Source organism: Ursus maritimus, unplaced genomic scaffold, assembly GCF_017311325.1.
Source record: "Ursus maritimus isolate PB19 unplaced genomic scaffold, ASM1731132v1 scaffold_20, whole genome shotgun sequence".
In the NCBI taxonomy this organism is placed as follows: domain Eukaryota; kingdom Metazoa; phylum Chordata; class Mammalia; order Carnivora; family Ursidae; genus Ursus; species Ursus maritimus.
In genome coordinates, this window is record NW_024424453.1 from 28,432,532 (window position 1) to 28,562,914 (window position 130,383).

The following is a 130,383-nucleotide window of genomic DNA, read 5'->3' on the forward strand; positions in this document are numbered from 1 at the left end:
CCCCCCCCCCCCCCCCCCCCCGTCTCGCCCGCGTCCAAAAGACACGGTTCCCTCAACCCTTTGCAGAAGACTAAGGTCAGGTGAAACGCTGAATCCCAGAGGGCTGCTTCTGCTTGGTCCTGCAGCTTGCAGCCCAGTCCTCCCGAAGTCTGTGAGCTCCACATGGGGAAAAATTAGGTGAAGTTTTAATGACTTTTGTTGAAGTGTATTAAATATACCTAAAACTTCACACATGTACACTTAGGTGTACAGCTTGATGAATTATCACCAGGTGAACACAGCCGTATAACCAGCACCCACATCACGGAACAGAACATTAACAGAGCCGGAATGGCCCCCTGGTGCCTTCTTCCAGTTGCTCCCATCTCCCCCACAAAGATACCTATTATCTTGACTCCTAACAACATAGACAAATTCTGATTTTTTAACATTATAGAGATGGAATCATACAATATATACAATTTTGTGTGTCTCTTTTTTCACTCAAGGTTGTATTTGTAAGATTCCTCTATGTTGTTGTGTATCCCTGTCCTTCATGTGTTCTCAGTGTTGCATATCATTCCATACTTTATTTATCTTTCCTGTTGGTGACAGTTTCTACTTTGGGCTCTTATAAAGAGCCAATGAGTGCTGCTATGAACATTCTAGCACATGCACTTAGTACATGTAGGTATGCATTTCGGCAGGGTATTTCCTGGGAAGAGTAATCGGTTGGTCATAAAGTAGAAGTATGTCTAATGCGTACTACCAAACGGTTTTCCAAAGTGGTTGACCCAGTTTATACACCCAACTTAAGAGTGTGAGAGTTTGGTTGCTCCATATTTTGACTGTTTTGGTGGGAGTGTTACTGGTTTTGCACCGTAATTTTGAGTTTCTTTGATGACTAATGAGGTTGAGCGTCATTTTATATGCATATTGGCTATTTGGGCGCCCTCTTGTATAAAGTATTGGCTCAAGTCTCTTGCACTAAATACATTTTAAGTACACTTTCGTTGACTTAAGTTTGGGGACTGGCAATACGATTATTCAAACTATACACCAAGGCTCGTCTAATAAAGCATCCACGTAATTGGGGCTTAAGAACGTAAGACTGTGCTATATTATTTTAACCCATCATAACTCTTTATTCTGCATCCTCTGCTTGTGTGCAAAGGATGAATCTTTGCTAAGTAAATATTGTTGTTTGTTTCAGCCCCAATGAAGATTGTGACAAATTCTTCCCTCTGGCAGAGACTAACCCTGCCTTCCACTGAGGCCAGAGACAGTCCTGAAGGAGTTAGAAGAGATTGTAAATCACAGAATTCACAAGGTCAAGGGCATGAGACCATGATATACAAACCCGGGCTCTTGTCTTTCTGTAGAACACATGCACATGGGTGCACGTGCACACACACACACACACCTCAAACAGCTTATCCTCTTCCTTCTGTACCTTACAGACATCACCATCCTTTGACAACCTGATGGGAGATTGTCCTCATTCCTCTCCCCTTCACACTGCCTCTAGCCAACTGAGTTTTCAATTTAAGGCACGTACACTGTCCCTCTCTATGTGCTGGATGACTAGGGACAGGGTGGAGTGGGGAGAGGACCTCTCACATCTGGTGACCCTCTGGGCTTCGGAGCAAAGACCAGCTGGAGCCCACTGAGAAAAGCATATGAGCCTCAGTTACACAGGGTCTGCGCTTTGCAGAGAGGCAGTCAGTGTCCCTGCTGACCACAGCCCATCTGCTCTTGAGCTGGAAATAGCTACATTTTTCTGGTCAGAGATTAAAGCAATCTCTAGACCAGTGATCCCAGCTGAAGAGCATCCCAAAGAAAACAATGAACAAGTTCTCACTTCGGTGAGACGCTCATCAGGATGTCCCTGGCATGGGATTTGTCCCAGAGATAAGAGGGAAACCCTTACTCTGGACCTGCTGTGATGACGACATACAAAACCTGAAAGCTCCCTGCTTCATCCACCCCATGCTGAAGACACTAGAGGGCAGAGATTCCAAGACAGGTTCCAGCTACTTCTACTTGGAGCCAAGGAGTCCTTGGAGCTTCAGAATTTCTGAAAATGAGAATAGGAGTCCCTTCTTTTGTCTAAGCTAGAGGAAAAGGAATTTAAATAGTTTTAATGAAAACCTTTTATTGAGATTAAACCTACACTTTTATTGAGATTAAACCTCACTTATGATTTGTACACTTATGATTTGATTAAACCTACACTTTTATTGAGATTAAACCTACACATAGATAGTGTACAAATCATAAGTGAGCAGCCTATTGATTGGCACAACATGAGTACAGCCCATGTGGGCAGGATTCAGATGGAGAGCGAGTGTATTACCAGTACCCTACAAACCTTTCCCTCCTCTGCCTTATAGTCACCAATGACCAAAGGTAATTGTTATTCTGACTTTGAACACCATTGATGAGCTGCACCTGCTTTGGTGTTTTATAGAAATGGAATCATACAGTAAGCACTGTTTACTGTCTAGCTTCTCTGAACATAAGAGTTGTGAGCATCGACTCTGCTGTTTCACATACATTCTGAGGCAGACATATTGCAGGTTTGGCTCCATACCACTGCAATAAGCATCACGGTGAAGAGATTCAAGTGAATTTTTGGTTTCCCAGAGCATATAAAAGTTATGTTCACAGTATTCTGTAGTCTATGAAGCATGCAATGGCACCATGTCTATCAAAATGTACATACTTTAATTAAAAATACTTAATTGCTAAAAAAATGCTCTCTGTCATCTGCGCTTCAGTGAGTCATAATCGCTGATCCCAGACGACTTTCATAAATATGATAATAATGAACAAGTTTGAAATATTGTGGGAATTACCAAACGAGATACAGAGACACATTGCAAGCAAATGTTGTTGGAAAAAAAATGGCATCTGCTGACTTGTTTGACGTGAGGTTACCACAAACCTTCCGTTTGCAAAATATGACACAAAGTCTCTGTGAAACACTATAAAGCAAAGTGCAATAAAATGAGGCATGGCTTTATTATAATTCTCATTGCTCTGTGGTATTCCAATGGTGAACATATCATTGAGTATTGATGGAAATTTTTTTTTCAATTTAAGGCTATTATGAAGTAATACTGCTGTAAAAAATCTTGTATATGTCTGTTGGTGAACATGTGTATGCATTTCTGTTGATATAAAAGCAGGGTGCAATTGCTGGATTACAGGGTACACCTGTATTCTGCTTTAATAACTGCCAGTTTTTTAACGTGGTTGTACAATTTCCACTCTCTTTCTACGTCCAACAGTGTATGAAAATTCCAGTTGCCCTGTATCCTTGTTAATACTCAGTTTGGGATGAAGTGTAAATTTATAAATTTAAATCTTATTTAAATGTTAGCTATTCTGGAGTCATTATAGTTTTACTATTGATCAAGTTCATTATAGTTTTAATATTAATTGCCCTGAAATAATAAAGCTGAATACTGTTTCATGTTTATTGGCAAATTAGGTAACCTTTTCTGTGATGTGCCCATTTTTCTATTGGATTGTTTGCTTACATTTTTATTGAGTTGTAGGAGTTTTTTAAATATATTATAGCTATGAGAACTTTGTTGGATGTATTTCAAATACTTTCTCCCATTTTGTGGCTTACCTATCATTGTTTTAATGGTGTCTTTTGGTAAACAGAAATTTTAAATATTGCCTGTACCAAGTTCAAGAAAACGTTGTTTCCTTCTGAAAGCTTCATAGATTTTACCCTCACATTTAGATCTAGAATCCACCTGGAAATGATTTTTTAAAAATAAATAGACATTTATTTTCCAGTCAGGTTAAAGAGAAATTAGGTTAAAAGAAGCAGACTACTTCTCTTAGTGTGACTTTTTCCTCCCAAAATATTCACTCATTAGGTCTCCTCAAATTTTGTTTATTTTTTTAAAAGATTTTATTTATTTGTAGGGGAGAGAGAACACAAGCAGAGGGAGCTGCAGGCAAAGGGAGAAGGAGGCTCCCCAATGAGCAAGGCACTGGATGCAGGACTTGATCCCAGGGCCCTGGGATCATGACCTGAGCCAAAGGCAGATGCTTAACCAACTGAGCCACCCAGGCACTGAGGTCTCCTTGAATTTAACAAATGATTTATAAGCCCTTTAATTTGTGCTGTATAACTATAGTTATAAACTGAATAACTTGGTGAGCTAGCATAATGTCATAGAAGACAAAGCTAAGCCACGTGGCCTAGATTTTTTTGGAATTGATGTTTCTGAATGGTGTGAGATAGGAGCCCATATTCATTTTTTCTCCCATGCATATGTCCAATGGACCCAGCACCATTACTGGAAAGATGATTCTTTCTTCACTGTACTTTAGTATAAACTTTGTTAAAAATCAGGCAATTGTATATGTGTTTCAGGACTCTCCATTCTGTTCTGTTCCGTATAGCAATCCTTCCATTTATACCTCACTGTCTCAATTTCTACAGCTTTATTGTAAGTCTCGATATCTCATAACGTAAGTCCTTGGTTTTTTTCTTCTTCAAGATGGACTTGGATTTGTTTGTTGTTACTGTTTTGGCTTTTGCAGTCCCATGTAAATTTTAGAATTGACATGTCGATTTCCAGAAAAAAAATACCTGCAGATACTTGATTGGAACTATACAAAAATATAGATTTTGGAGGGATTTGATAGCTCCACAATATTAACCCTTGGAATTCATGAATATGGCATATCCCTGCAATTATTTAAGCCTTCTTTACTAGCTCTTCTCTTGATAATATTTTGTAGTGTTCAGTTTAGAGTCCTTGAACATCCTGACTAGATTTGTTCCTAGAAAGCAACTGGGTTTTGGTGCTATTAAAAATAGGGTCATGATTTTAGTTCATTTCCCATTTGCTTGTTGCTGGTATACGAAAAAACAATTGGTTTTTGTATATCGACCTTGAATCCAATGACCTTAATAAATTATGTTGTTAACGATAAGTTCTTTTGGATTTTCTGTGTAAATCCTTGTGCCTTTGTAAATAATGTTTTTGTTTCTTCTTTTTCAATTCTTATAATTTTATTTCTTTTTCTTGATTTACTGCACTGACTAGAACTTCCAGTACATCACTACAGAGAAGTAGTGATAGAGGAGGAAAGTTTTCAATAATTCACCATTGGGTAAAATGTTTGCTGGTGCTTTGTTTCATTTTAAATACTATTTATCTGATTAAGGAAGCTTCCTTCCTTCCCGGTTTGCCTATTTTTTTTTCTTTAAATCATGAATGAATGCTGAATTTTTATCAACTTTTTTTTTGTACCTATGGAGTTAATCATATGATTTCTCCTTTTTGTGTTGATGTGGTGAACTACTCTAACTGACTTTTAAATGTTAATCCGTTATTACATTCCCGGAATAATGCCCACTTGGTTGTTATGTATAATGCTTTTCATATACAGCTGTACTTGACTTTCCAACATTTTCTTCAGGATATTTTGCATCTATCTCATCTTTTTTCATGAGAGAAACTATTCTTCAATTTTACCCTTATTTTAATATCCCCATGTGTTTGGTTTTAAGGTTATGTTAGCTTATAAAATATATTGGGAAATGTCACTTTTATTATTCTTTGGAATATGTTATGTAAGAGTATGTTATATTCTTCTTAAATCTTTGGAACAGTCCACCAGTGAAGCCACTCATGTCTAGAGTTTTATTAGTGGAAAGATTCTCAATTCCAGATTAAATGTCTTTAATGGCTAGAAAAATGTTCAGATTTTCTGGTTCTTCAAGTTTTTTCAAGTACTGGTAATTTTGTTTTTCAAAAAATGTGTCCATTTCATCTAAATTTCAAACTTACTGATGTAAAGTTTTTCTCAGTATTATCTTATTATGTTTACCAGTTTATTACAAAAAAATATTATAAAGGGTACAGATAAACAGCCAGATGAAGAGCTCATAGGTGAGGTCTGGAAGGGTTTCAAGCACAGGAACTTCTCTCCTTGAGGAACTGGAGTGCAACACCTTCCCAATACATGGATGCATTCACCAACCTGAAAGCTCTTACACATTTTTAATGTGGGGGGATTTTTACTACAATCCTCTTTTTCATTGCTGGTATTGGTAATACATGTTTTCTCCTTTTGCTTGATTCTTACTGCCAGGGTTTTATCTATTTTATTAATCTTCATAAAGAGCCAACTTTTGGCTATATTGATTTTCTCCATTGTAAATTCATTTATTATTTCATTAACTTCCATTCTTTTGACTTTCTTTTGGTTTTGTTCTTTTTCTAGTTTTTATAAAAGGAAGTTAAAATCATTGATTTTCAGGCTCTATTCCACTCTAATACATGCACTGAAGGCTATAAATTTCCCTATAAGCAGTTTTTTTCTTGATATATCTTTATGATTATCCAAAATATTTTTAAATATATATTCTAATTCAATATATATTCTAATTTTCATTGTGGTTTCTTACTTGACTTATAATTTATTTAGACGTGTATTGCTCGATTTCCAGTGTTTGTCATTTCCAAGCTATCTTTTGCTGTTTATGTCTAGTGTAGTTCCATTATGGTAAGATAACATGCTCTGAATGAGTTGTCTTTTTCCAAAGTGTTGAAGATTGTTTGGTGGCCCAGCATACAGTTACTTTTTGCTGTCTAGTGTGCATTTTAAAATAATGAGTATTCTGGGGCGCCTGGGTGGCTCAGTCGTTAAGCGTCTGCCTTCGGCTCAGGGCGTGATCCCAGCGTTCTGGGATCGAGCCCCGCATCAGGCTCCTCCGCTGGGAGCCTGCTTCTTCCTCTCCCACTCCCCCTGCTTGTGTTCCCTCTCTCACTGGCTGTCTCTCTCTGTCAAATAAATAAATAAAATCTTTGAAAAAAAAATAATGAGTATTCTATAGTTGTTGGGTAAAGTATTTTATTTATAAATATATTTATAATTTATTTATAAATTATAAATTTATATAAAATGATATATATGAAATATATATAAATATTATATATAAATATAAATAATATACATGTATATTTCTATACATATATAAATTATATTATATACATATATAAATATATTATATACATATATAAATATACAAATATATATATAATTTATATAAAATATAAACTTTATTTATGAATATAAATATATTATAAATATATAAATACAAATTTAAAAATTTATTATAAATATAAAAATAAAAATATATTTATTATATATAACATATAAACATTAATTTACATATAATGTATATTACATATAAATAAAATACATACATATGTGTATGTATCTATATATATGAATATTGTGTTGCTGTTTCCTCTTTGATTTTTTTACCTGATTTTTCTATGAGCACCAGAGAAAGGTGTGTTAAAGTTCCCTAATATGATTATGGATTTGTCAACTGGTTCTTTTAATTCTCTTAACTTTTGCTTTATATATTTTAAAAAACTATATATTTGAGTGCATACCTATTTGGGATTATGATATCTTCCTGGTGGGTAAGTCCCTCTATAACTATGATCCTTATGAAAAGCCTCTTTTTTTATAGCTAGTAATGTTTCTGCCTAAAAGTCTTGTCTAATATTGGTATAGTTACACTAGCTTTCTTTGGGCTATTGTATGCATGGTATATATTTTAATCCTTTTGTGTTCAGTGCTGTGTCCTTATATTTAAAGTGTGTCTTCTATAAACAGCAAATATTTTTTAAAATTCCGTCTGACAATCTTAGTAATTGGCATATATGATTTGTTGGCATTTAATGTAATTACTAATATATTTGGGTGTTATCTACCACCTTACTATTTGTTTTCTATTTGGCTAACCTGCTTTATGTTCCCTTTTCTCTCCTTTCTCTTCTTTTTTTAATCAATTTTTTTAAAGATCTTATTTATTTGAGAGAGACAGAGCAGGAGCTGGAGTGGGGGTGGGGATCTCTGGGGCAGGGGAGAAGGAGAAGCAGACTCCCCACTGAGCAGGGAGCCTGACTTGGGGCTAGATTCCAGGACTCTGAGATCATGACCTGAGCCGAAAGCAGACGCTTAACCTACTGAGCCACCCAGGTGCCCCTAGAATAGTCAATTTTTTAAATTACTCCATCATTTCCTCTCTATTCACTTGTTAGTTACATATTCTTTTCCTATTCTTTTGTGAGTACCCAATATTTTACAACACTTATTATAGTGTAAAGGAACATTATCACTTCCATAACTTCCTTGCTAATGGTAAGAACTTTATAACATTTAAGTTCATTCACTCCCTTTGTCTATTGTATTATTGTTACATACTTTTTAATTACATTTATCATTTCAAATGTCATAAAATCAATGTCAATATTTATAAATATTAAGTCAATATTTATTTATATTTAACCACATATTTACTCTCTTCATTGCTCTTTACTCCATCCTCAATTTTTATCTTTCCATTTGGGATCATTTTTATTGTCTAAATAGTTTCTTTCCCTTAGTACAAATCTTCTGGCAAAGAATTTTCTCAGAGTTTTAAATGTTTTTAACTAACAGTTTTGTAGGACTATTTTTCCCACTGAGTATGTTTCACTCTGTTGTTTTCTTCCACATATTTAATAATGTCACTTTACTGTTTTCTTTTACCCATAATTTCTGTTGAGAAGTCAACTGAAGTCAACTGTTGTTCCTTTGAAGGTAACATGTCTTTCTTCTCTGGCTGCTTTTAAAATAGACTCCTTATCTTCTTTATGCTCTTTGGTTTGACTATGGTATGCCTAATTATGATTTTACCCTAGCTGTGGGCTATTTTTCATCATTTTTGGAAAATTCTCATTGTTTGTTTAAATATTCCTCCCGTCTGTTCTCTGTTGATTCTACTTTTATACTTCTATAATTGTATATGTAGTAATGTCTTAAAACTGTGCACATGTATCATGCTTTTTCTCTGTATTTCCAATCTTTTTTCTCACTGCGCTTTGGTTGGGTATTTTATACTGACCTGCCTTCCAGTTTACTGATCCTCTCTTCTTGTGCATCTATTGTACTGTTAGAACAATTTATTGAGAAATTGCCATCAATTATTGCCTTTTCATGTAAAATCACATAGATTGTTTTTTGGAGTAAAAGAGTCTTTTTGCCATTTACAAGGCTGTTTCCAAGTTGTAAAAATTTTCTTTCTGTATTTTGTGATTTCTGTGTTCTGCCATGCAATCTTGGCTGCTCCAATTAGACAGAAAGCACGAGGACATCTTTTCTTGCATCTATAGTGGATAACTGCCTGCCTCTTTCACTTCTAGAATTTCCACTTGATTTCTTCTTCATAGATTCCAGTTCTCCAATGAAATTCTCAATCTTTTCCAATATTTTCACCATCTTTTCCTCTGTTGTCATCACATTTTTCTCTATTATCTTGGCTTTTTTGATCATAGTTTTTAAAGGTCTGTGTCTGTCTGCTAACTACAATATCTGGGTTATTTGTAGATGTATTTATATGGTTGGTTGCTTTTCTGTTAGTTTCTGGACATCTAGTTCTCTTGGCATGCCATTTAATATTTGTTGGAAGAACTGGACATGTTTATAAGTTTTTTTAGAGGCTCCAGATGATATACCATCATTTCCAAAGCGTGTTCACTCCTTTATACTGCTAAGAAGACAGAATGGGGACTGATGACTTTCAACCAATCGCAGTTGGGCTGAATCAAGACAAGATTGTAGTTTTGGTAGGTTTCCACGCCTTCCACTTGAAAACCTGGTACAGTAGGCATAAAAATGCCCCCACAAAGATATTCATGTACTAACCCCATAAACTGTGAATATGTTATGTTACATGGCAAGGGAAGATTAAATTGTAGATAGAATTAAAATTGCTAATCAGGCAACTTCAGGAGAAAGTGATTATCCTTGATTATCTAGCTGGGTGAGACAAAGTAATCACAGGGTCCTTTAAATGTGGAAGAGGGAAGGGAAGAGTTAGTGTCTGAGTGATGTGATGTAAAAGAGTCTCTACTATCACTGGCTTTGAAGATGGAAGGGGATGGAGCCATGAGCCAAGAAATGTAAGCAGCTTTGCTACTGGAAAAAGCAAGAAAATTGATTCTTCTGTCAAGCCTTCAGAAAGAAGCACAGCCCTGTTGATGCCTTGGGTTTAGTCCAGCAAGACTCACTTTAGACTTCTGACCTACAGAACTGTAAGATAATAAACATATGTTGTTTAAAGCCATTAAATTTGTGGCAATGGGGAACAATCAGCAATAGGAAACAAGCAACCTAGTGTATTCTTTGGGCCCACTCTAAGGTGTGGGATTGTCTTCTTTGCCTCCCATTCCATGGAGCTTCAACTTGTGCCAAATATCTTAAGGGGAAAACTGGTCATTTGTCAGACTTAGCTTTCTGCACCAACCTTCTCATTGGGAGCTTGCCTCTATTTCTGTTTCTTCAGCCCCGAGACTGCCATAAATTCTGCCAGCAGTGGCCCTCTGCTCAGGCAAATCCAGAAACCTCTTGCTTTGTGCTAGAAGTGGCAAACTCCCCTGAGGAAATGTGTTTGTAAATGTCATCTCATCTCTCTGTTATCCCCTCCCTTTTCTAGAAATTTGGCACCTCTAAGTCTCTAATGCTCTTAAATATATGTTTTATGGTGCTTTATGCACATCTTCTGATGTACTCAACAAGAGCACAATTCCTGCATTAGCTACTTCTTCATGAAAGCAGTACAAGAGAGGACTATGTTAGCTACTAATTTTTAATATTTGTTTTAAGATTCTAGTACATTACTACTAGATTTTAATGTGTTTTATGGGTTATTATGCTCATTTATAACTGCTCCAGCTCTTCATTTATTCATAACTTTGAAAGGAAATAGGGTCTATAAGAGCAGATGTCACATTTTTGTCATTCAACATACTAATCCTAAGGTTGGAAAACAGTGCCTGGTGGGGCACCTGTGTGGCTCAGTCAGTTCAGTGTCTGACTTCGGCTCAGATCATGATCTCAGGGTCCTGGGATGGAGCCCCATTTCAGGCTCCTTGTTCAGTGGGGAGTGTGCTTGTCCCTTTGCCCCTCCCCCTGCTCGTATTCTCTCTCTCTCTAATAAAATCTTTAAAAAAAGAAAAGAAAAAAATAGAGCCTGGTATTTTATAGGGCTCAAAACAATTATCAAATAGATGAATAAATGCACATAAATGGTTGTCTCAAGTGGTGGGTTAAGCAATCTTCCCTGCAGGCCTGTGGACAAAAACCAAATAGGGTCAAGAGATGAACATTTCTCCTAAGGTTAATGATCTACCTAAAGCTAACACAGCCTGAATCCAATCGGGCAGAAGCGCCCTCTGACCTCTGAGTGGAGCAAACTCTGAAAATGTCCTGTGTACAGGAAAAAAGTCATATTGCAAAGGAAGAATATCCGAAGTGCTAAAGCCATCTCTACTCCTTTGGCACAATCTCTTACAATAGCAGAGCAGAAAGTTAGGAAATTATATTGTGGGAAACAATTTAAAAACTTCATGATGACCTCTGGAAAATCAGAAATTTGTAAATTTATCATCAACTGTGTACCAGGCACTGAGATAAGTGCTTTTTGAATATTAATTTATAGTAACCCTATGAGTAGATGCTATTATTATCCCTATTTCATAGATGAAGAAAGTGAAGCACAGAGAGATTAAGTAACCTGCCCAAGGTCAGGCAATAGTACCTGTCAGAGCCAGCATTCAACCCAGGCAGCCCACTTCCGTAGTCTATGCTCTTCCCCATGTGGCCTCTGGCATTTGTCTCTGGAGCAATTTTACTCTTTCCTCTTTCCAAGGGCCTTTGTGGTAATAAAGACAATTTTTGAAGCGGACACACATTTGTTTAAACCTTGCCAAGTTTAGATTGATTAGGTTGGTACCAGTTGCCATAAAAGATGAAGCTCCAAATCTCAGTGACTTGCCATAATAGAATAAAGCCCAGTTGGCAGCAGTGGTGGTGATTTGTTAGAGAGGCAGGGGTGGAGAGCTCACCTGCACAGCTCTGGTCAGTCATTCAGAGATCAAGACCAAGGGAGGCTTTGCCATTTTCAGCACGTGGCTTCCAAGATTACCCTGTGTGTTGACATCCAGAGTCAGGAAGTGTGGAAGATAGCACAAGAGGTTTTCTTGGACCACTTCTACCTATATTCTGTTGGCCATAACTCAGTCACATGACTTCGCCTAGATGCAAAGAGGATGGGAACTGCAATCCCTCGCTGGACAACTTCCCAGCAACAACACACACTATGAAAGGGAAACGCGTCTTGCGTCTTTTGTGTCAGTTTGAGTTCCCCTAGAAAACAGACTCTTCAATAAGACTTTTCAAGTGTCTTATTTGATAAGTAAAGAAACACAGGTAAGAGGATGAGAAAGTGGAACAGGGAAAAGAAAGCATCCAAAGCACCTACTAACAAGTGAGTTACCCTTGGGAAGCAGGGTAGGGTATCCTAATCAAGAAGCTTGCAAACAAGAGTCTGTACAACTGTCAGTCATGGGTCATAATCTCACCCTCTAGCCTACTGTGTAGGTGGTAAAGCAGACTCCTGGCATCAGAGAATGCCTTTATGCAAAGAAACAGATGCTGGCAGTTGCAAGTTTTCCAGTGTGCTTTATCATGGAAGGGATATGTCCGGAACACTAAAGGTCTGCTACAGTCTCTGTCGGAATCTACTTTATGGTCCAGTGACATATGGACTAAAAAGACAAGTTGCTTCCCCCTCTGCCCCCTGCCCAATCACATACTTGATATACAGCGGTGGAGCAGGAACAGAATAACTATAATAAAACTCTCAGAAAGGGGAGGAGTAGAGACCCATAGCTGTTGCTAGTCAGTATCAACTTTGAAGTCCTACTAGGCAGGTATTAGGTGGTTCCTCTGCCTGATTAGATTCAGATTCTGCTCTCTGACAGATTTTTTGTTCATTGTCCTCCAAGGTCTTTGGCCTCTCCCTCCGGGAGGGTCTTCCTTCTCCAATATCCTCTCTAGCCACATCTGAATTGGGTATTGAGGAGTTTGTGCTCCTTGGGGGCTGTATGACTTTTCGCCCATTTCCTATTGTGTAAGCTTGAAGACTGTGTCAAAGTTTGATTACTCCAGATTTCTGGCTGCCTTCACAAACAATTATCTCAAAACCTTAGCATCCTTCCTATCTATTTGCTTCCAATCAGTTTCATGTGTTAGTCATCAACCTCATGCATACAGGGCAAGAGGAAGGCTTGACTGATTAGCCTGGTGAGGATACACGAGACACTTTGAGATCATTTATTACTTCCACAGATAGTAAAAAAGAATAAGCCAAAGGTGCTAGCTCCTCATGTCCTTGTCCCACACACCAAAAGAGATGACACTGAAATAAAAGGGCTGAGGACCGCAACCTGAGTTGTGGGGAACCCCATCCACAAGCAGCCAAATCTAGACAGCAGCCAAGTGGTTCTGTTCTGAGGGGGTGGTGCAGAAAGCCCCATACATCATTGGAATCTGGGAGGCCGTGAGAAACTCTCTGATCACAGCCTGCTAAGGGAGGCAGGAAGACAAGTGGGAGGTGGCCTCTGAGCTAGCAGCTCCTTAGAGGCCTCCCATTCTCTCATGTTCTAGCAGGATCACAAGGTGTTTGGATGAGGCACCACCACATATGTTGCAATTCCAAACCCTTCCCTATATGCATACGTGCAACTTGCCAGGAAGTCATGGCAGAACTGTCCCCCCACAGTAGTAGCCACACACACAGTTCTCCCCTAGACTAACTTTCAAGACTGATTGCTATCTTGGCCACATCTCTCTCCCTCTCTCTCTCTCTCTCTCTCTCTCTCTCTCGGTTGATGGTGCCTATCCAGCTTGGGTGGGACAACCATACTCTCAACTAGATCTTTCCCACATGGATAAGTTGTAATGGACATTTGTGGTGCAAAACTTCTCTCAGGTTTATCTCTTGTTTTTAAGGCCTGCATGTAGGCAGCTTTTCCAAACTTGCAAAACCCTACATTTTTGGATTTTTTAAATTCCCTTTTATTTTTTGCATACAAACAAGCCAATTCTTCTGAGTTTATCTCTTTCTTATACCTAATTAAATGCAGCCAGTTGCAATACATGCCACTAACATTCCATTTTATGTCCTTTTCCCTGCACCTCAGTAGACTCAATATGCTTATGCTTTACTTTCTAGGTTACCGAATACAACTTAAACAAATGTTTTGCCACTGCAAAGATGATTTCTGCAGCAATAAAGATCATTCTCTAATCTCATTTTAAAGTTATAATCCCTACATTTATCCATTTACGGCACTAGAAACTTGAATATAAACCCCTATCACTCAAAAAATACAAACTTCTAGTTTATTTTTTAATTTTCAGAAATCTTATCTATGTAGCAAAATATAACAAGAAATACTCATATTCCCTCCATCCATATTTTACAAGTAACTTAACTATTCTGTCATATTTGTTTCTTGTGTTTTTTCATTCTACAGTTAAATACCAAGTTCCCTTTAATCCTACTCCAAGTAGAGTTTGGAGTGTCTGGCTGTAGATGACAGAAGTGCCGAAGAACAGCTCGGGCGTGATCCCAGCGTTATGGGATCGAGCCCCACATCAGGCTCCTCCACTATAAGCCCGCTTCTTCCTCTCCCACTACCCCTGCTTGTGTTCCCTCTCTCGCTGGCTGTCTCTATCTCTGTCAAATAAATAAATAAAATCTTTAAAAAAAAAAAGTGCCGAAGAAACCTGAAGGTGACCCTGAATGCCAGAAAAGTGAAGGGAAAGTTAATTCTGAACCCCATCTTCTGAGGGAGCTGCCTGTGGGGAAATCACAGCTATTCCCCATTTTCACCAAAACCTTTATGGACCACAACCCATATCACCACTTTCATCCTTTCCTCAGAGATGCTGTTCAGCCAAACTTTTATGTGCGGGAGAATCAGCTAGAGGGCTTATTAAAATAGAACGCCAGGACCCAACGCAGAGTTCCTGACTCAGCGGGTCTGAGATTAGGCCCAGGAATTTTCATTTCCAGCAAATTCCTAGTTGATCCTTATGCAGCCAGTCCAGGCACTACACTAGATTGAGAAACACTGCCTTGTGTTCCAAGATTAGGTACTTCAGGAACAGATATAGACCCGCCCTGCCTAAGTGGAGACACAGATGGGAGAACTTGTCAGCTGGTCTATTCTAAAGACAAGATCGACTCCCCTGTTATTAAAATCAGCTGGCCAAAAGCTAAAAGGTTGAGTTCATTCCCCCCTTCCTCTTCGTCAGAGCATCTGTGATTCTCCTTCTCTCGTGAGGCCTCCACTCGGCCCAGAAGCGCCAGGAATGGGCTCCTGCCTCCTGGGGCAGAGAAGGGCAGGCAAGGAGTAGGGTGGTATGTCAGGAAGGGCAAGGGGTTTCCAGTCACACCGCCTCTTCTCAAGCCCAGGTGCAGCTACTCCCTGGCTGTGTGGCCCTGGGCCTCACTTTCCCCATCTATACAACAGGGGATAATGATGCCCACATCCCAGAGGATTGCTGAGGAGAGTGAACAGGAATCGCGCAAGCAGGAGTCCTTTGTGGCCTGGAAAGAAGCCCACAGACAGTAATTATCGCCACAGCTTCAGGACGGATTGGCTCCCTCACAATAACCTGTAGTGGTGATAGCTCATCCTTCTTCTTGGTTTTGTTTTGTTTTGTTTTTTTTTTTATAACTCTAGTAACTTTGCTTCATTTTTAAGGCTTTCCTCACCCTCTCCCCAACGATGGCCTTCACCTTTGAGCCCCAGTGTTACTGATTCTGACTCACCTACCGCGGGTGTATTTACACACGTAGACCCATCCTTAGGCACTAAAAAGAAAAACAATCGGGATACACGGCATTAAACTCTCCTATTACTCAATCCAAAGTCATGAGCTTCTCAGTCTCAAGAGTGAGGAATAAAGTAAGAAGCACCAGCTAAGCCGCTTGTCACTGGTTATCAACAAGCCAAGATTCTGCAGCCCCATTTAACCTCTCTCCCCCCGACCTTTGCCACTTGAGTATGAGGTTCCACTCCAGAATCTCCCCAACACTCAGGGAGTTACAGAGAAAGAAAATGAGATGCCCTTTGAAGAGGGGCAGAGACTGCTGAAGATCTTGACAAAGATCCTTTTGCATTGGCTATGTGATTCAAATCATCCTGATCTCTTTCTTCCCTTCAGACTATTTGACTATGGTAGGTGCTCACATTCCTGCCACATAGGAGGGGAAAGGACCCTAACTGTGGAGTCTGAAAGACTTGGATGCAGTTCTAATTCTACCACTCACCGTGTGACATCTCATCATTTAACTTATCGAAGCCTCCGTTTTCACATCTGTAAAACGGAGATACTACTATTTGCCTCATAGAGTTGTTTGGGCGATAATATATGGTTTCCCATAGACTGCCTGCCATATGGCAAGTATAAAATACTGATCGCGAAAACCTAATTTTCCCCGGGGCTTATTTTTCGATGTGTTGGGCCTCCTCTAAGGTACCCCTGGCCTGCTGCCCCATCCGCTGAGCCGTGAGCACTTGGCCAACTCCCAGCGCTCAGGCACCCCCTTCAAAGCCCTAAACCCGGCAACCCCTAGCCCGCCTGGGAACAACGCCACTCCCACCGCCACCACCACCACCTTTGACATCTGCGCCCTCCTCCCGCAGCTGCGAATGGCTTCACTTCCGCAGGAAGAGGCGGGCGCGTCCGCGCGCTTGGCGCGAAAGTCGGTTCGCCGCCTCGGCAATTTCCGGGTTCGGCGTTTGCTTCGGGTCGGGGGCGCCGCCGGCTGCGGCGGGTGTGCGCCGGGGTGGCGCCCGACCCCAGCCACGGTCCTGCAGGCCGCGCGCCCCTCCACTCGCCTCCGGAAGATCCCCAGGCTCCACCGAGGTGAGTGAGGCACGGAGAGAGGACCCGGCTCCCTCCCCAACCCACTTGGGGGGTCGCGACACCTCCCCTGGCCTTCGGGGCCCGTGTAACCGGCCCTCGGACCGGCGGGTGAGGCTTTGACGCCGGAGAGGACGTGGCTGCGGTTGGACCGAGAGCCGGGCCTTTCTGTGGCAGCTGACAAGCAAGAGCATTCGGCCTTCTGGGGGCATGACCTTGCTTACCGGCTTCCATTTTTATATTAAAGTCCGTTTACTGAGGGGTGGACAAACGTCAAGGGCCGTGGACAGTTTCGTTCTGTGTATCATTAAGCTAAGTGCAGTTGAGTGCCCCTTGGCTTAGGGCTCTTAGACCCCGTAACAAAGGCCCTGAATGTATTCAGTTTAGGGACATTAAACTCGTTCTCTGATTTGCGAGGATTGGTGTTGTCATCTTTTTCCTTGACTTTGCCCACATTCCAGCGTTTCTTAGGAACTAACGAACGAATTCGTGGGCAAGGCCAGAATGTCTGTCTTTGGGCATTGTCGTCTGCACAGAAAAATAGCTGCTTTTAACATTTAACTTCATACATGATGTGTTTTTGTCCTTGTTAATGGTTCCTTTATTTTGACAGTTCAAAAATGTCCAGAAATGACAAAGAGCCGTTTCTTGTGAAGTTTTTAAAGTCTTCAGAGAATTCCGAATGTTTTTTTAAAGCTCTTGAGGTAAGAATAGTTGAAAATGCCTTGTTTGATGCTGTGAATTCATGTTCTCGTTTTTAGTATTTTTGATTTGTTGGACTTTTTATGTCTTAATTTATTTTTGTACTAGTTTTATTGTAACGTACATTAATATAGATGTGTTGTTACATATTTTTGGATTGATGTAAATATATCATTATGTATTTTGGGGAGCATGAAATATATTACATTTTTTTAAAAAGATTTTATTTATTTGACAGAGTGAGAGAGAGAGGGAAGAGAGAGCACAGGCAGGGAGAGTGGCACAGAGAGCCTGACATTGGGCTCTATCCCAGGACCCTGAGATCATGACCTGAGCCAAAGGCAGATGCTTAACTGACTGAGCCACCCAGTTGCCCTATTATGACATTTATATTGAAAGTAGCAGACTTGCTATTCTTGGAAATTACATTGCTTTCTAGGTCTTCTAACCAGAGTAGACCTTTGTATGTTGAAGAAATCTGAGTCTGTTGTGTATTGTTTACACTTCAATTTTTGGTAATTAAAAGTATGTTTCACTGTGTACAGTGTAATATGGGAAGATGTGGGGTTGTAGAGCCTTTCAGCAACATCAGTAGAGTTGAAAATGCAGAACCGTGGGCCCAACTCAGGCCGACCAATTAGAATCTACATTTTAACAAGATCATTAGTGTAATTCCTGTGTATATTAAAGTTTAAGAAACACTGTTGTAGCAGGTTTTTCTTTAAAGTTCATTCAGCAAATAATTATTGAGTGTCATGACCTGTTAAGCACTGTTGTAGTACTTGGGATATATCAGTGATCACAGCAGGCAAAGATCCATACTTTCTCAGAGCTTACATTCTATTTTAGTAGGAAGACCTAGACATAAATTAGGATAAATGAGTAAACTGTATATGTTACAGGGTGCTATGGGAAGAGAAAAGAGCAAAATAGGTTAAGGAGTTCTAGAGGATGTTTGTTGGGAGAGAAGGAAAGGTTACAATCTTAAGTAGAGTGTACTTGGTGAAGGCTTTATGGAGAAGATAATTAAGTACATTTGAAGGAGGTGAGATGGTTAGAGGTGGATGTCTGGGAAGAAGCTTTTAGGCAGAGAGAACAGCCATACACAGGCCCCTGAGAAAGTACTTAAAGTGTCTCTCCAACTTTAGTGTGTCTATAGTATAGTGAGCAAGGGTTGGGGGAAGAACATTAACAGGTGCTCTAGAGCGTAAGAGTAAAGAGGTCATGTAAAGGGCCTTAAGGGCCATTGTAAGGACTTTGACTTTTTCTTTTTCATTTGAGCAAATCTGATTGAAGTGAGGGATCAAGTCAGGTGAAGACTGGGAAAATATTTCAGGTAGTGGGAACAAGAGCAGGGCCTCTAATGAGAATTAGTTCAGAGAACTAATGAGTTCATGATTGGCTTGTTCCTGGCCTAGCAAGAAAGTGGGAGTGGCTAGAGAATAGTAAGGAGAGATGAGACGTGAAAGGCTGGGGGGAGATAGTCAGGGGTCAGACTCATGACCTGATTTGTATCATTAAAGGGATTATTAGTTGCAGTACGGAGAACATTTAGGGCAAGGAAAGGAAGAGGAACCACTTTGTAGACTTCTACAGAGGTCTAGGTGAGAGATGATGGTAGCTTTCAATGGGGAAAAAAGATTGGATTGGAGGTAGATTTTTGAAGATAGAGTTCATAGGACTTAAATACAGGTGAAAAATTTCAGGTGCATTCTTTAATTTTTTTCTTTCAGTCAATAAAAGAGTTCCAATCAGAAGAATATCTTCAGATTATTACAGAAGAAGAGGCATTGAAGATAAAGGAAAATGATAAGTCACTTTACATCTGTGACCCTTTTAGTGGCATTGTCTTTGATCACCTCAAAAAGGTTTGCTAACTTTTCATGTGTTCCTTCTGTAGTCTGATTTTTGTTTTGTTTTTGTTTCACTGGACATAAGTTCTTTACTGACCATGAAGTATTATACAGACTATGAATATAGAGGAATCTTCTGGTTTTAGGAGACCAGCATTATATTTTTAAAGGCTAATCGTGATACGATAATCTTTTGTTATATGTAATTTTTATATTTCAGGAGATTTAACTTCACTTAGCTTAAGTGAATGATATAGTAATGAAACATTTTAGTGACAGAATTCTACCGTACTTAAACTCAGTTTGATTGCAAGATTTTCAATAAAGAGTCAGAAAAGATCTCAACATAATGCTTGGTTATTTACTGTCTTTCCTATGTGCTCTTGCACGCAGAATTTTTGTACCTGTACCTTGTAAAGACGGTCTGAAACATTATATGCCTAAAGGAAGCATTTTGGGAATGAATGTTGCTAATATACCAATGAGCCATCTTATTTTTTTTTTGTTGATTCCAGAGTCTACTGACTCATTACTTTTTTGGTGTCTGGACAAGAGAGAAGCATTGAAATAAAAGTAAACTGGCTGTAATTCCATCCAGGTTACAAAGAAGTGATTCTTGTTTGAAGGAGAAGAAAACATAGAAGAGTAGATAGATGCAGTATCTGCACAATTTCTGGAAGGTCTGTGCCCACCTTTGCCAAAAGCATTGTTGGTCTTAGCCTCCTTTTGGAAATAACACTCCTTGTCAGAAAGAATCAGTAACATTAAAAACTCAAATTTCCCTATGACTGGACAAAAAGATAGCAATGATTATTTACCGTGTAGATCTTTAAATCAGTCATGCCTTAGTGACTTTGGCAACCACATGCTTTTTGGATGTGGCTTGAATGTACTGATGTTGAACAAGACTGTCAGCTTTTCTTAACTCAGTTATCAATGAAAATAAAAGGTCATATTTTGAATAACCTGTAATATCTTTGAGAAATACTTACGTAGAAAGACACCGAGTTGAAGACAAAGTATTTAAACCACAAATGTAGAAACTGCCTAGGATTTGTGTGTGTGTGTGTGTGTGTGTGTGTGTGTGTGTGTGTGTGACAGAATAGGTATTTTAGAAGGGGTTAATTAGGCTCTTAACTTTTAAACTGCTTGGTTGGCTGGATACTTCAATTAAAAGTATGTATGGGTGTTTCCTAATTATTATAGCATAAGACTGTTATTCCTGTAGCCTAGCATTAAGACTGTGTTTGTTTCAGATATTAAAATTTGGGGGTGCCTGGGTGGCGCAGTCGTTAAGCGTCTGCCTTCGGCTCAGGGCGTGATCCCGGCGTTGTGGGATTGAGCCCCACGTCAGGCTCCTCCGCTGGGAGCCTGCTTCTTCCTCTCCCACTCCCCCTGCTTGTGTTCCCTCTCTCACTGGCTGTCTCTCTCTCTGTCAAATAAATAAATAAAATCTTAAAAAAAAAAAGATTAAAATTTGGTGGCAGATTTGACTGAACGTGGCTCTTAAAGCTTGTTTCTTTGATAGACTGCATTGTTTGATTTGCATGTGTGTTTAATGTGTAGTGTCTCTGAAAAATTATATAATGTTCCTTATTTTTTTCTTATAACAATTTAGTGATTTTTCTGCAGTGGCCATCAACTTCTGTAAAGAATTGCTAAATATTGAGGCGCCTGACTGGCTCAGTCGGTTAAGCGTCTGGCTTTGGCTCAGGTCATGATCCCAGGGTCCTGGGACTGAGCCCTACATCGAGGTCTCTACTTGGTGGGGAGCTTGTTTCTACCTCCCTCTTTACCTGCTGCTCCCCCTGCTTGTGCTCTCTCTCTCTCCCTTTCTTTCTCTGTCAAATAAATAAAATCTTTAAAAAAAAAAAAAAGATTGCTAAATATTACAAAATGTAATTTTATAAGTGGGAGGTCTTTTCCTACATACTAAACTTTCTCCCCTTTTTTTGTAGCTTGGCTGCAGAATTGTTGGACCTCAAGTAGTCATATTTTGTATGCACCACCAGCAGTGCGTCCCAAGAGCTGAACATCCAGTTTATAATATGGTTATGTCTGATGTAACTGTATCTTGTACAAGCCTGGAAAAAGACAAAAGGGTAGGTGCTAAGAGGAATGTCATGATCAATATATTTATCTCCACACTTAATCTTTTTTTTATTATGTTCAATTAGCCAGCATGTAGTACATCATTAGTTTTTGATGTAGTGTTCAGCGATTCATTAGTTGCATATAATACCCAGTGCTCATCACCACACGTGCCCTCCTTAATACCCATCACCCAGTTATCCCATTCCCCCACCCCCTCCCTTCTGTAACCCTCAGTTTGGTTCCTGGAGTCCAGAGTCTCTGGTGTTTTGTCTCCCTGTCTGATTTCTTCCCATTCAGTTTTCCCTCCCTTTCCTTGTGGTCCTCTGTGCTATTCCTTATGTTCCACATATGAGTGAAACCATATGATAATTGTCTTTCTCTGCTTGACTTATTTCACTTAGCATGATCCCCTCCAGTTCCATCCATGTCGATGCAAATGGTGGGTATTCATCCTTTCTGATGGCTGAGTAATGTTCCATTGTATATATGAACTACATCTTCTTTATCCAGTCATCTGTTGAAGGGTATCTCAGCTCCTTCCACAGTTTGGCTATCGTAGACATTGCTGCTATGAACATTAGGGTGCATGTGCCTCTTTTTTCACTACATCTGTATCTTTGGGGTAAATACTTAGTAGTGCAATTGCTGGGTCGTAGGGTAGCTCTATTTTCAACTTTTTGAGGAACCTCCATACTGTTTCCCAGAGCAGCTGCATCAGCTTGCATTCCCACCAACAGTGTAGGAGGGTTCCCCTTTCTCTGCACCCTCGCCAACATCTGTTCCTGACTTGTTAATTTTAGCCATTCTGACTGGTGTGAGGTGGTGTCTCGTTGTGATTTTGATTTGTGTTTCCCTGATGCTGAGAGATGTTGAGCACTTTTTCATGTGTCTGTTGGCCATTTGGATGTAGTCTTTGCAGAAATGTCTGTTCATGTCTTTTGTCCATTTTTGACTGGATTATTTGTTTTTTTGGGTCTTAAGTTTGAGAAGTTCTTTACAGATCTTGGATACCAGCCCTTTATCCATTATGTCATTTGCAAATATCTTCTCCCATTCCTTGGGTTGCCTTTTAGTTTTGTTGTCTGTCTCCTTTGCTGTGCAAAAGCTTTTTATCTGATAAAGTCCCAGAAGTTCATTTTTGCTTTTGTTTCCCTTGCCTTTAGAGACGTGTCTTGAAAGAGATCACTGTGGCCAGTGTCGAAGAGGTTACTGCTTATGTTCTCCTCTAGGATTTTGATGGATTCCTGTCTCACATTTAGGTCTTTCATCCATTTTGAATTTGTGTATGGTGTAAGAGAGTGGTCCAGTTTCATTCTTCTGCATTTGGCTGTCCAGTTTTCCCAGGACCGTTTATTGAAGAGACTGTCTTTACCGTTGGTTATTCTTTCCTGATTTGTCAAATATTAGTTGACCGTAGAGTTCAGGGTCCATTTCTGAGGTCTCTGTTCTGTTCCATTGATCTGTGTATCTGTTTTTGTACCAATACCATGCTGTCTTGATGATCACAGCTTTGTAATATAGCTTGAAGTCAGGCATTTTAATGCCCCCAGCTTTGGTTTTCTTTTTCAGCAGTCCCTTGGTGATTTGCGGTCTTCTGGTTCCATACAAATTTTAGAATTGTTTGTTTCAGCTCTGTGAAAAATGTCGATGGTATTTTGATAGGGATTAAGTTGAAAATGTAGATTGCCCTGGGCAGCATAGACATTTTCTTTTTTATATATATAATAATTTTTTATTATGTTATGTTAGTCACCATACAGTACATCCTAACTTTTTGATGTAAAGTTCCATGACTCATTACTTGCGTGTAACACCCAGTGCACCATGCAATACATGCCCTCCTTAATACCCATCACCGGCCTATCCCAGTCCCTCACCCCCCTCCCCTCTAAAGCCTTCAGTTAGCATAGACATTTTCACAATGTTTATTCTTCCAGTCCATGAGCATGGAATGTTTTTCCATCTCATTGTATCTTCCTCAATTTCTTTCATAAGTGTTCTGTAGTTTCTAGAGTATAGATCCTTTACCTCTTTGGTTAGGTTTATTCCTAGGTATCTTATGGTTTTTTGGTGCTACTGTAAATGGAAATGATTCCTTAATTTCTCTTTCTTCAGTCACATTGTTAGTACATAGAAATGCAACTGATTTCTGTGCATTGATTTTGTATCCTGCCATGCTGCTTAATTGCTGTATGAGTTCTAATAATTTGGGGGTGGAGTCTTTTGGGTTTTCCACATAGAATATCGTGTCATCTGCGAAGAGAGTTTGACTTCTTCTTTGCCAGTTTGAATGCCTTTTATTCCTTTTGTTGTCTGTGCTGAGGCTAGGATATCTAGTACTATGTTGAACAAAAGTGGTGAGCGTGGGCATTCCTGTCGTGTTCCTGACCTTAAAGATAAAGCTTTCAGGTTTTCCCCATTGAGAATGATATTCGCCATGGGCTTTTTATAGATGGCTTTTATGATACCTCGATATCATATATTTTGATACCTCTATACCTATATTTTGAAGCGTTTTAATCAGGAAAGGATGCCGTATTTTGTCAAATGCTTTTTCTGCATCAACTGAGAGGATCATATGGTTCTTGTCTCTTCTTTTATTAATGTGATCCATCACTGTTGATTGATTTGTGAATGTTGAACCACCGTTCCATCCTAGGAATAAACCCCACTTGGTCGTGGTGAATAATCCTTTTAATCCACACTTAATCTTTCACTGCATAGGAGACACTTTGAAAGACCTTGTACTTGGTGTTCATGACTTAAAGTCATTGTATACACCAATGTATGTCTTTTCTATTTTAACGAATATAGTGGAATCTGTTTTATTGAGAACTGACTACTTGAAAGAAAACTCCCTTTTTCCCCTCTGCAGTTGATGAGTTAGAGTTTGAGTCACACTTTTCCACTACAGATGGTTAATCTTTTTTAAAAAAATGTCGATGGGGTGCTTGCATGGCTCAGTTGGTTAAGCCTCTGACTTTGGCTCAGGTCATGATCTCAGTGTCCTTGGGTTGTCAGCCTCTGAGCTAAGCAGGGAGTTTTCTTCTCCCTCTCCTCCCACTTGTGCTCACACTCCTTCTCTTTCTCTCTCTAATAAATAAAATCTTCAAAAATTATTTTAAAAAAATGTTGATAGGTAGAATGGCTGTGGATATAGCATTTGCTTCAAGGCAAGAAATGCTTTAATAATGCTATCTAAGAAAGATAAAACACATATTTTGTATATAATGTATACAATTTATACTTTTATATATGCACAGTATATTATAGAAGCAACATATGTTAAACTCATGGAGTTGAAAGAAACAACTATAGGAAATAATATATAAAGGTAATTATATTTAAATTTGTTTATAATTCATATTTATCTTTACCCAAAAAGTAAATTGATCATTTAACTTTATAGTTGTGAGAAATATTTGTGCCTTCAATCTAACAACAACAAAAGATATTTGAGTTTTTGTATAAAAAAATGGAGGAGATATTATTTGCTTTTGTATTAATGTATTTTCTTTTGTGTTTACAGGAAGAAGTTCATAAATATGTACAAATGATGGGTGGTCGTGTATATAGAGATCTTAATGTATCAGTAACTCACCTTATTGCAGGAGAAGTTGGCAGCAAAAAATATTTAGTTGCTGCAAACCTAAAGAAACCTATTTTGCTTCCTTCTTGGATTAAAACACTTTGGGAAAAGTCACAAGAGAAGTAAGAAAGACATTTACGTATTTTCTAGATTTGAAAAAATGATACGTCAATCATTTTGGCATATTGTGGGTTATTACAGGGGAGGTTTTATGTTGCCCTCTTGGGATTTGTTATTCAGGAACAAAAAATGGGGTTTTTACTCTTCACTGAAAATAAGCACAATCTGCAAGCTCTTATCAAAGTATACGTTGATAGATAGAATAGGCTAGTGATTTAATATTAGCTACAAGGTAGAAAATGCTTTGACAATAAAAATTGTTTGCAGCAGTAAATGCTTGTAAAATACTTGAGAAGATCACTTGTGAGTTGCATTATCCTCCCACTACTGTGCTAAGATAGAGAGTAAATTAGCCGTTTTGACAGTAGTATTCCCTCTCAAAGGTGTCTATGTAAAGTTGAATGTAAATGTACGTAAGCCATTAACTAAGATGTGGTCATTCAGTAAATGTTAATCAAGTTCATTTTATGTACCTGGCCAGAGCTAGGCATTAGACATGCATACTAAGCAAAGCGGAATAGCATCCCTGCCCTTGCGGACCTTAGAAATGGGCGTTTTTCCAGTCTTCCTTTCAACACCATCCAGCACATTCTGAACCTGTCTCCATATTGGTACCTTCATTCCTAGCACATCTGTCTTACGTGGAAAAAGAATGATGATATTTTTGTTAGTATTCTGCCAAAAATCATTGCTTATTATTTATATAGTATAATGGAAGGATACGAAGTCCATTTTTCTAATAAGCAACCTAGATCCTTTGAGTTTTTAAGTAAATTCACACTTAAAATTTTGGAAAATACACCATTTTGACCAGCATGAACTCAGAGAGCTAATGACATAACATTTTCCCTTAAAACAGTTTTATTTAAGAAACTCTATCTGAAATACTACTTTTTAGTAGTGACATTGTTGAACTAGATGAGCAGTTAGTGCAATTTTGAGCGTCAGTGCCCCTTTTCTAAAAAATGAGGAAAGCATTAGTGATTTCTTTTGTTCGTCATTATTCTTCTGGTAAATTTTAAACCATCTGGTATGTTAATGTGTTAATTTTTTCCTTGTTACTTATTTTCCCCAGAAAAATAGCTAGGTATACTGATGTAAACATGGAAGACTTCAAGTGTCCTATTTTTCTTGGTTGCATAATCTGTGTGACTGGCTTGTGTAGCTTAGACAGGAAGGCAGTTCAGCGACTCACAATTAAGCATGGAGGTCAATACATGGGACAACTGAAAATGAATGAATGTACACATCTCATTGTGCAAGAACCAAAAGGTAAAACTACGTTTCCCAAGTGGAAAAATGCAAAATTTTCTCTAGTATTTAACATTTTAAGATCTTTACAAAATAGCTTTTGCTTCTGATGTGTTATAAATCTGGTATTTTTTCCCCCCTAAAACCTTACAAAGATAGTTCTGTTCACAGTCTGTAGAAAAATTACATCCAGGTTTATCCAGATCGTTGAAAAAATATTTTTTCAATTTGCAGTGGTTTTTATTGTTTGATTTTTTTTTTTTTTGAAAAAAAGTTTCCTGCATAGTTACCAAATACTTAGGAAGCAAGAAATTTGGATGAATAACAAAAAAGCTAATCGATGTAGCTAAATTACATTTCTTTCTAATGATAAACTTGAAAGGCATGGCTTAGTTTTTAATTGAATGAATCAGCTTTATTGGATGAACTACAAGTTGTAACTTGAAGATACACCTTGCAAAACATGAGGCAGTTAAAAGAAGAAAAATACATAACCAATAAGAATTCCTTAAAATTGTGTTTAATTTTGGTGTCCTGTAACCTTTGTATCTATTTTGAAAGATTTTTTTTTCTTTACAAATACCCTTAAAATACATACAAATTGATGAGAGAAGAATTTTGTTAATGTTTTTGTTATTTCTTTATACTATGTTTTATTAAGCTACCTAGATAACAAGATTAGGGGAAAAAAACTGTTAAAATTAATTAGTAATTGTCCTTAAATCAGAACTTTGCGTATGGCCAATTATGATACTATAATTGTGAGTAGTGTTGGTAACTGCTATTGAATTTCTGAATCTGAAGACAGTTCATCTCTTAGCTCTTAAGAATGTCCAAAAAAATCCTTTTCATGTTATTGTTTACTACATGTTGACCTCAGTTTCTCTATGACACGGTTTCAAAATACATTGTGTTAAAAGTTGTTTTTTAAGGCAATAAAAAGATATATTTCTTATAATATGCCTGTCTATTTGGACTTCAAGTCAAATCCTATTGACATTAAAGTAGTCTATTCAAAGTTGGTATTTTTTATATTACAGACATTTATAATCTTCACAGTTGTTTTATGCAGTCTTACTAAAGCCACATAATTCTGTGAGTTATTCCCGTGTTACAGATTAAGAAACTGGTTTAAAGAAATTAAGCAGTGGAGGCTGTACTCAAACCAAGTCTAATGTTCAGTTACCCCACATAAATTTTGCAATTTTAAGAGATAAACCCTCTTGCATACACTATATAGCTTACTGTTTGTATAAGAATAATTACTGGTAACTTGGGATTTTGTTTAGGTGAGTTTTTTCCCATAACCTATCGTACTTTAAATATTTCTACAGAGATAGCTTTTAATGATTTACATTTCTCTCTCTTTCTTAACGAATATGATAGGTCAAAAATACGAATGTGCCAAGAGATGGAATGTACACTGTGTGACCACACAGTGGTTTTTTGACAGTGTTGACAAAGGTTTTTGTCAGGATGAATCCATCTACAAGACAGAGCCTAGACCAGAAACAAAGACTGTGCCTGATACTTCAACTCCTACTGGCCAGATCAACACAGTTGATAGTAAGTTTCAGTGGGATTAAAGTAAACAGTTGTTTTTAACACTGTTTTCCATGTGAGAATTGATTTGTAAGTAGTATCAGTGAGCTATAGTAGGGAATTCCATCCTTTCTTGCTATCCTTCCAGGCATAATTGTGTAATAACTAAATTGTATGAAAATTAGTACAGAACTCTAGATATTTCTTTTTATAATGGATGTATATTTTCTTTCATACCTTGATTTAATGCAAAAGATGATTAAGGAAATCAAGAGTACTTATAGTAAGAGTAAATAAAAGAGTTTTTCCAAACTTGACTGGTGGGCAAATGTAATACATTTTTATTAGTTTGCTACAATTATAGACCATCTGTATTCATATAAAATTGAAAACCATTTCTATTTCGTAGGTGCCATGTTGGCACTTTAGCAGATGTTACACTTTTTTCTTTCCTGGACCCTACAGCCAGCAACTTCAGATTCTTAATGGAAGCAAGCCACTATTAAAATGTATTAAGTATGTTTTATTTGAATAAGATATGAACCTTAGTTTCATTTTCCCTTCTCATACTTGGCCACCAAGATTTCAATAAAAACATTTGAAGCTTACTTTGGAAATTATTCACAGTCCTTTGTGTGTAAGAAAAATTAATCTGTAGGAAAATAGGTAATCACAATTTTATCTCCATAAATTTCTACATCTTTATTTGATATGTAGGTCGTACTCTTTCAGATGTCAGCCATATTTCCAACATCAATGCAAGTTGCATAAATGAATCAATGTGTAATTCGGTTCTTAATAGCAAAGTGGAGCCTACACTTGAAAATCTAGAAAATCTGGATGTCAGTGCATTTCAAGCACCTGAAGATTTATTGGATGGTTGTCGGGTATGTCTTTATTATGTAATTATGCAGTGATAATGTATATCAATACTTCCTACCCTGACTTTGAAGACCCCTCAGAGTTGGGCTTGTTTCTTATCCATATAAACCCTTCACTTTAGCTAAGCAGATGCAAACATCAGGCCACATCTGTCTACAACTGTCATTTATTAAGTATTTCTAATATCCTAGACTGTGCTAATCAGTTCATATATACTGTTAATATGTTGTATATAATCTCATTTAATTCCCACAAATAACTCTGAAATGGAATTACCCTGAGGCTGAGGCTTAGCAGATTAAAATTCTTGTTCAGGTTCACACAGACATTAAGTAGACAGCTATCTACTCCAAATCCCATGTTCCTAACCATTAGCCCCACCACTTTGTTTAATGTCTCTTGGGCTACTCAATTTTTTAGTGTATGAATAAACTATTTTATAAAGTGTCTTGAGAGAAACATCATATGCTACCGATCTCCTAGAGCTGAATACTTACTATATTTCTACTTGAGCGTGAATAGGCTATACATTAGTTGATAAAACATCAGTTTATCGGCAGAACAGAAAGTCTTATATAATCTTTTATCCTAGACTCTACTAATTATGGATATGATTTTTAGTTGTTTTTTTTTTAAGGTTTATTTACTTTAGAGAGAGAGACAGCACAAGAGGGAGGGGCAGGGGGAAAGGAGAAAGCGTCTCAAGCAGACTTTGCGCTTAACATGGAGCTTGACCTCAGTACCCTCATGACCTGAGCCAAAACCAAGAAGGAGTTGGTACTCCCAACCAACAGTGCTACCTAGATGCCCGTGACTTTTAGTTATTCTTATAGGAAGTTTATGATCCTGATTTTTGTTACAATATCTTCTAATAATAGAGGTTATTTAGTTTGGGAATAAATGCATTTAGGAATAGATTTGCCATTCTTAAATTTTTTTAAAGTCATGTAAAATACAGATGAAGAATCATTTTATATTTATTAAATTGGTTTAAATACATGCATATGATTGTTAAAAATAAATTACTGCATACATATGATCCTCAAAGCACTGTCCTCAGCTCAACTTAAATTTTCTTGTGTAATCAACTGTGTGAAAGTATCTCAATTTATAAGTAAGAAAATTGGTTTGAAGAGCCTAAGTAACTTATCATAGTCATATAATTAATTATTGGCCTCTGAACCAAAATTTAAACCCAAGTTTTCTGAATTCAGATATATAAACTCCAGTTTATTTCTATAATTTAAATTTACAAGTAGCTAAGATCTTTAGAATTTAAGAAGCTACCTGCATTTCAGACATTGCTATACACTAGTATCCAAAAGAGAACTGAATTCTAGCTTCTATTTTATTTAAAGTCTCAAAGTACTTACCCACAGTCTACTGTGATTAATAATTCTATGGGATTGTGAAGAAGTACTTTAGAAATAAAAATTTCAGAATTGTTGGGGCACCTGGGTGGGTCAGTTGGTTAAGCGTCTGCCTTCGGCTCAGGTCATGATCTCGGGGTCCTGGGATTGAGCCCTGTGTCGGGCTCCCTGCTCAGTATCTGCTTCTCCCTTCCCTCTGACCCTCTCCCCAGCTCATGCTCTCACTTGGTCCCACTCTCTCTCTCTCAAATGAATTTAAAAAATCTTTTTTAAAAAAACTCAATTGTTAAAAAAAAAAATCAAAGTTTCAGAATATACTCCATTCTTAATGTATTTTAAATATACACAGAGGTGTCTTATTTACACTCAGTGCATTTAGATATATATTTTTAATGTGTTTCTGTTGAGAGAAACCATCTTAACTGCATTAATCTAAAATATTCTTTTTCTTTGCAGATCTATCTTTGCGGTTTTAGTGGCAGAAAGCTAGATAAACTGAGAAGGCTTATTAACAGTGGAGGTGGAGTTCGTTTTAATCAGCTCAATGAAGATGTAACTCATGTTATTGTGGGAGATTATGATGATGAATTGAAGCAGTTTTGGGATAAATCGGCCCACAGGTTTTGTCGGTTTTTAATTCAAAGCAATTTCTACTCTGTAATGATTTTTCTTAAAATCGCATGTCCATGCAGTTATGGAATTTGCATGGCAAGTGGGATGATGGTCTTTATAGTTTAAACTAATATATAATTATGTGCTATTTTTGTAGGCCTCATGTAGTGGGAGCAAAATGGTTGCTAGAGTGTTTTAGTAAAGGTTATATGCTTCCTGAAGAGCCATATATTCATGCTAACTACCAGCCAGTGGAAATTCCAGTTTCAGATCAACCTGAGAGTAAAACAGCCCTTTTAAAAAAGAACACCAGCATCTCTAAGAAAGACTTGGCTCCTGATGAAAAGCATGAACAAGCTGATGAAGATCTGCTCTCTCAGTATGTAAATAATAACCCAACAGTAGGTAAGAAATAGTTGATTAGTATTTATAGTCATTAAGAAATGTTTTAGTAGCAGAATACATACGCATGTGATTTCTGCCAGTTTTTCTAGATTTTAAGTTAAACTTTTTTCTTCCCTTAATGTTTTATGTTTGTTAAACTTTTTCTGAATAGGCAAGGCCAGGGGCTGCTGAACCCTCTGAGCCCCTTGTCTCTCTTCAACTCACTGGCTGCTCTTTGATCTGTTTATATGCCAGCATCAGTTTGTTAGTGTGAATTCGTAACAGCATGAACTTTTTTTTTAGGTTTTTTTTTTTAAAGATTTTATTTATTCATTAGAGTAAGCACACGAGGGTGGGGTGGGGGGCAAAGGGAGAAGGAAAAGCAAACTCCCTGCTGAGCATGGAACCCAACATGGGACTCAATCCCAGGACCCTGAGATCATGACCTAAGCTGAAGGCAGATGCTTAATTGACTGAGCCAGGCACCCCATGTAACAGCATGAACTTTTATTTTAACCTTGTAATTACCTCTTACTTGGTTATTGTGATCTTTAATGCATACAGTGCTGCACTGTGTACCACAACCTCTGTATTTAGGCTTCTCAATGTGGGAAGGAAAATTGCCAGTGAAGGAAGAGTTGTGAGCAGAATTTCTTCTTATTTAAGAAAAAGTTTTTGTGAAATATTTAATACATTGAAAAAGATGTCGAGAATAATGTGATGAGTAACCGTATACCACTACATAGGTATAAAATAGAATATTCCACGGTACCAAAAGCCTCCTGTGAGTCTCCATTTTCCTTATAGTTTACATGTATATATATCTATATGCAATATAGATACTCTCATTTTGTGTGTATTTTAGCTTATGTAGATGACATACGGTATGTACTCTTCTGCTGTTCTCCTCCAACCATGAGAGATATTTATTAATCCAAGTAACTGGTTCATTATACCACAGTTTATCTGTTTTCCCACCTATAGACATTTTTATTATGTCCTTTTTTTTGCCAGTGCAAACTGTACTGCGGAGATTATTCTTTTCCATGTCTCTGTGATTGCTTGGAGGTTTCTTTACACGTGCATGATACCAAGTTTGGTCTGCTCTGTGTGAATTAATGAACAGGTGTGTTAAACTCCTCCGTTGTAATGGTGGCTTTGACAGTTTCTCCATGTAGCTCTATCAGATTTAGTTTTTTAATATAGTTTGATGTTTTATTACATGATGATCTTCATTTTCCTAATTTTTTTCCTTAAAATCTGTTTTGTCTGATATTAATAGAACTGTCCCTGCCTCATGTGATATGGTATTTATCTGCTATGACTGACTTTTTCTTTAAAACCGCAAATTTGGTCGATTTACATTTGTTACTTGTGATACATTGTTATTATTTTATACCATCTTGTTTTGTGCTGTTTGTCCCAGTTTTCTGTGCTTCCTTGTTTAACATTTTTGCTTCCTTTTGGATAGCTTGGGCTTGCCCCCTCTCACCCCAATCTCCCATCTTCCTATCTTCCCTCTACTGATGTAGAAGTTACATCTATTTATATTTTCAGTGATTACTTAGAACTTGAATGTGCATCATAACTTGAAATTTAAAGTTAATCAGAACTTTTATCTTCATCTTCAATATAATACTATCTTCAACAGCACTGCTGATCATCCCCCCCTGCATATACTAATACACTCAATTTATGTGATTTGGGCTAGTATTTTCATTATCTTTTTTAATCTGACAATTAGACACTTATTGTTTTATATGGTCCATACTTGTTTTGATTTACCAACATGTTTAGAGATTTCTTTGCTTCCCATTCCTTGTTGTATCTGAGAACTCTCTTCTGGAATAAGTTTCTTTCCTCCTGTAAAATATATCCTGTAGAAATTCCTTCAGTTTCTGTTTATCTCTTTATTTTTGCCCTTGTTCTTAAAAAATAGTTATGCTAGGAATACAGTCCTAGACAGTAACTTTGAGGTCCCTGAGATGTTATTTCATTGTCCATCACTGCTGGGTAAGAAGTCATTCAGTCTAATTGTTATTCTTTTGTAGGAAATCTTTTTTTTTCTTGGTTTTTTTTTTTTTTTAAGATTTTATTTATTTATTTGACAGAGATAGAGACAGCCAGCGAGAGAGGGAACACAAGCAGGGGGAGTGGGAGAGGAAGAAGCAGGCTCCTAGCGGAGAAGCCTGATGTGGGGCTCGATCCCAGAACGCCGGGATCACGCCCTGAGCTGAAGGCAGATGCTTAACCGCTGTGCCACCCAGGCGCCCCTTTTTCTTGGTGTTTTTAATATCTCCTTTTTATTGCTGATGTCCTAAAGTATTACCATGTGCTTGTCCTACTTGGAATTCATTGTGCTTTCTGAATCTATGGGCTAGTGAGGTGTTTTGTTTTTTGTTTTTCATTCTAAAAAATTTTCATCTAATATCTCTGAATATTGCTTCTTCCCCACTCTCTATGTTCTCTAACTCCCATTAGCTCTGTGTGTGGATCACTTAACCCACCCTTCTAATTTCATCTTTTTGTGTTTTTGTGATTTATTATGTGTAATTTCTTCAGGATTTCCTTCCATATTACTGTTTCTCTGTTCAGCTGTTGCCTACTGTGGTTACCCTAGCCATTAAATTTTTATTTCAATAATTATTTTTTCAATTCCTAGAAGTTCTAGTTCACTTAATAATCTGTTATTCTGTATTTTGTATTATTTCTTGAAACACATTAAACATACTGTAACATCTGAATGGAAGGGAGGGGTAATTCTCTTTATTGTTCATGGTGCCTAGAGTCTTGTTTTTGTGATATTGTAAACTCATTCCTATTAGGACTGTGGGAAGTCTCTAAGTCTATAAGAAGCTTGAGGTGAAGCTTGAGGGTTTGTTTCTTTAGAAACGGTTCATGTTTAAATCTGCCAGAAGCCTAGTTTGAGTTTTCCAACTCCAGACACTTTTCGGTTTGTTGGCTGGATTGTTTTTGGACCATCAGGTTAGTGTAAATTTGTACCCTAACATACTTTCAGGACCAGCCTATGAGGACAAATTCTCAGGAGAGATGTTTTTCCCCCTTGACCCAAAGCCAAAGTCAGATGTACTTGTTATTCCTTTATAGGGTAGATTTTTGTTGTTGTTTGGTTGATTTGGGACTATATTGTAACTAAAGGCATTTATTTCCCTTTAGGATTTCTGGGTTTGTTTCCTCAGCATATACTCTGCCCCACGTCTGATTTGTGTGAGACCAAAGACTTGACTCTGTTTCCCTCCATGTGATGTCCTTAAATTCTGAGGGTCTAAGTTTCTGCCGAAATAGTTTCAGATTCGGGGTAACCATTAGTTTTAGTGACCACCTAATGCTCTGCATTCATTACTACTACTTCATTTTCAGTCCTTGAGGATCTCCCTTGCTTTCCTGCAACTTCAGCTATGCATTTGTACTGATGCCTTTAGTATGTTACCCTATCAAGTACGTGATAGTGAGAGGGTTTCAAATGTCTAGCAACCATATTTCTAGAAGGGAATTTCCAGTATTTCTTTTTTATGTTTCTACTTTAATTCCAGTTAGTTAACATTCAGTGCTATATTAGTTTCAGGCGTACAATACAATGAACAGTTCCATACATCACTTGGTGCTTATCATGGCAAGTGCGCTCCTTAATCCATATCACCTATTGAACCCATCCCCTCACCCTTGTGCATTAGGTTGTTCTCTATAATTAAGAGTCTGTTTCTTGCTTTGTCTCTCCCTTTTTTCCCCTTTGCCTATTTGTTTTCTTTCCTAAATTCCACATATGAGTGAAATCATTTGGTATTTGTCTCTCTCTGACTGACTTATTTTGCTTAGCATTATGCTCTCTACCTCCATCCATGTCATCGCAGATGGCAAGGTCTCATTCTTTCTTATGGCTGAATAATATTCCTCTGTGTGTGTGTGTGTGTGTGTGTGTGTGTGTGTGTGTGTGTCTACACATACACTACATCTTCTTTATCCATTCATCAGTCATTAAATACTTGGGCTGCTTCCATAACTTAGCTATTGTAAATAATGCTGCTATAAACATAGGGGTGAATGTATCCCTTTAAATTAGTGTTCTTCTGTTCTTTGGGTAAATACCTAGTAGTGCGATTGCTGAACCACAGGGTAGTTCCATTTTTAACTTTTTGAGGAACCTCCATGCTGTTTTCTACAGTGGCTCCACCAGTTTGTATTCCTGCCAACATGCATAAAGGTTCCTTTTTCTCCACATCCTTGCCAACACCTGTTGTTTCTAGTGTTTTTTATTTTAGTCATTATGACATGTGTGAGGTGATACCACATTGCAATTTTGATCTGCATTTTCCTGAGAATGAGTGATGTTGAGCATCTTTTCATGTGTCTGTTAGCAATCCGTGTCCTCTTTGGAGAAATGACTGTTCCTGTCTTCTGCCCATATTTTAACTGGATATTTGGTTTTTGGATGTTGAATTGTATAAGTTCTTTATATATTTTGGATACTAACCCTTTATCAGATATGTCATTTGGAAATATCTCCTCCCATTCCATAGGTTGCCTTTTATTTTTGTTGATTGTTTCCTTCACTGTGCAGAAGCTTTTAATTTTGAAGTCCCAGTAGTTTATTTTTGCTTTTGTTTCCCTTGCCTCCAAAGACCAATCTAGAAAAAAGTTGCTATGGCCTGTGTTAAAGAGGTTACTGCCTGTGTTCTCTTCTAGAATTTTTATGGTTTCAGGTCTGAAATTTGGGTCTTTTATCCTTTTTGTGTATGGCGTAAGGAAGTGGTCCAGTTTCATCCTTTTGCATGTTGCTGTCCAGCTTTCCCAACACCATTTGTTAAAGAGACTGTCCTTTTCCCATTGCATATTTTTTCCTGCTTTGTGGAAGATTGACTGTATAGTTAATGGTTTATTTCTGGGTTCTCTGTTCTGTTGCATTGATCTGTGTGTCTGTTTTTGTAACAGTACCATACTGTTTTGATTACTACAACTTTGTAAAATAACTTGAAGTCTGGAATTGTGATGCCTTCAGCTCTGCTTTTCTTTCTCAAGATGTTTTGGCTATGGGGGGTCTTTTGTGGTTCCATACAAATTTTAGGATTGTTTGTTCTAGTTCTGTGAAAAATGCTGTTGATATTTTGATAGGGATTGCATTAAATGTATAGATTACTTTGGGCAGTGCAGACATTTTAACAGCATTTGCTCTTCCAGTCCGTGAGCATGGTATGTCTTTCCATTTGTTTGTGTCCTCTTCAGTTTTTCTCATCAGTGTTTTATAGTTTTCAGAGTACAGGTCTTTCATCTCTTTGGTTAGGTTTATTCCTAGGTATCTTATTTTGGGTGCAATTGTAAATGGAATTGTCTTTTAATTTCTCTTTCTGCTTCATTATTGGTGTATAGAAATGGAACAGATTTCTTTACATTGATTTTGCTTTTGTTGTTGGTTTTTGTTTTGTTCTGTACATTGATTTTTGTTTTGTTGTTGTTTTGGGGTTTTTTAATATTTTGTTTTCCTTTTATGTAGGCTCTACACCCAACGTTGGGCTTGAACTCATGACCTTGAGCTTAAGAGTCGTATACTCTACTGACTGCGCCAGCCAGGCCCCTTGTATGTTGATTTTGTATCCTGCGACATCACTGAATTTGTTTATCAGTTCTAGCAGTTTTTTGGTGGAGTCTTTAGGGTTTTCTGTATATAGTATATCATCTGCAAATAGTGAAAGTTTTACTTGTTCCTTAGCCAGTTTGGATGACTTTCCTTTTTGTTGTCTGATTGCTGTGGCTAGGACTCTAGTACTGTGTTGAATAGAAGTGGTGAGAGTGAGCATCCTCGTCTCGTTCCTGATCTTAGGGGAAAAGCTCAAGTTTTCCCTACCGAGTGTGATGTCTGCTGTGGTTTTTTCATATAGGCCTTTATTATGTTGAGGTATGTTCCCTCTAAACCTACTTTGTTGAGGGTTTTTCTTATGAATGGATGTTGTGCTTTGTCAAATGCTTTTTCTGCATCTGTTGAAATGATCATCTGGTTTTTATCCTTTCTCTTACTGATGTGATGCATCACGTTGATTTGCGAATACTGAACCACCCTCGCATCCCAGGGGTAGATCCCACTTGATTGTGGTGAATGATTTTTTAATGTATTGTTGAATTCGATTTTTGCATCTGTGTTCATCAGGGATATTGGTCTGTAGTTCTCTTTTTTAGTGGGTGTCTTTATCAGGTTTTGGGATCAGAGTAATGCTGGCCTCGTAGAATGAATTTGGAAGTTTTCCTTCCTTTTCTATTTTTTTTGAGTGGTTTGAGAAAACTAGGTATTAACTCTTCTTTAAATGTTTGGTAGAATTTACCTGTGAAGCCACCTGGTCCTGGACTTAATGTTCGTTGGGAATTGATTACTGACTTTCTGGTTTCTTTCCAGTTACCCATCCAGTATTTCAGTTTCTTTCTGGTTACCCATCCAGTATTTCCTTTTTTTACCCACACTATTTCTGTTAATGGTATACTGAAAAATGGATTTTTGTGAGATGATTTGCTTATGCTTTAGCAGTACATTATGTCAGGAGATCCTCATAATTTTCCAGGATGTTCTGATATAGAAAAGCCACACATTGACTCAAAGCAGTTTTATGCACTATCCTTTAGCAGGGGTACTTGGTAGAAGCAAATGATTAGTTTCTCAAACCTTCCTGTCTCTAGTAGCTAGTGGTCTTTGAAAGGGTTTAGTGATCATGAATCTCAGGGAATCCCCAGAGAATATAGTCACGTATTCTGCAGGTCTTAAAGCAAAATTATTTTTGAGAGAGCTTGATCAATACTAGACTTATCTTATGTTGGGCTTAGACTTATGTTGGGCTTCTAAATAAGAGCTGTTTGAAAAAGGGGGTTTTATTCAAATAAAATAAAAGAAAGGACTGCTGTAGAACATCTAATTTATTCTGAGTGTCTTAATAACTTCAGGGTTTTATGAGAGTCTTGACTCTGGGAAACACTGAGGATTGCAGAAGGGGAGATGGGAGGAATGGGGTAACTGGGTGATGGGCATTAAGGAGGGCACATGATGTGCTGAGCACTGGGTGTTATATGCAACTAACGAATTATTGAACACTACATCAGAAACTAATGATGTAATATACGTTGGCTAATTGAATTTAAATAAATAAAATTGTCAAAGAAATTAAAAAAATAACCAGGGCTTTACTTGCAGTTTGTAAGAACTTAGTATTGCTAGTTTGTTTTTATAGTACTAGTTTAAAATTCCACATGGTTTCCATCTGCCCTCTCACCAGCTGTATATAGGCATTAAACAAAATTGTTTTCCTTTGCCTTCTGGGTGTGATTACAAAGTAATTACAAAGGGAAAAAAACTGCTTTTGCTTTTTATATTAAGAATAGCTATTTTATTTTTAAAGATTTTATTTATTAGAGAGACAGCCAGCGAGAGAGGGAACAAGCAGGGGGAGTGGGAGAGGAAGAAGCAGGCTCATAGCAGAGGAGCCTGATGTGGGGCTCGATCCCAGGACCCCAAGATCATGACCTGAGCCAAAGGCAGCTACTTAACCAACTCAGCGAACCAGGTGCCCCAAGAACAGCTATTTTAAAAACTACCTTCCAGGATATTTTATATTATCACCTTTGTTTATCATATCACCTTTGTTTCCATCTAAGCTTATTCATCCTCACATATCTCTAAAATTATAAATACACTGTTGTCCCTAATTCTTTATAGTATGAAACTGAGGTCAAAGAGTCTCCTGACCTACAGATCAGTAAATGCTTTAGATAAAACTGTGCTTCTTCATCAAGCAGAGAAAGACAATTATCATATGATTTCTCTCATCTATGGAACATAAGAACTAGGAAGATCGGTAGGGGAAGAAAGGGATAAAGAAAGGGGGGGTAATCAGAAGGGGGAATGAAGCATGAGAGACTATGGACTATGAGAAACAAACTGAGGGCCTCAGAGGGGAGGGGGGTGGGGGAATGGGATAGACCGGTGATGGGTAGTAAGGAGGGCACGTATTGCATGGTGCCCTGGGTGTTGTACGCAACTAATGAATCATCGAACTTTACATCGGAAACCGGGGATGTAGTGTATGGTGACTAACATAATATAATTAAAAAAATTAAAAAAAAAAAACTGTGCTTCTTCAGAGTGTCAATAAGAGTAATCTGAATACTTGTATGAAGTAGGAAAGTTTTGTTCATAAGGTTTTATAAGTTTTTTTAATGTGGCAAGAATTATTTTAAAATTTTAAGTGTTAATGTCTGTTGGAGATGAGGACAGAAATAAGGTGGCACTTATATAACATAATATTATGGGCTCTGAAGTCAGACAGCCTTTGGTTTATATCTCATTTCTACCACTTAAACTATTATGGCTTTAGGCAAGTTACTTAACCTCTTTAAGCCTAAGATTCCCTTTGAAGAATGGGATGCCTGGGTGGCTCAGTTGGTTAAGCATCTGACTCTTGATTTCAGCTCAGGTCATGATGTCAGGGGCTTCAGGTCGAGCCCCACGTCAGACTCTGCACTCATCGGGGAGTCTGCTTCTCTTCCTCTTCCCTCTTCCCCTCCCTCCTCTCTTGTGTGCGCGCGTGCGCGCTCTCTCTCTCTCAAATAAGGGTAAATAAATCTTAAAAAAAAAAAAAAAGATAAACCAGTAGTATCATGAGCACTAATCACATGCATGTAAAGTACCTCAGCACATTGCCTGTGTAGGTGAATAAATGAAGAATCCTTGAATAGCTTCCAGGCTTGCTGAGATCTCATTAAGTATGGCTTGGCAAACTTACTTTGTGAAGGACCAGACAGTAAATACTTTAGTCTTTGTCATACACATTCTGTCTCTGTACATATTCTATTTTGTTTGCGTTCTGCTTTTTACTACCATTTAAAAACATAAAAAACATTCTTTTTTTTTTTAAAGATTTTATTTGTTAGAGAGGAGGGGTTTGCAGAGGAAGAGGGAAAAGTAGACTTCCTGCTGAGCAGGGAGCCCAACTCTAGCTTCAGTCCCTGGACTCCAGGATCATGACTTGAGCCAAAGACAGACGTTTAACTGACTGAGCCAGCCAGATGCCTCATAAAACCTTTTTTTTTTTTTAAGATTTTATTTATTTATTTGTCAGAGAGCACAAGCAGAGGAAACAGCAGGCAGAGGGAGAAGCAGGCTCCCCGCTGAGCAAGGAGCCCAATGCGGGACTTGATCCCAGGACCCTGGGGTCATGACCTGAGCCGAAGGCAGATGCTTAACTGACTGAGACATCCATGCGTCCCCCATAAAAACCATTTTTAACTCAGGGCTGCAGGCCCAGTTTGGCTCCTAGGCTGTAGTTAGCCAATCCCTGTACACAGCACCACTAGAGTTTTCAAGAACTAAGATTTTACCTTTTTTTTAAATTTAAATTTTAGTTAGTGAACATACTGTGCAATATTGGTTTCAGGAGTAGAATTCAGTGATTCATCACTTACAACACCCCATGCTCATCACAAGTGTCCTCTTTAATACCCATCTAGCCCATCCCCCACCCATCTCCCTCCATCAACTCTCAGTTTGTTCTCTATCCCTAAGAGTCTCTCTTGGGTTATTTCCTTTTCTTCTTTTTTACCTTTCCCTGTTCCCATATGTTCATTTGTTTTCTTTCTTAAATTTCACATACGAGTGAGATCATGTGGTATGTGTCTTTCTCTGACTGACTTATTTCACTTAGTGTAATACGCTCTAGCTCCATCTACGTCACTGCAAATGGCAAGATTTCGTTTTTTTGATGGCTGGATAATATTCTATTGTATATATATATGCACCACATCTTTATCCATTCATCTGTCGATAGACATCTGGGCTCTTTCCAGAGTTTGGCTATTGTGGACGTTGCTGCTATAAACATTGGGGTGCAGGTGCCCCTTCGAATCACTACATTTGTATCTTTGGGGTAAATACCCAGTAGTGCAATTGCTGGGTCATAGGGTAGATCTATTTTCAACTTTTTGAGGAACCTCCATACTGTTTTCCAGAGTGGCTGCACCAGTTTCCATTCCCAACAATGTAGGAGTGTTCCCCTTTCTGTGCATCCTTGCCAACACCTGTCGTTTCCTGGTTTGTTAATTTTAGCCATTCTGACAGGTGTGAGGTGTCTGATTGCAGTTTTGATTTGTATTTCTCTGATGATGAGTGATGTTGAGCATCTTTTCATGTGTCTGTTAGCCATCTGGATGTCTTCTTTGGAAAAGTGTCTATTCATGTCTTCTGCCCATTTCATTACTGTATTATTTGGTTTTTTGGGTGTTGAGTTTGATAAGTTCTTTATAGATTTTGAATACTAACGCTTTATCTGATATGTCATTTGCATATATTTTCTCCCATTCCATAGGCTACCTTTTAGTTTTGTTGATTGTTTCCTCTGCTGTGCAAAAGCTTTTTTATCTTGATGAAGTCCCAGTAGTTCATTTTTGCTTTTGCTTCCCTTGCCTCCAGCAGTGTGTCTAGTAAGAAGTTGCTAGGCGAAGGTCAAAGAGGATGCTGCCTGTATTCTCCTCTAGGATTTTGGTTGTTTTCTGTCTCAACATTTAAGTCTTTCATCCATTTTGAATTTATTTTTGTGTATGGTGTAAGAAAGTGGTCGTTTCATTTTTCTGCATGTTACTGTCCAGTTTTCTTTTCCAAACACCGTTTGTTGAAGAGACTTTTTTCCATTGCATATTCTTTCCTGCTTTGTCAAACATTAGTTGACCATATAGTTGTGCATCCATTTCTGGGTTCTCTGTTCTGTTCCATTGATCTATATGTCTGTTTTTGTGCCAGTACCATACTGTCTTGATGACTACAGCTTTGTAATACAGCTTAAGATCCAGAATTGTGATGCCTCCAGTTTTGTTTTTCTTTTTCAGAATTGCTTTGGCTGTTTGGGGTCTTTTGTGGTTCCATACAAATATTAGGATTGTTTGTTCTAGCTCTGTGAAAAATCTGGTGGTATTTTGATAGGGATTGCATTAAATACATAGATTGCTTTGGGTAGTGTGGACATTTTCACAATGTTTATTTTTCCAATTTTTTTTTTTTAAAGATTTTATTTATTTATTTGACAGAGATAGAGACAGCCAGCGAGAGAGGGAACACAAGCAGGGGGAGTGGGAGAGGAAGAAGCAGGCTCATAGTGGAGGAGCCTGACGTGGGGCTCGATCCTGTAATGCCGGGATCACGCCCTGAGCCGAAGGCAGACGCTTAACCGCTGTGCCACCCAGGCGCCCCTGTTCTTCCAATTTCTGAGCGTGGAATGTTTTCCATTTCTTTGTGTGCTCTTCAACTTCTCTCATAAATGATCTCGTTTTCGGAGTACAGATCTTTTACCTCCTTAGTTAGGTTTATTCCTAGGTATCTTATTGGTTTTGGTGCAATTGCAGATGAGAGAGATTCCTTGATTTCTTTTTCTGCTGCTTCATTGTTGGTGTATAGACATGCAACAGATTTCTGCACATTGGTTTTATATCCTGTAACTTTGCTGAATTCACGTATTAGTTCTAGCAAGTTTTTGGTGGTCTTTCAGGTTTTCTGCATATTATATCATGTCATCTGCAAATAGTGAAAGTTTGACTTTTTCCTTGCCATTTTGGAGCCTTTTATTTCTTTTTGTTGACTCCCAGTGGTATGTTAAATAGTACTAAGTTTTTACCTTTTAAACTTTTACCCTTGATTCGCCAGTGTTTATTGCATATTCGGGATTATATATGTGTTACTGACATTTATGGGTTTTTTTCTGCCTATCAGCCAACTTGAGTCGGAAATGCAATAGTTGAGACTATTTGTTTGGGTCCTTCATCAGTTCTCTTAAATCCATATTTGTAGTAGCTAAGCAGCTGTAATCTCAATATGAAAATTTTAGGAGTTTTTGAAAGATAAGGAACCACAAAAAAGCAATAACCTTAATTCTCTTATTATATTTATGTGGTTATTTCCATGTGAAGGGCTTGACCACTTAGGCTATTACTTCTGTTTTCTTCCTTAATGATATTTTCTCAATTCTGTTGTGAATTACCAAAACCGATTTTGGGACTGAGATAGGTCTAGGGAGTTATTGGAGCTTCTTAATTTTCAATTAATTGGAGTTTCCAGTGTACTAGGAATACCTAGAACAGTGACATGATTGCTGTTGTCATTCCTAATGGAAGGTGGAAATAATGACTGTACTCTTGGTAGCTAAGAAGATGGGATGGGTTCGTATCCTTTCCTCATTGTGTACTTACTGAGCCTTAGTTTTTGTGAGTGTAGTCACAGTTCTCAGGCTTCATGTTACTTTTAAGAGTAAGATAAATTACCTGCTAGAAAACATTTCTTTTTCTCTTTCAGTTGAAGCTGTGAAGTCTGAAGTTGAGCCCTTTAATGACTCCACTCGTATTTCTCTACAAGAAGAAAACCAGTCTTCTGTCACTCGTTGCCTCCCTGATGCTTCTACTATTACTGAAGAAGGTTTATTTAGCCAAAAGAGTTTCCTTGTTTTGGGGTTTAGTAATGAAAATGAATCTAATATTGCAAATATTATAAGAGAAAACGCTGGAAAAATCGTGTCCCTTCAGAGCAGAATTGTTGCTGATTATGCCGTGGTTCCTCTGCTCGGGTGTGAAGTAGAAGCAACAGCGGGAGAAGTTGTCACAAATACGTGGCTGGTAAGAAAACCCTGTAGCAGTTGAAAGGTAGTGTTGAAGGATATCAGATGCTGAGAGTGTTAATGTTTATTTCATTTTAGGTAAATTGGTGTTTGAGCAAGGTTTAGATTTTGCCTTTAGCAAAGGGAATTGTAAGATAGAAAAATGCTCAAGCTTCTTGGCCCTGATCCTGGCCGAGTAGCGCTTATTGTTTCCCTGGGGCCACAGCAGCAGAAGTTACGCCAGGTCATCTCATACTATTTCAGGCCTCCTTGTTTTTTCACAACCAAAGCATGCGTGCACTTTTGTATTGTTCTTTTTTATTGGCTGAACACTGGTAATTTCATCATTTTTTTTTAACTTTCCAAGAGTTAAGAGGAAAATTTATAAATGAATAATTGGGAAGAAATTAAATTTACAGCAATATTTAGTAAGTTAAATGCTAAACCTGCCTGATCTTAATATCCTGTATAATGAATTGATTTTTTTAATATAATATGAAGTGTATTGAGAATGAGCATACACACCAGGTTATATTGAAATAAATTTGCTTTTCCTGTAAACTAAAATTACTGCTCCTGTAACTAAACCAGTGTTAACCACTGGTTGCTTATTTCACGTTGCTGTTCTTGTGTCTCTTGTTTTTAAAAGGTAACTTGTATAGACTATCAGACTTTAATTGATCCAAAGTCAAATCCTCTCTTCATGCCAGTCCCAGTAATGGCAGGAATGACTCCGTTAGAGGATTGTGTTATTTCATTCAGCCAGTGTGCAGGAGCAGAAAAAGATTCGTTGACATTCTTAGCAAATCGCCTTGGAGCAAGGTACGTAGTATTTTTCGTGCACCTGCTATCATGGTGTACTTTTATGTGTTTTGACTTATTGGTGAACATTCAAATTGGAATTGGGCTGGGTGTCTTTATAATATTTATGGGTAGTGTGTAGTGTACCTTAATGATGGCTCAGTACTACTAGATGGATACCTGGCAGAGGTTCAGACCATGGGCATTAGTGCTTACCTACCAGGAGAGGGAGTACGTAAGGCTGATATGAGGGCCATTATTGAACTTTGCACATTCCCTTCCATGGGCCATATGGGTGATTTATTCTTTTTTCAGTAATGAGTACTTGCAAAGGAAAAAAAAATGAACTTGAAAGTTAATTCCAAAATCCAAATTAGCCCAACCCCTAAGTGAACCTTAGGTGGTGACTGTTTTAAAAGGAAGTATGTGACTATTATATCAGTAAATGTAAATGAACTAGACTTTTATATTTTTTAAAAAAAGTTCTTTTAGATTCAATCTTGCAGCAACACTTAAAATGACTTTAAAGAGACAAACCTAAAACAAATTGATTCAGAACATCTGAAAAAAAAATGGGCAAAGGTAAGTCAAAGAAATAGCAAACAAAAGGAAAGGAGGGGTTGCAGTTCTAATGGCAGACAAGTTTGGATTCAAATGAAAAGGCATTAAGTAGGAAAAAGAAGAGTGCTGTAAATAGCTATTCACACTGAAGATATATATATATACATATATATATATATATCACTGAAGATATATATATATATGATATATATATATGTATATATATATATCAAAAAGGACATGACTATCATTCATAAGACAAAAACAATAGGAGATACAAGGTGCAATCAACAAAAATGCGTTACTTGTAGGAGACTTTAATTCCCATCTTTTTCTTCATAAGGGATCACATAGAAAACAGGGAAGGATCTAGATTTCAGTAGTATGATCTACCTTGAAACAGTAAAATACTTTTTTGAGTGCCTGTAGAACACTTATAAACATTGCCTATAAAGAAATTAGCCACAAAGAAAACCTCAGTAAATTCCCTAAAGTAGAAAGAGTGCAGTCCATACTCTCTAATCATGCAAAAAGACTAGAAATGAATAGTGTAAATAGAAAATGAAAAGACCTTATAAACTGGACATTTTATTTATTTATTTTTTTTTAGATTTTATTTATTTGACAGAGAGAGACAGCCAGCGAGAGAGGGAACACAAGCAGGGGGAGTGGGAGAGGAAGAAGCAGACTTCTAGCGGAGGAGCCTGATGTGGGGCTCGATCCCATAGCGCCGGATCACGCCCTGAGCCAAAGGCAGATGCTTAACAACTGTGCCACCCAGGTGCCCCTAAACTGGACATTTTAGAACTATTTCATAACTCTCGGTTCCAAGAGGAATTCAAACCCATTTATAAGCTTAGAAATCATTATCAACACAATGGTAATAAGCAATCCCAGTGCCCAGACTTTGATCCTAAAATACCATTTCCTGCTAAAACAAACTAAAATGTAAAGAAATGATTAATTTTAGGAGCACCTGGGTTGTTCAGCCCGTTAGGCGTCTGCCTTTGGCTCAGGTCATGATCCCAGTGTGCTGGGATCAAGCCCCACATCATGCTCCCTGCTCAGTGGGGAGCCTGCTTCTCCCTCTCCCTCTACCCCCTCCTCCCCACTCGTGCTCATGCTCACTTGCTCACTCTCTCCACTCTCTCTCTCAAAGTCTTTTAAAAAAAAATATTCCAGATCTGGGGCAGAAAATGTGCCAGTGAGCCTGGAACATTTTGTCAGGCCAGATAGCAAGGACTACTAAGGAAGTTGTGTCAAAAGGACCTCCACTGGCCAAAGACAGGAAAATTTAAATATTACTAGGGAGAGTAATGGCAGTATATCCAAACACATCAAATAATGTTTAAATCATGATTTTGTAATGACACCAAACAAAGCTAATTGGTCACATTTGAAAGATGCTGGAAAACCAGCCCATTATTTTGAAAGCTGTCAGATAAGAAAGGATCAAGTATTTATCCTGCCTTTCCTATATAATCTGTATCAGAGTACCATAATAATGGGTAAGACAAAGTTTCCCTTTAAGTGGTATTCCAACAAATAAAAAAAAAGGATAGGGCTATAATTCCTAATGAATGAAAACATCTAGGCCCTGAAAATCAGTGGTCACATAATAAAGAGGAAAACAGACACTATATGTCTCCTGCGGAAGAACATAGTACCGCCTTAAAGTGGCCTTACCTAAATGATAAAACCTCTCAATCTGATGAAGCCTCTAGATTCAAATACTAATTTATAGGAAGTAGGAGAATAACATGTTAAACTATAGCACAGAAATGCAGTTAGCAAAATCCAGACTCTGAGATAACTTTATGTTATAAATAATACAGTGTCTTCAACAAATATGTATGAAGGGGATAGGATGGAGAACAGAGCCTATAAGCTAAAAGACAAAAAAAAAAAACAAACAACTATTAAGAATGCACTGTCTGATAAAACTAAAGAAAGGTAAGGAAGTGATTGCCGTAAATATTCAAATAGTGGCTACTACTAAGAAGGGAGTTGAGGGGTTGTAATTGAGTAAGGGACACATTGGAGAGGTTCTAGAGTGGCTGGCAAGATTCTGTCATCTGATGTAGGTGGTAGATACAAAGGTTTTTCACTTTATAATAATTCACTGAGTTTTGTATTCTCTCTTTTGCTGTGTTCTGTATTTGAATTATGCTAAACAATAAAAAGCTTTTTGGAAAAAACTGAAGTTGCAGAAAATCTAGAAAGTAACAATAGCAAAAGTATGACACCAAGTTCCATGGGGTAAACTAAAGCAATGCCTGGAGAAAAATTCAGTAAAGTGGCTATGTAGCAAATTAATACACAGAAATCATTGACCTTCATACAACCAGTTAGAAAAGCTAATGAAAACTAAGTTTACAGTGAGAGAGAAAGTACCTACCAACAGGTTTAATGTGAAACTTGGAAGAGCTACAGAAGCTTATAAAATACTATTAAGATAACAGTAGAAAAGATACCCGTATTCTTGGAAAAATTATAAAGAAGTTTCTTTTGTCTCCTACATTAACGTATAAATTTAACATCCCAGTTAAAATGCCATCCAAATATTTTCGGGAGGGAAAAAGCAAACTAAATTCTTGAGTTCACAAGAAAAGTTTAGCAACCAGGAAAGTCATGAAAATTCTGAAACAGAATAGTTATTTAAATCTATTTTGTAAAACCTCACTAAATAATAGTGTGGCTTTAATACGTTGCAGAAAATTCCGTGAACGAACAGAAAATCTAGAAATAGACCCAAATGCAAACAGGAATTTAGTGTATGATAAAAGTGATATTCTGGGGTGCCTGGGTGGTGGTTCAGTCAGTTAAGCATCTGCCTTCAACTCAGGTCATGACCTCAGGGTCCTGGGATTGAGCCCACATCAGGCTCCACACTCAGTGGGGAATCTGCTTCTCCCTCTCCCCTTCCCCCCCGCTCGTGCTCTTTCTCTCAAATAAATAAACAAAATCTTTATTTTAAAAAAAAAAGGGGGGGCGCCTGGGTGGCACAGCGGTTAAGCGTCTGCCTTCGGCTCAGGGCGTGATCCTGGCGTTATGGGATCGAGCCCCACATCAGGCTCCTCCGCTATGAGCCTGCTTCTTCCTCTCCCACTCCCCCTGCTTGTGTTCTCTCTCTCGCTGGCTGTCTCTCTCTCTGTCAAATAAATAAATAAAATCTTAAAAAATAAAATAAAATAAAATAAAAAGTGGGGTGCCTGGGTGGCTCCGTCAGTTAAGCTTCTTCCTTCAGCTCAGGTCAAGATCCCAGGGTCTGGGATCGAGCCCGGCATTAGGCTCCCTGCTCAGTGGGGTGCCTGCTTCTCCCTCTGCCTCTCCCCCTGCTTGTGCTCTCTCTCTTGCTCTCTCTCTGTCAAATAAATAAAATCTTTAAAAAAAAAAAAAGTGATATTTCAAGTCATTGAAGAAGAGAGATGGCTTATTCAGTAAATAGGATTCAATCAAGTTAGAGCCACATCTCATACCAAAATAAGTACCAAATGGATCAGTGAGTTAAATGTGAAAAATGAAACCATGAAAGTGCTAGGAAAAATGTGGGAGATTTAAAGAATCTTAAAAGTGGGAACTAGAGCGTAAAACCCAGAAGTTGTTAACAAAAAAAAATCTGTTCATACGTCAAGTGGCAGACTTCTCTTTCTGCCCCCGGTCTGTGTGCTTAATATTCTGTGCTCTTGCGCAAGTCACTTAATTGTATCTTTTCCCAGGTTGTATCTTTACAGTATTTTGTAAAAGAGACACCTGGGTGGCTCAGTCTGTTAAGCGTCTGCCTTTGGCTCAAGTCATGATCCCGTGGTCCTGCATCGGGCTCCCTGCTCAGTGGAGAGCCTGCTTTTCCCTCCACCTGCTGCTCCCCCTGCTTGGTGCACACACGTGCGTGCACTCTCTCTCTGACAAATAAATAAAATCTTTGAGAAAAAACCCAATATTTTGTAAAATACTGGTATTTCACAAATATTAAGGGTATCAAGTGAGATTATGTCTGAAAATGTTTTGGGAAGACAGCGGACTAGAAAGATACGGTATGTTATTCATACTCTTTCTGTGCTCCCTAGCTATTCCACACCTCCTCTTGGGAAGAAGGGCCAAGGTGGTTAGGTGATGACTAATTAAGGAGGTAATTTACCTGGTTACTTCTTGAGAGTCTAGTTTAATTTGTTTATTTTTTTATAAAAAGGTTTACTGTAGTAATACATTTTTATCTTAGAGTAAGCATTCGTAAGAGAATGAGTAAATACATCAACTTTTCATCAGCGAGTATTATACATAGAACTCTAACAGCAGTTGTTTTAGAAACTTCCTTCTTAGCTTGCTCGCTAGTTGTGTATATGACCATTTACTTCTATTTAAATATAATTTTCAGCGTTCAAGAATTCTTTGTTCGCAAATCCAATGCAAAGAAAGGCATGTTTGCCAGTACACATCTTGTATTGAAAGAACCAGGTGGTTCTAAATATGATGCTGCCAAGAAGTGGAATTTACCAGCGGTCACCATATCTTGGCTGTTGGAGACTGCTAGAATGGGAAAGAGAGCAAATGAAAGCCATTTTCTGATTGAAAAGTCAACTAAAGAAGGTTAATACTTTTATTTTGTTCTTTTATATGTATTTTTACAATTTGATGGTTTCTGGAATATGAATTGTGTCAAAGCTTATCTTTAGAAAAGGTCATTGATTTCTACTTTTCACATTGAGTGTTGTGCACATCTGTTGAGCATTCCTTATTAGGTGGCAATATAAATGTGTTCATAGCACAGATACTTAATTTGTATCTGCTCTCTACTGCAGGCGCTGTCCAAAAGCTGGAAGATAGAAAACAGTCTAGAAGCATACTGGGGTCTCAGTGTTTGAAGTCTTAAAATGTGGGCTAGGATCTGGTTTACTGTTCCTTCTGTGGCTCACACTGACACACCATTTCATTGGTGTGCTCTCTCTTCGTCTCATCTTTGGACTGCTGTGTCTTTTGTCCAGCCCACCTCATACTTGCCTCTTTGTCCTTATCTTTCAGTTCTCAGCTTGGATGTCACTTTCCCTGGGAAGGCTTCCTTGACCTACCAAGTATGGCCTTTGTCTTGCCAAAACTCCCTTCATATTATCCCCTTTAAACCTTTGATCCCAGTGTTCTAGTTCTAGTTTGCTTTCCCTACNNAGTTACAAGCTCTGAAAGGGCAAGGAATATGCATGTCTTGTGCATTATATATTTCCGTTGTCTAGCATTGGACCTGGCATGGCATAGCCATCTAATAAGTGTTTTTGTTAAATGTTGAAAAAAGGCTGGTGGGAGGACACAGTACCCCCTCTCCTAAGATGATGGCATCCCTAGGCAAACTTCAGGGACGAGTTAGTAGCTTGGGCACAGCTCTCAAAGCCATTATTGCTTACCCAAACAGACTGGAAATTTTATAACTGAGGCAAAGTGACATTTAGGTCATATTAAAATTTCACTAAGAACTTTGTAAAAACTTCACTGTGGTTAACTCAGAGTACATGTAATTCGGTTTTGTTTTGTTTTTTTTTTTAACTCTGCCGTTGACTAAGATGACACATATAATATTTGGCAAATCATGAGGTTAATTATAAATATTTCAAATTAGGGACCCCTGGGTGGCTTAGTCAGTTAAGTTTCTGCCTTTGGCTCAGGTCATGATCCCAGAGTCCTAGAATCAAGCCCCTCATTGGGCTTCCTGCTCAACGGAAAGCCTGCTTCTCCCTCTCCCTCTACTGCTCCTCCTGCTTGTATGCTCTCTCTATCGAATAATGAAATCTTAAAAAAAAAAAAAAATTTCAGGTTACAATAAAATGAAACAGGAAATCTAATTTCATTAATTGTTACAGTGATGTGCTTTGTCTAACTCAGCGTATATTTTAATACATCATTTGGTTTATTTCTTGGAAAGTAGGTCTATAACTTTGTGATTTAAAGTATATTTGAGAATTCACATGAAAACTAACAAGATATAAAAATATCACTTTGTGTATGCCTCTGGAGATAAAGATGACCTCAGTGGCTCACATTTGTGTCTTTTCATTTTATATTTAGAGCAAAGTTTGGAAACTGAAATAACCAACAGGGTGAATCTAAATCCAGATACTCCGGAGCATCCTGTTGCACACCTGGAAACTCACAGGAAAACAGCCGTTACACCTTTAGATATGAACCACTTCCAGAGTAAAGCTTTCCATGCTGTGATCTCACAACACACCAGACAGGTTTCCGTTTCCCCACCAGTGGGACAGCCACTTCAGAAGGAGCCCTCCTTACATCTGGATACACCATCAAAATTTCTGTCCAAGGACAAACTCTTCAAGCCTTCCTTTGATGTGAAGGTAAGGTTTATAGAAAACGGTCCTGGAGTTAATAATTAACAATTCGTAGTATATTAAAGTTAAAGCTCCAGATTTTGTATCACCTCTATAAAGTTTGTGGTAGTAAGTTTTTCAGAGATACTGGCAGGTAGATTCATATTATCGAGTCCCACCATATATTTAGGGTTGAGATAACAGCTGGAGGTAAAATGGTGTGAAATCAGGAGTGGGTTCAAGTCCTAGATCTGTCACGAACAGTATGACTCTAGACAGATCATTTAACATATCCAGGCATAAGCTTTTTCTTTTGTACAAAGAGGATATCACTTGCTCTGAAAACTTACGGATTTATCTTAAGGATCAAATGAAATGGTGTGATGAAATAATTTTATAAACGATGATATAAACCCATTGCTACTTATGTTTTGATTCTAGCAGTACACTCAGTGCTTGCTTTCCAAGAATGTGTCTGTTATCACCTTATTTTGAAGTCATTTCCCTTGAAAAGAAGAGTTAAGTCTGCATCTTTGTTTGCTCTCCTGAGCACTGGAGGATGGCTCCCTTTCTGAGAAATTCATTCATAAATCAAGAGCTTATTTGACAATAAATGGTTTCCTCTTATCCCCAAAAATGATTTTCTTCACTATTTGTACTTGTCATCTATTGGAGTTTTGCTGATAGGGTATTAAGAAGCAACATTCTGGGGTGCCTGCGTGGCTCAGTTGGTTAAGTGTCTGATTCTTGATCTCAGGGTCAGGAGTTCAAGCCCAGTGTTGGGCTACATGCTGGGCATGGAGCCTACTTAAAAAAAATAAAGCAACATTCTAATAATTTTTACTGGTGTGTTTAGGAGTAGGTTTATAAAATTTACATATTGTTCATTTTCAGAAAATAAATATAAAACGATACTTTGGCTAGTTTTCACCAAGCAAAACCTTTGCTCGAAAAAGTAACATTTTGTACTACAATTAACACTGCTCATTATGCCTTAAGAAATAGAGAAAAACCACTGGTTTGAGAACTGAGATCTAGAATCAGGCTTCTGCTTGGCTTCTTGCTGCTTAAGGCAGGTCAGCCTCTTTGGGCTCCATTATCCCCATCTATAAAATCATGGAGTGTATCTAGATGATCTCTAAGGTCTTGTAGCTCACAGACTCTTTGTTCTTTTTTTAAGATTTTATTTATTTATTCGACAGAGATAGAGACAGCCAGCGAGAGAGGGAACACAAGCAGGGGGAGTGGGAGAGGAAGAAGCAGGCTCCTAGTGGAGGAGCCTGATGTGGGGCTCGATCCCATAAAGCCGGGATCACCCCTGAGCCGAAGGCAGACGCCCAACCGCTGTGCCACCCAGGCGCCCCTCACAGACGCTTTTGAATAATAAATGAAATAATACTAAGAAACAAGAAAATAGCAGAAATATTCCCAGTCATTGACACCATTCTTCTTTAGATACCTTGTAGAAAGCTGACGGTTCTAAAATAGTCTCAGTGAAGGCACAAAACACATTTAAAAGTTTTATCATTTAGAGTCATAGTTTACTTAGCTGTGTTTTTCTTTCTTTTGGGGGGGGTCGGTTTGGGGGACTTTTTCTTTTTTTTTTTTCTTTTTGGTAATACATAAAATGGTACCTCATCTTACATTCCAGTGGTTCTTCAAATTGATGTAATATGGTATACTGAATTTTTTACTCTGAAGACAGAAGGGCCCATGAAATAATCTCAAAATTGAACACATGTTAGACCTCATATTTAAATAATCTCCTACTTAATTTTTAATTGACATACATCAAAAAAGTACAACAAATGTGCTGCTAAATGAAATGTTAGAATTAACAGGTGGAAAATCACTGTACCTGTTCAGAAGGAGATCATTGCCAGTGCCATAGAGCCTTCTTAATGCCTCTCCTTCATTGTTTCCTCCTTCCTCCCAGAGGTAACACTCCTGACTTCTAACACTAGCTTTGTTATGCTTGTTTTTTTTACTTTTAGACATGAAATTATAATATATATTCTGAGTCTTTTTTTGTTCAGCCTTTGTTTGAAAGCTGTGTCCATGTTCCTGTAACTTTAGCTAATTGGTTTCATTGCTGCAGAATATTCCATTAAATGGGCACGCCACAATTTACATATCCTTGTTGATGAGCATTTAGATGGCTACAAGATTTTTGCTCTTACCAATCACGTAGACATTCTTGTGCATGTCTCTTGGAATATGTGTGCATGCATTTCTTTTTGGTATATGCCCAAAAGTGAAATTGCTGGGTCATATTGTGGTTGTACCAGTTTATACGCCTACTAGTAATGTGTTGAGCACCCAGTGTCCCCCATCCTTGCCAACAAGGAATTTTAAGTTGGTTTTGTTTGTTGTTGTTGTTGTCGTTATTGTTGTTTTACTTTTCACTTGGAAATAATTCTGACTTACGAAAAGTTGCAAAATAAAAATACTAGAAGGAATACTCAAATACCCTTTATTCAGAAATAGAGTTTTCGGGGCGCCTGGGTGGCTCAGTCGTTAAGCGTCTGCCTTCGGCTCAGGGCGTGATCCTGGGATTCTGGGATCGAGCCCCGCATCAGGCTCCTCCGCTGGGAGCCTGCTTCTTCCTCTCCCACTCCCCCTGCTTGTGTTCCCTCTCTCGCTGGCTGTCTCTCTCTCTGTCAAATAAATAAATAAAATCTTAAAAAAAATAAGATAGAGTTTTCATCACTTTCCAGATGGACTTTGTTTTGTTTTTAATTTCTTATTTTATTACATTGTGATCAAACTGTCGTTTGTAATATTTCTACTTCATAGTACTTACTGATCTTTATGCCCTGATATATGATCAATTTTTGAGAACATTTCTTGATTTTTGAGAACATTTTATGAGAAGATATATTCTCCAACATGGATAGTCTTTTCTACACACACACACACAAACACACATACACACAGACGATCTGACTTACTGATTGTTGTTTAAATCTTTTATATCCTTTCCTATTTTTTGTTCATTTAACTCAACTCATACTAAGAGTTATTTTCAAGTATCCTAATGTGGTGTGTTTCTGTTTCTTGCATCTCATGTGGTTTTGTTTTAGATGGGTGATGGCTATTTAATTAGCGCATAGATATCCATAGCTATTAATGTGACTTGGAATGTGTTCTTTTTTTCATTTAATACTTTTTGGCTTGAAGTCTACTTTGGTATCAGGATTTCAATCCGTACTATCTTTTGATTTTCATTTGCCTTATAATCCTGTGCATTCCTTCATTTTAGCCTTTGGGGATTGCTGTATTTTACAGGTAGAATTGAGCATAGAATTGAGTTTTGCTTTCTGAGCCATTTTAAAAATCTTTTTCTTTCAACCAGGTGACTTAAGCCCATTCACATTTAATATGATTTATATTTGGTCTCAGTTCTGTCATATATTGTAATTTATGTTATGTATGTGTGTATGTTACATGTTTCTTCAAGTATCGTGTCCTCTGTTTTTGTTTTTCCTTTTCTTACTTAGGAAAGGGTTTGTTAGTTTTATTCTTACGGTGCCCTTAAACCCCCTTCTTACTTAACCTTTTGTCAGTTGTAAATTATATGTTTTGACCCCTACTTATTGCTTCTGTTGCAGTGATCTTATTCTGTTTCTCCATTTTCTCTCTTCCACTGTTTTTCATTAAATTTATCTACTTTGTCAGATAATAAATTATTTATATATATTTTTTAACCCATGGACCTCATTCTTGTTCAGTCTTAACTCCACAATCAAATATATGAAATGCTCACTATCAGTCCTTTGTGAAGTTTCCCTGTCGTGTTGGTAGGATGGTCCTCTGGAATACTCAGGAAGGACACGTGCACAATATTTCTTGAGTTCTGCACATTCAAAACCTTTACCAAAGCCTTGATTGTTCAACAGATTGTTTGGATGTACTGTTCTTGGTTTGCATTTTTTTTTTCTTGAGTTTCCTGAAAATGCTACTCCACTGCTGCCTTTCTTTGTATATATTGTTTTTGAAAATTCTGATGCCAATCTATGTTGTTTTTGTAAGTTATTTCATCTTTTTTGCCTGAAGGCCATGTGGAGTTTTCTCTTATCTTTAAAGTGTAATAATTTTATAAGGGTATGTCTAGGTAATGATTGTTCTCCATCAGTTTTCCCTAGTACATGGCAGGTATTTAAATGTTTGGAATTTGAATTCTTCTCCAAATTTTTGGTCTGAGAGATTAGAAGAATGGAGCTGCCAGTCAACTGAGTTGAATGGAACAGGTTGGGATCAGGGCCTCAGATCAAGAATTTGTATTTTTGACACATAAAATTTGAGATGCCTGTTAGATATCCAAGTACTGTTGTCAAATAGGCAGTTACCTACATAGCTTGAAGTTTGGGTAATGATCTGGGCTAGAGAAAGAAATTTGGAGATTCGAGTTCGTAGGTAATATTTAAAGCCATATGAGAATAGATGCCAAGAGAGCAAGAGAAGAAAAATGTCCAAGGAACACTCTGAGGGGTTCACATTTAGAGGAGGAACCAGCATGGGAGACAGAAGGAGCCACCAGTGAGGGAAGAGAAAGCCTAGAGATTGTCTTAGAGGCCACATAAGAAAATATTTGAGGAAGAATAATTAACTGTGTCAGATGCTGCTGAAAGTCAAGAAAGGCGAGAACAGAAAATTGACCACTGGATTTAGCATTATGGAGGTCACTGGTGATCTTAACAGAAAGGGTTTTCATGACATGGTGGAAGTGGAAGCCAGTATAGATTCATATGGGAATGAGAGAAGTTTATAGACATTGAAATAAACAGTGCATTTGAGGAATCTTACCTGTAAGGATGAACCAAGAAATGGGGTGGTTGCTGTAGAGCACAGTAGAGTCAGAAGAAGGTTGTTTTGCTTTCAAGATAGAAAAAATAAGTGTAGGGGTCCCTGGGTGGCTCAGTGGGTTAATAAGCATCTGCCATCAGCTCTGGTCATGACCCCAGGGTCCTGGGATCGATCTCCCACATCAGGCTTCCAGCTCAGCAGGGAGTCTGCTTCTTCCTCTCCCCCAGCTCTCTCTCTCTCTCTCTCCCTCCCTCGCTCGCTCAAATAAATACATAAAATCTTTTTTTAAAAATCTGAAAAGAATAATTGAGGGTAGGCACTAGCCCTACGAGTTATTCAAGCGTTGTGTGAAGTTGCAGTAGTTGAAGCAGTGTGTCATCACATGAGTACTCCTATTAATACACAAGATTACACCCCCATAGATAGGAGAATGTGTTATATGATAAAGGTGGCATTCAAATCAGGCAACTGTGGGCAACCATCTGAGAAAACAGTTGCAATGAAAACTCACGCCTTACATCAGAATACATTTCGGAGGATTAGATATTTAAATACAAGAAAAGAAGGTGTAAAAATTATAGAACAGGTCATGAAAGAGTTAGTTTTTCAATAATCCCAGCATTAGGAAGGCCTTTCTAACTATATATGTTATAGTTATATACCTCAAAGGAAATAAAAGATTCATATGAATCTGATAGCATTAAAAAATTCTCCACATTCAATTGCAGATTTTATAAATACGCAATAAAGGTATTTAAAAATTCTCCATGGCAAAAATTTGACAACAGATTGGGAACATATGTGTGTATATCTCAATGGGTATGTATACATATAAACTCATACAAATATATTCAGGCAAGTGAGTAAAAAAAAGGCAAAGCGGGGGCGGCGCCTGGATGGCTCAGTCCATTAAGTGTCTGACTCTGGATTTCAGCTCAGTCATGAGCTCAGGGTGGTAGGATCAAGCCCTGTGTCTGGCTCGTGCTCAGTTCAGAGTCAGTTTGAGATTCTCCCTCTCCCCCTGCATGCTCGCTCTCTCTCTAAATAAATAAAATCTTTTTTTAAAAAATAAGGTCCAACCAATGGGGAAAATGGACAGAACTTAGGAAGAGATAGCCGTCACAAAAAAATTGAATAGAAATATTATACATGCATAAAGATGTTTAATCTCATTTAGTATAACAGGGTTGAAAATTAAAGCATACAGTTAAATTTTTAACCTATCAGATGGGCAAAAAAGAAAAATCGATTACCCACTGTGCTGTCAAACATGTTGGGAAACACTCTAATGCTTTGCTCGCGAGAATGTCAACGTTGTTACATAAATTTTGCTTAAATGTTTCCCTTTACTCTTACATGTAAAAATGGTGTGTGTTTGTTGGATCTTACTGGCAAAAGGTTGTTAATCTAAATACTCCTCAGTTGAGCAGTGGTGAATACAGTCAGCTGTGCGCATGGAATACTATACAGGTGGAAAAGAGAGTGAGCAGCAGTGGCGTGAATAACAGTGGCCCCTTCTCATGAGGGAACTGTGGGTGGCTTGGGAACAGGAATATATTTTGTCCTTTTGAGGATTTTTCGCAATTCTCAGCTCAGTCGACTTATTAACCTTACAGTTCAGATCTTGCTTGTATCCATCCTTGCTTGTTTCCTTCTGTGTTTATTGTTTGTTCATTTTGCTTTTTGATGTCCTTAATTTTAACTGCACCTCCTACTCTAAGATTCAGCCCAATACGGTGAGCACAGCTGAGCATGTTATTAGTCTCTTCAAACCCATTGGCTGGACAGTATGAAATTTTTTTTCTTTATTATGTTCAGATGCAGATAATATTTCATTTTTTTGTTTGGAGGAAAACTGGAAGAGACTAAAGCTGTAATCCAGTTAATTTTGAGGTTTATCTCTCTTCTGTCTTCACCTTTCCTTTTTCTCTTTCCCTGTACTGTTTATCTCCCTTTTCCCTTCTGTCCCCTCTTCTTTCCTTCTGTCCTTTTCTCCTCTTCCTCCTACTTTTCTTTCTCCCCCTTTCTCTCCCCTGACACACATATAGGATGCGCTTGCAGCCTTGGAAACTCCAGGAGGTCCTAGCCAGCAGAAAAGAAAACTGAGTACGCCGCTTTCAGAAGTCATTGTCAGAAACTTGAAACTTGCTTTGGCAAATAGCTCTCGAAATGCTGTTGCTCTGTCTGCCAGCCCTCAGCTGAAGGATGCCCAATCGGAGAAGGTAGAATTAGATCTCTTACTAAAAGCAAGTCGTAGATAAAATATTTCAAACAATAATAGTTGATCTGTTTCTTTTCTTTTCCATGGACAGGAAGAAGCCCCAAAGCCACTTGACAAGGTAGTGGTATGTGTGAGTAAGAAACTCAGTAAGAAGCAGGGTGAACTGAATGGAATTGCAGCCTCTCTAGGAGCAGATTACAGGTAGTTGACACATCTTTCTGTTTTGGTACTGATATTGTCTAAATATATAAGAAAAGCTAAAGCTATTGTGAGCATCCACAAAGGAACATGTATTTTGCCTTTTAGCATGTCGTATTGTCTGCAGTATCTCCAGTTGATTTTTCATTTATTACATCCTTGAAAAATACCGTCTTCCATTATCAATTCACGTTGATATGTGTATTTTTTAGGGTATGTGCAACCAATATTTGAAAACCTATTTTGCTAGGAAACTTGGGTTCCATGAATTATGAGTACAGTCTAGAAGAATCCTTGCCTAATACATTTAATAAAAGATTCATAGGACATTCACTCATATGAGATATGAGGTGTGAGGGTAAACGTATTTGTACCTTAGTGAGTTTCAGAGTAGAGCTCTTCTGTGAGCAGTACTGCAGCCCTCCTGGAATCCAATGGTCGTTTGTAGAATGGTTTAATTTCTATTCATTTTCACTATTTTGGAGACATAGATTATCAGATCTGCCCTCCAGCTGACAGCCAAGCTAGAGATAGGCCTCTAGCATAGGTGGCATGTGTGCCAGGGATTGAGAGAGCGTTATCCATGCCAGCCAGTCCTGAGTCCATCGTACTCCACTGTCTGCGGTGCTAGCTTTCTTGATGACTTGTATTCAGCCGTTTGTAGATAGCATAATGATTGGTTCTATAAGTAACAGACAGTTTGAGAAATAGGTGTGGCTTTATCTTCCTCTTTGGGAAGTGTTATTTTGGTTAGCTTTCTATTTGATAAATAAGATCAGGAGAATAAAAATAAAATGTATCTGAGGTAGTTATAAGCATCTTAATGTGTTTAATGTGTTGTAGAAAAGAAAAGCTTTCTTACTTGTTAGAACTAATATTTGTATTACCTGTTCTGTATATTATTATATAATATCTACTATATGATTACATATTATTATATTCATATTACCTTTTACCAGTTGCTGAACTCTTAGTATGACCCATGCTTTATCTCATTTCATTCTCACAAGAGTCCTGTGAGGGTGTATATATTTGTCAAAATTGAATGCTTTATTGTATATTCTCTTTGCATGTGGACTTGGTATAAGACATAAAAGGAACCTATAGAACTTGAATTTTAATAAGACTTAAAACGCCAGTCCTCTCAGTGTGAAAAATAGAATCTGTTGCTGAAATTCCTAAGTAAGATTTAGCTGATTAAAAGTTTGCTTAAATCTGGGGTGCCTGGGTGGCACAGCGGTTAAGCGTCTGCCTTCGGCTCAGGGCGTGATCCCGGCGTTGTGGGATCAAGCCCCACATCGGGCTCCTCTGCTGTGAGCCTGCTTCTTCCTCTCCCACTCCCCCTGCTTGTGTTCCCTCTCTCGCTGGCTGTCTCTGTCAAATAAATAAATAAAATCTTAAAAAAAAAGAAAAAAAAAGTTTGCTTAAATCTATTCCTTGGGGGGCACCGGGTGGTACAATCAGTTAAACATCCATCTCTTGGTTTTCGCTGTGATCTCAGTGTCATGAGATTGAGCCCTACATCGGGCTCTGCACTCAGCAGGGAGTCTGCTTAAGACTTTGTCTCCCTCTCCCTCTGTCCCTCCACCTCCACCTTGTGCACATGCTTACTCTCTAAATAAATAAATCTTTTTTTTAAAAAAATCTGTTCCTGAAAGGGATTTCTCAGACTGCTGATAGTTGAGAGAAGAACACTTTAATATGTAGAGGTTACAGTTTTTATATGTTCATAGAGTAACCTGTTCTCAACTGAAACTGTCCCACTCGTTCCCATCCATGAGCTAGAACCTGAACATCCTGAAGAGATCATCTGACACTGCACTTCCTACAGTTAGATGTCTAGGCCAGATCTCCTCAGCAGGTCATAACATTACCTCTTCTAAAAGGATTTCACAAATACAGCTCCTTTTTTTTTTTAAGTGGGTGCCATGCCCAATGTGGAGCCCAATGCAGGGCTTGAACTCATGACCCTGAGATCAAGGCCTGAGCTGAGATCAAGAGTCTGACACTTACCAACTGAGCCACCTAGGCAGCCCATAACTTAACTACTTTTATAATTTTAAAAAATGAAAGTCATCAGAAGGCACATAATCACAGAATATATGTTTAGTACATAAATGCCTGTGCCTGATGACAATGGAAGGAAACAGAGTATTCATATGTTTACATACATATGTAAAATCACTTAAAATGCTGCAGCCACAAGGCTAAAACAGATACAGAGACTTAAGATACCATGAGCAGCATTTCTGTCGGTAAGAGCACTTTACCAAGAGTTGTTCACAATTTGGCAGAGTTATAAATTAAGCAAAGTATAGTCTTCCATCAGTTGCTTAGTAGTTGAATGTTGGATATATTAGTGTATATTTAAACTGAAAAAAAAAAAACCCACTTAGTTTATAAGTAAAACAGGCCTCAGACTCATCTAATTATAAACAAATTTTTTTTAACCTCTGAATTTGTGTCAGGACATTAGAAGATCATGCAAGATAAGGGATAACTATATGTATAACTGTTCCTCAGAATTTCTAGCATTCCTTGACCTTAAACACATTATTGTAACAACCAAAATCACTCCCACAAATTAACAAAATAGCGTGTGAAGTAACAATTTTGCTGAAAGCACTGGTCTAGATCAGAGGGTCAGCTATCTGTTTTTGTAAGTGAGGTTTTACTGGAACACAGCCAGGCCTGTTAGTTTACATATTATCTATGGCTGCTTTCATATGAGGCAAGCATTGAGTAATCGTAACTTTTTACAGTTACAACTATAACAACTTTTTACCCTGCAAAACCTAAAATATTTATCATCTGGCCTTGTAAGAACAAAATTTGCTAATTCCTGATATAAACCATTTATGACCATTGACAATCTGTCATTAGCTCTGAAGACTGAAACACAGTTTCCATATCATCACAGTGAGACATGAAGCAAGATGAATCGGGCAGAAATGTTCCTCTTATTTTTTAAATTATCTTCATAATTTATTTAAGTTTGTATTGTTTTCCCTAACATCAGAAGTGGAAACAACTATTAGACCTAACAACTAAATTAGGCAAGGTGTTCTTTACTGTTATTTCTAAGGAAACACAGACAATAGAGTAGGAAATAAGAGATGTTTATAATATAATTTAGAAGCAAATAATGCCTTCTTAATTTGTTTAACCTGGCTATTAAAAAGTTCAGGTATTTCTTATTTAGGAAATGGAAAGTATGTTAAGTGTCCATAATGAGAAACCTCTGTTTATCTTGGTTATTATATTCAGAAATGTAATTTTTACTTTCTCTTTGGTGTTTACTTGATTTTAAGAAGGATAGTATATATTTTACAATTTTTAGATTATTTTCCTAGGTCAGGAAACTATTACATGGGGAAAATTAGGAGATTGTAGGTAATGTAATAGTTAAGAGTATGGGTTTTGAAGTCAAAACTGTCTCTACCACTTACTGATTATCCTTAAATATGTTACTTAACCTTCAGTTTCCTTATCTGTAAAGTGGGTATAGTAATATCAGTGTGTTAGGATTGTTGAGAGAAATGGGTGAGATGTGTAAAGTACATAGCTTGGTTTTTTTTTAATAATAATATTTTTTTATTATATTACGTTAGTCACCATACAGTACATCCCTGGTTTTTGATGTAAAGTTCCATGATTCATTAGTTGCGTATAACACCCAGTGCACCATGCAATACGTGCCCTCCTTTCTACCCATCACCAGTCTATCCTATTCCCCGACCCCCCTCCCCTCTGAAGCCCTCAGTCTGTTTCCCAGAGTGCATAAAGCAAATACACAATACGAACTGCCGGTAACTGGAGGACAGATTGGATGCTTTGCCTATTTTATTGATTTGAAAATGCCTTTATTGTTACTATAAAGTGATAGTCATTGTATAAAAAGAAAATTTAAACGACTCAAGAAAGTATAAAACAAGTGATATTTTTAAAGATTACCCTCCAGATCTCTTTCTGAACTTATATACTTATAGATATATATGTAAAGTTTGACGCCCCCCAAATGGAGCCTGTCATTTAATGTCCATGTTTACTCTAGATTGTGAAAGTTTTGTGAAGGTGAATATATTCTGTTCATAGAGTAATGATCATCTTAAACTCTGATATTTCTCGTTTGTTTTTAAAATTTGGTTGTTTCAGATGGAGTTTTGATGAAACAGTGACTCATTTCATTTATCAAGGCCGACCGAATGACACTAACCGGGAGTACAAGTCTGTCAAAGAAAGGGGAGTACACATCGTTTCAGAGCACTGGCTTTTAGAAGTAAGCAATTCTTTTTTTCCTTCCCTTTCTATTAAATGAGAATGTGTATAAACATTGTTTCAAGACACAAACCAGTTTCCATGTACGTAAACAAGTTTAATAACCTTAGTTAACAGTGTACATTTCATTTCTTTGGCTTTAAAAACTTTAGGGATCAGTCCCTAAATACTTAACAAGTCTTTAATGGGTACTCTTTCCAATTTTTCTGATTCTTTTCACTAACTAAAAATGATGTGAAAGATAATGTCATAGTAATTGAGGGATTAATTTAGCATGCCAATGCAGTTTAGAACTGTTTCTTTTCTTTCTGGGTGTTCCAGAAGTATGGATGATAGCTTGGCAAAAGCATAGGAATGAATTAGATCTTACTCTTCAGTGTATATGGCATTAGAACAATTTTGTCATTTGTGTGATGGTATGTTTCAGTGTCCCTACTTTTCAAAACTAATTCTGCAAACTTTTGCCATCTTAGGACATAATGTATTGGTCGTTCTTATTCTACTTAACATAATTTATTCACTAAGATGTTTTTCAGTCCTTTTTTAAAGCATGCCATTGTATTGCAGTGTGCTCAGGAGTATAAACATCTTCCTGAATCTCTTTATCCACATACTTACAATCCCAAAATGAGCTTGGATATCAGTACAGTGCAAGACGGCAGACTCTCTAATAGTCGACTCCTGTCAGCGGATTCAACAACAAAGGATGATGAGGTAGATAATATGGATAACACAGTTACCCCTCTTAAGCTGAATGTATAATCATAGGTGCTGTGAAACTATGCAGTGACCTGGTTTAAGAAATTGTAACTTTTTCTCCCTGAATAGCCAGATCATTTGCCCGTAGAAGAAAACGATATAGACAATATGACCACCAATAATAAAGAATCAGCAACATCAAATGGAGATGGAAGGAATGACTCTAAAGGAGGTAAAATATTTTAAATTACAAAAAAAAATTGTTTATAAATATATATCTTTCATACAGAATGCTTCCTTTGCATGGAAAAACAAAGTTGTTTTCTCTGTCACTATAAAGCATGTATTTGAGGATGGAAGTTCCGTGCCAATCATTAAAGTAATAATATGCAAAGCTTTCATGATTTATAAGTGTCATTCTTTTAAAATCTGTGGAACTAGGTATTTTACAGAGGTAGTGTGATAGAGCCCTATTTTGTTAAATGTAGGTGGAATCGGTGGTTTTGTAAAAATTTGTTCTTTGGTTCAGTTCTTTTCAATAACTTTCAAAAAGCTTTAGTATGTGTATATTTTAACATATGCACACGGTTTAAAAGTATGGAAGGATGCATGAAGAGTTTCTCCCACCCTTCCAATGTTTTTAGTTTCTTAGGTGTCCTAGAGTTTTATGCATACATAATCATAAATACATATGTTCTCCCCTTCTGCACTTAAAAAAAAATGTATAAAGGATGAACATACTATATGTGCTGTTTTATACTTTGTTCTTTATCTTTTTGCTTAATAGTTCAGCTTTTGGAGTGTTTTCATATTGGTACATGAGCTTCTTTGGTCTTTTTCTTTTCTCTTTTTTTTTTTCCAGCTATATAATATTCATTGTGTTGACCAAGAAGAAGGCAGTAAAGCAACCAAAAGTGATTATTTGGGGTTTTCAGGATTGCAGTCCAGATGATATAGTCCACTGAAATTCCTAATTGCAAGCAGGGAGTACAGGCTTATATAGACATAAACCTCACAAGGTTACATAACTTGCTTTGAAAGAAACATGATTGGTGCTGTCAGAGTTTATTTTAACATTTTATTTATTAGAGAGGGTGCACCAGCCAGGGGAGGGGCAGAGGGAGAGGGAGAAGCAGGCTCCCCATTCCCCAGCAGGGAGCCTGATGTGGGACTTGATCCCAGGACCCTGGGGATCATGACCTAAGCCAAAGGCAGATGCTTAATCAACTGAGCCACCCAGGTGCCCCTGATGCTGTCAGAGTTTAAACTGACTAATACAAGATTATTATTGGCTAACAGGTAATAACATCTCTCTTTCAATCCAAAATAGAAGGATATGTTCTAGGAAGTGGTGGAGTTTGCAATTAACAAGTCACAGTTGACGGAAGTTAACAGTTCGTGGTGTTCTGGGAATTGAAACAGGAGACTCTGTGCAGGCCCTACTTCCTCAGTGTCCTTTGACTCTGTTTTGAGTGACTTTTTTAGTGGTGCTTCATTTTGAATCTTCTTTCACAATTGTATGAATGGCCATTTAGCCAGTTCCATGTTATTTCTGATTTCTTGCTATTACAGAGAGTGCTGCAATGAATAACTTTGTATCTGTAGATGTCCTACTTTTAATGGATTAATATTTTCTATTTTCCTTACTCATCTTACCCTCCTGGAGCTTTCCTTATGTCTTGCCTATTTAGTTAAACCCACTCAGGTCATTCCAAAAATGTTTATTTCGTACCTCTTTCTGCATTTAATCTACCAGGAAACCAAAGATAAATATATTGTGGTCTGTTTTCAAGGACCACAAGGGGAAATCACATATGTTAATTCCTGTAATGCACCTCAGAGTGTGGTACATAACACAGGAGAGGTTCAGAAGCAGGCAGAGAGCTCTACAAAAGGGATAATCAGCAGGTCTTAGCAGTGTCTTTTAATAGAGCGTCTTGATTTTTTTTCACACACAGTTGGTCCTGGGAAGGACTGCCTTTATGTTCTGCAGTATTCCTGGTCTTAGTACATTACTGTAGTCTGTAGTAAGTATTCAGTAAATGTCAAGTTAATAAATTTGTGTTCAACTAGATCTAGACGAAACAGTTAATGTGAATGAGATTCGATGAAGAAGAGAAACTTAAAAAGAGAGAGAGACTTAATTGGTGTATTTGTGTTTTCAAGCTCTGACACAAACCTTGGAGATGAGAGAGAACTTTCAAAAGCAGCTGCAGGAGATAATGTCTGCAACGTCAATAGTGAAACCCCAAGGGCAGAGGGCTTCCCTTTCAAGAAGTGGTTGTAACAGTGCTTCTTCAACCCCTGATAGCACTCGCTCTGCCCGCAGTGGGCGAAGTAGAGTCCTGGAGGCACTGAGGTACGTACCTGTCACTGATGGCAGAAAGGAGTGACTCGGTGACTTGAGAGAAGGGTAGGTCATTATTTAGGTTCTTGCTGGCTCAGTTCCATGAGTTAAGCCTAATTTGGCACCTTGAGGGTGGGGGTGGGGGCGATCAGTAAAGCAGAAGATTAGAATATCAGCACCAGAAAAAGGGTTATACTACTGGGCTTTATTTAGCCCATACTATATATATATATTGTATATTGGTTGTGTGGCCTTTTACTGGCAAGCTTTTCCTTTAGCTTTTTCTCCTTCCCTCCCTTGTTCCCAGCAGTTTTAGAATTCTCACTCTGGGGTGGGAAGCAGACAAAGGTTTGTTCCATACCAAGCAGCTGCTTCAAATTGTAGTGTGATTAATATTTTATATTACCTCCCCTGAGAAAAAAATGATTTTAAGATCCAGTTTGCCTCATTTGGAATGGATTCATTGGGCAATTCTCTCTTTTCTGTCCTGTTAGTATTAAATAATATTAATTCTAAATTAAAGTTATCTCTTATTAGAACTACATGTATTTTGCATTCTCTTTACAAATTTATCTTCATGGAAAGGTGATTATAGATCTCAGTGTGATATGACTGAAGTTCAGGACTATAACTTCACCTTTTTCCTGATAGAAGAATCCCCAGTTGTATGATGAGTGTTAGGAGACTTGTATCTTGAATTGATTGATAGAACTGTGCATCTGTCTTAAGCTACGTATATATTTCATGAGGCCAATTCTATATCTGCATACTGACAGTGGCTTTTTGTTTAGTGTACTTCAGATCATGTGTTGTCACTACACAGACCCTAAATCTTGTGCCTAGTCAGAGTAGATAAATAAACTCAGAATAAAAGGCTATCTTCTTTGGGGTTACCATCAGCTTTGGTAAATTATATTTGCTAAGATTCCACTTACATGTATATACATAGAAGGAAAATAGTTGGAATTATATTTACTCTCTAGTGGAATTGTTATAATTATGACATAAAACACACTTCACTCTAGTTCACTATGTGGCTGGTCTATCTTAGACTCTGAGAGGTTTGGTTACTAAGAACCAAAGGGACCTTCTTTTAAGGCAGCTTTTATAGTACCCTTCCTGTGTAATTATAGTTATTATTTCAAGTGATAAAAATACAACTACTCATAAGCAAAGTAACCAGTTTTCTAAACATTACCATGTTTCCCTAAGCCTGTATAATTAAGAGAAATTCCATTTTTAAATATAGCAATCATTTTAGAATTTTAAAACAATTTCTTGACAGTAAACTTTCCCTTTTGAAGTTTTAAATAAATGACAAAGTAGATGTTTTCTAACTACTTTGTGAGTTTCTGGAAGAAATATTTTAAAAAGAAAATATGTCCCGAAGTGCATTTACTCAATATTTTGAAGTAGGTTACTCTTTGCTAGATGGTGGGCATATAAAGGTGAGCCTCAAATTTGTGATCTAACTATGGAATTTATGAGTGGAGATTTTGTTATAGTTACTGTTTATTAAAGTTGTCACTTTTATTCCTTAGGCAGTCACGTCAAACAGTACCTGATGTCAACACAGAGCCCTCCCAGAATGAACAGATCATTTGGGATGACCCGACAGCCAGGGAGGAGAGAGCAAGGCTTGCCAGCAATCTGCAGTGGCCTAGTTGTCCCACACAGTATTCTGAGCTTCAGGGTGACATTAAAAAATTGGAGGATTCTCCTTCCCAGGAGCCTTTACGTGATTCAGAAATTGCTGAACGGGGTAATGAGAAGAAATCTATCCATTTGTTTGCATTAAGTACATGTTGACTTCTTAAAAATAGATAAGCACATTGCGGTTCTCTGAATTACACATGCAAACAAAAAACTTACTAGATATTTCTGATTTTACTTTAAGAGAAAAATAATTATAAATTGAGGTAACTTATCAATGAAAGTGAAAAATATATTTTGGTTCTTAATTCAATTTGGAAATTGAGGATTGGGCATTTTTTTCCAGACATAGTTTTCACTATTATTCTTCCTCTCATTCTCATCCTGTGTTTCATTTGTATCATTAATGTTTGTTTTCTTCCCATCTTTTTTTCATCTAAGCCTTCTAAATTCCACCCAGCAGGTACCTACATTTGTTCTTTGAATTTGTATGTGTTCCTTTTTGAATTCTCCTAGTTTTTTCCCCTTGGGCTTTACCTTAAGGACAAAATGATTCCTGTCTTTCATCTTTGGTCATCTTTTCCCCCCATTTTCTCACATCACATGATTATGTCTCTGCACTAGGTAGATTTTCTCCAAGTGCAACATTGCTTTCATTGTACAAATTTGGGTTACATTTTACTGATGAAAGCTTGGTATTTAAAGAAAGATTTGGGAAAAGCCCACAGGTAACACCATCTGCCTTTTTAAAAAGCTATTTAATCACATTTATTTATAAGCTCTAGAAATAGGCTGTTTCTTTTGCATGTGCTTTTTACATTCCAGAATTTGGTTTAATTTCATCTTGGCTAAGACAGATGAGAATATTTGCCTGAATTTGTTCTTGGTTGTATTTGGATAACATCACACTGAAGCATTTTATTGCCCTCAGCTGTCTGTGATCCTGGAAACATGTGTGGGACTGAAGCCCCAAAACACCCGATCTCTGAAGAACTGGAAACACCAGTAAAAGACAGCCACCTGATCCCTACACCTCAAGCCCCCAGTATTGCCTTCCCCCTAGCCAACCCACCAGTGGCTCCACACCCTAGAGAAAAGGTTAGTTTATCCTTAGTATGATGATACACCTTTTCATACTGCTGTTAATGCTGCATTAAAAATTTGCTGATACCACTATCAGGAGTTCACAAATGTTGAAAACTGCATTGCTTTGCATCCTGTTATTTCTGTATTTGATAAGTCAAAAGACTAAAGATGTCACTTAAAAAAACCATGTACCTGATTGATAACCTTTTTAATGTTAATTTTTTCTAAAATAAAACTCTTCCATTTCAGATTATAACAATAGAGGAAACACATGAAGACTTAAAAAAACAGTATATATTTCAGTTGTCATCTCTGAATCCTCAAGAACGTATTGATTATTGTCATCTGATTGAAAAACTAGGTACAAGTATTTTACTTAAGTCAAAAATGTAACCTTCCTTGGAAGTCCGTAAAGTCGATATCATTTGTAAGATGTACAAATTCAGAGAAAAAAGATGGGTGGGGCACCTGGCTGGCTCAGGTGGTAGAGCATGCAGTTCTTGATTTTGGGGTCATGAGTTTGAGCCCCATGTTGGATGTGAAACCTACTTAAATAAAGTAAAAGATGGGTAACTTGTTTTAGGCAGTATGTATTGACTCAGCATTAGAACTTCGATTTTTTGTAGGTGTAAATCTAAAGTCATAGAATTTAAAGATTTAAAGATTTAAATTGAAACCAACCATTAAGATGATTTAAGAATCTCTTGTGCTGCCTTGAGCTTTTGTTCACCGATGAAATCATTGAAATTATAGACTTAAAATAAAAACTTCATTTTCGTGAAGCTGAAGGTATAGTAATACCCAGAGAGGAGCTCTTATGTAACATTCTTACTCCATTATATCAGACTCTCCATCTGACAGCATTCTGGAAGCAGCATACTAGACAGGTAACCTGGTGCTCTAAGCAGTAGAGCACCAATAGAAATTGTCCAATAGAAAGATAGCAAAAGCTACATATGTAATTTTAAACTTAGTAGTTAGCCACTTTTTAAAAAGGAAAAAAAAATCAAGTGAAATTAATAAAGCATATATTTTATTTAACTATACACAAAATATTATATTCAACATGTATCAATATAAAGTATCAATGAGATTTTACCCTGTTTTTCCTAAGTTTTTGAAATCTGAGGTATATGTTGCGTTCCAGCACACCTCACTTTGGCCTGGCTGTGCTTCAGGTGTTTGATAGCCATGAGGGGCTAGTGGCTGCTGTATCGGACAAAGCAGTTCTGCAGAGTTAGGGAGAGTATAGGAAGAGAACTCATCTGACAGCTTCATACAGAGGAAACATTAGATAATGGCTGTTTTTGATGATGGCCCTGAGTCATCAAGAAAAGATTAAATGTTATTTAGTGCTGTCCTTTTAAGAATGTGGAAAACTAAGATTTTTTTTTAAAAGATTTCTGTCAAATACAGTCATACAGTTGAGAAGCTATGTTTCTTGGAAACTGGACTCGTGTGGAACACTGTTCCCTGGTCACCCAATAAATTAGAATTGTAAGTCAAAATTGTTCAGCTTTACCTTCCAGAATGGAAGAAGCTGCTTCATGAGTCTGTCTCCTGTATTTTGTCCCATCTCTGTAAACTCTGGACGAGAGTAATATCAACTAGCACAGAATTGTCTAGAAGAGGACAGAGAAGAGAGGCAGATGAGGCCAGATTGTGCTGGAATTGAGTCTGAGTAGAAAATTTTTGATACTAATCAATAATCAAGTTAACTTCTAAAGTATAAATCAAAAATCAATCAATCAAAGCCATGCTTTACATAAGTTTATGCCTTCTTTCCTCAAAGTCAGGCATCGTACAGCTGTATCTGAGAGGAGGGTTCAGCTTCCACCTGCTGCTTCATCTGTTTCCCTAGCGTGTGGGTTTTCCTCCCAGGCTTCTGTGTTGTTGGGCTGCTGACCTTATTTCCACTCACAAAAAATTTTCTTCTGCTTTTAGTCTATATAAGCCCCTTTTTGACTTCCATCTCCTTGGCTACCCATATTCAGTGCTTGGAAATTGCAAAAGTAGTTGAGACTTAAAGAAATACACCAACTGGAGTATAAGGCCTCTATTTATATTGTTTCTTTTTATATCTTAATTGTAACAAACCAAGTGCAAACAGCAAAGTTTGAATAAGAATTTAGTATTGAAATAGCAAAGAATTTTTGTTAATTATATTAGATCTGATAATGACATTAGGGCTGTATAAAGAAAATTACCATGTGGTTTAGAGATTGCATACTGTGAATGGATGGGGTAGAGTAACGTGATGTCTAGAATTTACTTTAAAATAGGTAAGCCCAAAAGGGGGTAGACTGAAATAAGGATGGCAAAATTTTGATAATTTTAGAATCAGCGTATAGGGTTTTGTTTTACTATTTTTCTATTTTAAATTTTCTTTAAAAAATATTTTATAGGGGCGCCTGGGTGGCTGAATCAGTTAAGAGCCTGCCTTCAGCTCGGGTCATGATCCCAGGGTCTTGGGTCCTTGCTCAGTGGGGAGCCTGCTTCTCCCTCTCCCTCTGCCTGCTGCTCCCACCGCTTGTGCTCACTCACTCTCTCTGTCAAATAAATAATCTTTTAAAAAGTATTATTTTATAAAAATATATGTATGTGAAGTAAAATAATTGTTAGTCAAGGTTTTTCAGCTTTTTGGTTCATTTTATTTATTAATAATTTCTATGCAGAGTTGATATGTCTTTCCTAGGAAAAAGTTAAGAATTCTAATAAAGTATCAATTTTTCTCTACTTTAGGTGGATTAGTAATAGAGAAACAGTGCTTTGATCCCAATTGTACACACATTGTGGTGGGACATCCACTTCGAAATGAGAAGTATTTAGCCTCAGTGGCAGCTGGGAAATGGGTGCTTCATCGCTCCTACCTGGAAGCATGCCGGACTGCTGGACACTTCGTGCCGGTGTGTATTCAAATTAATATGAAAGATAGTTTTTTGTTAAAAGTAATTATCCTAATAATGGATTCCAGTATCTACACTGACTTTTCATATAATTGAAATAACCAAATATGACCAATTAGATTATTCCAATTTTATAAGGTCCACATTAACAAAGCAAAAAAATCTAGAGATTACAGACCCAGATTCTCAGTTTTAATTTTAATATGGGCTTTTTTTTCCCCCCTCTTTGGAATAACAGAAAATTTCAGGATTTCCTCACTGTAAGCTTTTTTCTTTACTGCCAGCCCATTAAATATTAAATTGTCTGGGGACGCCTGGGTGGCTCAGTCAGTTAAGCATCTGTTTTCAGTTCAGGTTCCTGGGATCAAGTCCCTCATCGGCTCCTTGCTCAGCGGGAGCCTGCTTCTCCCTTGGCCCCTCTCCCCTGCTCTTGCTAGCGCTCTCTCTGACAAATAAAATCTTTTTTAAAAATTAAATTGTCTGAAATATTTTGGCCCCTAACTGACCATCACAGTAATATCTATCATGTAATTTTTGAAGTTTTTAATCAAGATCCCTTAGGGACCTGATTTCTATGGACAGGTAATCAAGCTAACAGATACCTCCACCGAGAACATGTCCTTCTGTGAAGTTCATCTTAGAATAAATAGATAAAGCCCAATAATCATGTATTACCAATTACTAAGGTGTAGTTATCTGTATTTCTTAGAAATGTATGCAGTTTTCTGATTTTTAAATAAAAGCCAGATATACTTGACCCTCCTATGAAGCCAGATTAATGTACATTTCCTTCCTCTGTGCTCATAAACTGATGCTTATTTTGTGCTATTTAGAACAATTGGATGTATAGCTTTTAACTCTTACATGATTGTGGACTCCCTGAGGACATGTTGTAGGACCAGCTCCAAAGTTTGTTGTATTAATTGTCTAGGAAGAAGACTATGAATGGGGAAGTAGTTCAATACTCGATGTTTTGACTGGAATCAATGTACAGCAACGAAGACTAGCACTTGCAGCAATGAGATGGAGGAAGAAACTCCAGCAAAGACAAGAATCGGGCATCGTTGAGGTATTAACATATATAGAGATATGAACGGCATTCAGTGTCATGACTATTAGAGATTTTAAGAGAATGTGCTTATTAACAAAGTAAGAATAGTTCTACTTGTCTTTTATGCCTTGGTTGATACACTTAGTTTGGACATTCTAAATTGGGCTTAATGTTAATTCTAATTCTTTTAATTATGATGGAGAGGAAGATGTATAGAATGATGATGGCTCTTTAAAAATATATGTATAAATGGAGTGCCTAGGTGGCTCAGTCGGTTAGGCATCCAGTTTTTGATTTCAGCTCAGGTTGTGATCTCAGGGTGATGAGACTGAGCCCCACCAGCAGACTCCTCGCTCAGCCGGCAGTCTTCTGGAGATTCTCTCTCTCTCTCCCTCTCCCCCTGCACTGTGCATGTGCATGTCTCTCTTAAATACATAAATCTTTTTTTAAAAAAAGAAAAAAATGGTAAAAATAATTTAAATATATGTGTGTGTAAAATGTGACCCATACTGTATTTCTTCCGAAGACTCTTCAGCATCTGCCTTCAGGGGTTCTTCAATGGGGTCCACAGACTCTCCCGAAGGAGCTGTAGATCAGATTCAGGAAGGCTGTTTATACACTTCGGATGGGGCAGGGGAATACATCCTTATTTTTACTAACCTCCAGTTGAAAATATTTCCTTTTATTATGGAAGTCTAGGTAACAAATCACAACACTATTAATAGTACCTATGATTTTACCCCAACAGAAATAAGATTGCTTTGCATTATAATTCCAAGTATCTTGAAATACTGCTTATATTCATCACTTTTTTTTAATTGAAACATAGCTGATGCACTGTGTTACATTAGTTTCAGATGTGTAACAGATCTGATGACTATACATTATGCTCACCACAGCTGTAGCTACCATCTGCCTTTTTTTTTTTTTTTTTAAGATTTTATTTATTCATTTGACAGAGAGAGAGACAGCCAGCGAGACAGGGAACACAGCAGGGGGAGTGGGAGAGGAAGAAGCAGGCTCCTAGCGGAGGAGCCTGATGTGGGGCTCGATCCCAGGATTCCGGGATCACGCCCTGAGCTGAAGGCAGATGCCCAACGACTGCGCCACCCAGGCGCCCCCCATCTGTCTTTACTACTATAAAATTATAATAGCTATCCAGCCACCACTGGGTCTGTTTTTTAATTCATTACTGCAGAAGCACATCTATTATGTCACAAATTTGTAAATATTTTGATTATTTTTAATTTTTTTTATAATCCTTTACACTTTGTCCAAACCAGTATTTTAAAACATTGTTCATATGGCATAGAAATTACATGTCAATAAAGATGTTTCTTTAAAAGAGTTACTTAGAAAACAGGTCCATAGGTTTCATTGGACTGTCAGGTCCATGGCTCACAAAAAGGTTAGAAACCCAAGTTAAATAATCTTGTGTGTTGTATTCAGAGTTCTCTGCTATGTCCAAGCCCTTATTAGCCTTAATTTCCTTCTTTTAGAGTAATTTCACTGGCTTTTGTTATTATTCCCTAGTGAAATATTTTATATTTCTGACTTGCAAACATTTTCAAGAGAAATATAATGGGGGCATCATCTAATGTAAGAAGTTGTGCATTAAGTTCTGTCCTGGATTAATTATAAGAAAAAATACAGGACTAAACAAAAGTCAAGTAGCTTTGTTTTTATGTTAATCATTAAAACATTTTCCTTCATTCTTCAAGTATTCATTGATGGCCTACTGTGTGCCGAACACCATGGCTATGTGTTTCAGAGTATTCTGACCAGAGACAGTTACCGCTGTGGCAGATGTAAAGGTTATGATTATTTGTTGACGTAAAACTAAATTTACAGATAAATAATGTATTGTTTGCATTTATTTCCCAAATAATTTCAACACTGATTATTTTTTTATTTGTAGGGGGCATTTAGTGGGTGGAAGGTTATCTTATATGTTGACCAATCCCGAGAAGCAGGATTTAAACGCCTTCTTCAGTCAGGAGGAGCAAAGGTTTGTATTGAGTCAACTTATAGAATTTTTTACGTGAATTATTTTCCAACCAAGATTGCTGTGATCAGTTCTTGATTTTCAGTACTTTGGGAGGTGGCAATCCTTAAGTACAGATGACACAGTTGAACTACTTTGGGACACTGATAGATCGTGATCCTTCTTGTTTCTCATGTTTTCTTAGGTGCTACCTGGTCATTCTGTGCCTTTATTTAAAGAAGCCACACACCTCTTTTCTGACTTCAATAAACTGAAACCAGATGACTCAGGAGTTAATATAGCAGAAGCTGCCGCCCAAAATGTGTACTGCTTGAAAACAGAGTACATTGCTGACTACCTGATGCAGGTTTGTGAGATTTCGTCCTTGATCTCCTCATCACCAGAGACAGGCTTATATGATAGGGGTGCAGCTGCACAACAAACCCCTTGGCTTGTTTATTAATAGGATGTTCGGCGGCAGTTCTCCTCTCTACAATCCCTTTCGGTTTCATTCTATTTTTTATAATAATGAATATATATGTAAACATTTAACTTGGAGTTAAATGAGGCAGGTATAAAAATCTAGGTACCTCTAAAAGCTTTAAAAGTGCCCTTTATAATGTTGGAATATTGCTGTTCACAAATTGCCTAAGTTTTGATTTGAATGGGCAAAGAAAAATCTTTGGTGCCAGAACACCTAAAATGCCATCAGGAATCAGCAAGGTATGACAGATAATAGATGTCTTACTACAAAGGATTTCAAACATAATGGAATAGAAATAAGAGGAAGCCAAAACTCAGCCTGCTGTGCAATTTTTGCCGTGTTTGGGAGTTGCTCAGGATATATAGGAAGAATGGCTAAAACATAAACATAAAACCTTTGTCATAAAGCAGTGGGATAGACTGATTAGGAATTAATAAACCAATACTAACTCCTAGAAACACCTAAATAACTTTTTAAAAAGCTCAAGTTTTTTTGTTCCCTGCTTTTCTGAAAGTTGTATTTTGTGGCAGGCACTAGATATCTGGAGGAGGGCAGTGGGGGTGTGGGCTGCTCTGTATTTCTACGTCTGAGCTCATCATTGCCTACCTAGCTCTCAGAAGTAGGTCAAAACAGAACATTTCTGTGGGGACAAAGCAGCGGACTAGGGAAGGGGGAGTAGTGACTTCACGTTCAAGTTCATGGTCAAGATAAGCCAAGTACAAGTAAGACTCTTGAGATAGGCCCACCCCAGTGTTCTGACCTCAGGTTTTTGTTTTGTTTTAAATATTTTATTTATTTGAGAGAGAGAGTGCACACAAGCAGGGGGAGTGGCAGGCAGAGGGAGAAGCAGACTCCCCACTGAACAGGGAGCCTGATGGAGGACTCGATCCCAGGACCCTGAGATCATGACCTGAGCCAAAGGCAGACGCTTAACCTACTGAGCCACCCAGGCATCCCTGACCTCAGGTTAAATGCAGGGGGTCGGGGGGGGGGATTAATTAAAAAGCTGGGTACAGTGGCCACAGGAATCTTGGTGATGACAGCTTTCAACATAGCCTTAGCCACACTGCTCCAGTCTGGATGGTCACCCTCTGCTTCTGCACACTGCATCATCCCAGGATCTCCATTCACCTCCTTTCTTTTCTCTGTTGGATCTCCTGGTTCTGTACCCATGACATGCTGATCTGCTCTCATTTGGTTGAAGGTCATCTTATAGTAACTTCTTGAGGAAGCACATGGGAGATCAACCGAGATTTTCTGTGTGTGAAAATTCTTTTTTCTGTACTTGGATTTCTCTTATCTTTTGGTTGGGCATCAAATTCTAGGTTGGAACCTGTTTTCTCCTTAGTCTTGTGATTGCTTATCTCCTTGCTTCAAGTATTGTTGAGTAGTGAAAGCCATTTTGATTCATAATCTGTTATGTTTAACTGTGATCCAGTAGGAAGCTCTTTTTGTCCCTAGTTCTCGGAAATTTCAAAATGATAGGGTATCATGAGGGTCTCTTTTTATTACGCTGCACGTGGTTAGGCCTCTTCTGATTTGGTAACTTGTGTCTTTCAGTTCTGGGAACTCTTGAATTATTTCAGGGATTTTTTTTCCCCTCCAATTTCTGTTTTCTCTAGTACTTCTAGTATTTCTGCTACTTGTATATTGGATTTTCTTATTTAACAACTATTTTTAATCTTCACTTGTTGAGATGTTCCCTCAGTTTTCTTTTATCAGCTCTTCATTTTGCTATCATGTTTTTAATAATCAAAACCTTTTTTAGTGTTTTTGAATTTACATTTTAGTATTTTAATAACATCTTTTTTGCTTCATAGATGTAATACCTCCTACTGGATCTCAGAGGATTTACTGATTTATTTTTATTTTTATTTTATTTATTTTTATTTCTGTATATTCTCTATCCACGAAGCTGCATTTTCCTCTTTGTATGGGTCTTAATCTGATAACTTCCTCTAATATGGAAGGTAAAGAGTAGAGGATAAAAAGCTGATTGCAAGTACTGAGCACACAGTTGGGTCTTGGTAGTTTTGGTCCGGATGCAAGAGTCTTGGTGGTCTAGTTGTTGGGGACTGTCTTCTGGGTTCATACTTGCCTGTACTTCTTGAATTGTTTCCATTTATCCAAAGAGGAGTCCTCCAGTCAGCCTGAAGAAGGAATCCGGCCACCTTTTTTTTTTTAATTGAGATATAATGACATATGACATTAATTTCAGATGTTCAGCATAACAATTGTATGTATTCATGACTATAAATGCAAAATTATCACGTAATGACAGATTTTCTTTCTTGTGATAAGAACTCCCAAGATTGAGTTTCTTAGCAACTTTCAAATATACCATACAATATTAACAACTGTAGTCACCAGGTTGTTTATTACATCCTTGGGGCTTATTTATTTTATAACTGGAATTTTGTACCTCTTGTTCACCCTCACCCATTTCCCCCAGACTCACACCTGCATCTGGCAACCCCCAGTCAGTTCTTTGTATCTGTCCCGTTTGGGGTTTTAGGGCTTTCTGTTTTGTTTTTTGTTTTATTTTTTTGTATTTTTTTTAAGATTTTACTTATTTATTAGAGAGAGAGCACAAGCAGGGGGGAGTGCAAGAGGAAGACGGAGAAGCAGGCTCTTTGCTGAGCTGCGGCACGCGATCCCAGGATCCTGGGATCATGACCTGAACCGAAGGTAGATGCTTAACTGACTGAGCCACCCAGGCGCCCCTTTTATTTTAGGTTCCACTTGTAAGTGAAATCATCTAGTATTTGTCTTTTTTTTTCTGACTTATTTCACTTAACATCGTGCCATCAAGGTCCATCCGTGTTGCTGCAGTTGACAGGGTTTCCTTGTCTGAAATGTTTTTATGGCTGATTAATCCATTGTATGTGTGTGCATGTGAATTTTCTTTATCCATTCATCTGTCGGTGGACACTCAGGTTTTCATATCTTGGTTAAATATTTAAATAATGCTGCAATGAACATAGGAGAGCAGATATCTTTTTGAATTAGTGTTTTTATTTCTTTTGGTTAAATACATAGAAGTTGGAACTGTTGAATCATAAGGTAGCTTTTTTAAGATAATACTTTTTAAATAATCTCTACACCCTACTTGGGGCTGGAACTCACAACCCTGAGATTCAGAGTCACATGCTGTACCTACTGAGCCAGCCAGTTGCCCCAAGGTAGTTCTACTTTTAATTTTTAAATTGAAGCATAATTAACATAGTGTTATTAGTTTCAGATGTGCAATATAATGATTCAGCAATTCTGTACATTGCTGAGTACTCATCAAGCAAGGTGTACTCTTAAGGTAGTTACATTTTTAATTTTTTGAGGAAAAAAATAATGGCTGCATCAATTTACATTCCCACTAAAAGTACACAAGAGTTCTCTTTTCTCCACATCCTCATCAACACTTGTCTTTCTGATAACTATTCTAACGTGTTAGGTAATATCTCATTATGATTTTGATTTGCATTTTTGATGATTAGTGATGTTGAGCTCCTTTTTGTATACATGTTGACCATCTCTGTCTTTGGGAAAATGTCTATTCAGATCCGCTGCCCATTTTTTAAATCAGATTGTTTGGTATATTAACCCCTATCAGACAGATGATTTGCAAATATTTTCTCCCTTAGGTTGCCTTTCTTTTTGCTGATGGTGTCCTTTCCTGTGCATGAGCTTTTTAGTTTGATGTCTCCCCACCTGTTAATTTTTGCTTGTGTTTCCTTTCCTTTTGGTGTGAAATCCAAAAAATTTTTACCAAGACCAATGTCAAGGAGCTCATGATGTATGTTTCCTTTTAGTTTTATAGTTTCATGTCTTAGGTCTTTCATCCAAATCTTTAATCTATTTTGAGGGTTTTTTTGTGTGTATGGTGTAAGACAGTGGTCCTGTTTCAGTCTTTTTGCATGTAGCTGTCTAGTTTTTCCAACACCATTTATTGAAGAAACTGTCCTTTTCCTACTGTATGTTCTTGGTGCCTTTGTAATTGATCATGTATGCCTGGACTTATTTCTGGGTTTTCTGTTCTGTTGATCTGTGTGTCTGTGTGCTAGTACCATACTGTTTGGTTATCCTAGCTTTGTAATATAGTTTAAAATCAGGGAGCATGATGCCTCAAGCTTTATTCTCCTTTCTCAAGATTGCTTTGGCTATTTGGAGTCTTTGTGATTTTAGGATTTTTTTTCTATTTCTATAAAAAATGCCATTGGAATTTTGATAGGGATTGCATTGAATCTGTAGATTACTTTGGGTAGTGTGGACATTTTAATAGTGCTAATTCTTCCAGTCCGTGAGCATGGAATATCTTTCCATTTATTTGTGTCGTTTTCAGTTTCTTTGATCAGTGTCATCTAGTTTTCAGTGTACAAGTCTTTTATCTCCTTGATTAAATTTGTCCCTAGATATTTTATTCTTGATGCAATTGTAAATGGAATTTTCCTTTATATTTGAAAGGGCTGTCTTTTAAAAAGGTTATTATTGGGTCTTTTTTTATTATTTAGAATGTTTACTCCATCATGTAATTATTGATCTGATTGGATTGAGGGTTTTTTGCAGTTTGTTTTCAATTTGTCTTTGTTCCTGTGTTCTTCCCTTCTTGCCTTTTTGGTTGGAGGCGGGGTGTGTTTTGCTTTGTAGATTACAATAGTCTAACTAGAATGATATTGTGCCACTTCACATAGAATGTAGAAATCTTGCAGTCATATAGATTCCTTTACTTCCCCTATCCTTTAAACCTGGGGCCAATAAACTGTAGCCCACAGGCCAAATCCTGTCCACTGCCTATGTTATAAAGTTTTACTGGAACACAGCTCCATTTACTCATTTACATGTTCTCTCTTCTGCTTTTGTACGACAACAGCTGGGCTCAGTATTTGCAACAGTAGTTGCAACAGGCTCTGTCCCACACAGCCTGAAATAATGTCTGGTCCTTCAACGTAAAAGCAGGGGCCAGCAAACTTTCTGTAGACTTGTCATATATTTTCCATCCGTCTCTTACATTTCCACAGAACAGTGTTCTGCCTTAAAGCAAAACTTGCTTAAATAATACAAAAAATGTATTTAGAGGAAATTAAAAGGAAGAATATAGTCTTAAATTTATCCTAACTGGTATCCGTTTTCCTCTCAGCCCAAAAAACTTTGTAGTACAAGTCTGATGGGACCAATTCTAATTTTGAGAGTGTCTATTTTACCTTTATGCTTGAAGGATCTTTCTGTAGGGCATAGGATTTGGGGTTGATAGTGTTTTTTCTTCCACTGAAGACTCCACTTTCTGCTGGCCGCCATTGTTTCTGAGAAGTCGTCAGTGGTAAGTTGAATTCCTCTCCTGTATGCAATGCGGTGTCTCTCTCTTTTTTTTCTGGCTGTTTCATCTTTGATTTTCACCATTTTTGATATTTCCAGGTGTGATTTCTTTATATTAATCCCGCTTGGTATCTGCGGAGCTTCTTCAGTCTGTAAACATCTCTCGTTCATCTAATTTGAGAAATTTTGACCATCACTTCTGGTCCATTCTTGCCTAGGTGGGAATTTAATCTCTTACCTTTTGATATTGTCCCTCAGGCCATGTTTTACTTTGCAGTCATTTTTCTTTTTCTGATTAATTATCTGCCTCCAACTTCACTGATTTTTTCCTGCTGTTTTCATTCTACTCTTAAGCCTATATTCCATGAGATTTTTTAATTTAGATATTAAATTTTTTTATGTCTAGAATCTCTGGTTCTTTTTTATAGTTTTTCTGCTTTTTCATTTCACTCATTTCAAGGATAAGAGCTGCGTTAGCATTGTCTGCTATTTCCAACATCTGGGTCATGAGCAAGATGTGCTTTTATTTTGAGGTAATTGTAGCTTTCCATGCAATTGTAAGAAATAATATGGTTTCCCCCAGTGGATAACATCTTGTAAAAATATAGTACAATATTGCAGCCGGGATATTGACCTGGTGCAACCCACGCTTATTCCGATTTCCCCACTTCTACTTCACGTGTCTGCCACCACAGTCAAGACACAGAACACTCTGTCACTACGGCAGCCCTTCATTTTGCCTTAACTACCCCCACCTCCTTCCTTCATGCTCTTCTCCAGCGGTCTCTCACATCTGGCAACCCCTAATCTGTTGTCAGTTTCTTTAAATCTTGAATCAATATAGTGTAATCTTTTCGGATTGGCTTTTTTTTAAGCAAATTTCTCTTGAGAATCATCAGGTGTTTGCCTGTATCAGTAATTTTATTACTTTTTATTGCTGAACAGTTCAGATATACTACAGTTTAACCATTAACCTGTTGAAGGACGTCTGGGTTGTTTCTACTTTGGGGCTATTGTGAGTAAAGTTGCTTTGAGCATTTTTTTGCACATATTGTGTGAAAATAAGATTTCATTGCACTGGGATAAATTCCTAAGAGTGTGTTTCCAGAGTGGTCCTATTTTACATTCCTACCAATGTTGTAAGTGGTCCAGTTTTTCTGTTTCCTCATTGGCGTTTGTCACTTTATTCTAGCCATTTCAGTTGGTAGGTAGTAATCTCTCATTGTGGCTTTAATTCGCAGTTCCGTAATGGCTAGTCAAGAGTGACCGCCTTTGGTGTGCTTTATAAATTTCATGTGAGGGTTTCATAGAAGGTATGAAGTTTAGGTCACAAAAAATTTGTCTCAGAATGTCCAGTTGCTCCACCATAAAAGAACTATCCTCCACTGAGTTGCTTTTGCCCCTTTGTCAAAATTCAGTTGGGCATATGTTGGGGGTCTATTGATCTAGGTCTTTCCCTCTGCAATAGCATCTTTCTTATTATATATGTAGTAAGCCCTAATATTAGGTAGCGATTCCTCTTTACTCTTCTTTTTCAACATCGTTTTAGCTTTTCTAGGGCCTATACCTTTTATGTAATTTTTTAAATAAGCTTATTTATATGCCTTTGAAAACATCTTGCTACGATTTTGATAGGAATCACATTAAGCCTACAGGTCAGTTTGAGTGAGTTGACATCTTCACTACATTCGGTCTTTCAGTCCATGAACACAGCATATGTATTTAGGTCATCTTATTTCTTTCATGAACATTTTGTAATGTTTTATATCTTTTTTGGGTTTTTGGATTCTGATTGTTTTTTCTTGAGAATGGGTCATGTTCTTCAGATGTGGGGTAATTTTGTGTGCGTCTAAGTTGTAAAAACTAGATTCTATTACATTCCTCAGGGGAATGCCATTCTATTTGCTTAACAAGCCCCTTCTGCAGTGGGTGGAGCCTCAGATCTTTAGCCTTACCTTGAGCTGCCTCTGCGCATCCATGGTGGGAGGGCAAAGATTTGGGCAGAGTTCGTAACCGAGTTTGGGCCTCCCCACCTCGGTTTCCAGTGGCTGTGGTTTCAGGCCGCGTTTTCTGTTGCGGCTTAGCCAGCCCGCATGGTACAGACTTCTTAGCACAAAAACAAAAAAGTGAAGAGAAATTCACTCCCTGCCCACTGTCAACCCCTCTGGTATTTGCCTGATCTCATTTCTTCTCCATGTCTTGTGGTAGTTGCTTTTAATATATTTGAGTCAGAAGTTGTCGTCCAGGGAAGAATTGAATCAAAAGGCACTTGTCCAGTATTTTATGGTGATTCATTTTCATGTTAGCCAGTCTGCCATCCTTCTAGAAAATTAAGTTTTATCACACTTCTAATAAGGAGGGAAAGGTCATTTTCGGTTGGAATATGGTTGTGAGGAAGAGAATTGCAAGGGTTTTGGAGGCAGTGTATGAATTTTGGCTTTGCCACCTGCTAGTTATATGATGTTATTTCACCTTTCTTTAATCTTATCTGTAAAATGAGGGGGGAAACCCCTACCTCACATGTTTAAAAATTAAATAAGATTTTTAAAAATCGACGCTAAGTATAAGGTGTCACTTGTTAATCATACTTTACAAATGAAACCATTATCAAGATCTGAGCTGGCCCCCTTCCACCTGAGCTATAAATTTATTTTTCTAATAAAAGGTGAGATGTTGTCACACAGGTTCTGTTCCCTAAATGTGATAAGTGCTAAGTAGCATACCTTAAAAGACAGATTTTAAATGTTTTGGTTAAAAAGCACAGTCAAGGGAAAAAAAATGAACAGTGTTTTTTCCCCTTTAATAGGAATCCCCTCCTCGAGTAGAAAATTACTGTCTACCAGAAGCGATTTCATTTCTTCCAAATAATAAGGAACCTGGGCCTGGATTATCACAGAAGAGGAAAGCTCCTACAGAGAAAAATAAAATGAAACGACCTAGAGTAAACTAATCGTGTTTACCCTTTAGTCACCAAACATTAGTATTTTAAAGCCCAAATGTTACAGTCCTGGATTTGCAGAGTAATTTAAAGATGACACGTGTCGGAAGAATTCTTCAGCTTCAGAATGTAAAGATGACCTTGCTTGTAGTTTTTAACACCTGAAATTTTAATCACTGAAATATTGTTTTACCTGAAATAACAACAGAACACAAATCCTCAGCTAGCTTGTCATTAAACAACATTGAAGTGTGTAAGGGGCTGTTTATTTTCTTGAAAATATCTGAGGCTGTATCTTAGTGGAAGTTTTAGTAAGGTGACGGATTTTGCCTTAAAATGCCTGCTTTAATTTGTAACAATAAGGAAGTTGTCAATTGGGGTTTATTCATGTTTTCCCTGATTCTTTTCACCCCTTTCCCTCTTTTTAACAGGAGCCTGAGTACAAGGTTTAATGAGGAACTGAGGCTTTAAACTTAAGTACGTGTGAGTGTATATATGTATATGCATGTCTGTACAGATCTCCATGATGTTTGCCAAGTTTGGGCGCCAAAACTTGGAAAATAAAGACAAAGAATAAAAGTGACTCAAATTAGTTCAGATAAGTTTTTAAATGCAAAGCATTCTGGTGTCCATTCTCTTGTTTAAGCAATACATGATTTGTAAAATTTAGCTTAAAAAGCAAATTGCTGGGGCGCCTGGGTGGTGCAGGTCCTTGAGCATCTGACTCGTGGTTTCGGCTCCAGTTATGGGATCAAGTCCCAAGTGGGGCTCAGTTCGGAGTCTGCCTGGATTCCCTCTCCCTGTACCCGCTCTGTCCCTAAAATAAATAACTTTGAAAAAAAAATTGCTAGTTATAATTCTGACGGTTGTTACTTCTGTAGGATATTATGGTATTACTGGATTAAAAAACCCTTTTACTGGAACTACAAAATTGCATTAGCCTTTATTAATCTAAACCTAAACACCAAATGCTGCATGTTATCCCAGTCCTCTGAATGTAAAGCTACCTCATTTTGCTGAAAGGAGGAACCAGAACCATGATTTTGATGTAAATGCTCCCATTTCATAATGACTCTTTGAAAGGCACTCAAATGGTGAAGGGTCGAAGTTCTTAACCTGGACACAAAACCCTTCAAGTTTTTATGAGATCTTCCTCTGAATGGAGGGAAATAGTAGTGGGGGTTATCCTGGCCCTTAAAGTTTTTGGCTTTGAACTAAATTCACAGCTCAGGACAAAAATTCCTACACAGCCAAATAGCATGGTCATGTAACCAGGCCCCTCCCCAAACAAAAACCACCTGACCTGGTTTTCCTGGGGCCATTTTGTGTGAGGAGTCTTTTCGCTGGCAGCTTGCAGTAAGTTTCCCTGAATTTCACCCCCTAAATTCTTTGAAATAGTCACTATTGTTCAAAACAACTTCATGAGCACTCTGTTAGATCCTCTTTCCCTCTAGCCCAGATAAAATTACATAATGTACTGTGTTCTTTTCTGCCAAGATTATGAACGGTTTTTCCAGTCAGTTCTTAAACACATAGGTTATAATTTTAAGACTCCAGAGCTCACCTGCTCCTGATTGTCCAGAATCTACGTCAGCCATTTCAGCTTTGGCTTCCAGTCTCAGATTCTCAATGTCCTAATGCCAGCAAGGCCTTACATGCAAATAGTTCTCAGCACAGAAAGTTCTCTCACTTAGGAAGGGAAAAAAAGCTTTCCTTGATTATTCTTAGTTTCTCCTCAGAATTGCTATAGTATTTTAATGTGACACTTAAATTAGAATCTTAACATTCCTCCGTGGATTTTCTTGTGCATTAGTCTGATGGCCAGCATTCATTAATTCAGCAAATATTCCTTAGCATATAAGTGGTACACAGGATTCAGGAGCAAACCACCTTTAGAAAGCATACTTTCTCAGATTAAAAAGGCAAGATCTGTATTACAGACTGAATTGTGTTGTACACACAGATTCCAAGGTTGAAGCCTAACCCCCAAAGTGACAACCTGGAGACAGGGCTTTTAAGGAGATAATTAGGTTAAGCAAGATCATATGGCTGGGGCCCCACTTCTGGCAGCTCAAACAGGGCTAATATTACAGTGCAAAGATTCTTAACCTGGGGCCATAATGGCTGGAATGGACAGAGGCACAGTTCGGTATATGTGCATTTTTAGGGCAGGGCTCCGTTTTACAACTCAGATCTGTGATTTCCCACCCAAAAAAGATAAACCACTGTCGTAATCCAAACCTACTATTTCACAGGTACACATTTCACCCAGCGGTGCTTTAATATGCATTTCTTTATACCGGGAGTTGGCAAACTTTTCTGTAGAAGTCCAGAGAGTAAACATTTTAAGCTTTGTGGTCTGAATCTTTATGGCGTTTTATCCCAACCATTCTTAGCTCAAAGCCATACAAAACTAGGCAATAGCCCATAGTGTGCTGGTTCCCACTCTCTAGTCCTAAAAATACTTTTTAATCTACGTCTATCAACAAACCAAGCCACCCAGCTCTTTTTCCACATCGCAGCATAAACCTCATCTCTAATGCAGCAGTCCACGACCCTGAACTTCTCCCTAAAGGGTGAAGGGTTTGAACCCCACATCTGGCACCCCACCTTTTAAGACCTGCCCCTCAGAGGAGCCCCCAAAACAACTAGCTTTGAAAGCCAAAGGAGCTTGCTTCCACGAGACCCACATGCGCACAGCAACCCAAGAAACAGCTCTTAGAGGGCTGAGATGGACCCATCCGCTCCAGGGCCCAGAGCAGACGTAGCAGACCAGAGAGTGCCCAGACGGACATTTTGTGAGAGTGGCCTAGTCGCTTATCTTAAGGCTTCAGCCTGAGGGGCAGGCATCCAATTTAAAACACGAAGGACCTACAGAAATACTCTCCCAAGTCTGAGGCCTGGCAGGCGCCATCTTGCGCTCTCCCTCTGCCGCGCTCCCAGCCACCACTGTGTCCCAGAAAGGAGCTTGTGCACACATCTGGTGCCCTGCTTTTATGTCTGGTACCCCAGTTTTTGCAGCAGCTGCCACGCAGGGGACACCTCTTGATCACCTGGCACGAGTGGCTTACATTTGTGGATCCCACGGGACTGTCACAAAAGCAGAAACGGTTCTTAACTGGCTCTTGCCCCCAGGGCATAATGCTGGGCCAGCCGACTGAAACTCAGCCCCAGGCTTCATGTGAAGGAGGCCTGGCTGCTTATCTTAAGGCTTCCTCCTGAAGGACAGGCTTCTAATCTGACACATCTAGAGGCCTGTGCGCACTGCTCCTGCCCCCTCCGCCTGCCCCACTCCAGGTTACCGGCATCCCCCAGGAAGGAGCTCATGCACACCTCTGGTGCCCGAGTTTGCGTGGCTTCTGTCCAGAGGACATCCCTGGTCACCTGGCTCTGGTGGCCAGCAGGGCTTACATTCACAGGTCCTGTTCTGTAACAAATGCAGAAAGAGTTCTCCACTGGCCACCTCCTGGGACACAGTACAGGGACAGCAAAAAACACACCCCCAGTCTTTCTGTGAGGGGTCTATTAGCTTAGCTTTACAGCTGTGGTCTGAGGGGCTGGCTTCTAATTAAACATGCATCTCAGGTAAGGACCAACTACAGTCCTCCCCAGAGACCTCAGGACTGCAGTGCTGTCTTCACACTCTGCCTCGGCCTAGCTCCAAGTCACCAGCATCCTAACAAGGAGCTTGTGCACACATCTGGGGCCCCAATTTCCAACTACTTCTTGGGAGACAACCCTTGACCACCGGAGTCTGGTGGCCAGCAGAGCTTACATTCACAGGTCCCTTGGGCTTTAACAATCCCAGAAAGAGTTCTTAGCTACCACCCTCAGGGCACAGCCCAGAGAGCAGACTGAAACACACCCCGTCTTACTGTGAGACACCAATTAGCTTCGTTGTAACTGTGGCCGGAGGAGCTGCTTCCAATTAAATACACATCTGGAGGCCAACTACCATCTTTTGCAGAGACCAGGAAAGGGGTCCAGTGGGCACCATATTCTCATTTCCCCTCTGTCCCACCCCAGGTCACTGGTGGCTTTGAGAAAGGAATTTGTCTATGCATCTGGTGCTCCAGCATTTACGGCCACCACCCAGAAGATACATCCCTTGATTGCCTGGCTCTGGTGGCTGGTGGGGCTTCTGTTCACAGGTTCAATGGGACAACGGCAACAACAAAAAGGTTTTAACTGGCTATCATCCCAGAACTCAGTGCACAGGGAGCAGACAAAAATGCCCATTTCCCAGAATTCCCCTGAAAAAGGTATATTTGCATACTTTAAAAGCTACTGTATGAGGGTCTGGCTTCCAATCAGCCTGAATCTAGGTGCTGACCAAACTCCTCCACTTGGGGACACTGATGTGCTCTGGCGCACTTCAACTACCGGGAGTCACTGATAATAAAGTAGCCTGCTTGGACAATCACAAAGGTCCAAGAGACACCCAAGAGCGGGGGCAGGGTTGAACACTAAGGATCATCTCCTACACAAGACCACTCCTTCGAAACCGAAGGAGGTAGCGGTGCTAATGCACAGAAACTAACACCGAGAGTGGAAGAAGATGAAGAAAAGGAAGAATACATTCCCAGAGAAAGAACAAGATAAAACCTCAGAATGGGACCATAATGAAATGGCGATAAGTGATTTACCCTGCGAAGAGTTCAAAGTAATGGTCATAAAGATGCTCACCAAGCTCAAAATAATGAACAAAGTGAAAATTTCAAAGAGAAAATGTGAAGTACCAAACAGAAGTCACAGGCTTGAAGAATACAGTAACGAAAACGGTGCCACAGTGGGGCGCCTGAGTGGCTCAGTCCGTTAAGCATCTGACTCTTGGTTTTGCTTGGGTCATGACCTCAGGGTTGTGGGATCGAGCCCCGTGTCTGGCTCTACACTGGGTGTGGAGCCTGCTTAGGATTCTCTTTCCCTCTCCCTCTGCTCCTCCCCCACCCTCTCCCTTTCTGGGGAAAAAAAAAGTACAACAGAGAGGTTCAACAGGAGGCTAGATGAAGCAAAAGAAAGGATCCGTTGGCTCAAAGACAGGACAGTGGAACTCACTGAATCAGAGTAGCAAAAAGAAAAAAAGATGAAAAAAAGTGACCATAGCTTAAGGGACTTTGAGTCTGACATCATTAAGAAAACCAATATATGCATTACAGGGCTCTCAGAAGGAGAAGACAATATGTATGAAGAAATAACGGCTGAAAACTCTGACCTGGGGGAGGAAACCGACATCTAGACAGTAGAAGCCCAGAGTTCCAAAAAAGAGGAGCCCAAAGAGACCCAGAGGAAGATACATTATAATTAAAGTGTCAACAGAGACAACAAGAGGGAACTTGAAAAGATGGCAGAGTATGAGGATCCTGAGCTTACTTCCTCCCACAGACACATCAAGACTACAGCTAAATATAGTGCAACTCACTCTGAAAATGGCATGAAGACTGGCAGAACAGCTCTTCCACAGCTAAAGACGTAAAGAGAAAGCCATCTCAAAAAGGTAGGAGGGCAGAGATGTGGTCAGGAACCAAAACTCCCCGTGTGGTGACCCACAGGTGGGGAACCACCAATGGGAGGATTATCACAGGTACAGAGATCCTCCCTGAGGAATGAGGGAAACGAGCCCTCATCCAACACACCCTGCCCTGGGCATCTGCACGGGAGACAAGCTCCCATCATCTCTGGCTTTGAAAATCAGCAGGGCTAAATTCTGGGAGACCCAGAGGGATAGAGGAAATGGAGATTCCACTCTTAAAGGGCAAACACACTATATCACTCACTCCAAGACCCGTCACAGAGGCAGCAGTTTCAAAAGCATCTGGGTTATATGTGAAGGAGATTCACTGACCACAAGGCAGGTGCCAGAGGGGCAGGGATCTATAAGAACTTTCTCCAGGGATGGAAGCGCTGGCACACACCATTTTTCTTGCTCTCCTTCAACCTACCTGCTCCAGTGCTGATGGGAGCCAGTCCTAACACTCTACATCGACCTAGCTAGCACAACTCACCCCACCCCAGCATTCCCCTCCAGCCCCACCTCCTCACCCCAGCAAGGTGCCCCCCCCAAAGGAGCTCCTGCCCAGCCACACCCAATTGACAGCTCTGGCTGAGACCAGCATCCTTTCCAAGTGCCTATTACTCTAACACACATGTGAGACAGCCCTTGCCAGGACCAGCAGGGACCGGGAGGCAGGCCTGCCCACAAACACATCAGCAAGACTTGTGGCAAGGACTCTCAGGGAGCTGCACGGGAGACTAAACTCACCCAACAGCACACGCAAGCCGCTTCGGCAAGGCCTCTCAGCAGGCTGTGTTGGAAGCCCGCCCTACCCACCTGCATGTCTGCAGCAGTTGCAGCCAAGTCACAACAGGAGGACACACACGGCCCATACGTGGGAAACCCTGGAGCGCCTGGTTCTAGTGACGAGGAGGATTGAGCTACTGGGTACCACAGGCTGCCTTCCCCATAAGGCCACTACCTTCAGGCCCAGGAATACAGTTGACCTACTTAATACACAGAAACAAACACACGGTGTCAAAGTGAGAAGACAGAGGAATATGTTCCAAATGAAAAAAACAAGACAAAACCTCAAAAGAGATCAAAACAAAACCAAGATAACCAATCTACCTGATAAAGGTTTCAAAGTAATGGTCATAAAGATGCTCATCAGACTTAAGAATGGATGGGCTCAGTGAGAACTTCAAGAAATAAAAAATATAAAAAGAACCAATCAGAGCTGAAGAATACAATAAGTAAAATGAAAAATACACTTAGAGGGAATCAACAGTAGATTAAAGATGCAGCACAGATTCATGATCTGGAAGACAGGGTAGTAGAAAGCAACCAAACTAAACAGCAACAAGAAAAAAGAATTTAAAAACTGAGGATAGGTTAAGGGAACTCTGTGACAACGTAAAATATACTAACATCCCATTATAGGGGTCCCAGAGGGAAAAGAGAAAGGGGGCCAGAAAACGTATTTGAACAAATAAGAGCTGTAAACTTCCTGAATCTGGGAAGGGAAACACAGATCCAGAAGGCACAGAGATTCCCCCATCAAGTTCAACCCAAGTGATAAAGAATGTTACAGGTTGCAAGAGGGGGAAAAAAAAAAAGACAGTTACATACTAGGAAACCCTGTAAGGCTATCAGCTGTTTTTTTTTTTCAGCAGAAATTTGCAGGACTGAAGAAAGTGACCTGATGTCTTCAAAGTGCTAAAACAGACAGATCTGCAGCCAAAGACACTCTATGCAGCAAGACTATCATTCAGAATAGAAGGAGAGAGAGTTCCCAAACAAAAATTAAAGGCATTTATAACCACTAAATGAGCCCTACAAGAAATGTTAAGGGGGACTCTGAGTAGAAAGCAAAAATTGTAACAGTAAGAAAAATAGGAAGCACAAAAGCAAAAAAATTAAGTATACCTGTAAAAATCAGTCAAGAGGAGCACAAAATAAACACTGTAAAATATGACAAATACCGAAATGCGGAGGAGTAAGGGTGATTCAGAATTAAGTGACCATCAGCTTACTAGAGACTGCTCCAGGCAGCAGGTGCTATATGTAAACCGATGGTAACCACAAACCAAAAAACAGTAATAAATATGCAAAAAATAAAGAGTAAGGAATCTAAGTATATCACTAAAACAAAAACGAAAACCAGCAAACCATGAGAGAGAGAAAAAGGATCAGAGAAAAACTACAAAACCACAAAACAAGTAACAAAATGGCAACAAATACGTATCTATCAATAATTAGTTCGAATGTAAATGGACTATATTTGCTCCAAGCAAAAGACATGATGACAGAGTGGATAAAAAAGAAAATCAAGACCCATCTATATGCTGCCTACAGGAGACTCATTTCAGACCTACAGACACCTGCAGACCGAAAGTGGGGGGATGGAGAACCATTTATCATGTAAATAGGTGTCAAAAGAAAGCCGAGGAGAAGGGCACCTGGCTGGCTCAGTCGCCCCATGCTGGGTGTAGAGATCACTTAAAAATAAAAATCAAGAAGAAAAGAAAAGAGAAGAGAAAAGAGAGAAGAAAAAGAAAGAAAAGAACGCCAAGTAACAATACTTACATCAGACAGAAAAGACTTTAAAAACAAAGTTTGTAAAAAGAGACAAAGAAGGACATATATAATAATAAATAATAATAAAGGGGACAATCCAACAAGAAGATATAACAATTGTAAATACTTATGCACCCAACTTGAGAGCACCCAAATACGTACTACAGTTAATAACAAGCATAAAGGAACTACTCTTAGTAATGCAATAGTTGGGAACTGTAATACACCACTTACACTGACGGACAGATCACCCGAACAGATCAACAAGGAAACAGTGGCTTTGAATGACATACTGGACCAGATGGGTTTAACAGATGTATTCAGAACATACCATCCTAAAACAGCAAAATACACATTCTTTTCAAATGCACATGGAACATTCTCCAGAATAGATCACGTATTAGGCTATTAGGCTACAAAACAAGCCTCAACAAACACAAAAAGATCAAAACTGTACCACGGGTCTTTTCTGACTACAATGCTGTGAAACTAGAAAGAAACCCACAAGAAAAAGTCTGGAAAGACCATAAATACATGGAGGTTAAATAACAGGCAGTTGAACAATGAATGAGTCAACCAAGAAATCAAAGAAGAAATAAAAAACTACATGCAAACAAATGAAAATGAAAACGATAGTCCAAAACTCTTGAGATGCATCAAAAGTGATTTTAAGAGGGAAGTTTATAGCAATACAGACCTACCTCAAGAAGCAAGAAAAATCTCAAACAACCTAACTTTACACCTACATGAGCTAGAAAAAGAACAAACAAAACCTAAAACCAGCAAAAGGAAGGAAATAATAAAGATTAGAGCAGAAATAAATGATATAGAAACTATAAAAACAACAGAACAGATCAATTAAACCAGAAACTGGTTCTCTGAAAGGATCAACAAAATTGATAAACCTCTACCCAGACTCCTCAACACACACACACACACACACACACACACAACACAAAACACAAAACAAAACAGAGGGGGAGAGAGAGAAAGGACTCAAACAAAATCACAAATTAAAGAGAAATAACAACCAACACCACAGAAATACAAACAATATTATGGAAAACTATATGCCAAAAAATTGGACAACCTAGAGAAATGGATAAATTCCTAGAAACATATAAACTACCAAAACTGAAGCAGGAAGAAATAGAAAATTTGAACAGACCAACTGCCAGCAAGGAGATTGAGTTAGTAATCAAAAAATTCGCAACAACAAAAAAAGTGCAGGACCAGATGGTTTCACAGGCGAATTCTACTAAACATCTAAAGAAGAGTTAATACGTAGTCTTCTCAAACCACTCAAAAAAATAGAAAAGGAAGGAAAATTTCCAAATGCATTCCATGAAATCAATATTACCCTGATACCAAAGTCAGATAAAGACACCACACAAAAAAGAAAACTATAGGTCAACACCTCTGATGAACACAGATGCAAAAATCCTCAACAAAATACTAGTAAACTGAATCCAATAATACATTAAAAAAATCATTCACAATCAAGTGGGATTTATTCCCAGGATGCGAGGGTGGTTCAATATTCACAAATCAATCAATGTGATGCATCACATCAATAAGAGAAAGGATAAAAACCATATGATCATTTCAACAGACACGGAAAAAATATTTGACAAAGTACAATATCCATTCATGATAAAAACCCACAACAAAGTAGGTTTAGAGGGAACATACCTCAATATAATAAAGGCCATATATGAAAAAACCACAGCAGACATCACACTCAGTGGGGAAAACTTGAGCTTTTCCCCTAAGATCAGGAACGAGACGAGGATGCTCACTCTCACCACTTCTATTCAACACAGTACTAGAGTCCTAGCCACAGCAATCAGACAACAAAAAGAAATAGAAGGAATCCAAATTGGTAAGGAAGAAGTAAAACTTTCACTATTTGCAGATGACATGATACTATTATATAGAAAACCCTAAAGACTCCACCAAACAACTGCTAAAACTCATAAATGGATTCAGTAAAATGGAGGGATACAAAAATCAATGTGCAGAACTATGTTGCATTTCTATACACTAAATGTAGCATAAGAGAAATTAAGAAAACTATCCCACTTATAACTGAATAAAAATAATAAGATACATAGGATAAACCTAACCAAAGAGGTAAAAGATCTGAAAACTGTAAAACATTGAGGAAAGAAATTATAGACACAAAGAAATAGAAAGACATTCCCCACTCATGGATTCAAAGAAGAAATATTGTTAAAATGTCTATACTCTCCAAAGCAATCTACAGATTTAATGTAATCCCTATCAAAATATCCAATCATATAGTTTCACAGAACTAGAACAAACAATCCTAAGACTTATATGAAACCATAAAAGACCCCAAAGAGGCAAAGCGATTTTGAAAATGAAAAGTAAAGCTGGAATAGAACTATACTATGATCCAGTAATTGCACTGCTGGGTATTTCCAAAAAAAACCCACACACAACAAAACAAAACACTAATTCAAAGGAATACATGTACCCCTGTTTATTGCAGCATTATTTACAATAGCCAAAATATGAAAGCAGTCTGTGTCCATCAGTAGATGAATGGATAAAAAAGATGTGGTGTGTATGTGCACGCGCGTGCGCGCACACACACACACACACACACTATTTAGCCATAAAAAATGAAATCTTGCCCTTCGCAACACATGAATAGAACTAGAGTATAGGGGCACCTGGGTGGCTCAGTAAGTTGGGCATCTGCCTTTAGGTTGGGTCATGACCTTGGGGTCCTGGGATTGAGGTCCGTATTTGGGCTTCCTGCTCAGCAGGAAGTCTGCTTCTCCCTCTCCTTCTGACCCTCACCACCTCCCGCTCATATATGCACTCTCTCTCAAATAAATAAAGTCTTTTTTAAAAAAAGAACTAGAGGGTCGCCTGAGTGGCTCAGTCAGTCAAGTGTCTACCTTCAGCTAAGGTCATGATCTCAGGGTCCTGGGATCAAGTCCCACATCAGCTCCTTGCTCAGTGGGGAGCCTGCTTCTCCCTCTGCCTGCTTTGCCTGCTCTCCCTGATTGTGCTTTCTTTCTCTCTCTCTGATAAATAAGTAAGCAAATAAATAAATAAATAAATAAAATCTTAAAAAAAAAAAGAACTAGAGTATATAATGCTAAGAGAAATAAGTCAATCAGAGAAAGTCAAATAGTATATGATCTCATTCATATGTGGAATTTAAGCAAGCAAGGGGGAAAAAAGAAAAAGAGACAAAACAAGAAACAGACTCATTTTTTTTTTAATATTTTATTTATTTATTTGACAGAGAGAGACAGTCAGCAGGAGAGGGAACACAAGCAGGAGGAGTGGGAGAGGAAGAAGCAGGCTCCCAATGGAGCAGGGAACCCAATGCGGGGCTCGATCCCAGAACCCTGGGATCATGACCTGAGCCAAAGGACAACGCTTAACAACTGAGCCACCCAGGCACCCCAAGAAACAGACTCTTAACTACAGAGAACAAACTGGTGATTGCCAGAGGGGAGGTGGGTAGGGAGATAGGTAGAATAGGGGATGGGGATTAAAGAGTACGCTCACCATGATGGGGGGGGGGGGAGAAGAAGTAACCAAATTGTCCTGAAGTCATATTAAAGAAAACAAACTAATTTTCCCCTTGTTTGGGCTTTTGATTCTTTCATCATTTGGGTCTGCAGTTGGCATGTACTTAATCTTTTATTTAGAGTTTGCGATGATTCTGGAGAATGGCATTGGCAAAATTTCCATCACAGACTGAGGCAGTGCCTTTTAACTTTTTCCCATGAAAATGTAAATCATTTAGCTATGAGAATTTTGCATTTGAAACTCTACGAAAATTTTTGCATGCTATAAAATCACTTTGGGTTTTTAAATTATTCTAATCTAATAACAATATTTATAGGTTGTCAGTTAGCTCTCATTTTAACATGTTTGAAAGTGGTATTGAATTATCCTAACATTGGAAGCACACATACATCCATATACACAGATAACGATCAGCAATTCTTTGAAGATGTTGCTAGTATTTTTTCCATGATTTTTTATTATATTGCTAATCCAACTTAAAAAAAAAAAAAGCAAAGCTGGAGGCATCACAATTCCAGACTTCAAGTTATATTACAAAGCTGTAGTCATCAAAACAGTATGGTACCACTATCGGGATGCCTGGGTGGCTCAGTCAGTTAAGCATCTGCCTTCAGTCGGGTCAGGATCCCAGAGTCCTGGGATCAAGTCCCACATCGGGCTCCTTGCTCAGCGGGGAGACTGCTTTTCCCTCTGCCTGCTGCTTCCCCTGCTTGTGTGTGCTCTCTCTGCAAATAAAATCTTAAAAACAAAAACAGTATGGTACCAACACAAAATTAGACACAAAGATCAATAGAACTTAATAGAAGACCCAGAAATAAACCCACAAGTATATGGCCAATTAATCTTCGACAAAAGCAGGAAAGAATACCCAATGGAAAAAAAAAAAAGGTCTCTTCAACAAATGGTGTTGGGAAAAATCAGTCAGTTACATGCAAAAGAATGAAACTGGGCCACTTTCTTACATGATACACAAAAATAAACACAAAATGGATTAAAGACCTAAACATGAGACCTGAAACCATAAAAATCCTAGAACATAGGCAGTGATGTCTCTGAAAAGGCCACAGCAACACTCTTCTAGATATGTCTCTTAAGCAAAGGAAATAAAAGTAAAAATAATCTGGGGCACATGGGAGGTGCAGTCAGTTAAGCATCCAACTCTTGATTTCAGCTCGGGTCATGATCTCAGGGTCGTGGGATCGAGCCCCACGTGGCACTCTATGCTCAGCGGGGAGTCTGCTTCTCTCCCTCACCCGCTCTCCGCACTTGCATGCACACATGCTCTCGCTCTCTAAAATAAATACTTTTGAAAAAGTGAAAATGAACTATTAGGACTACATCAAAATAAAAGGATGCTGCACAGTGCACACATTCAAACAATGACATTAAAAAGCAACCTGTGCAATGGGAGAAGTGGTTTGCAAATAACATATCTGATACGGTCAGTATCCAAAATATATAAAGAACTTATAAAACTCAAAACCCAAAAAGCAAGTAATGCAGTTAAAAATGGGCAGAAGACATGAATAGACACTTTTCCAAAGAAGACATGCAGATGGCCAGCAGACACATGAAAAGATGCTCAGCGTCACTCATCAGGGAAACGCAAATCCAAACTATAATAAAAAAAACTATAATGAGATATCACCTCACACCTGTCAGAATGGCTAAAATAAAAAACACAAGAAACAACAAGTGTTGACAAGGATGTGGAGAAAAAGGAACCCTTGTGCTCTGTTGGTGGGGATGCAAACTTGTGCAGCCACAGTAGAGAACAGTAGGGAGGTTCCTCAAAAAGTTAAAAACAGAACTACCCTATGATCCAGTGATTGCAGTATTTTACAAAGGCCGAATTATGGAAGCAGCCAAAGTGTCCACAGATAGATGAATGGATAAGGAAGTGGGGTGTGTGTGTGTGTGTGTGTACTGGGTTATTCACCATATGAAAGAATGAAATCTTGCCATTTGCAAGGACATGGATGGAACTAGAAAGTATAATGCTACGTGGAAAAAGAGAAAGACAAATACCATATGATCTCACTCTTATGTGGAACTTAAACAAAACAAATGAGCAAAGAAAAAGAGAGAGAGAAGCAAACCAAGAAACAGACTCTTAACTGTAGAGAACTGATGGTTACAGAAGGGAAGGGGTGGATGGATGGAGGAAATACGTGATGGGGATTAAGGAGGGCACTTGTCACGATGAGCACTGGGTGACGTATGGAAGTGTGGAATCACTATGCTGTACTTCTTAGACTAATATGACACTGGAATTAAAAATATACATATATACTGCATGATTTAAAAAGAAAAAAGAAAGAAAGAAAGAAAGGAAAGAAAGAAAGGAAAGAGCTGAAATGACCCAACCTGGGAAAAGAAATGGACATCCAGGTTCAGGATGCATGGAGAGCTCCAAACAAGACAAACCCGCAGAGATCCAAACCAAGACGCATAGTAATTAAAATGTTAAAAATTAAAAATTAAAGAATTTATTTAAAAAAATCAAAGAGAATGAGAATCTTAAAGGCCGCAAGACAGATGTGCCACAGCTTCGATAGTGACAGTAGCTCCTGCCGGGTCTGACCGTCACCAGCCCCTCCCCCAGAAGACCACTGCAATTGGCTACCCCCTGCCCCTCGCTAAGCATGTGTGACCAAAAGGCTGTGACAAAAGAGACAAATATGCTGGATGTTATGTATGAACCTCATGGTAACCACAAATCAAAAACCTATAATAGACACGGAAAGTAGAAAGAACCCAAGCATAGCACTGAAGAAAGTCATCAACTCACAAAGGAAGAGAGCAAGAGAAGAAAGGAACAAAGTAGCAAAACAAAGATAACGAGAAAACAATTAACAAAATGGCAATAAATACATACCTTTCAATGACATCTTTAAGTGTAAAGTGACTAAATGCTCCAATCAAAGACATGGGGTGGGTGAATGGATAAAAGCAACAACAAACAACAACAAAATAAGACCCACCCATATAATGCCTACAAAAGACTCACTTCAGACCTAAAGACACACATAGAGTGAACGTGAAGGGATGGAAAAAATATTCCATGCAAATGGAAGTGGAAAAAAAAAAGAGAGAGAGAGAGAGCTGGGCTAGCAATACTTACATCAGACAAAACAGAAACAAAGACTGTGACAAGAGACAAAGAAGGCCATTATGTAATGACAAAGGGATCAATCCAATACAAGGAGCGTATAACAGTTGCAACTATGTACACACCCGACATAGGAGCATGTAAATATGTAAAGCAAATATTGAGTGAAAAAGGGAGAAATTCAAAGTAATACAACAATAGTAGGGGACTTCTGAAACATCCCACTTATACCAATGGATAGATCATCTAGACAGAAAAATCGATAAGGAAACAGTGTCTTTGAACAATACATTAGCAGACTGGACTTAACAGGTTTTATATATAATTTCAGATATATATAGATTATTTTATCCACAAATAGAAGAATACACATTCTTTTCAAATGAATATGAAACATTCTCCAGGATAGATCACATGTTAAGAAACAAAACAAGTCTCAAATTTAAGAAGATGGAAAAGATGCTTGATGTGATTTCACACAAGACTATGAAACTAGAAATTAATTACAAGAAAAAACAAACAAAAATCAAAACAAAAACAAACGCATGAAGGCTAACAAACAACGTGCTACTGAAACACCAATGAGTCAATAAAGAAATTAAAAAAAAAAAACAATACCAATGAAAACAGAAACAAAACACTTCCAAATCTTTGGGACAGAGCAAAGTAGTTCTAAGAGGGAAGTTTATAGTGGTACAGGCCTACCTCAAGAAATAAGAAAAAAATCTCAAAGAATCTGGGGCACCTGGGTGGCACAGCGGTTAAGCATCTGCCTTCGGCTCAGGGCGTGATCCCGGTGTTATGGGATCGAGCCCCACATCAGGCTCCTCTGCTATGAGCCTGCTTCTTCCTCTCCCACTCCCCCTGCTTGTGTCCCCTCTCTCGCTGACTGTCTCTATCTCTGTGAAATAAATAAATAAAATCTTAAAAAAAAAAAAAAGAAAGAAAGAAAGACCAGAGTGGTAACAAGCAAAATATAGATTAAAAAAGCAGTGGAAAAGATCAATGAAACTAAGAGCTGATTCTTTGAAAATATAAACAGAATTGATAAAACCTAAGCCAGATTCATCAAGTACCAAAGAGAGAGGACTCAACATCAGAATAAAATGAAAGAAGATCCAACTTACAACATAGTAATACAAAGAATTATAAGAGACTACTATGAAAAATTATATGCCAACAAATTGGACAACCTAGAAAAAGTGGATAAAGCCGTAAAAACATACAATCTTCTGAGACTGAATCAGGAAGAAATAGAAAACTTGAACAGATTACTAGTAATGAAATCAAATCAGTAATTTAAAAAGCTCTTAAACAAAAGTCAGGACTGGTTAGCTTTAGAGGTGAATTCTACCAAACATGTAAATTAGAGTAATATTGATCCTTCTCAAAGTCCGGGAGTGCCTGGCTGGCTCAATCAGACAAGCATGTGACTTTTGATCAAACTCTTCCAAAAAAAATAGAAGAGGAAGAAATGCTTCCAAATTCATTCTACGAGGCATTACCCAGGTACCAAAACTAGACTAAGACACTACAATAAAAGAAGATTACAGACCAATATCCCTGATGAACATAAATGAAAAAATCTTCAACAACATATTAGCAAACTGAATTCAACAATACATTAAAAAGGGCGCCTGGGTGGCTCAGTCGTTAAGCATCTGCCTTCAGCCCAGGGCGTGATCCCAGGGTCCTGGGATCGAGTCCCACCTCGGCTCCTCCGCTGGGAGCCTGCTTCTTCCTCTCCCACTCCCCCTGCTTGTGTTCCTTCTCTCGCTGGCTGTTTCTCTGTCAAATAAATAAATAAAATCTTTAAAAAACAAAACAAAACAAAAACAATACATTAAAAGGATCATTTGCCACCATCAAGTAGGATTCCTGGAATACAAGGATGACTCAATATCCATAAAATCAACATAATAAATCCACATTAACAAAATGAGTAAACCTTATATAATCATCTCAGTAGATGCAGAAAAAGCATTTGACAAAATTCAACATTCATCCATGGTTAAAACTCTCAACAAAGTGGGTATTGAGGGAATTTACAGCAAAATAAAGGTTGTATATGACAAAGCCACAGCTAACATGATACTCAATGATGAAAAGCTGAGAGCTTTTCCTCTAACATCAGGAACAAGATAAGGATGTCCACTCCCAACACTCATTCTACAGAGTACTGGAAGTCCTAGCCACAGCAATCATACATGAAAAATAAATTAAAGGCATCCAAATTGATAAGAAAGAAGTAAAACTGTCGCTATTTGCAGATGACATACATAGAAAACCCTAAAGACACCATCAAAAAGCTATTAGAACTAATAAATGAATTTAGTAAAGTTGCAGGATACAAAAACCAATATGCAAAGATCAGTTGTGTTTTTATACACTATCAGATCAATAAAGAACTATTAGAGAAATTAAGGAAACAGTTCATTTACAACTGCATCAAAAGAATGAAATAGGAATAAACTTAACCAAGGCAATGAAAGACCTGTATACTGAAAACTAGAAGACACAATGAAAGAAACAGAAGATGACACAAATAAATCGAAAGATATTCTATGCTCATGGATTGGGAGAATTAACACTGTTAAGGCCAGAATTCACATTGTTAAATGTGAAAACCTAAAGCAATCTATGGATTCAATGCAATCCCTATCAAAATCCCAATGGCACGTGTCACACAAATAGAACAAACAATCCGAAAATTTGTATGGAACCACAAAAACCCTGAAAAGCCAAAGCAATCTTTAAAATTTTTTTCTTTTGTGTATAGTTGACACACAATGTTACATTAGTTTCAGGTGTACAACATAGTGATTCAACTTCTCTACATGCTCTGGTAGGCTCACCACAAGGGCAGCTCCCATGTGTCACTGTGCAATGCCATTACAGTGTCACTGACTGTCCTCCCTCTGCTGAGGTTTTACTCCCGGGACTTATTCCATAATAGAAGCCTGTATCTCTCACTCTCCCTCACCCCTTTTGTCCATCTCTTCTCCCCCCTTTCCTCTGGCAACCATCAGTTTGTTCGCTGTAATTATAGGTCTGCTGCTGCTTTTTGTTTTATTTTTTAGTTTCCACATGAGTGACATCATATGGCACTTGTCTTTCACTTATTTTGCTTAGCATAATACCCTCTAGTTCCATCCATGTCACAAATGGCAAAATCACATCCTTTTATGGCTAATATTTCAGCGTGTGTGTGTGTGTGTGTGTGTGTGTGTACACCACATGTCCTTTATCCATTCATCTATTAATGGACACTTGGGCTGCTTTCATATCTTGGCTATTGTAAATAATACTGCAATAAACATTTGGGGTGCATATATCTTCTTGAATTAGTGTTTTCATTTCTTTGGGTAAGTACCCAATAGTCGAATTATTGGATAAGATATTTCTGAAAGATTTTTAAGTAATCTCTACACCCAACATGGAGCTCAAACTCACAACCCAGAGATCAAGAGTCACATGCCTACTGACTGAGCCAGGCAGGCGCCCCTGGATAAGATATTTCTATTTTTAATTTTTTGAGGAACCTCCACACTATTTTCCACAATGACTGTAACAATTTACATTCCCACCAACAGTGCAGAAGGGTTCCTTTTGCTTACATCTTTGCTAATAATTGGTATTTCTTTTCTTTTTGATACTAGTTATTCTGACAGGCATGAAGGGATATCTCATTGTTTTGATCTGCATTCCTCTGATGAGTAGTGATGTTGAGCATCTTTTCATGTGTCTATTGGCCATCTGGATGTCTTCTTTGGGAAACTGTCATCAAATCTCTGCTTGATTACTACAGCTTTGTAACACATCTTAAAATCTGGAATTGTGATGCTCCCAGCTTTGTTCTTCTTTCTCAAGATTGCTTAGTCAAAGAAGAAACAAGAAAGAAGAACAAAGCTGGAAGCATCACATTTTCTATGCTCCAACTGTATTACGAAGCTGGAACAAACAGTATGGTGTTGGCATAAAAACAGACACACAGATTAATGGAACAGAGAGTCCAGAAATAAACCCATGTATATACGGTCAATTAATTTGACAGAGGAGGCAAGAATATACAATGGGGAAAGTACAGTCTCTTCAATAAATGGAGTTATGAAAATTGGGCAGCCACATGCCAAAGAATGAAACTGGGCCACTATCTTATACCACACACAAAAATTAATTGAAAATGATTTAAAGACTTGAACATAAGATCTGAAACCATAAAACTCCTAGAAGAAAAGACAGGCAGTATGTGTCTTGACATTGGTCTTGGTGAGGAGTTTTTGGATTTAACACAAAAAGCAAAAATAAACAAGTGGGACTACATCAGACAAAAAGCTTCTGCACAGGGGCGCCTGGGGGGCTCAGTCCTTAAGCGTCTGCCTTCGGCTCAGGGCGTGATCCCGGCGTTATGGGATCGAGCCCCACGTCAGGCTCCTCCGCTGCGAGCCTGCTTCTTCCTCTCCCACTCCCCCTGCTTGTGCTCCCTGTCTGTCTCTCTGTCAAATAAATAAATAAAATCTTTGAAGAAAAAAAAAAAAGCTTCTGCACAGCAAAGGACACCACCAACAAAAGGAAAAGGTAACCTGAGAAAGGGAGAAGATATTTGTAAATCATATATTTTTCCCCCAACTCCATTTATCAGTTCTTATTCTTATTGTCTGATAGCTGGCATCAATACCTTAGCAAAACCACTTAAAATTAGCTGAATATCTAAAATAGTAACAAGTACAAAAGATAGACAAATTAAAACCATTTAAAAAGTAATAGACATCATAATTTGTACTTGACCATAACTTCTATATTCAGAAATGATTGTAAAATTAAAACCTTAGAGGGGCGCCTGGGTGGCTCAGTCGTTACACGACTGCCTTCGGCTCGGGTCATGATCCCAGGGTCCTGGGATCCAGCCCCACATTGTTGTTGGGTCTCCTGCTCGGAGGGGAGTCGGTTTCTCCCTCTCCCTCCGCCCCTCACCCCCCGCCCCTGTGTGCGTGCTCGTACTCTCTCTCATAAATACAATCTTTAAAGAAAAAAAAATTAAAACCTTAGCAGAACTGTACACCGTGTACTTTGAGTGATTTACGTCTTAGAAAAAGGCTGTTTCGCTGTTACACCCTTAGTGTCTCCAGAGGGCTGAGGAGAGAAACACCATGACACTTTGAACTTCTACACTTTTCTCTTGACTGTTGCGCGAGCCCTGGTGCTCTGAGGTAGCTCCGGCCAAGGTCCGGGACACAAGGCTGAAGACTTCCCAAGGCGTATGCATTCTTTTGAACTAAAAATTCAGGCGGGCTTTGCCCTGTGGCTGTGCAGGGTGCGAATGAAAGGCCGCTCCGCCCTGACCGACGGCAAGCACTTCAGGTAGGGGTCGGCACCTCTCAAACTTAGTTCGCCCCCAAACATGGCTCAGCTGTCAGCTCTGCAGTTGGCAGGCTGCTGGTGCAGCAAGAACGGGGTAAGAAACGGATTTGCCGTTGGTGCAGCTCGGTCGAAAGCGAGCACCTTCAAGACTCGGGTCCCCTTCCCACGCCCGGCTTCTCGGTGTGGGTATCGCGAGGGACGCACGCGCCCTGGGCCGTGGTGCCGCCAACGCCGAGGCCAGCAGCGCAGCGGCAGTGCCCGCGAGCCCAGCTTTTCCCCCCACACAGACATCGAGGCAGCGGCTCATTCTGTATTTTACCTTCTCCTACTTCAGCTCACCAGCCCACAAGGACGGCCCCCGGGCTGTCAGTCACGTCCGGCTGTTTCTTCACGTAGCCCATTCGGCTTACGCCTCACCTCCAGGTCGCCAAGGTACGTGCGAACGAGCTTGCGGCAGCCCGGACTTCGCTGACGTCACTGGCTTGTCTTCTGCTACAACGGATACGGCCATAGCATGTGGCCACCCAAACTACCGTCTACCGGACCGTCAAGAGGTACCCATGGTTTTCCTGGGCCGGGTGAAGTAATAGCTGAATTAAAAGCCCGGACATGTTCATGTTCTGTTTTTTGTTTTTTGGTTTTTTTTTTTTGGATTCAGCCGACTTCTTTTGAGTCTCTTCTTCTGCTTCATACACATGAACGGTAAATGCAGGCTGTTTATGGTTTGCTTTCCAGGGAGGAACAGTGACGTACTCATCGTTTATGGGAAAACCCTTAAAAGATGCAACCCATCTTGTCTTGGGCCTCTGCCGTGGCGCTTGAGGGTTCCTGGCCTTTAGTACCGCCAGCCTGGGGCAGATGGGGGTTGCTGGGTGGGTGCTGCCTTCTCAGGGTTGTGGTGATTTTTTTTTTTTTAAGAGAGAGAGAAACACACACACACAGAGCACCAGGTGAGGGGCAGAGGGAGAGGGGGAGTCTTAGGCTCCATGCCCAGCGCAGAGCCCGATGCAGGGCTCAATCTCACAACCCTGAGATCATGACCTGAGCCAAAACCAAGAGTCAGAGGCTTAACCCACTGAGCCACCCAGGTGCCTTGGGGTTGAAGTTCTCCCGGTCCTCTTGGGGGCACCAAATGCCACACTTAGGTCTGGACTCAGAGCTGCCCACCACCACTGCTCCCAGGGTCGTGGCGGGATCAGCCTGTGGCACCAAGCAGCATGGACTCTGTCCCGCTGACCCCACCAAGAAATGTTCCAGCCATAGCCACTGCTGCAGCCCAGGTCGGCCTGCCCACTGGGGATCACACAGTCCTGAGGAAGTTGTAAAAGCGGTAGGCAGGAACTGCCAGGTGTGGAGGGCTAAAGTTGCCCCCTGTAAATCAGATATCTGAGAAGGGGTTAATATCCAAAATGTATAAAAACTCCTACAACTCAATAGCAAAAAAGAATCAATCCAATTAAAAAATAGGCAGAGGATCTGAATAGACATTTTCCCCAAACAAGGCACAGATGGCCCATAGGTATGTGAAAAGATGCTCAGCATCACTAACCATCAAGGAAACACAAATCAAAACCACAAGGAGCTATCACTTAACCTCTGTCAGAAAGGCTAGTATCAAAAAGACAAGAAATAACAAGTGTTGGCAAGCAGGTGGGGGAAAAAAGGAAACTTCCTGCATTATTGGTGGGAATATAAATTGTTACAGCCATTAGGGAAAACAGTATGGAGGTTCCTCAAAAAATTAAAAATAGAACTGCCCTATGATCCAGCAATTCCACTTCTGGGTATGTATCCAGAGGAAACAAAAACAGTAGCTTGAAAAGATATCTTCATCCCCATGTTCAGTTTAGCATTATTTAAAGTAAGCAACCTAAGTGAAAGTCCACCCATGGGTGAAAGGATAAGACGCTGATGTATACACACACCCGAACACCCACACCAACACTCCACAGGAAAACTATTCAGACATAAAAACAGAAGGAAATCTTACCACTTGTAACATGGATGGACCTTGAGGGCATTATGCTAAGTGAAATAAGTGACAGAAATACAAATACCAGATCTCACTTACATGCGGAATCTAAGACAACAACCCCCAAAACTCATAGATACAGACAACAGATGGGTGGTGACCAGCTGTAGGGGGTGGGGTAGGAGAAATGAGTGAAGGGGGTGGAAAGGTACAAACTTCCAGTTATAAGCGAAGTAAGTCCTGGGGACGTAGTGCGCAGCACGGTGACTATGGTTACTAACTCTATTGCATATCTGAAAGTTGCTAAGAGAATCAATCTTAAAAGTCCTCATCACAAGAAAAAAATTTTATAACTATGCTGACAATAGACATTAACTAGACTTACTGTAGCGATCATTTTGCAATACATACAAATATCAAATCATTATGTTGTACACCTGAAACTAGTATGTTATATATCAATTATACCTCAATATAAACAAAAACAACACAGGCTACCACCGAGTCCAAGTTCTGGTGGCCAACCAAATAAGCTGTTAGAATCTTGAGAGGTAATATTTTCAATCCAGAATCTCTAATAAGTGCACCCCTATCAATGAATTCATCTCCATTTAACGTTCCATTCTGTTCTCCTGGCTTTAACCCTTCAAATACACTCCCACGCTTATTCCCCAGACTTCTGCCAATACATGTTAGGAAAAGCGCTTTCCTTTCCCTCACACTAGCTATGGGTGTAGTGGTAACAAAGAAGTTCTCGAGAATGAGCATGTCTTTGCAAAGCAATCTGTCTCAAGTGGGGAATCTCAGGATTTTCAAGAAAAGGTTAGCTTTCTCAGCTACCACAGGAGGGCAAACTATGTCCACTGGCAAGGAAAGCTCAGAGAGATCTGAAGGTGGTGGTTGTTGTTGGTTTACATTTTGTTAAATCCAGTTTCGTTTTTTTAAAAGAAGCTCTATGCCCAGTGTGGGGCTCTAATGCACGACCCCGAGATCAAGAGTCTCAAGCCCTTCCGCCTGAGCCAGGCAGGAGCCCTGAGGCTTGAAGTTTTAAAACTCTGTTTAGTCTGAGTCCAACCAGATGTTGCCGTTCCAAGTTGCAGGCACTGTCTTTCCCAGTCAATATCCTAAATGTCACATGAGACACTTAATGAGGTTGTGAATTCAACTGATGTTCTAATTCTGCCTTGTGCACAATTTTGTTTGGTTTCAGGAACATCAATCAGTCCCCCAGCTACATGAAATGATTCTAGTAGGTCTGGCCTGGAGGCTCTCTGGTCCCTGGACTGTGACTTGAGCTGAGAGTTTAAGGACCTGAGCCTGCCATTTATTCTCAGAGGCACTCCAGGGGGTGCAGCAGCAGCCCCTCCTGGGTCCTGGCAGACATCATCACTGCTGTAAAGGTCAAGTGCAGCCCAGCTCAGGGGCTCCCAAGGCCCCTGCTTCATCACCAGCAGAAGTAGCACCTTAACTGTATTGCCTTGGCACGTCATGGATCATAAGCAGCCCATTCCCACTGGCAGGGAGCTCATCATTTCACTTGAATCCAGAGGCACCAGCAAACCAAACCCCAAATCCAAACTTGGAAGGTTTTTCCCCTGAGACCATTCCTGGTACCATTTCATCAGCCAGTATTCAGCCAGGAAGCAAATTAAACCAGTAAATGTAACAGGAAAACTGTAATATAAAGAATTATGAACTAGTAAAACGTTTGGTGAACTGCTAAGCAGGGTCAAAGGGTACGTAGGTAGGGATAAGCAGTAGCGACGCAGACAGCAGGCCCCGCCCCCACAGCTGAGGAACAGTGAGCACCGAGGGAACCTGGAAACTTGGAGCTGGGGGCCTGCTCAAGGCCGAGGCTCAAACCTGTGAGGGGAAAACGTGGTTGCCACCGCAGCACCCAGCCTGACCTTGGCAGAGAAACTTGGAGTCGTGGCTGAACGCTGAGGGCCGCTGAGGTGCACGCGGTCGGCCCCAAACGCCAATCTGCCAGCCGCCCTGCAGACCCAGAGGGGCCTTGCTGACTCACAGTGTGGCTCTAGCGCCCTCTGCTGGCAAAGGGGAGATGTGCACAGGGTCCGGAGTTCCTGAGTCACAACGCGGCGCAAAGACTGGCCGCTTTGGAAGCCAGATGCAATCAATTAACGCCCAAACCACGACTCCCAGGAAATCTAGGAAAGCAACCCGCTAAATTCAGAATGTGGAAAATTCTACAAGCCAAGTGAGCAGGTTTCTTCAATAACTGAACGGTAAGAATAACATGGGGAAATTCTGGGAGGCTTAGAAAACTAAATGCAACAGGTCATCCTCCTGGATTCTATTTCAAACAAACCAACTGTAAAGCACCATGGAAACGAGAGACTGTGAACACCAACTGGCTGTTTGATACTAAGAAAACGTTAGGTTTTTAGGTGTGGTCATGCTATTATGGTTAAGTCTTTATCTCTAGGTGAAGTATTTATGGATGAAATAGGTCTGGGTTTAGCTTTAAAGTAATCCAGGGAACGGGGAGGGTGTTCATAAGTGAAAGGAGAGTGGCTGCAAATTGATAATCATGGAAGGTGGGTTATGGGTTCCACGGCATCTATTACACTATTCTTTGGACTCCTGTATTTGAAAGTGTTCATTATAAATAATCCTAAGAAAAATAAAACCCCACCCCCAGCAAGTAAATAAAGGATAGTACAACTCACCTCCACGTTGGGAAGTCTGTATGCGGCTGCTCTGAGAGCCAGGCAGTGGAGAAGCCAGGCTCCAGTGCGTCCACACTGACCTTGGGATGGCAATACGGCAAAGGGCATTTTCAAGTCAACCGAGAAGAAACATTTCTCTCCCACCTCGCTTCTCCAGCCTTAAATCCAGCTAGAGGAGTGGAAGCAGAGCCTCATGGTTAAGAACGTGCTGGAGCCAAAACACCTGGGGTGGAATCCTCGCTCCTTCATTACCAGCCATGGGATTTAGGCAAGTTACTTAACCTCCAAGAACCTATTTTCTCATCTTGAAGGGACCGCCAGGGATTAAATGAGCAACACTTGCTCCTGTTTAGAAGCATGCCTGGCCCAAGGTTAAATACTGTATTTTTTTTTTAAGATTTTATTTATTTGTTTGTTTATTTATTTAGAACACGAGCAGGGGGAGGGCCACGGGGAGGAAGAGCGAGAACCCCTTGCAGATTCTGCGCTGAGCTCAATTTCACGACCCTGAGATCATGACTTGATCTGAAATCAAGAGACAGTTGCTTAACTGGCTGAGCCACCCAGGCACCCCACTGTTTGAGTGCTTTTTAAAAAATTCCAATGAATGATTTGCTATTTAAAACGAATGATTTTTTTTTAAACACTTAGCTCCCAACCTGAGCTAAGGTTTAAAAGAAAGAGAAGGAAGAAGGGAATGTCAGGGAAGAACAAAGGAATATAATGGAAGCTTGCAACCTTCTTTCACCCCCATTCTCATGGTGCTGTTGAGGGTGGGAGTTCCTGATTTCCAGCTTTAATTCGGGTTCTAATTAAAGACATACATTTTAACTGTAAAATCAGAGAAACCCAGGAAGAAAATCGCAATGGTGCCAGCATGTTAAAGCCAAAACCAAGCCTAAGAGGACTCCTCTCTGTGCCTACATGCCCTTAAAATGGATGCGTAAGTGCAACCCATCTGACCCTTAAAAGGAAAGAGCTGGTGAGTGAAGTGAATCTCAGGCCAAGAGTGTGGGTAGCAGAAGCGGCTGAGGTTCCAATTCCTAAGTAGATGAGTTGTGGGATTCTGCAGTTGCTGATGCTTATCTCTTGCAAAGTTAATTATGGTTCATCTTGGAGTCATCAGGGAGAACTGCATGATTCTAAAGAAATCTGTAAAACCCAGAGGTGGTGTAACTGGGCAGCATAATGGACGAGCAAATTAAAAGTAGCCACGAGCAGGGTAGGGCAGATTAACAATTGCAGGGAGTGAATTCTAGAACAGATTTACTGTCAAGACACAAGGCCAGCAGAATAAGATCACTGCATAGAGAAGGAAAACAAAGTAATTGCAGTAATCCTATTAATGCTGAGATCATTTTCTAAGAAATGGGAAATATTAAAAATGGTATTTGTATCGATAATTCCTGAACTATAAAAAGGTATACATAAAAATCAAAAGACCCCCCCCCCCCCCCCCCCCGCCCATTTCAGTTGGAATTTGCCCCCATTTCACAGTATCCAAGAACGCGCTTACAGACGTGATCATCCTTTCTGGGCTCAGAATACAACTGAAAACATTTTCTACATTTCTCTAGCCCTGTGACTTTTCCAACTCAGTCACAGAGAGATCATCTCTTATTTTGAAGTAACCCAGTGGGTCCCAAACTTTGCTGCACATTAGAATGAACTGGGGAACATAAAAAAAACACGAATTCCCCGTGGGCAAGTCACACGCAAACCAAGTAAACTAGAATTCCTGGGGAAGGGAGGGGGCGCCGGACTCTGGCATCAGTTTTTAAAAACCTTCAGGTTACGCCAAAATGCAGCAGTTTGAGAACCACTGACATCCCCTGTAGTCACCCTGCTTCTTGTAAAGAAAGTTGCTCACCCAGGATAAAAACTTCAGCCGCAGGCTTTTTTAGGGAGGAGAGACTATATAAACTTCAGGCATTAAAAAGGAAGGACACGGTCTCTGTCTTGTGTTTCCATATGCCAACATTCGAAACAATAGTTTATTTTGTATGTAAAGATGAAAAAAGATTAAATATCAAAGTTTTCTGAGTTTTCCTGGGGGAAAAAGGTAAAATCATCCAACTGGTGTTAACAGAGGCTAGAGAAAATTTTTGCCACTTTGTCCTAACAAGGTAAGAAATGGTAAAATCCGCTGGTTTAAGATGAAACCTTCAGAGCTTGGGGTAAAAAACTGCTCGGGTCTAAAGGAAGACAAAAGCAGAAGGCTGTTTCCTGAAATATCACTGCAAATTGTGGAACATCTAAGTATTTGCAAGAGAGTTTTAAAGTTATTCCCTGTTAAATCTGCTACCCCTTTAAGTGGGGGAATGAGTGCCTCCTATCTCATTAACCCAGCTTCTCACACGGTAGGAAAGCTATCTGCTCAAGCGTTTAACAGCTACGACGGCTCTGGAACGGGACTTGGTGTCCCTCGGACTTATGGACTTACACACTATTTTCCATTGTATTTGGAAACAAAGGAACTCACCCTTACAGAAGTTTCTTGCTGCATGCTCTGATGGAATCCCTGGAAAGTTCAGCTGGGGGAGGGTGTTCCCAGGTGAAATGAATTGACAACTGAAGCTCGACCCAGCTCCTGTGTTACTACCTACATCCAGTAGTCACTGAAAATTCTAGTCTCATTTGGCTCCAATGTCAAAAGACTACCTTAATGACTATATATATATATCTCCTAAATCCTTAATGTGGACATTACTCCTCTCATTTTAGATAATAAAACTGCGTATTTAAAGCAGTTCTTTTTCTTGGATTAATGTATCCTTCATAATATTCATTACCTTTCTATCAAGCTCAGAAGCAATTTATAACCGGCCTGCGTTCTGCAGGCCCCATTAATGCCTCGTTACATAGGCGGGTGATGAATTAAAACCACCATAGACCTGCAGTTTCAGACTAGTTGTTAGACTATCTGCTTATATGATTCTCTACTTTGTTGCTCCTGCCTAGCCGATTACCCCACTAACTTCTGTCTCCACTTTGTATAGAGGCATATCTTGTTCTATGCGTTTTGCTTTATTGCGCTTTGCAGAAACTGCATTTTTTACAAATTGCGGGTTTGTGGCAACCCTGAATCGAGCAAATCTATTGGTGTCATTTTTCCAATAGCATTTGCTCACTTCATGTTTCCGTGTCACATTTCGGTAATTGGTGCGGTAGTTGAAATGTTTTCATTATTGTTGTATTTGTTATGGTGACCTGTGGTCAGTGATCGCTCACGTTACTATTGTACGATTGTTTTGAGACGCCACACACTGTGCCCATGACCTGAGCTTAACTGATAAGCGTGTGGTGTGTGTTCTGGCTGTTCCACCGAATAGCCATTTCCCTCTCTCCCTCCTCTGGCCTCCCGATTCCCTAAGACACAATAATATTGAAATCAGGGCAATTAAGAACCCTACGTGTTCAAGTGAAAGAAGACTTACCTTCTCTCACCGTAACTCAAAAGCTACGAGTGATTAAGCTTAGCGAGGTAGGTGTGTCAAAAGCCAAGATGGGGGCAACTGCGTGGCTCAGCTGGTTAAGCATCTACTCTTGGGTTTCGGCTCAGGTGGTGACCTCATGGGTTGTGGGATCGAGCCCCACATGGGGCTCCCCGCTTAGTGGGGAGTCTGCTTGAAGATTCTTTCCCTCTGCCCCTCCTGTCACTGGTGCACACCCATGCATACTCTCTAAAAGAAAGCTTTAAAAAAAAAAAGAAGCCATCAAACAGCATCACAATGCTACACAGAAATCCTTTGTAAAAGGGTCAATCAAAACAGCAAACTTCATAACTGTCTTAAGAAACTGCCCCAGCCACCCCAACCTTCAGCAACCACCACCCTGGTCAGTGAGAAGCCATCAACATCGAGACAAGACCATCCCAGCAAAAAGACTATGATTCGCTGCAAGTTAGCATTTCATAGCAATAAATAAATTAAGGTACGTAAATTTTTTTAGGCACAGTGCTATTGCACACTTAAATGGACTACAGTATAAACATAACTTTTATACGTCCTGGGAAACCAAAAGATTCATTTGACTCACTTTATTACAATATTTGCTTTATTGCGGTGTTTTGGAACGGTACCTGCAACATCTCCATGGAATGTCTGCAGATTCTGGCCTCAATGCTTTCGTCAGTCACCATAATCAGCATGGCTCTTCTTCCCCATTCCTAACCCACACTCCAAACTCGACATCCCTTCCTGCATGTTTCTACTCCAAACCAATCTCCCATTCTAGTAGAGGCAGATAGACATGTGAAATGTTTAGCGTGCCAGTAACAGGAGTCTTCAACAAATGGTGCTGGATAACTGGATATACACAAGAACCAAGTTAGACTCCTACCTCACACCATATTCAAAAATTAACTCAAAATGGGGTCGCCTGGGTGGCACAGCGGTTAAGCGTCTGCCTTCGGCTCAGGGCGTGATCCTGGCGTTATGGGATCGAGCCCCACATCAGGCTCCTCCGCTGTGAGCCTGCTTCTTCCTCTCCCACTCCCCCTGCTTGTGTTCCCTCTCTCGCTGGCTGTCTCTATCTCTGTCAAATAAATAAATAAAATCTTAAAAAAAAACCTCAAAATGGATTAAAGATCTAAATGAAAGAGCTAAAACTACAAAACTCTTAGAATAAGCATAAATATTTATGACCTTGGTTAGGTCACATTCCTTAGACACACCCAAAGCACAAGCAACAAAAGGAACAAGATATATTGGGCTTCATTAAAACTAAAAACTTTGGTGCTTCAAAAGACAGTAATAAAGTGAAGATGGGAGAAGATAATTGCAAATTATAATGATGAGGGACAAGTATCCAGAATATATAAGGAACCCTTACAATTCAGTAATGAAGACAAAAACAAAAAATTAGCGAATGATTTGAATACACAAAAATACACAAATGGCCAATAAGCACATGGACGTGTAGCATCACTAGTCATTACACAAGTGCGAATCAAAACCGCAAGATACCAGCTCACACCGAAGAGGACTAGAGCTTATGTCATGGAACTACATAATTACGAGCATGCGGAGAAATCAGAATCCTCAGGTATCCCTGGTGGGAATGTAACATGGTGCAACTGCTTAGGAAGTCTGGCAGTGACTCAAAAAGGTATATGACCCAGCAATTTCAACCCTAAATATGGAAAAAGAATTGAAAACATATTGACAATTTGTACACGAACGTTCATAGCAGCATTATTCATAAGGAGGATAAAGTGGAAACAACCCAAACGTTGAAGTGAGCAATGGATACTGAAGGCGGTGTGTCCACACACTGTTGGGCAATATAAAGAAATGAAGTGCCGATGCGAGCTACACGGGCGGACCTCAGAACACACCAAGTTAAAGAAGCCAGTTAAAAATGACCGTATGTTGAATAGCCCTATTTATGGGAAACGTCCAGAAAGAGAAATCTAAGACACAAAGAGCAGTTGTTGACTAGGGAAGGGGATTTGGGAAATGGTAAAGCATTGGTAATGGGTATGGGATTTTGGGGCGGGGGGGTGGAGGATGAGGAGTATGTTCCAGAACTCAGAGTGCTGATGGGTGCGCACCTTTTGAGAATATACTAAAAACAATACTTACATGTACACTTTAGAAGGGCAACTTTTAGCTCAGAAAAAAAAAATACTGAGGATTTTAAGAGGGACTTTAGTGACAGGGACTGTGTTTTGTTAAGTGTTCTATTTTAAGTAGGGCTGTCAAGAAAAATCTCAAATTAGCCGGAATGACCAAATAGCAATTGTTAACATTAAACATTTAAACTCCATTACCAAAAGTGACTTGAAATATACTCTCTCTAGTTTAAAAAATGTAGGGACTATAATGCAGACTAAATCCTGAACTTTAAAATGGCTGCTCATTTGAGAAATGTGTAAGCTTCTCACGGGTCAAGACCCGAGATCTTTATTCTACACAGTGAAAGATTATTGATTCCTTTGCCATGGCTTATGACAACTACACTAACAGAAAAAAAGTACATTTCGAGGCTTTAACTTTGGTAAAGAATACTCATCCTAGCTTTGTAGCCACTTTCATTCCAGTCTGTCTTGTTAACATAGTACTCTGCAAACACTCCTTGAACAGAAGGTCCCCCCTCTGAGACGAAGAGTACCTTCTTCCTACAGCGACGGAGGCACGGCATCAATCAGCCATTTTCAGAAACAGAGGATATGTTAAGGATTAAGAGTAAACCCTATCAGAGAGGGGGGAAAAATAGAGAATAAAAACAATCAGACTGCACAATCCATATATTTACTTTTTATTGAATTTGTTAATGTTACAGAGTTCTTGCACTGCCAAACCATGCCTGAGAATTCAAAGAAAGAAATGGTACAATGGACAGCCTCACCCACCCATCATACAGTATATTAAAACTTGATTCATGTGCATTTTTATAATTTCACAATCTTTTAAAAAGTTGTAACAAGAGTTGGAATTTTCAATCTCCCGCAGGTCGTCAGATTTCTAGTGTAGTATGCCATTAAATAAAAGTTCCACATATTCATCTCAGTTCATTCCTCAATAACATAACCCCCAACAAAATTTTGCTGGAAAAATGCATACTTTTCAGGGGAAATATGTGGCTCAAGGTCCAAGAGATTATTTGTTAAGATTTTTGGTTCCCAAATGAAGTCTTCAGTTTAACCAAGAATACCTCGTTTCTTGCTTAATCATCCAACCTCTCCTTGGCTGGCTCAGCTACTCACCCCAATATACCAGAAGGCAGGCACCCAGCCTGCCACCTCAAACAACGCCAACATCATGGCCCAGACGTGGTGGGCAGGTCCTGTCAGGAGACACTGTGACCTCCCAGGAGCTGATTCCTGCACTGACACGTTCATCAACACTCAACTCCTGTAGGAGACGCCCCCACACCGGACAGTTTTACTCGCTCACTTGCCTCACTCTCGCCAGTAGCAAGTCTGCACCTCCTGCATTTGGCAAAGGGATTTATTAGAGAGAAACCCAGACTCTGCATTAAGTGATCACATACCACTTTGAAATATTTCTATTGAACCAAAGATACAAAACTAGTAAATTACCCGATTATCTCATTAGATGGAAAGACTTTTCAGTAATTCTGGGTAGCTTCCTGAAGTCCCTTTAAGAACTGAAAATTACCAGACAGTTTAAGCTGTAATTATTAAAAACAGAAGTGCTACATCACCTGTCTTTCGCCCCTGACTCTTCAAATGAACATAAAGACATACTAGAAGGTTGCTAACAGAGCTAAACTGGCACCATCACTGCATCTATAGAATGGCCAATACCTGAAAAATTTGGGCACAAGTGTATCTGGAAATCTTGTCAAAGATCATGCAAGATCCGTGAAAACCTAAGTGGGTTTTAGCTTATGGTTCTGCTCACGTTCTCTGAACCGATAAGGACCCGTCAGTGAATCCCTTGGCCTGAGCAGAACCCATACTCTTTCCACTGCAGTTTACTGTGCAGTTTAGACCTGATTAGAGGAGGCTTAGCAGCACCTAAAGTAGAGCCCCCGCATCCACTGTCCTTGACATCAAAGGCTATTTGGTTCCACTCTAGGGATTGGCAAATTCACAAGACATTTCACAATTCTAATGCATATTTCAGGTCACTTATTTAACCAAGCAATATGCTCTGTCAAAGAACTTATTCCAAGTCAAAGAAGAAAAAAAAAAGGAAAAAAAAAAGGCCTTAACGTGTGAAACACAGAAAAAGCACTACCCAAATAAAAAATTACTAAAAGAAATAAGATTACTCCCTCCCCTATACCCTTTCCCACTTGGTGGACCCAAGTTTGGTTGATTTAATTTGTGGTTACCTCAGAATACAACTCAAAGTTTAAATTATAAAATCACAACCCTACAGAGATTATCTGAACACATGAGTTCTTTTGAGAGCGGCACGTTCCAGGAAGTCTAACACAGCCCACTACAGAGTATCCTTAAGGGTGGGGCACAGGACAGGTTAATTAAGGTCACTTAAATCTTCATCTTTTACAGCAGATCAGAACCCAGATGGCTGACTTTCTGCAGGATTTCTGATAGGAATCCAGTAGAGCTGGTTTCAAGCTTCACACCGACACTTACTAGCTGTAACCTCCGTGTCCAGAAGTTGTGATCCACGTGAAGTCCGCAACGAGTGCAGCAAACCTGAGGTAGTCAGCCCTTACGAAGGCTCAGTATCTGAACATAAAAAGATTTTGAAATGACCACTGGCTGCAGTTTCTGGTTTTGTATTTGCAGAGTAATAATGAAAGAACACTGCTGAATCTAGTTCACGCATTGCTAGAACAATGAGAATCCCCCTAAATCCAATATATACAAAGAGCAGCTGTGACACCTGTACTTCCACAGTGCCACAGGGCCGGGCACTTGTAGCGAGTGGTCTGCATCGGCTGTGGGTCCAGCAGAGATCAGATGATGAACGGCTGTTCCTGGGGGTCAGCTGCCGTCTAGTTACCTTAGGGTTAGCAAAGGCCGTTCCTTAATTGTACTGTGTGTGGCTTTGCTGATTTTCAAGCACAGCATACTGGTTGTCTAGCTGAAGTTTAAGGGCCTGGTTTTTTGAAACCTCATCCCTACCTCTAGTTTTGTGTCTTACTACTTCAAAGCTCTTCTCCATTTCTTTATCCCTAAGGGAAAAGAAATGTAATCAGTAAATATTTCTTCACTAGGTTGTTGATCCTCAAAAAACACAAAACAAAAAAAGCAGCCACCCTTTAGAAGTATCCTGAGGGAGGAACAGGAGGGGAAACCGGTACAGGTATCCTGCTTTCCCGAAGTCTGTGTTACACCACTTGCTTTTACAGAAGACCTACATTAGTAGGGTGACAGCTTTTTTCGTAACAGTGAAAATCCTCTTCAGATTTCTTTCAGTTAGCGCAAGTTAGCACAAGAAAGGAGGTCTTCCGGTAAAAGCAAAGTGGGGTATAACGCAACCTTTCGGAAAGTGGGGGGTCCTCCTTGCTTTATGCCTTTCTGGCTTAGGAAAGGTTTCACAGGCATGCTCTACTTTCCACAGCAGGGAAAACCTGCATATAAAATCATCATCAGATCATTTTCCGGCTTCAAAGGAACAGAAAACACAAATACTGAATGAAGCTCTATGGTCCTATTTTCTGTGGTAGCAAATCTATTTGAATACTCTTTACTGCAAGCCTATTTTGGGACCAACTTGAAGACAAGTGCAAAGCAAAAGGCTATCTGATGGCACGGTGATTCCTTCTAGGAGTCGCTTTTACTTTTAGCAAATAATAAACAATACATCTCTTTATGCATAAAAGCAACAATTTTCTTACTCAAGTCAGGTTCTAATCATTATTCAATGATTTCTCCTCACTTCTACTTTAAGGGAGTGGATCAGATAAAGCAAGGTGAGTGCGGGGAATCGCGGCCCCTTATTCTGTAGGACAGAGCAGAGGAGCAAGTCCAGTGGAGGCTTAAATTCAAGCCAGCTGGGCTCTCAAAGAGGCAAAAAGGCTGGGATTTACTTTAAAAGCCACCCCCCCAAAAGCAGTATTTCCATCTGATGTTCTCTGCACTTCTTCCCATTTTATTTACTTAAAAAAATTCATGTCCCTACAAAGGATGTGGTTGTGCCGTATGTGGTCATTTAATTCCACGTAGCACTCATTTTAAGTACCTGCTGAAATAAGATTTTAATATTAGACTTATAAATGCCAACATCTTTGATCTATGCACATCAACTGGTAATACAATGAAACACTGCTCTTACGTTTCTAGTCTCCATGCTGTAAGGAACACAAGCCAGCAATAATGTACTTACAAAGAATTCTAACCAGACAGAGTTCGGAGCTACTGAACAACACATGCCAGGAATAAGGAAACTTTTGTAGACAATGTCTGTCTTTGGTGCTCTTTCCCCACTGCCCCCTCCAGGGTCCTTACCCCTTTCCCCACCCTCAGGCATGTAAATCCCACCTAATTCTCAGCTGACAGTCAGCTGCAGCCTGAGCTTTACCAAGGAGACCCCCTCCTCCCCACCTCAGGTGGGTTTTCCTATCTCCTACATCCCACTCGCTGGCCAAGGGACAGGACTCCCAGACAGAAGGCAGGAGTTGAGAGTACTTACTTCCGGCTTTCTACATGCTTGGCAGTGGACTGCAGGGATGGGAACTGTGTGTCACTGTAGATTTCTGGTGGTCCTTGTGGTGTTTTCCTTGTTGTGGTTAACCTGGCTCCCGGAGGCCTATACACACCGCTAGTCATTGCTGGTTCTGGGGTCTCTGTAACTAACATTTCGTACAGTTTAGAGAAACTATTCAAATGCCTGGCATTTTAGTAAGCTAGTCCTGCATTCCCACTCACTTGACAATTACAGAAAAAAACCCAATACCTACACAAGTCGTCTATGGACAACAGAAGGAAAGTTAACTAGAAAATGTCTGAAAGTGAAAATACTCTTTCTGGGGCAGTCTTCTAACTTCTCTTCCATGTACAACTTCGATTACCTATGTAAATGAGTTCTTTTTGGAAGTCAACTCGCTGGAAGTGGGAGAGGAATCTGCTGGGCCTGGAGACAGCCCATCAGGGACTGTCTTTCAAAACAGCCCCACCTCAGCCTTCAGTTTACACACAGGTAAACATGGATAATCACTTCTTCACCTGGTTGGTGGGTTAAGTAACATGCCATGTGTCAACAATTTATTTATGAAAATGCTTGTGTACTTATTCTAAAAGACTAATAAAAATAAGCTACTACATATCTTTAATAATTTCCTTATCTTCTACATCATCAATGGATTTTAAGGCTCTTTGTCTTATTTTATAAACACAGGTAAAGCAGGAAAAAAAACTAAGCAACCAAGCAGCTGGAAGTCTTCCAGGATGGCTAACATTTTCAGGACAGAACCTTGCAGCTTTTCCCTATATATCATTTTTTCCCTCCCCATTCTCAATATGGATTCAGTATTTTAAGTGTGTTTTCCATTTATCAAAAACTTCATTTCAAATAAACGCCTACACCATCATTTATTAGCTCCAATATAATGCAGCCATTTGAATACTACTATAAAGGCTTATTGTCTCATACAGCTTCTAATTGAGTGTGAGCAAGTTACAAGATCACGCACGCTCATTAGTGACTGAGCACCTGCTATGTGTCAGGTGCCGCTCTAAACGACACAGCAGGGACACAAATGTTAAGGACGTGCCTTCATGAACTGGATATTCAGGCCATTAGCCACATGCAGCCAATCTGGAAGGAAATAAACTTAAGAATTCAGTTCCTTAGTTATGTTAGTTGCATTTTAAGTACTCCATGGCTAGAGGCCACTAGACAGCAAACAGAGCTATTCTGTCACTGCAGAAAGTACTACTGGACAGTGTTAGGCTCGAGGCAGGAGACATGTATGTCAGGTTGGCACCATTACCAAAAATGAAAGTGGGGGAAGTGCTGGTGAAGGGAGGACATGACGGACAGGAGTCTCAGTGATGAGGTGAAAACTGAATAAGGCTGGAAAGTCGTAAGGAGACAAACAGATCTACCGTTGGTAAGCAAGCCAAATCTGGTCCGACTCCGGATTTCATAAGTGTTTTACTGGAACACAGCTACGCTCACTGGGTGTACGTATCGTCTAGGGCTACTTCTGTGCTGTCACAGCAGGGCTGAGTAATTAAAAACATCTTCTGCGCGGCCCTCAAAACGTGAATTACCTATTATCTGGCCCTCTGCAGGAAAAGCTCAGAGACTCCTAATATAAAGGAAGGAGGATTCAGGCCGAGAACACAGGCACAAAGGCCCGCGGCAGTAGTGTGCCTGGTCTCCTCAAGGAGCAGGGTAAGCGAGGACCAGATGAAAAGAAACACCAAGTCAGAAAATGGGATCACAAGGCAGACATCCAAGGCCTTGCAGGTCACGGAGAACTTCAGCTTCTGCTCCAAGTACAGGGGACACGTTCTGCTGTTTCTTGAAGAGACCGCTCCTCTGGCTGCTGCTGGCCGCCGGGAACAGTGCGCGGACAGAAGCAGGCAGACCAGTGAAGAGGTGGCCTCACTGATCGATACAGACATTAACAGTTCAAACCACGGTGGTAGCAGTGGCACTGGAGATCACTAGTCACAAAGAGTCTGATGTTGAAAATAAACACAAAACAGATTTACTGACAAATTAGACTTAGGTTTGAAGAAAAAGGTATCAAAGATGACTCCAAGATTTGTGGCCTAAGTGACTGAAAGAACAGCAGTGACATGAGGAAGGCTGTGTGCTGGCCCCTGACATGGGTTTGAACTGCATGGCTCCACTTTCACGTGGGTGTTTTCAATAAATACGGTATATAGACCTGTAAACATATTTTTTCTTTATGATTTTAGTATTTTTCCTCTAGCTTGTTCTAAGAATATAGTAGCATAAATATACAAAATACATGTCAATTGGTAAGTTTATGTTACTGGTATTCACAGGAGGCTCTCAGTAGTTAAGTTTTGGGGTAGTCAGAAGTGAAACGTGGATTTGAATGCACAGGGGGGTTTGGGGCCCCTACCCTCATGTTGTTCAAGGGTCTACTGTACATGAAGAGCTCAGCTGGGGATATGTGGTTATCGAGATGCCAGCTAGGCAGTTAAGATCTATGTGTCTGGAGGTCAGGAGAGACGTGAACTGATGCGAATTTTGGAGTCGCTGGCAACTGCAGACTGCTGAACGGGGAGGGCATGGAGAAAGAGCAGCAGGGGCTGAGCACTGTGGTAGGCAGGAGAGAAGAAATCTCAGCCCGGAAGACAGAACCAACCACGGAGGGAGCAGGAGACTGTGGTGTCCTGGAAGCCAACAGAGCGCGCGCTGGGGTGATCAGCTGCTGCAAGCGCTGCTGACGGGGCAAATCGGGTGAGGACCGAGACTTGGACACCGAGGTTAGCCGTGCCGAGGTCACCACGATCGGTGACAGATGCAGTAAAAAAAAGTTAAACGGAAGAACTTACATCTACACACACAGCAAAACGCTAGAAAGGATGCAAGAATGTTGACACACACTGTGGTCTCTGTGCAGTAAGATCTGGAGTGATTTGTTACTCTTTGTATTAAAAAAACTGGGTATATGTTAACGCAACGTTTCTCCAACTTTTCTCAACACTGCTGCTCTAAGGAGCCCTTTAGACATCTATTTCCTAAACACCACGCCCCCCACTCCAGGAAATGTTAATACCACGGGTATACTGTGCGCCTGCTCACTCACTTCGGCCCTCTGGTGGGCACAGCCCGCTAGAAGATTTCTAGTATTTCTTTACCCGCCACCAAGAACCTCTTCTTATCAACTCTTATGTACGTGCCATTCTGAGAATTCATGTTTCAAGACAGAGCGGAATGGGGAATGGAGGAAAAACACACACACAGGTGAAACACAGGTACAATTTCCCTCAGCTAACTGTCAAAAATGGAAACAAATTACTTAAATATTTTAAAGTTTGGCAAGTTAGTTTACATATAAATTGAAGCAGCCTACAGAAAAGCACCTATCTTAAGTTCCAAATTCCTTTACTTAGGATATAAAGTCCTTAAACAGACATATACAAACGTCTCTCCCAAGAACAGAAAGGAACCCCACTCATTCTACCACAAGCACTCATTTAGTTAAATGCCAACAGTATATAAAATGATACATAAACAGCTTCATGAACATGAAATATTGAGATTACCAACTACTGCAGCAGGAGGTGCTTGTACTGGAGCTGTTTTATTCCAGGGACCTGAAGATTTTTCTACACCACCACCACCACCTCCACCTTCTTCCCAGTTATCACCTGGATCTTCTCTTTTCTCATTATCATCTTCTTCCTTTTCACTATTGGAAAAGCAAACAAGTGAATTCAATTATAGAACTTCCAGGAAAACCGTCAGTCCAAATACTTAGTCGTATCAATGCTGATCTGTGTGACCCTAAGAGAAGTCACCTAACCTCTTCAGAGCCCCAGTGCCCCACTTGTTTAAAAGAAACAGAGACAGAAAGAAGGGATTTTACCTGTTAAACACTGGGACTTCCACCTAACTTCATATAAAAGGATTTTATTGCTAAAAGGTTTAGAAAACCACTTGGTCTGATAGTCTCTGCTTTCCTTTTTGCAAACCTCATATTCTCAAGAATATTTAGAAACATTTACCATACCGACACGCCAGGCTTTATGACAATCTGTGTGATTACATACAGCAGCCCCAAGTAAGAGCAGGACCCCAGCTGAGAACCTCACACAACTGAGGGAGGAAGAGAGGCCAGGCTAACCTAAGAAAAAGGGACTTGAGAGGGATTAAGAGTGTAATCCTTGGATTTTTCTAGGTCCACAGTGGCCAAACAGGCACTCATGGTAAGCATATTTTCAGTGATCAAATGGTTTTTGAAAGCTGTATAATTTCATTTGCTAATCCTTTAGTACATAGTACAAAATACTCTTCAAATTAGAATTCACATTCCAACAGAAGAAACAAGCCTGTGTTCAGTGTTGACATCAGTGCTACAGAGTTTATTAGTGCCAGTCTCTACTGTTTGACACACAGAATATAAAGAACTGGTTCCTATCACCAGATATGTCACCCATTTAAAAAAGAAAATACAAAAACTCAGTCTTTGGCTTTACTAGTAATTATAAATGCAAAAGATACCCTCAATGGTATCCTAACACTGGCTGCAGTGTTTATGCCAATTTCTTATTTCTTCCTGAACTGGTTTGAGTCAGGAATCAGGGAGTTACCTGTCAAATCTGCCTTTTTTGCCACGATTCGCCCTTGCTGCTGCTGCCACCTCTGGCACACACCACCAACTTTTCCATGAATCATGTTGCATGACAGCAGTGGTTTTTCCTAGAACTTCAGCCTATCAACCTTTATCATTCTGACCATGCTTTTCTCTCCTACTGAAAAAACAGAGCTATTGCCTAAAGCTGTCCTAGGCCTTTCACCCTTTTTCTCCCTTTGATGCCCGATCAGTGACCATGGCCTTAATGTACAGAGGACTCCCACCCTACACCGTGTATGACCCTGGGAACATCATGGCCTCTCTTAGCTTCTGCAAAAGGTCATCTCAGGGTGTTTTCCTTCCATTCTTATTAGAACAAGGAAAGTGCTGGCTATAAGACAAATTTCTTGAATAAGTAATGGCCTTCTTTAAAGACACTTATAGAAAAATTTCAAAGACAATGCCCACCAACAGAGGGGCTTCCAGAATTTAGGCTTAGGGTGGCAATCAGGGAGGGGAGAGGGAAATGAACTCATCCTCAATCTGCATTTGTAGCGTGATTTTACTTAAGATCATAATTCAAGAGGAAAAAAGAATGAGAATATGCCCAAGCCACCCTATGGTTCCACCCCCACTTTTTTTTTTTTAAACACATCACAGAATCCTATACAGCCATTTAAAATGTCAGGCCTATGCTGACATGGAAGTAATATTCATGTCAGGTAAGCCAATGGCTTACTAAAACAAAATCTATATACCTAATATTAAGTAGAAGGATATTTCAATTATTAAAAAAATGTTTTAAAAAGTAGCTGGGTGCTAGAATGCCTGGTTTTATTTTCTTCAAGCAGCAAGCAGTTACGAGCAGATTCTAAAACCAGACTTCCTGCCTCCAATCATCTGGGTTTTGCCACTGACTAGCCAGGAGACTTAGAGTATGGCACTTACCTTTTGTATGCCTCAGTTTCCTCCAATGTAAAATGGGGATAACAGCTCCATTATGAAAATACACAAGTTAATAGGCACAAAGCACCAAGGAAAGTGCCTGGCACATAGTAAGTGCTCTTAAATGTTATTACATTTGGGGGGGTGGACAGAGGGAGAGAGAACGTAATTAAGCAGATTCCATGCTGTGTGGAGTCCCACGAGGGGCTCAATCTCACAACCCAAGCTGAAACTAAGAGTCAGATGCTTAACTAATTGCATCACCCAAGCGCCCCACCATTACATGCTTTTTAATATCCATTTAAGTTTTCAAACAGACGCCACCTTTACACTAGGAGAAAAATGAGAGAACAAAACTCAAAATCCCCAAAACCCACAACATGAACATGCTCTTTTTAAATAGATTTTTAAAAATAGATACCAACCACTATGACCCTGTTTTCTAAAGTTTATATGTGGAATGAATGACCAGGTAAGGATATGAAGGTCCTAATTTATCCAGGAGTCTAACAGTGGTATCCAAACATAAGAACTGTCCCAAAAGAATTTTTTTTTAGTCACCCACTTCTGAGAACCAATGCCAATGTAATTATACTTTCATGCAATTTGGCTGGTTCATGAGTAAAAACATGGGTGTTATTTACCTAGTTACATAAGACTTGTTAGTAATGTCCCAGTAACCCAATCCCAGCCAGACAGGAAGGTAAGACCCCTACAAAGATTTTAAGAACCTTCACGGCACTTTTATACTCACATATACCCCCAAGGTATGCTAGCTTTCAGCTGGTCATTTACATTGCGCAACAGTTAACTCAGCAAAATGTGCTGAATCACTGTTCTTCAAATATATATACTGGACTCTAAAACAGATTTTTCTTCAAATTACAGTAATATTTGGTGATTAATATATCTAAATTCCGGAATTAGCAGCTTGTAGTAAGCAATCGACTGAAAATAAAAAAATGTTAACAATGATTATCTCTAAGCAGAAGGGATTATGGATCATCCTAATACATTTTTTAATGCTGTTATACCTTTTTAATGTTCTTAAAATATATACTTTCTAATTCACAATAAATTATTAAAGAAAAGCCCCAATCTGGTCTGATAAAATACTGATGGTCCCATGTAAAAGGTTCCTTTACTGTAATGTTTATTACCTCTTTACCCTAAGAGACAAGAATGAATAAATCACAAATCTAAAAATCCCTTTAAATTATAAACTATTATTAAGTAAGAGTGATTTAATAGGGATTGTGTTATGTGTAATAATAGGCACAAGACAACCTAATATTTTGGTTTCTTAAGATTCTGAAATATTAGTTAAACTAAACATTGGGAATTGTCTAGTCAAAACACTTCATCCAAAAGAGGGAACAAAGGCCCAGAGATGCTAAGAGCCTTGCCAAAAGGCCAGGATAAAAATGATTTAAACATCCGGATTACTTTTTCTTATTTACAGACTCCAGAAAATGTCAAATCTTTAAATGCCGTAAGACACATGTTGCAAAGAATCATTTCCACAGAAGATAATTAGGCTAAAATCTGGTATTTGACCCAAACAGAATATACAGCTTCTCATCAGCTACATTTCACATTTCTAAACACTACACTGCTACTTCTAAATACATTATCACAATTTAAAGTATACGGCCTTATATACGCAACAGTCTGTAAGGCACTGCTGGTAGTACAGGGGAATGAAGCTAGAAAAGGGAGTATTTGCTGAGTATCTAGGAAGCCAGGCCCTTTCCTACCACTTCACAAAGTTAAACTTACAATAACACCAAGGCAGGCAGGAGACCCACTGTACACAGGAGGAAACGGACACTCAGAGTTTAAGCCCCTTCCCCAGGGCTACAAAGTAGCAAGCCAATCCCTGGTCTCCAGAGCTCAGGCTCTCCTGTTGCCTCTTATTTCATTTTAGCCTCTTTAGAGCTCTAACATACGACCACAGACATTTTCTCTATTTTGAGAAATTCACTTTCAGTAAGTTTGGTCAGGATTACACATCCTGCAGCGGTTTATCAATAAAGATGGAACACCCTTACCTCTTTATCTCACAGGACACCCCCCGTTCCCCAACATTAGGGTTTTAGCAGCTAAAACAAAAGCCAGACTTGACTGTGCTTCTGCTAGAATGCTAGGCACCTCCACTGGTTTGACCCTATTGTCCAACTACTGTTACAATAGTAAAAGGGCGAGACAAGGCCTGATGAGCTATGCTGTCAGCTCAAGATGGCACGCGCTCCTCCCAGGACTCTTTCTCAACCCCTTCACGGGAGTGTTCTCTCCTGTGTTCCACAGCATCCTGCCCATCACTGGTGTTTAGTAGAGTAGGAGTTAGTTCTACGACCCTGGTGTCTGGCACACTAGTCACACCAGTATTTGCTACAATGAATCCAGCTTGGATGCAGGAGTGTTTCTTCAAGGAACAACTTAGCCAGCTCTACCTAACGCGTTTAAAGGTCCAGATCTATCTCTCTCTCTCTTTCCTTCCTTCCTCCTTTTTTTTAAGATTTTATTTATTTGAGAGAGAGAGCACAAGCAGGAGGAGCAGCAGAAGGAGAGGGAGAAACAGGTTCTGTTCTGAGCAGGGAGCCCGAAGCCGGGCTCAATCCCAGGATCTTGGCATCATGACCTGAGCTGAAGGGAGATGCTTAGCCAACTGAACCACCCAGGCACCCCCAAAGTTCTAGACTTCTTAATGTTCCTAAAAAAAATCCCACTGGGCTCCAAGAACTCAATTTTTTTTTTTTAAAGTAAAACGTGGGGCTTGAACTCACAACCTGGAGATTGAGTCGCATGCTCCACCTACTGAGCCAGCCAGGTGTCCCTCCAAGAAGTCAATTCATTATTGAAACGTGACAAATGCTCAACATTTAGTAACCTTGAATACTACTTGGAATCTTTCTTTCCCCCAAAAATACATTTTAAAGATGAGAGAGGCCGCCTACAGGTCCCATTTAGACTGCTCCACCAACAATCTAAGCTCCAGTGTTAGGCCCCTTTTATCACCACCCCAATGGCACCCCTCTAAAGAACTTATTTATATATCATGAGGACCTTGAATACATCTATTAATTTAGATGTAATCTGACACAAGCCCTTATACTCTTGGTACTTAAATCTTGAGTTAGTTGGTAAATGTGATACATTAATAGTGTATTTGCTGCTACTAAAAAATTTCCTCTTTCAAATGCACACTTACCTTCAATAAAGCTGCAGTATTTGCAGCTGACTAAAGAGAAAGCAAATGTGACAAAAATGATCAGATCATCTAAGCAAAGAGTATATGGGTATTTTATTGTTCTTGCAACTTTTCTGAGGTTTCTAATTTTTCAAAGCGAAAAGTTAGATGAAGAAACTAAGATTATACAGCTGAAAATTTCAAGATATTTTAAGTCAACTTCCAAAGTTTTATATTCCCTCATCTCATACTGAGATAGCAAGGCTGCCTCTCTCATAGATAAAGGTAACAGATTAGAGGCATAAAGAATCATCCCCCCAACTTCTCAAAAGATATCTCATTTCTCTGCCTCTTCCTAAGGGCCTCTGCCGAAAAGATTAAGACCAAGCTATAGAAGACAATAATTCAATGTCTATAAGCAACGTTTAACACTCTTGAGAGGGATTTTTGTTTGTATGGTCATACTAATGCCAACCCGAACATGTCATTTTCTCTTTTATTAGGTCCACAGTGAATTGACTCACCAGAGTCTAACATTAGTCATGACAGTAGTAGGTAGTGTACCTCCACTACCCCTTGTCCTCAAATCTTGGTATTACAGACCAGGTGCCTCATGGTTAAGTAACAGAAATTCCCAAGACTTAAGTATTCTAATTTACCCAATGAATAGAGAAGATTAATATTACCGACTGGGTATTTTACAAATACCCTGTACAAAAATCCGCGCAAAAATCCTAGGAGTTGTCTCAATTCTGCAGATCAGAACCAACACTTAAAAGTAAAGTGACTCCAAGGTCACACATAAACAGCAGGCTAAAACCCAGAGTTGTCTTTCCTCAAAATCCATGTTTTCATGACATTATCAACTCCATCCCATTTATGTGAGCAACCTACTTTCGCTCCAATGAACCAAAGTGTCTTTCCTTAGGGACCCCAACCTACCGAGTTTCACTGTCAAGAACATTTAAGACAAAGTTTATAAGGATATTCAGTATAGAGTGTGAAAATTTTAGTCATTATTATTAAACCTCAGATGACTTCTCACACTCAAGTCTTTCCTGAAAACTGTTAGATTCCTCTTTATTGAATGATCTGTGAAGGCAACGGAAATACAGACTCTATTCTCCAGAGTGAGACCCACAAAGGCAGCTTCCTGAAGGGGGATGTTTTCCAATGTTAGCAGGTTAGAGGAAGACTTGTGGCAGACCACCCAGGAGTTAAGACTACGTGCTAATTATGAAAAATACAACATGAAAGCTGGTCAAGCTTCAGGTCAAGGAGAACTTAAACACTCATACTAGCTGAGATTTACCTAGGTCCCTGGTAAATGTGAAAGATATAAATGATTTAAGAAATGTTTCACCATCTCTGGAGTAGCCAAAAAGAAAGACAAAAATAACCCTGAATATGGAAATAAGATATATAATCAGTGACAGAAAAATAGGCAGTTTAAATATCCTCCATGATATAATAAAATCAATTTCTAGCCTTCAGTGAATTTGAAACCTTTCCCTTCAGAAAGTGCTACTCTTGCTCAGTCAGTTCAACATGACCAAACACTATTCTTCCTGTCGCTCAAATCTTCAAAATCTGCAGTTAAGAACCTGTGGTCAGGAAAGGCAGACCAAGAGCCTTATTCTACAGCCAAACAGGAACCACACACACAGGCAGCACCACAACCCCAATGAGTAAGAACTTCACGTCCCCTCCTCTTCATTTTCACAAGTCAAGCCCCAGGAAAACACAGGGATATTTTCTAAACTACACCTCTCCAGAAACATCTAACACACAAATTCAAAAAGTTGTTGGGAATAAAATTTAGTCTAATCACGTCCACTTAACATTACTACAAAAGAACCTCAAGAGTGGAGAAGCCCCATTTCCTAAAAGGTCTCCCAGTCAGTCAGGTTTCACTTTGGTTAAGCTCACGAAACGAGGAAAAAGAACCTAGGACATAATGCTTGGCACTCTGGTAGGTATTCAACAAATGTCAAAAATATTAGCCCTGGTTTTTCAATACTTAACGCCATAAATATTACCACTTGGAGAAGTCAAAAGACAGTAGTCTGTTAAGAAAAATTACTTCTGCCAGTGTGCCACATGGTCACTGGTATATACAAACTGCAAACTTCGAACTGGAGGTAGTTCATTAAATCATTTATTTCTTTAAACTAGGAATAAAAGTTTTTAACCTTAAAAATGGTGGAACCATATATTCACCTGTTATTTCTACTCTATGAGCGCATTAAGATAAGACATCTATTCACACGAATCTAAAACCAACTATCACAGACTGGACTTAATATGTTAATTTCAAATCCCCTAAACCAACCAACCAACCCAATTTTTAAAAAATTACTGTTTTCTTGTACTTTTTTTTTTTAAGATTTTATTTTATTCATTTGAGAGAGAGAGCACAAGCAGAAGGAGAGGGAGAAGCAGACTCCCAGCTGAGATGGGAGCCCAATGTGGGGCTCGATCCCAGGACCTGGAGACCATGACCTGAGCTGAAGGTAGACCCTTAACCAATGAGCCACCCAGGCACCCGTTTTCTTGAACTTTAAAAATAATGTGGTTAGACTATCTGATGCCATCCCTATAAAACTCTAGGGAGAATAAATCTACAGTGTTAGAATACTCATTATTCTTGGGAGTGAAGACAGTGACTAAAAGGGCTTACGTTTGCTTTGTAGGAGTAATATTCAGTTTCTTGAACTTGCTGTCGATTACACAGATTGGTCTCACTGTGTGAACATATAAAATCTGTACATCTGTTAAGTATACTTCAATAACAAAAATACGTATTAACTTGCTTATTGGAGAGGATCTGAAAACCACATTATTTTTGAAACAAACAAAAACCCTAAATTCGACACACCAATGTTAAAAGTTAAAGTTTTGAAGCCACAAAATCCATTTCATTTTAGCTGTCTCAAATAAGTAGGCAATCTCTCACAGGATTTTGAAGCTGGCAGCTAATTTGATCAGCATATAGAAGGGCTGCCACCAGAGAGAAAAGGAACACACAATCCAATACAGCCCTAATACACATATCTAAAGCATGAGGCCACTGTGATGCAGCTTTGGGGCTAGAGAAAAACCAAACACACAATACCTACCCTAAGGGTTATCTAAACACATCTGTAACCAGACCATACCTTATTTGCATCGCCTGAACTCTGAGGCCGCTGTAATCAACCTCTTTTTGCTCAAATTCTTTCCACTCATCTTCATCCTGTAAAAGACACAGCGTTTGATCAATTAAAGCTATTTGTTAAAACACAACTAACTCAAATTATCAGACTATGAAAAGGGGATCAAGTGTCTGGAACCTAAAATATAG

The 130,383-nt window shown here is 39.1% G+C and overlaps 2 protein-coding genes and 1 pseudogene across 4 annotated transcripts in view; 1 reads left to right on the forward strand and 2 right to left on the reverse strand.

The window, feature by feature from the left end:
- The first annotated feature begins 16,661 nt into the window (after positions 1-16,661).
- Positions 16,662-84,377, forward strand: TOPBP1 (DNA topoisomerase II binding protein 1). 3 transcript variants are annotated; one of them, XM_040636805.1, is made up of 29 exons: positions 16,662-16,800; positions 17,411-17,501; positions 19,233-19,367; positions 21,311-21,454; positions 24,976-25,157; positions 26,231-26,427; positions 27,793-27,972; positions 28,666-28,835; positions 30,657-30,820; positions 30,970-31,217; positions 43,525-43,841; positions 44,472-44,644; positions 49,560-49,771; positions 51,236-51,522; positions 58,350-58,523; positions 58,614-58,723; positions 62,876-62,999; positions 63,566-63,712; positions 63,827-63,929; positions 65,864-66,056; positions 67,586-67,806; positions 68,629-68,795; positions 69,033-69,144; positions 71,526-71,689; positions 72,621-72,758; positions 74,659-74,748; positions 74,930-75,091; positions 80,474-80,519; positions 83,322-83,443. In XM_040636805.1, exons 2-28 carry the CDS (start codon positions 17,418-17,420, stop codon positions 80,504-80,506), a joined length of 4,431 nt encoding a protein of 1,476 aa, XP_040492739.1. In that variant the 5' UTR covers positions 16,662-16,800; positions 17,411-17,417; the 3' UTR covers positions 80,507-80,519; positions 83,322-83,443. The 3 variants fall into 3 exon arrangements, with proteins under 3 accessions (XP_040492739.1, XP_040492738.1, XP_040492740.1); XM_040636804.1 differs by lacking the exon at positions 80,474-80,519 and having other exon boundaries at positions 16,665-16,800; positions 83,322-84,377; XM_040636806.1 differs by lacking the exons at positions 58,350-58,523; positions 80,474-80,519 and having other exon boundaries at positions 16,666-16,800; positions 83,322-84,377.
- Positions 84,378-103,261: 18,884 nt separating this feature from the next.
- On the reverse strand, positions 103,262-112,385 carry LOC103681789 (annotated as a pseudogene).
- A 4,026-nt stretch (positions 112,386-116,411) lies between these two features.
- Positions 116,412-130,383, reverse strand: part of CDV3 (CDV3 homolog) — a 14,935-nt gene continuing 963 nt past the window's right edge. The window contains 4 exon segments of the mRNA XM_040636807.1: positions 116,412-116,854; positions 118,315-118,474; positions 121,875-122,020; positions 130,199-130,275. Coding sequence (XP_040492741.1) covers positions 116,707-116,854; positions 118,315-118,474; positions 121,875-122,020; positions 130,199-130,275 — 531 coding nt within the window. The 3' untranslated portion in view covers positions 116,412-116,706.

What these genes read in the sequence shown, in the direction of transcription:
- TOPBP1 (XM_040636804.1), top strand. Translation starts at nt 17,418, where the DNA reads ATGTCCAGAAATGACAAAGAGCCGTTTCTTGTGAAGTTTTTAAAGTCT. An exon ending in TGAAAAGTCAACTAAAGAAG is followed by an intron (nt 49,772 to 51,235) that starts GTTAATACTTTT and finishes TTTTATATTTAG; the next exon opens with AGCAAAGTTTGGAAACTGAA. An exon ending in TTGCTGACTACCTGATGCAG is followed by an intron (nt 75,092 to 83,321) that starts GTTTGTGAGATT and finishes CCCCTTTAATAG; the next exon opens with GAATCCCCTCCTCGAGTAGA.